Consider the following 144,179-nt stretch of genomic DNA (forward strand, 5'->3'; position numbering starts at 1 on the left):
TCACGAACATCCTGATTTTTGAAGGGACGCCCGTTATCAGTGATAATGGAATTGGGAATACCATATCGGCAAATGATGTAGTTCAGGATGAAGGTAGCAATTTGTTTCCCAGTGACTTGTGTGAGAGGCACGGTTTCAATCCATTTTGTGAAATACTCTGTGGCTGTGATAATGAATTTATGACCATTGGAAGAAGGAGGGTGAATCTTGCCTATGAGATCGAGTCCCCACTGACAAAAGGGCCAAGGAGATGCAAGTGGTTGTAGTTCTTGTGCTGGTGCATGTATGAGGTCTCCATGAATTTGACATTGCTTACATTTCTTGACAAACTGATATGAGTCTTTTTCCATATTGGGCCAGTAATATCCAGTCCTGATGAGTTTCTTGGCCAAGGTAGGACCACTAGCATGCGGACCACATATCCCTTCATGCACTTCACGTAACGCAATCTGAGCTTCGTCACTTTCTAAACATCTAAGAAGAGTGCCATCTAGACCTCTCCGGTATAGGATATCAGCTAAAATGACATATCGAGAGGATTGGCGAATGAAAGTGCGACGTTGGTTATTTGATAGATCAGGAGGTAAAGTATTGTCTCGTAGGTATGTGAAGATGGAGCCATATAACTGGGATTCAGGACCAATAACGCATATCATCTCAGTAGGCATTATCTCATATGAAGGAACCAACAGGTTGTCTACCAGGAACTCATAGCAGGTTTCATTTTGAGGTAGATCAATTAGCGAAGCAATTGTAGCCATGGCATCTGCGGCGCGATTCTGCTCTCTTGGTATCTGCTCAAAGTCTATCTTTGTAAAGTGTTGTTTTAGATTATCCACCATTTGCTTGTAAGGCAATAATTTTTCATCTTTTGTTTGGTAATCATCAGTTGCTTGACGGATGACAAGTTGAGAATCCCCAAAAACACAAAGTTCTTGGATCTTCCACTGAACTGCAATTCGTAATCCTGTTGTTAATGCCTCATATTCCGCTATATTGTTGGTGCAAGGAAATGATAAGCGGTATGATTTTGGTATAGAATCACCTTGAGGAGTTATAAAGAGAATACCAGCGCCTGCCCCATGCTGTGTGTATGAGCCGTCAAAGTATAATTGCCATGGCTTTGCATGTGATATTGTTAGAATGGATTCATCTGGAAATTCTGAATTTAAAGGAACATCATCTATCATGGGAGCATCTGCTAATTGATCTGCGATTGCTTGTCCTTTTATTGCTTTTCTGTCCACATACTCGATGTCGAATTCACTCAATATCATTACCCATTTGGCCAGCCTCCCAGTAAGTGTAGCTTTGTTGAGAAGGTACTTTAATGGATCAATTCTTCCAATTAACTTAGTCTTGTGAGTGAGCATATAATGTCATAATTTTTGTGAAGCAAAGACCACAGCAAGACATGCAGGCTCGATTGGTGTGTAGTTTAGCTCATATCCCACCAATGTGTGACTGATATAGTATACTGCTTTTTCCTTGTCGTCGGCTATTTGTTGCGCTAGGAGTGCCCCCAATGCTGTTGGAGTAGCTGAAATGTATAATAACAGTGGTTGATCTGGAACTAGTGGCATCAGAACTGGCGGATTTAGAAGATAGTCTTTGAGCATCTGGAAAGCCTGTTGACAGTTATCATCCCATTTGAATTTGATGTTTTTATGTAGCAGGTGCTGAAAAGGATTACACTTATCTGCCAGTTGTGCTATGAATCTTTGGATGGACTGGAGTCTGCCTTGTAAGGATCGAAGTTGACTGATATTTCTTAATGGTTGCATTTCCAAGATAGCTTTGACTTTTGCTGGATCCGCTTCAATTCCTCTTTTGGACACGATGAATCCTAGGAGTTTCCCGGAGGTTACTCCAAAGACACATTTCTTGGGGTTTAATCTTACCTTGTACTTTTCCAACCGATCAAAGACGACTGAAAGTATGTCCAAATGTGTATCTCTGTCTATTGATTTGACCAAGAGGTCGTCAACATAATCTTCCACAGTTACATGCATGAGATCATGAAAAATAGTGGTCATTGCTCTTTGATATGTAGCACCTGCATTCTTTAGCCCAAAGGGCATGACATTCCAACAGAAAGTTCCCCATGGACAAGTAAATGATGTTTTGTGTTGATCCTCAGGTGCAATCCTGATTTGATTATAACCAGAAAATCCATCCATTAATGATAACATTTCGTGACCTGCTGTGAGATCAACGATCAAGTCAATATTTGGTAATGGGAAGTCATCTTTCGGACAAGCTTTGTTGATGTCTCTGAAATCTGTACATATTCTGATGCTGCGGTCTAGTTTACTGATAGGTACTAAATTGGAGATCCATTCGGGGTAATCAATTGGGCGTATGAATCCGACATCCAATAATTTCTCCAGCTCTTCTTTGACTAGTAATGCCACTTGTGGATGCATTTTCCTTAATTTCTGTTTCACTGGCTTTGCCCCCGGTTTGACTGTCAAATGATGCATTACCAAATCCGGATCCAGTCCAGGCATATCAGCGTATGACCATGCAAAGTTGATTTGTCGTTCTTTGAAGAAGCTTATGAATTTTGATCTTTCGAACTCTGTTAATGATTGAGCCAGGAATATGTTGTGTGGAGCCTCTTCTGTACCAATGTTTGTTTTGATAGTCTCCTCTACCAACATGGATGACTTTTCCTCATATGATGCTGGGAGAATGTCGAGCCTTCCATCTTCGGGTGCCTCAGAGAGGTTTTCGCCCTCAGATACGTCCTTTCTTTTTACTTTTTTGGAGTCAGATAGTGCCACAGTGTGGTTTTCGCCATAAGACCCTTGTTTTATTCTTATTTTCACATTTTTGTGACTGGAAGGTCCGACACCCTCACCGAAATATGCCATGATGTTGAGTTCTATGATGTATCCTGCTTTGTGGTCTCCAGGGGGAAGATCATCTCGTATGCCAAGATAGTCGATAATAGCTTCGTCATTTTGAAATGTGTCAAATTGTGCTGATCCTTCATAATCCCAGTCAATGAGTTAGGGATGAACAAGGGGAAGGCCTTTAATGTTTTCAGAGTTTGCAGGGCTAAGAGTGAAGATGTGGTTATATTTGGGTATATCGAGGCAATCGTCGAGGTCATCGATGGCACTCTCCTCATCAGTCTCGATCGCAAGCGAGTCCAAATTATCATTACTAGTAGCGCATTCCGGAACAGGTGTTCTCATCCTATGTGATTTCAACCTAGAACCTCGAGACAAGGACTGTGTAGACTCCTCATGGGTTGTTTCTTGACCAACTCTGAATTTGTTATAAAACTCCTCCTCTTCTATGGGTTCATCTGGCTCTCTGAATGTCTCGGTGAGCTCGTAGTCACTGGAGGATTTGTCTGAACCCCATTCCCATTCATTGGAATCTGTGGAATAGCAATCTTCTTGTTGAATTTTGGCAACTTTGATTTGTGATGCCTCTTCTGTCCTTTTAGTGTGGATCTTGGAAGTCAGAAAACCAAGTCCCTTTGAGCGTTCTCTTCTTATAGTCAATTCAGGTTGTAGGGGTTCCATGACGCCTTCTTTGCGTAACCCAAGAGGGCTTTTTCCATCATACCCGAATTTTTGTAGAATCTTGAAGCCTTTGCCATATTTCTCACAAGGTATATTGATCTGATCATGTGTGTCATCTTCAATGTCTTTATAGAGCATTTTGTATAAATCTTCCTCTTCCAGTTCGCCCCATCTTTGAAAGGTAGTAGGATCCCATTTGAGCGTCATGATGAATGTTTGCTTGTTAGGATGTGGCCTTCCAAATTCTTTTGGAGAGCTCATGACTTGTCGTAAATACATGGTCTGATTTAAAGTGTATTCTCCCATGCCTTTGTCCTGAATTTTACCTTTAAGTTCACCTTGTTTTGATGTCGAAGGTTTTAATGACTCAGGGTCAATGTATGCCGAAGAAGGAATAGCTTCACGATTACTGGGAATGATGGTCTCCGTATGTGATCTCAGGTTATTGCAATATATGAACGGATTAGGATCACCGTTAACTGTTACCTCGACTCCATTATGAGGAAACTTAATGCATTGGTGATATGTCGATGGGACTGCCCTCATTTCATGAATCCAAGGACGTCCTAGCAATATATTGTATGTGAGATCCAGGTCTAGGACCTGACAAACCACATCCTTTGTAACTGGCCCAATTCTTAGAGGTAAGGTGACTGTGCCCTTGGATGAGCGTTCTTCATCATCGTATGCCTTGATGGTGATTTGATTTTTTGAATTCACAGCTTTATCAGAATATCCCAATTGTTTAATGGTGCTCAATGTACAAATGTTTAGACTAGCTCCTCCATCTATTAGGACTCACTTTATTTGATGCTTGTGTATGAAGGCTTCAATATGTAATGGTGCATTATGTGGCTGACTTATGGAGGCGTCATCAGCTTCTGTGAATGTAAGGGAATGTGGAATGGAAAGGTATCCCACCATGGCTTGAAACTGGTCCACGTTCAGATCAGTAGGAACGGCGGTGTCTCTCAAGATTTTGTCAAGAATAGCCTTATGAGCAGGGGATATGCATAAGAGCTCAAGGATGGAGATGAGCGCGGGTGTCTTTCCTAATTGTTCTACAAGGTCATACTCAGGTTTAGTAGATGAAGAAGAGGTGTTTTTAGTGGAGGCACCTGGCAAAGTAATTTTACCTCGACGAGTTGTAACATGACATTCAGAGGTAGACTTAGACGAAGATCCAACACCTCTTAGAACAATCTTGGGTCTCTGAGGAGGATTCTCAGGATTTTATTTCTTGATGGTAATAGTAGAGATATGATTATCCATTGAGATGTGATTGATAGTTGAGTCATAGTTGTAAGGTGCTCTAGTATAGTTGGCCTGATCATCTGTGACTTGGGCTTTTCCTTTGTCATGCTTTGGGAATGGTTCCTTAAACATTTCATGTTCTTGATTAGACGAATGTCCCTCAATCTCAATGTCACCTCTATCAATGAGATCTTGCACGATCTCTTCAGTCGATGGCAATTTCCTGTCTTATGACTCTTGCTCTTATGAAACTCACAATACTCATCATCATTCCACCAATTTGGTTTGACCTTTGGTTCATATGGAGGAAAATCTAGAACTGTGATCACTTTGTTGGCCACTAGCTTTTTGAAGACTGATTCAAGTGGTTCTCCCAATGGAGTGTACTTCCTTCATGATCTGGAAGTTGTTTGAGTATTCACTTGATTGTTTGTAGAACTTGATCCTGAAAAGATGAATTTGGGTCTCACCGTATTGGCATCAACAACACCATCATTAACTGTATTCTTGTTTTTATTCCAAAATCTTGGCTTGTCTTTTCCTTTAAAGTCATCTTTGTTTTCTTTGAATAGCTTGATGACTCCTTGTTCAATTAGAACCTTTTCTGTTGCTAAGCCCTTTTCAATAACATCCTTGAAGGTGGACAAACAAGCTTTCCTTAGATCATAGCCAATATCCTTGTTAACGTTTTGAGTGAACATTTCTACCATTTGTTTTTGGGGAATTTCACAAGAGCATCTGCTGGCTAGATTTCTCCATCTTTGTAAAAATGACGCAAAAGATTTTCCCTCTTTTTGCTTAGTATTGCACAAAGTAGTGAATGAGATATCTGTTTCTATGTTGTAGGAGAAATGCTGAATAAATGCCTCTGCTAAGTCACCCCATGACTTAATACCAGGAGGTAATTGAGAGAACCATTCCATAGCTTGATCGCCTAAGCTTTGTGGGAATAACCTCATCAAATATGTTTCTTCTGCCGCTACCTCTATGCAAGCTGTAAAAAATTGTCGTATGTGTGCCTTGGGGTCTCCTTTTCCTCTGTACTTGTCAAATTTTGGCGTCACAAAGTGTGCTGGAAATGGAGGCATTGGAATGCTCTTGTCAAATGGATAAGGACATATGTCTCTCATAGTGTATGTTGGTTTTGGTGTACTCATGTCCTCCATTTTCTTTTGTAAATCTCTGATTTGTTGCTCCAAATTATTCTTAGGTGGCGATCGATTTCTTGTAGCATACCCCATGTTTGGGACACCAATTTGAGGAGGAGCTTGTTGCATGTATGGATGATATTGATCATAGACATGTTCATATGGAGGAGGTCTATATTGATGTGGCATATAGGGAGCACTTGGTATAGCTTCATGTTGAGGAACCCCATATCTATTTTGTGCATATATACCATATTCTATAGGCACGTCGGGCTCTATTGTGTTGCCCCCAAATTTGACATGAGGTTTCCTTATGTCCAAATTTTGAGCATGCCTTTGAGTGTCCACTTGTTTTGATTGATCCATAGCTTGAGCATATCTATCTGTATAAGGCTTCCATAATGGTCTTCGAAGGTAAGTATCATATGTTTGACCATGTGTATGTGGGACCTCTGGTTTTTGAAGCAAAGCTGATGGTGATTCAGGTACCATGTGTGGTCCTCTATTTCCTCCGCTATTGGGTCTCCTTTGATCCATGTTGGAGTGAGTTTGTTGCGAGGGTCGATTTTCCATAAGTTGAGACATGTCAAAGTCATGAGGTATTTTAGCTCCACTTTGTGCCATCATGTGTAAGAAGTATTGTCGATCTCTCCTCATTATCTCTTCAACCAATCTATTGAAATGAGGATTCATTATGGATTCTTCTATATCTGCTGATTGTATTGAAAAGTTGTCCACATTGTCATTGTGTGTAGCCTTGTTGTTTGTAGTGTCTGCGTTTTCCACATTTGGAATGTGTCTATAAACATCCATGTCAGGCAGTGTAGTGTGCTCAGGATTGAAAAATAAATCATTGTCATACTCATAAGAACTCATGTTGGCGGACTCTTGAGCTTCTTTAGCTTTTCTCCTAAATTTTTGAAGACGGGTTTCAACCATGAACTAGGTGTTTGACCAAGATGTGAGAGACTAGATGAAAAATGGAAAGAGTATGGAAGACCAAGAGTTGTATGGAGTGTAAATGAATCTTGAGGTGTACTTGCAATGTCCAAAGTGTAAGACCAAGTATGTAAGTAGTAGAATAGGTGTGACTTCCAAAGAGAGGATAGTTTCTCTTGATGAGGTAAGCTGACCTTGACTCTAAGTAAGACCAAATGAGACCCAAAGGTAAGAAACCTTGATGAGGGACCACTTAGCAAATTGTATTTGTATGTAGTATGTTGACAAAGTATGATGAGGACAAGCAAGTGACCTTTTGACTCAAGTTTAGACAATTGTGACTGTAATGAGAGATGTGAAGCAATGATGGACTGTATGAGACCCAGAGACAGATTGAATGCTAGATGAAACCTAAAGAAACAACCTAGGAAGCTCAAGTATTCCGAAACTGATTTCTTTTGTTTGCTGGACTGTAAAAATTTTCAATCCTAGACACAGACGCTTCTGTATACTTCACAGACGCGATTCCCAGACACAGACATGTCTCTGTTCGACACAGACGCTGCTAGACACACAAACGCTATTATGCCCTTCACAGACGCGCTTAGATGACTCAGACGCGGTTAAAACAGACACAGATGCGTTTCTGTAAACTTCGTGCAATTTTTCCAATCTGTGAAGTTGTTTTGTTGTGACCAAATCCGACTGTTTGACTGTTTTTCCGTGACAAGAGGACACAATGTTGATGAGGACTCAATGTTTGCGAGTGTTTAGACTCCAAAAGTGTGTTGTTTGATGTAACATGTTTTGCATACACTTGAAGACACAAAAGACACAATGTTTTGTTGTTTGGTCTTGAATGTTTTGAATGTTCAACATAAGTCAAGCACAATTCTTATGGCTGGCCAAGACAATAGTTGTTGATCCCACATAGGGTTTTACCCCCAAGGCTACGCTATTCAGAGCGGATACTTAGATGCTTGACCTCACTGGCTCCACCCTTGGCACTCACTTCTCAGGTCAGCCAAGCATTAGTCCCCATGAAAACTCCCCATGGCGAACTTTGTATCTCTACTAAGAACCGTATGTGTGTGGGCCGCTACCAGAGGTCCGACCTCCTGCCCCAACAACTAGAAGGATTTGGGCCTCTAAAACAAAATGGTGCTAGTAAGGGCATCCGCTCGTGTGGCCATACATGTGGCACTTTCAGCTCTGTAAATATAGAAGGCTCCCAGCCGGTAGGGGTTACGCCCTACAAATGATCAAATAAATTTGATCAAACGGGTTTATGGGGAGACATAGTGTCGGTATGAACTAATCAGCACACATTATCCATAGTTTTCACCATGAATACATTTGATTATAGTGGTTCGGATGAGGTGGGTTTTCCTCGCTACCACTTGGGTCGTCCTCTTCTCACTAGTAGTCCTAATGACCACACGGGAAGACAGGCCCTCTAAAGATTAAACAAAAAGAGCCTATTGCTCAAGACACAAAAGACAATGATTCAATTTTAGTGCACCAATGGAAGTGTTTGCTAGTCTATGAAAACAAGGCACACAACAAAATTTCAAAACCCTAGCCAAGGCCCTACAACAAAATTTGTTAGTAGTTTGGGTTGTTTCAAATGATCACCCCTTCCTGCAAGCACACAAGTTAGGTAAATTTTAGAAAAACCCAAAAAGACTTTATGAAAAAGGGGCCTTCAACAAAAACGTTTTTGCTTCCAAAACAAGCTGCACAAACTTGGTTCGCTAGATCTGAAAGGGTTAGTCCAAAAATAAACCAGATCTGAAACCCTAGGTGCGAAATCCAAAAACCGAATCAAAGAAAGATTGAAATTTCAAAAACAGTAAAAACACAGACGCTGTTATACCATACACAGACGCGTCTTTATGACACAGACGCGCTCAGAACACACAGACGCCCTTCCAGGACACAGATGCGATCAGATGCAACGCAGACGCATTTCAGAAATGCAGACGCCCCTTTCAGAAACCTGCAAAATAAAATTTGGCAAAAACACAGGCGCGATTCCCGATCCCGCAGACGCTTCTGAAACTCAGAGACGCGATCCGAACGCTCGCAGACGCGAAAAGACCTAAAATGCCGTCGAAAAATGTCCGATCTGCAACTTCAAAAATGCAAAATCTGCAACAAAAAGGTTAAATGCAAAGGGACAAGAGTCCCACCGGGCGTGCCAAAATGTTTATGGTGAAAATGGATAACAATAATAACAATATTGAAAGACTAAATGGATTCAACCACAAAACCCTAGCCTAACAATCAACAAAGATCCACCATAACATATGAAGATTACCTAAGACAATGCGAATCACATGAAATCACAAAGATTATACCATCACATGTCCAATAGGGTTTTTGATCTCCATTCTTCCTATCTCCATTGATCTTGCTTGATATATTTGCTCTCAGATTTTATATGCACAAGAGCTCAACAAAGAATGGAATGTGGTTGCAAGTAGGATCGTAGTGTAGTCAAGTCCTCCAAATTGTCGATTAGGGTTTGATAATGAAGAAGGCATCTCCTTAAATAGAAGATACAATATGAAATGGAGGGATAAGATTGAGAGGTGTAAAAGGAGGCTGGCTAGGATTAGAGGGTAGGTATAAGAAATAGTAAAATAATGAGAGGGGTAGGTAGTGTAGGAATTAAGAGATGAATGACATGTGTCATGTGTAGAAAAGGTTAATGAATTAATTAAATAAATAAAGATTTATTTAATTAATAGTAGAAGTGGGATAATTAAATAAATTAAATATTTATTTAATTCAGAAAAAGGATAATTTAAATAAATAAATGTATTTATTTAAATGAGAAATAAGGCTAGAAGAGGATAAATGAATTAATTAAATAAATAAAGATTTATTTAATTAATAGAAGAATTAGGCTTGGGTAATTAAATAAATAAAATATTTATTTAATTCGACTGGACAATTTTAGGTGTCTACAATAAGAAATATGGTGGATGAGATTCAAAGAAGACAAGGTATTTAGCTTGACTATTTAGAGCATTACAAGAGACTTAGGGTAGAAGATGAACTCTTGATAAGTGAAAAGGAACAATTAGCCATAATGACCCCTAATATGGGAAGGTAGGTAGTGAAGAAAAGTGGTGTACTCCTTCTTGAGGGATGGGACATCTCCTCTTCCATTGCATTTGATACTCTAAGAAAAATGGATGATATTGATCTAGAGACCATGGATCCAGAGCAGAGATAGAAAGTGCATTTTGAAACTATCTTTGATGATCACTTTGATCAACTCTCTATTTGGTGTCTACATATAGTTACATGAAGACCTGCATTGAATGAGGAGATGGGAAGACTCTTTGGTAGTTTGATTGTTAAGAGAGTGGCAATAGATATGACAATTCACATGGCTAAATTTTACCATAAGGTGGCACTTAGAACGGATGAAGAGATTCACATCCTAAGAAATAGAGTGAATTACCTTAAGGAGAAGTTATATTTAGGACAAACATATAAGCCTCCACCTTTACAAGAATATACTTCTGAGGAGGGTATGGGATTGAGAGGTGATCTAGCTCAGGCTAGATTGGGCATTTCAAGGATGTAATAAAATTCACTAATTGAAAATGGATGCCTCAAGAATGGAGAGGAAGGCAATAAAAAAGATGACAGAGGCCTTACTAGAATCTAAATTTGATTCTATTCTTGACCATGCAGATGCAGAATCGGATGAGCACAAGGAACTTCTAGGGTTTTAATAAGAACACTTGAGATGGCAGAGATTTCTTGCTTTCTCTTTGTTACCCTTGAGAAAGAGAATCACAATGTTGGAAATTTCTTTCGTTAAGCCTCTCCCTCCTAATCTACATAAGATTATGATGAATTTAATATCAAGACAAAGTGTGATGGAACAAGTTTTCATCACTCACAGGATGTACACAAAGAAGATCAAATTAGAGCTATCAAGTTTTTAGTGTTTTGTAACATGTCATATGCCAGTTTTGTTTGATAGAGAAAGGAGGGATATTGAAGGAATAAAGGTATCAAGAGGTCAAAATCAATTTGGGAAGAAGAAATCGAGACTATCTTGGAACCAATGTTGATTTCATTTTTTATTGATGACACAGATATTGAGAAAGTTGGTGACCTACTTTGATGCACTGTCAAAGTTTGATGGTGGGATGACAAGAATTGAGGTACCAAAGACTTCAATAGATGATGAGGACTACTAGTAGCACATCAGGATACTTCAGTAGTATAAGCAAAATGGATTGAGAACCCTCTAATTCTTCTCTCTCTATTTTAATATTTTTGAATTTTTGAATTAAGCTACTAGCCATTGTTTCCCACCTTTTTGAATTTTTACCTTTTTTTTGTTTCCTCGATATATATAGATGTAAGAGGATATTATTTTTTATTAGGTAGCTAGTTTATCACATTCTCAAAGAATTTTGACTTGTGATCTCTCTATTAATGTATATCTTCAAAAATATATGGTAAGTTTCTCTTTGTCCATGCACATTTAATATGTCTCTAGGATTATCTGATCCCCCACCTTGATAAGCTAGCTTGTGAAAAGAAAAGGAGAGTTCCACATTATCTACAAAAAGTGGTTTGTCTTGTTATGTCAGGCGGTCACCTACTACTTTTTGAGATTGTAAAAGGCCCAAAGCTTGTTGTGATGAGGGGAAATCATTGCACTTTTTATTATAGTTTATATTTTATGCTTTTATAAATCTTCAGGATAATATGCCTAGCAGAATACCTTATTGCATACATGTTTTTTTACTTTTCACTATAATACCATGCTAATTTTAAGTAATATTAGAAGTAATAGTTATGATGCAATGCTTATCTTTTTTCTTGTCTAAATGATGAAAATATGGTGGTAATTAGATTTATAGCTTCAAGTTCTCTTTTATTTACATTTACATGTTTAAAATATATTGTGAGTAAACAAGGAGAATTCGACAAGGTTCGTGATAGCCGCTGCATAAAAGATGATAACCTTTAGTTATTTGAAAATGAAGATCTTCCTTAATCTCTCTTTTTGTTCCTGTTGCATTGTGATATTTCATCGGCGTTATTCAGAACTCAAATTCCTCTCGGAGTTGATTTATTTATTTCAGATTTTTTCTCCTATTATTTTTGTAGTGGTTACTATCGTTGTAGGTGGGTAGCCTTTGTTTAAATTTGGGTAGGGATATTTATATATCCCTTTGTTCTCGGTTGAGTAGTTAGTCAAAATTTAGTCAATACTTAGTTTTAGTTGAGTTGAATCTTCTTTGTAATACTCAAAAATTGTTTTACTTCCTTTCAGAAGTACATATAAATAAAAGTACAAAGTTGATCTCAATACTTGTGTTTCAAGATCCCACTAGAGGAAGAGCACGGCCCACTCAACCAAAGGGAGGTGATCTTTGTTATGATTTTAGTTCTTTTACAACTTTGAAATTGAGATTAATTTACTTTGTTTCTTTTTCACTGAGATGTTAAGTTTCAACTGTTAGTAATTTCTTTCCAGTAATCAACATTAGATTTGGAGTTGAATGTTATTGTTAGGAGAAGTAATACTTAGTTTTACATTTTTGTTTTGATAGTGTAATTGTTGTAGATTAGATTGGTAATAACATGGTTAATGAGATGTTTAGTTTGATGGTGAAAATCAAAGAAAAATTGTTGTTAAGTCAGATCATGGATTTAGGTGTTATGTTTGATTTTTGCAAGCATAATTAGATTTAAAATTATGCAAGTGTAATTAAATTTACTTTCAGCACTTAATCTAGATTCAAATTCCTATACTTAGAAGTAGTTTCAAGATTTCTAGGGAACTCCATGATTCCAGCTTAATTCAGTTTTGTTACATTTCTGTTGTCAAAATCGAGTCTTCTTAGAAATAAGTTGTTTAGAAATCCAGATTTTAGTTTGATTGACAGTCAAAACTGAGAGCTCCTGATAGCTCCTGACCGACTCCTAACAGAGTTTGAACCAATCGTTAGTCACTATTGTACAGTGCAAAAACCCTAGAAATTGTACCATAGAAAACCCTTATTGCAGACAAGTTTAGACACACCCCGGTTTGATATTGGGATAAATAAAAAGGTGCGAGTTGACAAAGCAATGACCTTGCCCACCATTTTTGGTGCCATTGTCGGGGAATGCAAGATCTAGCTATTAAAGTTGGAACATAGGTGTCGATAAGGGAAGTAGAAATGGTTGATGAGAAGAGAAAGAAATGGATTTGGAAGATTCTTTCCAAGAGAACATGAACCTAACCTATTGTTTGAAGAATTTGAGGACTAATGGGAAACAAGAAAATAAGAGAACCAGATAATTTTAGTCTTGACCTAGAAACAGAGGGACTTTTAGCTCAAATGAGATGGTTGGAATTCATCAAGAAGTATGAGGGATTTGACCCTAGAATAATTACAAAATTCATATTGAATTTCCATGTTAATGTCACAAGGGTAGGTGGGGAAATAATTGAAGTAACTCTACAAGTCATAAGTGAGATTGTTGGAATCCGTTTGGAGGGAGAATCCATAAACAAAGGCCACACAAATTTTGAAGAAGTGGTGAATCTATTCCATGAAGGGGATGGTCCAAAACCTGAACTACAAATGCATAAAGGCAATATGAAAGGAATAAACACAAACAGTTTGGAAGAGCCACGGAAAACGGCTATGTTATGGCTGATGAAATTTTCACATGTGACGGGTATTATGGCACTATACTGGGACCTGTAATGCGACTTCTTATTCATTTGAGGTATGCCAATACTTGCCCCCAGTCTCGAGTAAATCTTCCTTCATTTCTGTTTTTCAATTGTCAGCATTGATAGCTAGGGATAAACTCTCCAAAGGTCATGTAAAATATCCTAGGTTGATGCATTTAATTATTAAAAATCATTTTCTTAAGAAAGAATCTAGAAGGGAGAAATGTTTAGAATTCTTGTCCTCTCCAATTAAAAATGGCAAGAAGGGACCCATCATGAAACATTTGATGGAAAAAGGGGAATCTTCTAGGAAAAGAACAAAAAGAGGGCAAAAAGAAACATAAATGTTAGAGGAGGGCCCAGAAGATAAAAAGAAAAAAATAGAAATGGATACACCTAGGGTTACTAGAACTACCCGTAGTTCTTTAAGGAGAAAATATGAAAAGGAGGCGGGTGAACCATCTTCTCCTTCTCATACCCATATAGCTCCTGACAATCCTATTGTCTCTTAACCTGATGAACCGGTACCTTCTATGAAAACTCAAAACCCTTCTGCCCCTCATGCTGAAAAGAATGTATCCCCTTCTTTTATGCAAACAACCCCGCAGACTCTTGCTAATCAAACCTCTATGTCAGCACAAGAAGGCCAAGAGCCTTCACAAAATGTTGCTTCTAAAATACCCCAGGCTAAAGTCGATACTAGAGGAGAGTCGCCCAAAATTGTTGACAATAAAGATTCTTCTGATGAAGAAACCGTGCAAAACTCTCCATAGTTTGAATCCTCCTTAGATGAGGATGTTGAAATGCAAGATGTTCCATTTGAGCCTGAAGCTCCATCATTGCCTCATGTTGCAGAAATAGAGCTACCTCCGTCCTCAACATTTGTTAGTGTAGACACCTAAAATTGTCCAGTCTAATTAAATAAATATTTTATTTATTTAATTATCTAAGCTTAATTCTTCTATTAATTAAATAAATCTTTATTTATTTAATTAATTCATTTATCCTCTTCTAGCCTTATTTCTCATTTAAATAAATACATTTATTTATTTAAATTATCCTTTTCCTAAATTAAATAAATATTCTTATTTATTTAATTATCCTACTTCTTCTATTAAATAAATAAATCTTTATTTATTTAATTAATTCATTAACCTTTTCTACCCATGACACATGTCATTCATCTCTTAATTCATACACTACCTACCCCTCTCATTATTTTATTATTTCTTTTACCTACCCTCTAATCATAGCCGACCTCCTTTTACACCTCTCAATCCTATCCCTCCATTTCATATAGTGTCTTCTATATAAGGAGATGCTTCCTTCATTATCAAATCCTAATGACTTGATCAATTGACTACACTACGATTCTACTTGCAACCACATTCCATTCTTTGTTGAGCTCTTGTGCATATAAAATCTGAGAGCAAATATATCAAACAAGATCAATGGAGATAGGAAGAATGGAGATCAAAACCCTATTGGACATGTGATGGTATAATCTTTGTGATTTCATGTGATTTGCATTGTCTTAGGTAATCTTCATATGTTATGGTGGATCTTTGTTGATTGTTAGGCTAGGGTTTTGTGGTTGAATTCATTTAGCCTTTCAATATTGTTATTATTGTTATCCATTTTCACCATATACATTTTGGCACGCTTGGTGGGACATGGATTTTTCTTAGATCTATATTTTTTGTAGATTTTTCTAACCCTATATTGCTATTTTGTAAAACAATTTGGAGAATAACCTTGTGCAGCTAGGGTTTTGGACACAAAATCAAGATCTTGGAGAGATTCGATAATATCTCATAAAGGGCTTGGAAATTTTGCACCCAATTTTTTTTGCAGGTTGAAGAAAGTATCAGGAGCTCTCAATCCAAAATTCAGAGTTTTTGAAGTACATTTTCATTTTATATTAATTTTTTATGATTTTTCATAAAAAATTAATTTTGAGAGAAAATGAGAGAATTTTTTGGATTTTCTTACATTTTTGGAAATCTCTCATTATTATACATAGGATCTATTCTTTGTTATTTTAATTTTGATGCAAAATATTTCCCTAAAAATCGGATCTTTAAAAATTAGGGTTTTTCCATATTTTGATCAGATCTCACAACTAGCTTTGAATTTTGGCATAAAAAATTTTGTGCAGGTTAGGAAAAGTATCAGAAAGACTTAGTAAAAATTTTAGATTTTTTGGATCGATTTTGCATTTTATATGAAGTTTTTATGATTTTTCATTAAAAATTAATTTTGAGAGCAAATTAGCGAATTTTTTGGATTTTCTTATATTTTTGGAAATCTCTCATAATTATACATAGGATCTATTCTTTGTGAATTTAATTTTGATACAAAATATTTCCCTAAAAATCGGATCTTTAAAAATTAGGGTTTTTCCTTATTTTGATCAGATCTCACAAACCCCTTCTGATTTTGACATCACATGTTTTGTACAGGTCAGGAAAAGTATCAAAAAAATTCAGTAAAAATTTCAGAATTTTTGGATCGAATTTTTATTTTCTATGAATTTTTTATGATTTTTCATAAAAAATTAATTTTGAGAGAAAATTAGCGAATTTTTCGGATTTTCTTACATTTTTGGAGATCTATCAGAATTATACATAGGATCTGTTCTTTGTGATTTTAAATTTGATGCACAATCATTCCTCAAAAATCAGATCTTTGAAAATTAGGGTTTTGCATTATTTTACTAATATCTCACAAACGGCTTGGATTTGTTGCAGAAAATTTTTTGTGCAGGTTTGGAAGACCATCAACACTCTCAAGCAAAAATTTCAGATTTTTTGGATCGATTTTGCATTTTATATGAATTTTTTATGATGTTTCATAAAAAAATAATTTTTGGAGCAAATTAGCAAATTTTTTGGATTTTCTTATATTTCTGGAAATCTCTTGAAATTTTACAAGTGGTCTTTTTTTATGATGAATCAGATCTTTGAATTGGTCAACAAAACGCATTGTTGAAATCCCCTATTTCACAAAGTCTTTTGGATCTAAAATTTACCTAACTTGTGTGCTTGCAGGAAGGGGTGTTTTCATAGACTAGCAAACACTTCCATTGGTGCACTAAAATTGAATCATTGTCTTTTGTGTCTTGAGCAATAGGCTCTTTTTGTTTAACCTTTAGAGGGATTGTCTTCCCATGTGGTCATTAGGACTACTAGTGAGAAGAGAACGACCCAAGTGGTAGCAAGGAAAACCCACCTCATCCGAACCACTATAATCAAATGTATTCATGGTGAAAACTATGAATAACGTGTGCTGATTAGTTCATACCGACACTATGTCTCCCCATAAACCCGTTTGATCAAATTTATTTGATCAGTTGTAGGGCATAACCCCTACCGGTTGGGAGCCTTCTGTATTTACAGAGCTGAAAGTGCCGCATGTATGGCCACACGAGCGGATGCCCTTACTAGCACCATTTTGTTTTAGAGGCCCAAATCCTTCTAGTTGTTGGGGCAGGAGGTCGGACCTCTGGTAGCGGCCCACACACATACGGTTCTTAGTAGAGATACAAAGTTCGCCACGGGGAGTTTTCGTGGGGACTGATGCTTGGCTGACCCGAGAAGTGAGTGCCGAGGGTAGAGCCAGTGAGGTCAAGCATTTAAGTATCCGCTTTGAATAGCATAGCCTCGGGGGTAAAACCCCATGTGGGATCAACAACTATTGTCTTGGCCAACCATAAGAATTGTGCTTGACTTATTTTAAACATTCAAACCATTCAAGACCAAACAGCAAAACATTGTGTCTTTTGTGTCTTCAAGTGTATGCAAAACATTTTTACATCAAACAACACACTTTTCTTGGAGAGTCTAAACACTTGCAAACATTGAGTCCTCATCAACATTGTGTCCTCTTGTCACGAAAAATAGTCAAACATTCAGATTTGGTCACAATCAACAACTTCACAAATTGGAAAAATTTTACAGTCCAGCAAACAAGAGTAATCAGTTTCGGAATTCTTGAGCTTCCTAGGTTGTTTCTCCAGGTTTTCATCTAGCATTCAACTTGTCTTTAGGTCTCACAAAATCCATCATTGCTTTACACCTTACATTACATTCACATTTGTCTAAACTTGAGTCAAAAGGTCATTTGCTTGTCCTCATCATACTTTGTCAACACATTACATACAACAACACTTTGCTAAGTGGTCCCTCATCAAGATTTCTTACCTTTGGGTCTCATTTGGTTTTACTTAGAGTCAAGGTCAACTTACCTCATCAAGAGAAACTATCCTCTCTTTGGAAGTCACACCTACTCTACTACATACATATTTGGTCTTACACTTTGGACATTGCAAGTACACTTCAGACTCATTTACATTCCATTCAACTCTTGGTCTTCCATACTCTTTCCATTTTTCATCTAGTCTCTCACATCTTGGTCAATACCTAGTTCATGGTTGAAACCCGTCTTCAAAAATCTAGGAGAGAAACTAAAGAGGCTCAAGAGTCCACAAACATGAGTTCTTATGAGTATGACAATGATATTCTTTTCAATTCTGATCATACTACATTACCTGACATGGATGTCTATAGAAACATTCCAAATGTTGAGAACATGGACACTATAAACAACAATGCTACACATAATGACAATGTGGACAACTTTTCAGTACATTCAACAGATGTGGAAGAATCTATTATGAATCCCCATTTCAATCGATTGGTTGAGGAAATAATGAGGAGGGATAGACAATACTTCTTACAAATGATGGCACAAAGTGGAGCCAAGATACCTCATGATTTTGACATGTCTCAAATAATGGAACATAGACCTTTGCAACAACCTCACTCCAATATGGATCAAAGGAGACCTAATAGTGGAGGAAATAGAGGACCACATATGGTACCTGAATCACCATCAGCTTTGCTTCAAAAACCAGAGGTCCCACATACACATGGTCAAACATATGATACTTACCTTCGCAGACCATTATGGAAGTCTTATGCAAACAAATATGCTCAATCACATACCAATGCTAAGGATCAACCACCAAAGCAATTGGATGTTCAAAGGCATGCTCAAAATTTGGACACAAGGAAACCTCATGTCAAATTTGGGGGCAACACAATGGAACATGACATGCCTGTAGAATATGGTATACATGCGCAAAATAGATATGGGGTTCCTCAACATGAATCTATACCAAGTGGTCCATATACACAGCATCATTACAAACCTCCTCCATATGAACATGTGTATGATCAATATCATCCATATATGCAACATGCTCCTCCTCCAATTGGTACCTCAAACATAGGGTATAGTCCAAGAAGTCGATCTCCACCTAAGAGCAATTTGGAGCAACAAATCAGGGACTTACAAAAGAAAATGGAGGACATAAATACACCGAAGCCAACATACACAATGAGAGACATATGTCCTTATCCATTTGACAAGAGCATTCCAATGCCTCCTTTTCCTACACACTTTGTGACGCCCAAATTTGATAAGTATAGAGGAAAAGGGGATCCTAAGGCACACATAAGACAGTTTTTCACAGCTTGCATTGAGATAGCAGCAGAAGAGACATATTTGATGAGATTATTCCCACAGAGCTTAGGTGATCAAGCTACGGAATGGTTCTCCCAACTTCCACCTGGAATTAAGTCATGGGGTGACTTAGCAGAGGCATTTATTCAACACTTCTCCTACAACATAGAGACAGACAGATCAGTCACTACTTTGTGCAATACTAAGCAAAAAGAGGGAGAATCTTTTGCATCATTTTTACAAAGATGGAGAAATCTAGCCAGCAGATGCTCTTGTGAAATTCCACAAAAACAAATGGTAGAAATGTTCACCCAAAATGTTAACAAAGAGATTGCTTATGACTTAAGGAAAGCTTGTTTGTCCACCTTCAAGGACGTCATTGAAAAAGGCTTAGCGACAGAAAAGGTCCTAATTGAACAAGGAGTCATTAAAATATTCAAGGAAAACAAAGATGACTTTAAAGGAAAAGACAAGCCAAGATTTTGGAATAAAAACAAGAACACAGTCAATGATGGTGTTGTTGATGCAAACACAGTGCGACCCAAATTCATTTTTTCTGGATCAAGTTCTACAAACAATCAAGTGAATACTCAAACGACTTCTAGATCACGAAGGAAGTATACCCCATTGGGAGAACCACTTGAGTCAGTTTTCAAGAAGTTAGTGGCAAACAAAATAATAACAATTCCAGATTTCCCGCCATATGAACCAAAGGTCAAACCAAATTGGTGGAATGATGATGAGTATTGTGAATTTCATAAGAGCAAGGGTCATAAGACAGGAAATTATCATCGACTGAAGAACATCATACAAGATCTCATTGATAGAGGTGACATTGAGATTGAGGGACACTCATCCAATCAAGAACATGAGATGTTTAAGGAACCATTCCCAAAACATGACAAGGGAAAAGCTAAAGCCACAGATGACCAAACCAACTATACCAGAGCATCCTATAACTATGATTCAACTATCAATCACATATCGATGGACAATTACGTCTCTACTATTATCATCAAGGACAAAGCGTCCGAGAATTCTACCCAAAGACCCAAGATTGTCCTAAAAGGCGTTGGATCTTCTTCCAAACCTACCTCTGAATGTAATGTTACAACCCGTCGAGGTAAAATCACTTTGCAAGGTGCTCCAACTAAAAACACCGCTTCTTCATCAACCAAACCTAAGTATGACCTTGTAGAACAGTTAGGGAAGACACCCACGCTCATCTCCATCCTTGAGCTTTTATGCATATCCCCCGCACATAAAGCTATTCTTGACAAAATCTTGAGAGACACTGTCGTTCCTACTGATCTGAACGTGGACCAGTTTCAAGCCATGGTGGGATACCTTTCCATTCCACACTCCCTTACCTTCATAGAAGCCGATGACACATCTGTAAGTCAGCCACATAATCCACCATTACACATTGAAGCCTTCATACACAAACATAGAATCAAACGAGTCCTGATAGATGGAGGAGTAGGTCTAAACATCTGTACATTGAGCACAATTAAACAATTGGGATATTCTGATAAAGCTATGAATTCTACAAACAAAATCACCATCAAGGCATATGATGATGAAGAGCGTTCATCCAAGGGCACAGTCACCCTACCTCTCAGAGTTGGGCCAGTTACAAAGGATGTGGTTTGTCAAGTACTTGATCTGGATCTCACATACAATATATTGCTAGGACGTCCTTGGATTCATGAAATGAGGGCAGTCCCGTCTACATATCACCAATGCATTAAGTTTCCTCACAATGGAGTTGAAATAACAGTTAATGCTTACCCAAATCCATTCATATATTGCAACAATCTGCGACCTAGATCAGAAATAACAATTCCAGCTAATCAAGAAGCTGTTCCATCTTCAACATATGTGGATCCAGAATCATTGAAAGCTTCTACATCAAAACAAACAGAGCTCAAAGAAAACTTCAAGGTTAAAGACATGGGATGTAGTGAGTATATATTTCATGTTGACCAACTCTCATTGTCTCCTAAGGTATTCAGTCAACAGGAACAACCTACAAACAATTTGCAATGCCAAGGAATTGGGTGTGAACCACCTAGTGTTGTGGCTACTAAGTCCGAATGCAAATCTCCTCTAGTGGTGCAAGCATCTCTTGATATCAATAGTCCTAAGAGTGGTTCCAGAGAAGAATCTATTGAGCATATTGCCAACCCTCTTGAGAATTCACATAGCTTTACCATTTCATCCACTCATTCCATTTCCACTCCTCTCCCAGACCTGGATCAACAACAATTACAAAAGCCCTTACTAATCGGGGATCACAAATCAAGCTTTGAAAAGAAAAACCTAAAAGTCAAAACTAAAGAAAAGTCCTTTAGTCCAAATAAAAATCAAAAGCTATTGGACTCTGCAAAAATCAAAGTCAAGGATAAAAATCCTATGAAGCAAAAAGAACAAGAGTTGATCTCCCCTAATATCAAAATAACTAGGGACAAAATCTCTAAAATTCCAATTCAAAAAGCATACTTGTTGATCCTAAGTCTCCATCATGCTATCCTACTTTCACTTATTTTCACAATCATAAGCCTTCATTCCTCATCCACTTGTTCCACACATCCTTTCCCTTCTGGTGATACATCATGGACCTTTAATGGAGCTTCCTTGAAGGACTCTGTTATCAGGTATGCCCAAACTTCTTTAGGTGACATGCATATGGGCCTGTGTAGTCCACACACTAGTAATTCTATCTCAGTTCCTTCATCAAGGAAGACAGTCACTCAAGCTACACATCATTTAGTCAAGGAACAATGCAGCTACAATCATATGGAGAGAAGAAGGGCAAGTTCGAACCAAACTGGCTTGGTCCCTACATTATTACAGCAACATATGGATCTGGTGCATATCAGCTCTCAACTACAGAAGGTGAACCTTTGGAGGATCCTATCAACAGCATGCACCTTCGCAGGTTCTACACATAACTCTTCGGAATATCCAAAAAATTCAAAAATACAAAAAATAAAAAATTAAAAAAAATAAAATTTTAATATACAAAAAAATCAAAAATTTCAAAAATACAAAAAAAATAAATTTATAAAACAAAAAAATTGTTACTTGGTGAAAACCTGGCAAACAGGCACCTTGTGACACAAAAAACATTGAAAAATCAAAAAAAGTAAAGAGAAATAATTTCATCCAATGGTGAAAACCACTTTGGTGGCGCCCTGGGCAAGTACCATGGTGAAAACTGGGTCACCAGCGCCATGTGTAGAGACTTTGGTCCTCCCTCCTTCAAGATTCACTTTCATCCTTTCACTTTGCACACACTCACAACCTATTCGCTCATAATAAACCTACCCATTCCCATCATGGCTTGTTATTGATCTACCTAAGATTGGTTAGCCATTCATAATAAACCTCCCTTTCCATCCATAATAAATCAGATCCTATCTGTGGCTAAGGCAAATCCTATGTCTAGTAATGGGTGTGGAACTGAGAACATCACATGTTTCGAGGAGTACAGTTTCTTCCATCTTCCTTCAGTCTATCTGTGCACAATCCGCAATAAAGCAGCATTTGCTTCACAGATCCGCAATAAAGTTTCATCTTCTCCGCAATAAAGTATCAGTTTCATGGATTCAGTCACTTTCAGATGAGACACAGCAACAACAATGGGCTTCAACAAATCAAATCTTTCAACAGACTCAGACAACATTATGGTTCAGTGCTATCTATCCTTTCTATGAAAGTAAACATTGTGACCACAATCAAATAAGACTTATACAGGTGACAAGAGACACTAAACTTGAGGACTATAGTGGATGTTGGTGTTGAGTCTTCATTTTCTTTTGATTTTATCTTTCTGGTGACATGTCTTTTAGCTTTTCCAGGATGTCTTTGACTAGAGATTCTATCTCCAGGATGTCTTTGACTAGAAAGGTGAGGATGGGCTATCGTCACCTATTTGTATTTTCTGTCTGTGGATTGTCTCTTAGTAATACTATGACTTGTCCAAGGATATGAGGACACTATGAGTCTAGTGTGAACTGGGGCATTCCTTGTTTGTGACTGTCTTATCTCCATGCAAACAAGTACAATGACTTTCTGGGTCGAACATATGCCTTGATTGTCATAACCTACTTGCCATAATAAAGCTCAATGATGATAATGCACAAGAAGCTCTTTCACTTTCATATCTTCTATCTTCCATCCCCCTTTCTTGATTGACTTCCATCGTCCTTCTCGAGTCCGCGTAGCCTACTATCACATGACTGAGTATAATGACACACCAAAAACATTTGCATTTCATGTAGTTGCACCTACATTACCACATATAAGCATTTCATACATACATATAGATATCACAACTGCATCACATCCTGCACACAACACCTATTAGCACAATTTACATCTGCATTATCATATTCATCTGCATTACTTACATTCACATTTGCATCATGCATACACATATAAAACATAAATGAACAAACAAAAATATATTGCATTGCATCATATACATATTTGCATCCATATCATAAGCATCACATAAGAACATCTCATCACATAGGTACACATGCATATAGCTGCCGCAAAGATGAATCATCTCATATATATATATAAAGTGTCATGATACAATGATGTCAAAATCATATGGCTACAATCACCCGCAGGTGTCTACATCATTATACAAAATGGTACAAAACTGATACAGAGGAACTCACTGATCACTCCTGCCAACACTATTGGTAGTGCTAATCCTATCCATGTCATGGTATCCCATGCCACGTGTCCCACCCTCATCTCCAGTCTTGGATCCTAGAACATTCATCTCAGTGCATCTGTCTCCGTCTCGATTGTAGGGTATCAGCTCCCCATCGATCGGTATCCTCAGTATCCTGTATACATCCTCCAGGGTGACTGTCATCTCACCCATTGGCAAATGAAACGTGCACATCTTAGAGTGCCATCTCTTAGCTAGCGCAGTCAGCAAACCCATGTTTGCCCAAAACTCAGGCACATACAGTACATGTCTCAGTCCCATCTCCTCAATAGCAGCTCGCTCCTCGGCTATCAACTCAGGTCGCAACCTCTGAGTAGACGGAAATCTCTCCCATGACTCCAGCATCGGCAAATACTCCTACAGTCAAACAACTCAATCATGTCAGTTATAGTGGCATTCACTGTTTATCACAAAATGCTACTTTTTATCTAAATGCATATGGCTATCTACCCTAGTGACACTCACTGTTCATCACAAAGTGTTGCTATTTATCCTAGTGGTACTCACTGTTCATCACAAAGTACTACGTGTGTGACACTCCCCGTTCATCACAAAGTGTTACTCACATTTGCACTCCTTGTTCATCACAAAGTGCTGCTCATATTTCAGTACTCCCTGTTCATCACAAAGTACTCTATCTTGGTACTCACTGTTCATCACAAAGTGCCTTGATCTATCCTAGTCTTCCTAGAGGACCTGCTTGAGTGTATCCTCTCAGCAGCTTATCCAATCGACAACATATGTTCATCACAGAACTGCCAATTTGACCTAGAAGATGCAAATTCATACTTTTCAAATGCAAATGCGCTTACATGACATAAACACGCTCAAAGACTGCATAGACGCGCCTGAAAAACACAGACGCACCTTCTTGACACAGACGTGCCTATGCTCTGCGCAGACGCGCCTGGACGTTTTTTGACACTTTTTGGACCCTAGTCTAAGCGCATTTATTACCCTATTCGACATGCATTAATGACAAAATTAAATGCATCAAAGTACGAGGAGGTTTGGTGGTACTTACTAGCTCTCCTACCTCTGCTGGCCTCTGAAATCGGCGAACGCGGTCGAATCTGTGAGTGAAAGCCATCACTGTTGACTGCTCTTGTGAATGTGTAGATGAAAATGAGGATGTATTTTCCCCCGTGGTCTATCTTATAGCCTACCCTAGCCCTCGCCTTCATTTTCCGAGTCAGTCTTCATTATCCCATGACTTTGTCACTTTATCCGGTCAATCCATTCTATCTTGTCTTTCTTATCGAGAGATTGTCTGCAATCTTTTCAGACATTTTCATCCAATCTCTTGAGGGGGCATATCATTCCCATTCTGGGGCAACTCTGTATCAGTTCATCTTATCTTCTTTGAAACAACGTGACAAGTTGCATTGTCTCAAAGAGGGGCAAAATGTAGACACCTAAAATTGTCCAGTCTAAATAAATAAATTTTATTTATTTAATTATCTAAGCTTAATTCTTCTATTAATTAAATAAATCTTTATTTATTTAATTAATTCATTTATCCTCTTCTAGCCTTATTTCTCATTTAAATAAATACATTTATTTATTTAAATTATCCTTTTCCTAAATTAAATAAATATTCTTATTTATTTAATTATCCTACTTCTATTAATTAAATAAATCTTTATTTATTTAATTAATTCATTAACCTTTTCTACCCATGACACATGTCATTCATCTCTTAATTCATACACTACCTACCCCTCTCATTATTTTATTATTTCTTTTACCTACCCTCTAATCATAGCCGACCTCCTTTTACACCTCTCAATCTTATCCCTCCATTTCATATAGTGTCTTCTATATAAGGAGATGCTTCCTTCATTATCAAATCCTAATGACTTGATCAATTGACTACACTACGATCCTACTTGCAACCACATTCCATTCTTTGTTGAGCTCTTGTGCATATAAAATCTGAGAGCAAATATATCAAGCAAGATCAATGGAGATAGGAAGAATGGAGATCAAAACCCTATTGGACATGTGATGGTATAATCTTTGTGATTTCATGTGATTTGCATTGTCTTAGGTAATCTTCATATGTTATGGTGGATATTTGTTGATTGTTAGGCTAGGGTTTTGTGGTTGAATTCATTTAGCCTTTCAATATTGTTATTATTGTTATCCATTTTCACCATATACAGTTAGAATGGAGGGGAAATAAATTTTCATAGAAGAGATTCCTCCAAAAATTGATAGAGGAAGAGAGGAGGAGGATGTTGAATTGCAAAAAGTTTTGTTAATATCTAAACTAGAAGCTGAGCTGGTTAAGGCCAAGAAAAAGATTCAATTTCTGGAAAGTGAAATGAAGAAAGATGCTATTTATAGAAATCAATTGTAGGATAGAATAACACAATTTCAGAACAATGAGGAAACTGTGAAAAGGAAAATAGAGCAAACTAAAGAGGCATTGCAGCGGGCAATAGCCGAAGCTATTAAAGGAAATGAGGAAATTAAAAGGTTGAAAAAGGAATTAGTAAATCAAGGAAAGAAACCTATAGAAGAGGATCCACAAATTTTTCCCCAAGGTACTTCTACTTCTTTTGCAATCCCTTGGTAACTTTCTTTGATCATTGAGAAATGTAGCAAGAAGAATTCTGATTTGGAGAAATAGTTGAATGAAGAAAAAGAACAAAAGAAGAAGGCAGAAAAAACAATTGAACAGATGGCAGACTTGTCTGCAACTTTACTATTAGGATTCCCACAGATACTGAGAGGGGGGAGTGAATCAATATCTAACTGGTTATAAGATTTTCTTAACTTAAAACATGTAGAGCATATTAATACTATGTACCAGTAAACAGAAAGTAATGCAATAAACAAATATAAAAACAACCACATGAAAAACACACCATAACGCAAGGATTTAACAAGGAAACCCGGTGTGGGAAAAACCTCGGTGGGATTTGTGACCCACAATATTCACTTACTGGCCAATAAGAGAATATTACTGCTACAGGAGGGGTCTGCACATGCAGGAAGGCCAACTGCCTAGAGCTCACTGCTCAAATACAAAATAGGAAGTCTCACTGACTTACAAAATGGATTATATAAATCCAGTGTCTTGTACTGCTTCAAAATGGCATCTATAATGCCTGATCCAGTACCGGTTTCTGCTCTACTTCTAACATAAACCCTTAACCTATAATTCACATAATAGGTCTTCCTTATTTCACCTAATTACAATCTTCTTTCTTTTTTTTTCAAATGTTCTACAATGATCTCTCTTATATAAGAGTCATTTTAAAACTTGCCAAGTCAGCTTACAATGATTTTACAAATAATAAACAAAATATATAAACAACAAAAATCCTGTCGGCCTCTATGTCGGTATGCTTCCTTTCAATGCTGGTGTCGGTGATGTGAGTGCAGGTGTAGAGTTTGATCTTGCTAGTGCTGGTGGAATGCCTTGTCAGTGTCATAGGATTGTAAGATTGCCATTAATGAAAAAACCTTCAATCACCTATAATGTCTCATTGGAGTGTGAATATGCCAACAATCTCCCCCTTTGGTATGGTGGCAACACTCATGAGAAAATTCCAAAACTTGTAATCCAAAAAATGTGTACCAAAAATATTACCAAAAATATGTGAGCTCACCCTGAGCAGATAAGTCTTTTGCTGATTATTTTCTCATACTACTACTCCCCCTTTGGCATCAATGATAAAGGTTGTCAAGGTGTCAATAGAGTTGTAGTTTTTCTGTCTCAACCTTGTAACTGGGTGGTTACAATTTGAAAAAGATCTGCCAAAACTAAATTTATGCTTTCCATAAACTTCTTACTGTCTTTTATTGCAGCCTCTGTTCTTTGAAGTGTACCAGTGAGTTGCTGCATATGCTCTGTCGGTGTTTTCTGTCCTTGTACTAATGCCTCCCATATTTCCTTCTGCAAGGATGCCAGATAGTCCAGTCTTGGACTTAGTCTTAGTCTCAGATTTTTTGCCTTGTTTATTATTCTTTCCTTTTCTCTTTCTTGCTTCAGTAAGTCTTCCTCAAAGCCTGTTATGTTTTGCTCAAAAACTAATAATGTATCAGGTGAATTAACAAAATTGTTAGCAAGTTTATTAATTTCTTCTTGTGCCTTTCTCATTTTCTTATCTATGTCCACTGTCAAAAAATTTGTCTTGCAAGTATCTTTGTACAGAGTTTTACATTTCTTCAATATGTTGCATAGTTCTGGTAGAAGTGTGTCAAATTCCCTAGTACACTTCTTTATTTGATCCTCAAAGAATTTATGTTTTTCAATTTCTAACCTGTCTTTGAATGCATGTTCCTTTATCTGTTCAATTGTCACTGTGTTGTCAGTAATATACTTCGACAAAGTGTCAAGTTGACTTAAGGAATCCTTATTATCTATGTTGCATTTAGGGGCTATCATCCTCAAAATTAGGATTGTGTCATCTATAGCTTTATAAGCTTGTGAACTACAATCAGTTATTTTCTTCAAAGAATCTAAAAGAACTTCAGTTACATTGGTTGATTTGTAACCTGTAGAGGAGAAACCAACATTCTGAATTCCACCAGTGGAGGAAGTAACCATGCTTGTAGTGACCTCTAGTAGGTCAGTCTATGTTTCCATTTCCTTAAGTAAGGGTTTTTGTTTCTCCCCTATTGTCGGTGGCACTGTTTCCACATGAACCTGTTCCTGTTCCGGAGCCTGTTGCTCTGCTTGTCTGTCTGTTTATTGATCTATTCCATTCTCTATCTATTTCCATGTGCTATCATCTTCCACTTTTCCTTCAGTGTTATTAATGTTGTCAGCTACCGGTGGCTCACTAGCCATGTAAGTCTTACCGGTTGTGTCCTTGTCTATCACAATGTTGACCTTTTGAGTATCAACGTCCACTGTGTATAGTACCTCAAGATTAGGATTAGTATCCTCTTGTGATACATACATACTGTCATCTAATGGTTGGTCTTCTGTTGTTGTTACCGGTGTAGTAATCAGAGGCGGTGGGGATAAGTTATCTTTTACTTTGATACTAGGAGGTCCACCAACCTTTCCTTTACCCTTGTCTTTGTCCTTTTGATAGACTTTGATAGGCTTGGGGTTCCTGTACTCTTCCTGCTTTTCTTTCTCCACAAGGAATATATACCATCCATTTTTTGTTTCTTCTTTTACCTCTTTTACTCTACCTGCCATTAGTGCAATATGCCAGTGTGCAGTAGAGAATACTGACCAGTTGGCTTTTGTAATTAGATTATATATTTCCTTTGGAGAGTTGACTGGGTAGACAGCAAGTAATTTTTCAATTTTGATTTTCTTGTCAAGTTCTACAACATATTGTCTTCTTGCTTCTAGTCTCTTGAATAATTCATCTGGTACTTCATTTACAACTTCCATCAAAAACTTCTTATAGATATCCAGGTGTAAAATAACACTATTTTCAACTTGCTCTTTCTCATCTGCTGATAGTGTATCATATAATTTTTTTATGTTCTTGAGTTTTCCTTCTTCTATGATTTCATCCAACAGTATGTCAATCGGAGAAATATTCTGTTGAGTCCTTTTCTTCTTAGGTGTTAGCTTTTTCTTTGGAGTTGTCTTCTTTACTGGAGACCTCACTGCCTGTTGTTTTTGTCTAGTTCTTCTAGGCGAGGGTATGGATACCAATGAAGGTTGTCTTTTCCTTACAACTCTTTTAAATTCAGCTGGCATGTCACTCTCTGAAGAAGTTGCTACCGGTGAAAGGTGAGTTTTTGGTTGTTGTGCCTATAACTCATCTTCAATGATACCAATTTGTTTCAGTACATCTTCTTTTATAGCCTTAGCTTGCCTTGAACCTTTTCTCACTGTTGCTTCTACTTTCTTAACTCTCTTCTTAGATTGAATTTGTCTTTAAATGGTCTCAGCACTACCAAATACTTCTTCCTTAGGTTCATTTGGTGCTTCCAGAAGTGCTTTAGCATATGTTTCAATGATGTGGTCATCAATCTCATAGCCCATCTCAGTAACCCAAATTATTCTTGGGATAACTATTTCCATCCAAATCTCATCCTTTTTAATCACAAAACATTTATCATCTTTGTATTTGTTTACAATTTTCTGTGATAGTCTAATTCTTTTGTTCATTATGGCCTTTAGTGCTTGAAAATACTCATTGATATTCTTTTCCTTGTTTTCACCCATGTTGTTAAATAAGTTTGATAATTGTTTTCCTACCGGTATGCCAAATCCAAGATTCTTGTTGCCTATACTAGGCACCTGTTTGGTTATATGTAGCATTAAGCATATAAGCAAATTACCAAATCTAAATGTTCCTTTCTTATCCTTCTTGATCTTCCCTAAATTGTCAATCAATTCATCCTTTAGCCATTCACATACATCAATTTTTACATTATCCTTAACCATATCATGTGCACTTTTTATGCATAAACTGGAAATTGAGTTAAGTCAGTTTGCATGTGTTGCCTTGTATCCTAAAATCATGCTAACAAATCTCACATTTATATCAGGCACATCATTAACCCTTAGAGACCTTCTATCAGATATTGCACCAGTTAAGTTCATTACAAGGTCATTTGAGACCTCCTTTGTCTTGTCTGGTCTGCTACCAGTGGAGGGTAACCCTGTTACAGCTTTCACCACTTCCTTGGTAATTTTATGGATTGAATCTAACCAAAAGAATGCACCATGTACTCTGCTGAATACTATCCTAATAACTTCCTTGGGGAAATCTAGAATGCTGAGAATTTCTATGAATCCTAGGGTTTCAACAATTTGGTGTTCAGGTTTTACTTTGCCGGAATCATCACACATAACAGATTTGTACATGTTCTTGATTTCTTCATCTCGCAATTCTTCTATATGGCAATGGATATAGATTCTAGGGTCTTCTGCATAAACAACTCCTTTGGGAATTTGGGAAAAAGAACCTACATTGTCATCCTTTTTAGCTATCTTGGGAACTAACTGAAATACGGGCCTAGGGCGTTTAATTACCTCGACCATAGTAGGGTTTTCTATGAATTCAAGTACAGAAGAGGATGCCATGATTATAAATACCTTTCTCTACCTTTGGAAGGATTGATCGCTGAAATGATTTGCCTCTTTTCTTGAAATGCCTTAGCTCTGCAACTTTCACGCTCTTCGAATGTTTGAATGCTGGGTGAAGTGAAATGGAGCCAAAAACATTAATTTATAATGTCAATCTACCAACTACCACATTTAATGCCTGTCGGTTAAGTAATTACTTAACATAACTGTCGATATAGAAGTAATTTCAACTTCTTACCATCAACCAAGGGAATAATAGCATATGTCTCATTGATTTCCGAAACCTCAAAGAAATTTCTTCAATTTGATGAAGAGACTTTTACCGGTGGAGTGCTACTCTGTCCTACCGGTGAAGTGCTGCTTGGTTGTACCTATGGAGAAGTATTTCTATCCACATTTAGTTCTAATTTCCTAATCCATTGTTTTGAAAATTCTTGCTCGACCTTTCAAACTAGGACCTTTGTTGTTTGTCAGTGAGGACTTGCTTCTACAAAATTTAGCAATATGCCCAATTTTGTTACATGCATAACAAGTCACATTATTTTTCTGAATAGCCTTTCCATAATCTATGCCGGTTTGTGTTCTGCATTGATTAGATAAGTGTCCAAATCTTCCACAAACATAACATCTCACATTCATTTTGCAATTCTCAGAGTTATGACCAACTTTGTTGCATTTTGAACATTGACCAGTGGGTGCATTGGTATTCTGATAGTTTCTAGATCTATATTCATTTGCTCTATGACTATACTTATTATAGTTGAAGCATTTTCCATTGAATTTATAAGTAGTAGGTTGTCTTACTGGTTTGCTATGATCCTGTGTGTTTGGAGTACCGGAGCTTTCACCAACTCCAAAACCAATTCCAAAAGTGTCACCTTTAGGTTTTTTATTCTTCAGCAAGTTACCAAGTTTCTCTGAGCTTTTCTTGAATTTTTCTTTATGTTGATTTGCAATATCTAGTTCTCTTTCTAAGACTTCTTTCTGTCTCATCAATTCATTTGAGTCATTCTGAGTGTGCATCAGATCTATCTTCAACAAATCATTTTCATAGCTAAGTCTTGTGTCCTCATTTGTAGCATCACTTAGTCTTCTAGTCAAATCTTCTTCATTCTTCTTTCTATCTTCAATTTCTTTACAGAATCTCATAGTCATATCCTACATCTCATTCTTTGTTGTTATGTTCTCTTGCTTCAGCTTGTTTATTATATCATTAAGAGTGTATTTTTCATCATTCTCATTTTGCATCTTTTCACAAAGTTCTCTTCTCTTGTTTCTTGAAATAGTAAGATTCTCTTGAAGTGCTTGAATAATATCCTGAGCAGCTTTTAGATCATCTTCAAGTTTGATATTTTTCAATTTTTCTACATCATAGTCTAAGAGAGCTCCTTCAAGTTGCTTCATCAGATTTTCCATCTCTACCGGTGTCAAGATCTTCCTCAAGCTGGTAGGCTTCTTAAAATAGAGGACCAAGCTCTGATACCAATTGTTAGGATTCCCACAGATACTGAGAGGGGGGGGGGTGAATCAATATCTAACCGGTTATAAGATTTTCTTAACTTAAAACATGTAGAGCATATTAATGCTGTGTACCGGTAAACAAAAAGTAATGCAATAAACAGAGATAAAAACAACCACATGAAAAACACAGCATAACACAAGGATTTAATGAGGAAACTCGGTGTGGGAAAAACCTCGGTGGGATTTGTGACCCACAATATTCACTTATTGGCCAATAAGAGAATATTACTGCTACAAGAGGAGCCTGGACATGTAGGAAGGCCAACTGCCTAGAGTTCACTGCTCAAATAAAAAATAGGAAGTCTCACTAACTTACAAAATGGATTATATAAATCCAATGTCTTGTACTACTTCAAAATAGCATCTATAATGCCTGATCCAGTATCGGTTTTTGTTCTGCTTCTAACATAAACCCTTAACCTATAATTCTCATAATAGGTCTGCCTTATTTCGCCTAATTACAATCTTCTTTCTTTTTTTTTCAAATGTTCTACAATGATCTCTCTTATATAAGAGTCATTTTACAACTTGCCAAGTCAGCTTACAATGATTTTACAAATAATAAACAAAATATATAAACAACAAAAATCCTATCGGCCTCTGTGTCAGTAAGCTTCCTTTCAATGCCGGTGTCGGTGATGTGAGTGCCGGTGTAGAGTCTGATCTTGCTAGTGCCGATGGAATGCCTTGCTGGTGTCATAGGATTGTAAGGTTGCTATCAATGAAAAAACCTTCAATCACCTACAATGTCTCATTGGAGTGTGCATATGCCAACATTTACTTGCCATGAGAAAACCTTCTGGTTTGTATGCCTTATTCCTCAGGGAATGATTTCTCCAATGGAAGATTAACCAATTGGTTTTTAACAGGAAGACTAATTATGAAGATGAGGATGACTTTCTGGAAGATTTCTTCAGAATTCATCCCACTTATCAAAACCAAATGTGTGAATATTACTTGCATGGCTTCTTATTGGGCCATCATTATGAATCTTTTCTCAATATTTTAAAAGGGGAAGTTCAAGTTACGACAATCGTGTCCTTACTTCAGAATCAAGCGGAATGGGAAAAGAGGATGGAACAAAATAGAGAGGAGAAAAGTAGACTAGGCCTTCCTATGAGAGATGAAACGCCTAACTATTCTGCTTTTAGAACACAATACACTTCCATTTCAAAAATGTACAATAGTCAACAAATTTATCAGGACAACTTGGTTGCTAGTATTACTGAAATAAGAAGTATTCGGAATGACAGTCTACCATATAGGTCTTTGCAAGTAGCAAGGCAGAGATATAACACTATTTCATCCCTTCTAAGAAGAAGAGAACCAATCTCCCCAACAAGTATTCTCTAGGGTCTTGAAAGGGTGAGATCAGTCATACACGTAATATAAAGACGAAAAATTGATTGGGTAGGCATGAGATTCAGACCTCCTTTGATTCTTATTCTGATACCTCTACTAAATGCACTAAAGCACATTGAAAGGGATGCTAAAGAACAATGGAAGGAAAGAGTGGAGCTATTTAATTGATATGTTCCTTCCCGAAAATATCAGGAATATAATTTTAATAAGATTTATTTTCTAGTCTGGGTAGAATATCAGAATAGGAATGCCCCAGATCAACCATGAGGACATGGTGCAAATCGGGTAGGGAGAAAATTATGAAGGGAAATCATTGCACTTTTTATTATAGTTTATATTTTATGCTTTTACGAATTTTCAAACTAATATGCCTGGCAGCATACCTTATTGCATACATGTTTGTTTAATTTTTAATATAATACTTATCTAATTATAAGTAATATTAGAAGTAATAGTTATGATGCAATGTTTATCTTTTTTCTTGTTTACATGATGAAAATATGGTGGTAATCAGAATTATATCTTCAAATTATGTTTTATCTGCATTTATGTGTTTCTAAATACATTGTGAGTAAACAAGAAGAATTCAACAAGGTTCATGACAACTGCCACATAAAATATGATAACCTCTAGTTATTTCAAAATGAAGATCTTCCTTGATCTCTCTTTGTGTTCTTGTTTCATTGGCGTGTTTCATTGATGTTATTCAGAACTCAAATTCCTCTTGGAGTTGATTTATTTTTTTTAGATTTTTTCCCCTATTGTTTTTGTAGTCATTACTATCATTGTAGGTGGGTAGCCTTATTTTAAAATTTGAATAAGGATATTTATGTATCCCTTTCTTCTCAATTGAGTAGTTAGTTAGAACTTAGTCACTACTTAGTTTCAGTTGAGTCGAATCTTCCTTGTAATACTTAGAACTTGTTTTACTTCCTTTCGAAAGTACATATGAATGAAAGTAGAAAGTTGATCTCAGTACTTGTGTTTCAAGATCCTACCAGAGGAAGAGTAGGGCCCACTCAACCAGAGGGAGGTGATCTTTGTTGTGATTTCAGTTCTTTTACAACTTCAAAATTTGAGATTAATTTACTTTGGTTTTTTTTCACTGAGATATTAAGTTTCAACTATTGGTAATTTATTTCTAGTAATGCACATTAGATTTGAAGTTGAAGTTATTATTAGGAGAAGTAACACTTATTTTTACATTGTTGTTTGATAGTGTAATCATCGTAGATTAGATTGGTAATAGCATGGTTAATGAGATGGTTAGTTGGATGGTGAAAATGAAAGCAAATTTTTTGTTAAGTTAGATCATGGATTTAGGTGTTATGTTTGATTTTTGAAAACATAATTATATTTAAAATTCTGCAAGCGTAATTAGATTTACTTTCAACACTTAATCTATATTCAAATTCCTAGACTTAGAAGTAGTTTCAAGGTTTCTAGGGAACTCCATGATTCCAACTTAATTTGGTTTTGTTACATTTATGTTATCAAACTCGAGTCTTCTTAGAAATAAGTTGTTTACAAATCCATATTTTAGTTTGATTGATAGTCAAGACTGAGAGCTCCTAATAGCTCCTGACTGATTCTTGATGGAGTTTGAGCCAACCGTTAGTCATTGTTGTATAGTGAAAAACCCACAAAATTTTTACCACACAGAACCCTTATCACAGGCAACTTTAGACACACCCTGGTTCAATAGTGAGATAAAGTAAATGGTGCGAGTTGAAAAACCAATGACCTTTCCCACCATGTTGCATCCTTATTTTTTCTATAAAAGGATATTCAAGGCCTTGTTTCAAGACTCTAGAACTAGGGTAGAAGTTATTCAAGTCTTGTAAAAAAACATTTTCACTAAGGGTGAAGTTGCACACAAAAAGTCGAAAGGTTCTGCAATATAGTACTACTTTCTAGTTTCATGTCCTATTTGTTGTCTTTTTGCAATGCACATATGAAGTACTTCGCAATTACAAAAACATCTTGAAATCAAATTTAATGGTTGTTAGGTTGTTCCCATAATATGTGCTCCAAAATGGTGTTTGATCAATAAATCAAGGATTTTTTATTCTAACTTTGCATTGTTTTGTTGATTGTGTATGAATTTTGGCTTCTTCTAAAGTAGGAGATTAAAATGCTTCAGTCTTTCAAAAGGATTTTTTAGATATGACATTTGGTTATGGTACAACTTAATTAATTTTATACTATGACTAATTTAAAGTATTACTTATATAAGGCAAAAGATGTTGCAGTATTCTCATGTTTTATATTTTAATAATGGTTCATCTAGCCCAATTGATAGGCACTAGTCATAATTTATGTGTTGCTAATCTTGGCATCTAAAATAAAAGAAAAATCACCACTATTCATACTCGATTTTTGTTTTTGTTGGAATCCAAGAACACTGAGAGGGGGGGTGAACCAGTATTCCGCTGAACATAATATTTTTAACCTTATTAACAAATCCACCTAATAACTAGTATGCATAAGAGAAAGTAACAACAAGTAATATCAATGAAACCACATGAATCAACAACATAACACAAAGATTTATACATGGAAAACCTCAAACAAGAAAAACCATGGTGGGATTGGAAACCCACAATATCTATCCACTGGCCAATTGAATGTTGGTATTTTGGTATGGTTTTGTCATTGATGTCAATACCTACTAAATAAACCTACTTTGGAGATCCAGCAACATTCACCGGCAAAACACTAAACTGTGCAACAATTACCGGTATATGATTTACTGGCAGGATATAATGTTCACCAGTACCTGGAATGACATGGAAGATACTTGGTAATGTCGAAGACATCATGTGGACACTTTATTTTGAAGTAATAATCATTGGTATATTCTTATTTGCATATTTGCTTTTACCGACAAATAGGTCCAGGTTATCTAGGGTTACACCGGCAGGTTTATTTTTTCCAGATCAACATGGCACACTATGGAGATGATTTATTATTGTTGTAAATGCATTAAGCCAACATGTTCAATCGGTTATTGCATTGGAAATTGTATTGTTTGTAAAATGCTTTTATTGTAATATCTTGTAGAGTCGACCTACTAAAGTTGGTCTTAGGGTATGGTATAAATGTAAGATCTTATTTGTAAGATCAAGTGTGAAATGTGAAAAAGATTGAAGTGAAAGTATATGCAAGATAAAGCAGAGGCATACATGAAGACATCATTTGAAGGTGAAGTTAGGTTTTTGTAGAAGCATATCAGCATTACATCGGTACTGAATTTAGCATATGAAGATGCAATTTTTTGCAGTACATTCTTATTGGATTTAACCATCCAACTGTAGTCAATGTGACTCCCATTTGTGATTGAGTAGTGAGCTCTAGGCTGTTGGCCTTTCTGCATGTGCATACCCCTCTTGTACACTTACTATCTGTAGTAGTATCATCTGATTGTGGGTAAGGTTTCCCACCATGGTTTTTCCCTTACAGGGTTTCCATTTACAAATATTGGTGTCATGTGTTGTGGATGACTTTGTGCTTATGTTTCATGCATTAATTCTTACCGGTATAGCAATTTACTGTTAACACTGTCTACCGACATACTTAACTGATTTACTAGTATTAAGCATTAAGTTGGTTAATAAGTTTTTGGTTTGAATTTTTTAGACAACTGATTCAGCCCCCCCCCCCCCCCCTCTCAATTGTCTCCGGGATCTACAATTGGTATCAGAGCCTAGTCCTCTTTTTGCAGAAGTTTAACAACTTGAGGAGATCCAATGTCTACTAATTATTTCAGAAAGGATAGTCCTAAACTTGATGGAACCAACTATGGGATATGGAAAATCAGAATGGAGACACATCTGAATTGCATTGGTAAAGACATCTGGGAAGTTACTAAGAATGGTTATACTATTGCTGTAGCTAGTCAGACTGCTCCCACTACTTTAGCTAAAGATGAAGAAAATGATTGCAAAGCAAGAGAAGCACTCTTGAGCACATTATCAGATCAACAAATCATGGGATTATCAGATAGGTCCACTGCAAAAGCTATTTGGGATCATTTGGAAACACTGAATGAAGGGGATTCCACAGTCAAAATTGCAAAACTTGAAAGCTTCCGAGTTAGGTATGAACATCTGAAAATGGAAGAAGATGAAAGGATTTCTCCTTTTATGGAAAGAGTAAATGAAATTGTTTTGGGTATCAAATGTTGTGGAGGAACCTTGAGTGAAGATGAGATTGTTTCAAAAATCTTAAGAGGTTTGCCACCGGCATATAAAATGAAGGTTACTGCTATAAATCATTTGAGAACAATGCCTAATACATCAGTAACTAGGGATACATTGATTGGAAAACTTTCAGCTTTTGAAATTGAGGAATTTGGTCCCATTACTACTATAAAAACTGATTTGGCCTTCAAAGCATCAACATCATCTGCTCCATCCTTTGACAAATCAGACTATAGAGCCTTTTATGCAAGAGAACTTGAAGAAACCAAGAAGGAGAATGAAGAGATTGAAGAACTTGAAGCACTATTTGCAAGAAAAATGCCAAAAGGCCCAATTGGAAGTAAGTATGAAGGTAAAGCACCCTTTAAATGTTTTAACTGCAATAAGATTGGTCATATGGATTCAAGATGCCCTGATAGACATGCTAGACTAAGAGAAGAAGCTAGAAGAACATACAAACCTAATCCTAAATATCAGAGATACAGATTTAAGAAAAACAAAGATAAATCTTGTTACATTGCTGATGAAGGTGTGACTGATGATTCTGATGAGGATCCAGCAGACAATGGATGGGTCTTTGTTGCTATAACAGAAGATCAACTGGTACCTATTGCTCAACCGGTAGAACAAGCCCTAGCAGTTAAAGTTAATCAAAGGATGAATGGATTATTGACTCAGGATTCTCACATCACATGACTGGAGACAAAGGTAAATTCTTGAACTTTCAAGAATACAATGGAGGTTTAGTAAGATTCGGAGATGACAAAGCCTGTTCAATCAAAGGTAAGGGTTCAATATCTCTTGATGGTAAACATAACACTGACAATGTCTACTATGTTGAAGGATTAAAACATAATCTTTTAAGTGTTGGTCAATTAGTTGAAAAAGGTTTTCAGTTACAATTTAAAAATGGAAAATGCAAAATCATGAATAGAACTAGTTTGGAAATTGCAACCGGTAATCAGACTAGAGGTAATATCTTTCATTTGAATAATAGTGAAAAGCCATGCTTAATTGCACATATAGATGAAAGTTGGCTATGGCATAAAAGACTGTGTCATGTAAATTTTGATTGCATGGTAAAAATCAGTACTTCTAAGGTAGTTAGAGATCTACCTAAAATTGTGAAACCTCAGAATACAATTTGCAAGGAATGTCAATTTGGAAAACAAGTTAGAGCTAGTTTCAAAAGTATTCTAGAAAAATCCAATAATGCCCTTGATTTAATTCACACTGATTTATGTGGTCCAGCTAGAACTAAAAGCTTACAAGGTGATAGATATTTCATGCTAATTATTGATGATTATTCTAGAATGTGTTGGGTTACTTTTCTCAGAGAAAAATCAGAAGCACTTGGGAAGTTCAAACTATTCAAAGCAATGGTTGAAAATGAAACCAGTAAGAAAATTAAATGTTTAAGATCAGATCAAGGAGGAGAATTCACATCTAAAGATTTTAATACATTCTGTGAAGTAAATGGAATCAAAAGACAATTATCAGCACCTCAGACACCACAACAGAATGGAGTTGTTGAAAGAAAAAATAGAACTATTTTGGATGCAGCAAGAAGTATGTTATCAGAAGCAAATCTACCACATGTGTATTGGAGAGAGGCAGTAAGCACTGCCATCTATACATTCAACAAAGTTCACATCAAAGGCGAAACCGATAAGACCCCTCATGAACTATGGTTTGGTAATACTCCTACTCTTAAGTATTTCAGAATTTTTGGAAGTAAATGCTATATTAGAAGAGATGAGTATATTTGCAAGTTTGATCCTAGAAGTGATGAAGGAATATTTCTTGGTTATTCATATAAGAGTATAGCATATAGATGTTTTAATAAAAGATTACAGAAAATTGTTGAGTACAAATGTAAAGATTGATGAACAATTAAGAGGAACTTCAAGGTATATAGACTCTGAACCGGCAATAGAAAGTGTGACAAATGAACCTATACTAAATCCACTGGTACAGAATGAAGATCCAGTTACTCTGGTATCATCAGAGGATTCCACAGTAATTGAAGAACAACAACAAACTAAGACACCCCGGTATGTAAGATTGAATCATTCTGAAGATCAGATAATTGGAAACAAATTTAAAGAAGTTATGACAAGAGGAAGATTGGCAAATGAAGAGGTATGTCTTATTTCTCAAATTGAACCATCATCTATCAATGAGGCATGTGAAGATAAATTTTGGATTAAAGCTATGGAAGAAGAATTAGGACAAATTGAGAAAAATAATACTTGGACATTAGTTCCCCAACCTAAAGATAAAAATGTAATTGGAACCAAATGGGTATTTAGAAACAAACTTAATGAAGATGGTAAGGTTGTCAGAAATAAAGCAAGACTAGTGTGTAAGGGATATTCTCAGAAAGATGGAGTTGATTACAATGAAACCTTTACATCAATAGCTAGAATTGAGGTAGTTAGATTATTCTTGGCTTTTGCAGCTCACAAGGATTACAAAGTTTATCAAATGGATATTAAATGTGTATTTTTGAATGGAGATCTTGAAGAGGAAGTCTATATTGAACAACCTGATGGATTTTCCTTGACACATGACAATGATATGGTTTGCAGATTAAGAAAAGCTCTGTATGGATTAAAACAAGCTCCAAGAGCTTGGTATGCAAGATTGGATAAGTATCTTTTAAAGATTGGTTTTACTAAAGGAAATGCAGATAGCAATTTATATTACAAAGTAACTAATGATGACATCTTGATTATTGAAGTATTTGTTGATGATATAATCTTTGGAGGAGAAGATGAATTATGCAAAGAATTTTCTCTTGAAATGCAGCAAGAATTTGAAATGTCTATGATCGGAGAAATAAAATTCTTTTTAGGATTGCAGATTTTACAGACTGATAAAGGCATATTTTTGAGTCAATCTAAGTACTTGAAAGAACTACTTAAGAAATTTGGGATGGAGAACTCTAAACCGATAAGCACACCTATGACTACAAATGACAAATTATCTCAAAGGGATGAATCTACACCTGTTAATCCAACTAGATACAAATCTATGATAGGAGGTTTACTATATTTGACACAAACCAGACCTGATATTATGAATATAGTATGTATAGTTTCTAGATTTCAGAGTAATCCTAGGGAAAATCATGAATCAGCAGTAAAAAGGATTTTCCGGTACTTACAAGGCACAACAAATCTTGGATTATGGTATCCTAAAGATGAAAATTTTGATCTATATGCATACACAGATGCAAATTAGGTAGGAGATTTGGATGATAGAAAAAGCACCACTAGAGGAGAATTCTTTCTTGGAAAGAGATTAGTTTCTTGGTTAAGTAAGAAATATAGTTGTACATCTTTATCAACAGCAGAATCAGAATATGTTGCAGCAGCAACAAATTGTACATAGGTACTTTGGCTTAAGTAAATGTTGAAACACATAAAGGTAAAATGCAAGGAACCTATTACTATATATTGTGATAACACTACAGCAATTGATATATCTAAGAATCCAGTATTACATTCTAAAACAAAACTTGTTTCTATCAAACTGAATTTTCTAAGGGAAAAAGTTGAAGAAAAGGAGATAAAACTGGTTTATGTGAATACTAAAGAATAGCTTGTAGATATTTTCACAAAACCTTTGCCTAAGGAAACTTTTGAGTATCTCAGAGATCAGCTCGGAGTCATACCTCCACCGGTAGAGACTTAGATAGTTGATGATTGTCATCAACCGACAGAATTAAATGGACAAATCTTTTATTCTGGTATTTGATGAGGAAGCTACTTCTTAGGGGGAGTAGTTGGTATTTTTGTATGGACTTAAATTTTGTAGCTTTGGCTTTTGATGTCAAAGGGGGAGAGATATATGGAAAAACACATTATCAATTGAGGAGAGATATCTATGGTGAAAATTGGTATAGGATAACATAAAATAACTCATGTTGCTTCCAGGGGGAGAGATTGTCACTTTGAGGAGATTGTTGGTTTTACACTTGGCATTTCTGTTTTGGCACTTTGATGGTTTTTCCATCTTGTGTTGCCATCAATGCCAAAGGGGGAGATTGTTGGTATTTTGGTATGGTTTTGTCATTGATGTCAACACCTACTTTGGAGATCCAGCAACATTCACCGGCAAAATAGTAAACTGTGCAATAGTTACCGGTATATGATTAACCAATAGGATATAATGTTCACTGGTACCTGGAATGACATGGAAGACACTTGGTAATGTCGAAGACATCATGTGGACACTTTATTTTGAAGTAATAATCATTGGTATATTCTTATTTTCATATTTGCTTTTACTGGCAAATAGGTCCAGGTTATCTAGGGTTACACCGGCAGGTTTATCTTTTCCAGATCAGCATGGCACGCTATGGAGATGATTTATTATTGTTGTAAATGCATTAAGCCGACATGTTCAATCGGTTATTGCATTGGATATTGTATTGTTTGTAAAATATTTTTATTGTAATATCTTGTAGAGCCGACCTACTAAAATTGGTCTTAGGGTATGGTATAAATGTAAGATCTTATTTGTAAGATCAAGTGTGAAATGTGAAAAAGATTCAAGTGAAAGTATATGCGAGATAAAGCAGAGGCATACACGAAGACATCATTTGAAGGTGAAGTTAGGTTTTTGTATAAGCATATCAGCATTACACCAGTACTAAATTCAACATATGAAGATGCAATTTTGTGCAGTACATACTTATTGGATTTAACCATCCAACTGTAGTCAGTGTGACTCCCATTTGTGATTGAGCAATGAGCTCTAGGCTATTGGCCTTTCTACATGTGCAGACCCCTCTTGTACACTTATTACCTGCAGTAGTATCATCTGATTGTGGGTAAGGTTTCCCACCATGGTTTTTCCCTTATAGGGTTTCCACGTACAAATATTGGTGTCATGTGTTGTGGATGACTTTGTGCTTATGTTTCATGCATTAATTCTTACCAGTATAGCAATTTACTATTAACACTGTCTACCGACATACTTAACTGATTTATCAGTATTAAGCATTAAGTTGGTTGATAATTTTTTGGTTTGAATTTATTAGACAACTGATTCACCCCCCCCCCCCCTCTCAGTTGTCTCTGGGACCTACATTGAATAAATATTAAAAGAGGGGCCTATAAATGCAAGAAGGTACACTACCTATAACACACTTCTCATCGCAAAAGGAGCCTCACTGACTATAGATCCAAAGTACTGGATTACAAACAAAAACTAAACTTAGAATGAGTATCTTCTATGCTAGATGAGTTCCAATTAAAGCACTGTCTATACCGGTTATAGTGTAACCTTACTTACCGGTAGCTTAGATCATTTCCCAAACCTCTAGACAAATAATGAAGACCAATTATGGATCTTCTACATGTGCATTCTATCAATCAAGATCTCACTCACATACCATCACATAAATTATCGCATCTCTTATATGTCATATCCTCAAAATGACCTAACCTAGACTGACTTATATACCCAATTACATGAATAAACACAAATGCCTTATGTCGGCTTACAACCATATTACAAATGATAAGACACATGTCAGCCCCCCAAAAATAAAAACATGAAACAATATGACCATTTCCACTTCCATGCTTGCCGGATCAATCTCCTATGTCGGTCTTAGAATACGGGTTCCAAGTTTGTCGGTTATAGTCATGTCGGTTCCCTGAATGTCGATAAAGTGAATGTCGGTTACCTTGATTGTTGTATCTCCCATGAAGTGTGTTGCCAACAATGACAACACCTATAAATCGAATGAGTGTCAATTGCCAACAATCTCCCCCTTTGGCATTGATGGCAACACTCATGTGAAAAATGGATCGTTGAAGTATTGTACTGATTCCTGTCCAAAATGGATCTCAGAAGACTGATCCCCCTAAGCTATACATTACTTCTTATGTCCCTTGACAATTTTCACATCCACCTCTCCCCCTTTGATAGCAATACCAAAGACTAGGGCAAAATATAAGAAATGAAATTTTGTACAAAGAAAAATTGTAAATACTGGATCTAAATGCACTTGAAAATATCCGGATAAGCACCCTTCAAAAATTCCAAATAAGTATCCCAGCCGGATTTTAGTGTTCCTAAAATTGATAAGAATCCGTTCAAAATGTAAGTGTGTAGTTCTTCTTTTGTTAGGGTTGCCGATTTGGGCATATTCATCTGGTCCATACATTCTTGCTTATGAAATAACAAAGTATTAAGACAAGGAATTACCAAACCTCTCAATTATTTGGCCCGCCGACTTAATTTGTCCTTTTCCTTTTGCAGGGCTGAAATTTCAGACTCTAAAAGCAAAGTTTGACCATCAATAGAGTTGGTCAAAGATTCAGTACCATCAAAAGTGACTACAAGTTGTTCTAACTTGTCCTTATCCACCTTAACTTTATTATCCAAGTCTAATATAAGTTTTGTTATGTTAGTGCAAGACCAATATATGTGACTACATTGATGAAGAGCTTCATCAATCCTTTTCATCTCTTCTATCAGCTTAGCTTTGTTGGATATGATCATATTATCATAGGTGACCTTTCTAGTTGTATTATACCTTTCCACCAACTATCGGTTTTGTTAGGATTCCCACAAATACTGAGAGGGGGGGTGAATCAGTATCTAACCGGTGAATATAATTTCTTATCTTAAAACATGCAGAACATATTATAATAGTGTATCGATATGCAAGAAATAATCCAATTAATAGAATTAAAAACATCCACATGAAATGCACACCATGACACAAGGATTTAACAAGGAAACCCAGTGTGGGAAAAACATCGATGGGATTTGTGACCCACAATATCCACTTACTGGCCAATAAGAGAATATTACTTACAAGAGGGGCCTGCACATGCAGGAAGGCCAACTGCTTAGAGCTCACTGCTCAATGGGAAGTCTCACTGACTTACAATGTGGATTATACAAATCCAATATCTTGTACTACTTTACAATAGCATCTATAATGCCTGATCCAGTACCGGTTGCTGCTCTGCTTCTTACATAAACCCTTTAACCTATATTTTGCATAATAGGTCTGCCTTTATATTTTTCTTTTTTGCTTACTTCACTTACATAGCTTACAAAATGTCTACAATGATCTCTCTTATATATAAGAGTCATTTTACAACTTTCCAAGTCGACTTAAAAAGTTTTTACAATAATAAACAAAATATAATATAACAAAATCCTGTCGGCCTCTATGTTGGTATACTTCCTTTCTTTGCCAGTGGCGGTGGTCTGAGTGTGGGTGTAGAGTGTGATCTATTGATGCTGGTGAACTATCTTGTAGGTGTAATGCCTTGCCGGTATAATGCCTTGCCAGTGCCATAGGATTGTAAGGTTGCCATCAATGACAAAACTTTCAATCACCTACAATGTCTCATTGGAGTGTGCATATGCCAACAGGTTTGACACTTGTTGAAGAGCTTTATACTCTTTTGCAATATCATCAGTCAAACATTTCAACTTACTAGATGGAATAGATCGATCTTGCATTCCAGTGCAAGCTATTCCAAAATTGGAATAGCTTGCTCAATAACCTACTTATCTTCTGAACCTTCCTCTTTAATTTCTGAGCTGCAGTAAACATCAATTAAAAACTGCTCAGCTGCTCAATGTTTTATTCCCAAAATGACCAAAATCTTCTTGAATGGATGAGTCAAGTGCCAACAATGAGGGACCAACAATTGGTGAAGGTGTCGGTACCCTAACCTCAATCTAACCATCCTCTTCTACCTTCTGTTCAACTGCATCCTTTATCTCCTTAGCACTAGTGGCTTCGCCACTTAGTGTAGCTATTTTTGTAGTGTCTACCTCATGAATTTCAATTGTATCAACATCAATTACTAGAGGAGGATTGTCTTCTACTGGTATGTTGATCTCTACATCCTGTACATGTGTTACTGCCGAAGGAATATCCTCAGTTGTTTTCCATTCTGAAAACGATGGATCTCCACCTAGTATACCTTTACCTTTAGCATCAACCGAGATGTCTGGAATGTCAGACTTAGGTGCAATATTTGGTGATGTAAACAAACCCAGTTTATAAACAAAGAACTTAACCCAAGCCTCATGTGTTTCCTTCACAGTTTCATTTACTCTCCCTACCATAAGACTTACATGTCGGTGTCTACTCTAGAAAATTGTTTTGTTTGCAAACTCTAGACACTACTGGATCTCTTCATCAGTTATAACACCACAAACAGTTAACAATTCTGGAACCTTAATATTCTTATCCTCCTCAATAGCCGATAACCTCCTAGCATCTAACTTGTTATATAAATTTGTCGGTATTTGTTTTTCAATCTCAAGAAAGACTTTCTTATATATGTCTAAGTATAACAAAACTGATTCTTCAATCTCCTTTTGTTCCTTATCATCCATATCACTAAAATGCTGTTGTATGTTACTCAAAATACCATCCTTTATGATTTGTTCAATTAGTTCAACAATAGAAAGAGGAGCAATAACCTCAACACTTTTACTAGATTCAAGAGCAATATATAAATCTGATTTCTTCTTCTTACTGGGGGTGGGAGAAGACTTCTTGGCCGGTTTCCTTTTCTTAACAGGTTTCCTCTCCTTCAAAATTTTCTTGTGTTGTTGGAGAATGACTTTGGATTTCTGTAGCTTCCCTTCCTTAGGCTTCTTCCTTTGAATCCTCATGTACATCTTAGGAATATTTGGGGTTTCTTCCTCAGTCTCAGAGCCAAATTCAATAGGAGCAATAAAGGTCTCTGGTTTCTTCCTCTTTGATATACCCTTACTGGTTCCTGCTTTTGGAGAAGCTTGTAAAGCTGTCAGAGGAGACGTCTCTGCCAAACCAATGATTTGTTTGATCTTAGAAGACATCTTCTGGACAACCTGTCCAACCTTCTTTATTTGTTCTTCCCTTTTCTTCTTACTAAAACGTATCTTCACTTCAAATTCCTTCTGCTTTGCAATACCAAATTTTTTTCTCCTTCTCATCAACCAAGGCATTTATAAGCATCTTGGCATAGATGGCCAAGATCTGTGCATCAACCTCATAGCCCATTTTAGTAACCCAGATAGTTCTAAGTTGCACTGCCTCCATTAAATTTTCATCCTATTTCACCATGAAGCATATGTCGGTAGAGTATTTTTCAACTATATGCTTAGGTATAATTTTCCTCTTCTTCATTGCTTTCTGAAATGCTTTGAAATAACCCCACATAATGGAGTCTTTGTCCTATCCCAAATTCCTCGAGACATCCTTAATTTTTTTTCCTATCGGTATATCAAAGGCCCATTGCCTCTTACTGGATCCCGATATCTCATTCAAAAATAAAAGCATTAAACAAATAATGAGATTCCCATACCAGAATGTACATTTCACTTTTCCCTTAATCTTTCCCAAATTTGAAATCAACTCATCACACCTCCACTGACAAAGATCATATTTCACATTTTCCTTTACAATCTTGTGTGAATAGTAGATAAAGGAACTAGAAATAGATTTCAACTGGTTTGATTGAGGTACCTTGTATCTGATTACCATGCTTGCAAATTGAACATATTTATCCCCGATGGTGCTAATCTGAATCGACCGGTTGTCAAAGGTGGCACTGGTCAGCTTGTTCACCTCATTGTTAGGAAACTTCCTCTTTCTTGGTGTCTATCCGACTTGGGGTAAGTTGATGATAGAATGAATCACCTCCTTGGTGATTTGGTAGGGTCAATCAATCCATATGAACTCACCATGGACTCGGCTCAGCACATATCGAATCATCTCATCCTCGAACTCGGGCATCTCCAGAATATCGGTGAAACCCTGATCCTTCAAAATTTCAAATTCTGGTTTGGTCAATCCATCCTTGTTCAACAAAGTGGATAGGTACATTGATTTAATCTTCGATGATCCTAGATCCTCCAGATTGTAGTGAATATATGCTCTCACATCTTTCACATAAAGAACTCCATCAAGAACCCTAGAAAATGTGTTGATTGAGTCATCGACCTTTGCAATTTGAGGGCATTGCTTAAATTTTGGACATGGATGATCCTTAATGTCCACCACAATAGGGGTAGCCACATCTGCCAGAGTGGGAGCAGATCTAGAAGCCATCACGATCTAGAAAAGTAACATGAAATACAGAGAAAATAACTCTCAACCTAAGCCGGTGAAAATCTTTGAAAATCCGCTTAGAAAATACTGAAAATCACTGGAAAATGATCTTAATCGCCTTGATTTCCTTAAACTCACTCTTCTTCACTTTGAGTGTTGTGTGATCAGATATGAAGCAACTTATCCTTTTATCTTGTGAAACCCTAATTCATTATTGACATTAATGCATACCGACATATGATACCGGATAGAAAATCCATTATCTCAGCACCGATTGTCCTCCAAACTAGCTTCACCAAGATCTAAAACAATCTTTCAGACCTCTATCGGGGGTAATGTAGAATCTATCATTCATTTTCCTTCCCCTAAGGATAATGCCTTAGTTATCGGATGTGTTTCCTACCAGTGCAGGAACATTCCACTCTGCCGGTTGAATAACCGGTGAATTTGCCTCTGTCTATTGATCATTAGATTTCCTAACCCACTGTTTAGCATTATCTTTCTAGATTTCATCAAAAAATTTCTTTCCCTTCTCATTAGATGTGTCATTCCCTTTCGGTGTATTCTTGGTTTTGCAATATTTGGCAATGTGTTCTATTTTGTTGCATGCATAGCAAGTAACATTGTTCTTCTGAATTTCCTTGTTGAGTCCTTGACTGTTCTTTGACCTACATTGATTAGCCATATGTCCAAACTTTCCACATGCATGACATCTCATATTCATTCTACAATATTTTGTCCTATGACCATACTTTTTACAATTTGAACACTGACTGCAAACTACATTGTGATTCTGATTTTCTCTATTCCTACATTGACTTTCTCTATGACCAATCTTATTACAAACAAATCATCTACCATTAAATTTGCATGCATTGGGTTGCCTTACTGGTGATTTCAGATTCCGTTTGTCTGGTAGATTCCCCTGATTTGCGGTACCGAAGTTTTATCCATGCTCAAATCCAAGATCTCTAGTGTCTTTAGTGTCTCTTTGATCCTTCAATAATTCATCAAGCCTTGTAAAACTAACCCTAAACTTTTCTTTGTATTCATTTGCAGCATCCAAATTACTTCTGAGGACTATCACCATTATTTCCAACTCTTTCTCATTGTTCTGTGATTGCACCAACTCGGTTCTCAACACATCATTCTCATGCACTAGCCTAATGCATTCCTCACATCTGTCTTTCAGAGATATAGCAAGAATTTCTTCATTCTTCTTCTAGTCCTCACTTGCATCTCACTCTTCATGACATTATTCCCCTGACTCAACTTCTGACATAATTCCTTAAGGGCACTCTTCTCTTCATCATCCAGATTCTATAAAAGTTCCTTCCTTTTAGCTTGAGTAGATGAGCAAGGTAAGAATGAATTCTTTTGTAGAATTCAACTCATCTTACAACTTCAAGTTCTTCAACCTTTCAGCATCATAGTCCTCAAGTGCTACTTAAAGTTCCTTTTGTAGACCCATCTCCATGGATTTTGGATTTAGGCTCTTCCTCAGGCTATTAGACTTATTCTGAGGCACAAGGCTCTCATACCAATTGTTGGAATCAGAGAACACTGAGAGGGGGAATCAGTGTTCTACCAGTTAGAGTAATTTTATCCTTATTAATAAATCCCTTAATTAACCGGTATGCATAAAAGAAGATAACAACAAGTAATATCAATGCAACCACATGAATCAACACCATAACACATATATTTATACATAGAAAACCTCAAAGAGGAAAAACCACAGTAGGATTAATGACCCATAATATCTATCCACTGGCCAAATAAATAAATATTACAAGAGGGGCCTACACATGTAGGAAGGCACACTGCCTAGAGCACACTACTCATCACAAAAGGAGCCTCACTAACTATAGATCCAAATGCTAGATGAGTTCCAGTTAAAGCACTTTTTGTACTGGCTTTACTATTAGGAGATAAGTCTGATTAAATACTACCTTGCTAGAGGATTTTAGATCCACAAATGTGAACCACCTTGTTAGAAGATTTACAAAAGGATTTTTGGGCCTACCCAGTTAAGGGCTTCAGAGTTGTCAAAGATGTGAGTAATCAACAAGTGAGTGATCTAGCAAATAGCACAGATTGCTTGGTTAGATCCTTGATAGCTCATTCCTAATGCATTCCAGCATTACTTTAGGCTTCAGCACATTCACACTCTCCTTTCTCTCACAGACCTGAACTTCTCTTCTATATTCGTACTTACAACAACTCTTCGATCACCTTAAACCCTAGCAATAACCTAAAACCCTAGACATGATGTCCTTATAAAGGAATCTGATTTCATGTCGGTCCAATAGGATTACAATACAATTTCCCAAGTTCAATGCATCTAGACATATTCTGTAACATGACACAAAAAGCATCGTTAAAGTGTCAGCATCGCCAAACAATAGGTGGATGGTAACTCATCACAAAATGCCGATTGGTAACTCATCACAGAGTATTACCGGTTCAAACAAAATACCGGTTTAAGAAAAATACCAATTGCCGGTTTGACAAAATGAAGACTGGGAAATATGAGTTGTGCCACTTCATTCCTTCATACCACTTGAGATCCTCAAACCGCTTGAGGTCTTCATACTACTTTAGACCGGTAAACACTTTCTGCAAAAACACCGATAGTCTGAAGACTATAATACATCATACTGGTTGGAACAAATACCGGTTGAGCTTTAACTCATAAATACAAAATTTGATCTCATAGCAAGTGTGTGTCCATCAATGACAATCACAACATAATCATCAAGAATGCCAACAATCTCCCCCTTTGGCATTGATGGCAACACTTAGGAAAATTTTGACATCTAAGTGTTTTACAATAAAGAATATGCCATAATCAAAATTAGTCCCCCTAAGCATATACACTATCCCTTTTGTAGAAAAAGCAATGTATACTACTCCTTAACAGAAATAACATGAAAGTATACATCAAAACATCAAAATTTATATACTTCTCCCCCTTTGCCAACAATGACAAAAATATTGCAAACTAACCCCTGTTGCATTAGTATTAAAATAATAAGTGTTTATGACAATAAAGAGTAAAATTTGTCAAAAACTGATTTAAAGTCCAACAGAAATTGCTTCATGGATAAGGACCATGACTCAAGTAGGGATGTAGCCACTTCTTTCTCTATCTGCATCTAGGAGACCTATTCTTCCATGGCATCTATCATGCTCATTTCTTGAGTGACCATTAGGGCATCAAGATTTAGATAGCATTTCTAGAGAATTTGTAGTCTTGGCAGTAGGACTAGTTGAAGTTCCTGCAAATTTTGTGTCTGGTTGCTTATCTCTACCTCTAGTCTTGCAAACTGCACTTGAAGCCAGTGAATAGTTTTTCCATAGGTGGAGAAGGAGTCATAGGGCATCTTGAAGGTGCTAATAAATGACTTCATATCGGTTTGTAGTTTGTCCTTCTGAGTGAGCACATCATCACAGAATAAATGAGGCTGACAAATCTTTCTAAAAAGAAGATTGCCCTTATTCATTGCATCTCGAATGTCCTTCTGTGACTTCTAGAGATCAAACTAGAGCTCTATTAATTTTCTCACCAAGGTAGTGTCCAGAGCCTTTTGATGTTCCTTCTTGGTATTTGCTTCTGCGACCTCTTCCAGGCTTTGTACCTAGTCTTCTACAACTGTGCATAGGAGTTTCAATTTTGCAAGTGAGGAGTCGGTACTGGAAAGGTTCATACCAGGTATCAAATTGGTAAGTGTTTCCGCCATAGTTTGGATAACATCTTCCTCCTTTTTCCTCCTTAGAGCATCCAATCGCTCTTGAGCAAGCTTAATGCTCTGCAACAACTCTGATTCATTTGTAGACTGGAGGTCAATAGGACTGGTAATTACAGCCAGTTTAGCCTAACTACCGGTTACCATTGGAGTCTCCACCTGTGTGCTCTTTTTCGCTGCTTCCTTGTCCTTGGCTTTTTGCTTATCTTCTTTAGCCTTCCTTTGCTCCTCTTCTTCTTTATGTCTTTTCTCTTCTTCTTGTCTCTTCTCTTCAACTTTTCACTTCTTCTCTTCTTCATCCTTCTTCTTCTCCTCTTCCTTTTTCTTCTCTTCCTCTTTCCGCTTCTCCTCTTCTTTCTTTTCCTCTTCCTTTTTCTTCTCTTCCTCTTTCCACTTCTCCTCTTCTTTCTTTTCCTCTTCCTTTTTCTTCTCTTCCTCTTTCCGCTTCTCCTCTTCTTTCTTTTCCTCTTCCTTCTTCCTCTTCTCCACTTCCTGTTTCTTCTTTTCTTCTTCATTTCTCTTCTTCTCCCCTTCTTTTCACTTGTCCTCTTTATCTTTCTTCTTTTCCTCTTCTTTTCTCTTATCCTCTTCATCTGCCTGTTTCTTCTTTTCTGCTTCCTGTTGCTTATTTTTTTCTTCAGCCTTCTTTTCCTATCTTGTTCCTTCTAAAGGTGTGCTCTGAGTAACATTTTCACCATCTAAGGTGTCAACATCAATGGGGTCCATTTGGTCTGTGACCGGTTCTTCTTCACCGTTATACACCTCATTCGGTTTGCCAGTTTCTAGTTCTTGCTCATCTTTTCTGTTGGCTTCAACCACTTGATGCATCTTAAGAGCTTCTTGACCATGAGTATGTGTATCCTTGATCACTTCATGACCCTTTCCTTCTAGTAATAGGAGTCTTCTTCTTCTCATGAAGAAGAGGCCTTTGTATTTATTCATAGCTTTGAAAAGTTCTGAATTTGATACATCAGGAAAATGTTGAGCAAATATTTCCTCCCTCATTTCCTGTTCCTTTTCTATGGCAATGTGCCATTTATTGTCTAAAGACTTATACAAAAAATCCGGTGTCTCAGATCTAATTTCTGAAGGCGATTGGTCATTAACACACAAATACTTAATGATTTCCTGTTCAACTTCTTCCTTTTCTTCATCATTGAAGTCATCAAAACAATCAATTAAATCATTCAACACTTTTCTCCTAATATTCTTTATAGTTCTTTGACAATGTGTCAAAGGTTTGTAAGAAGAAATATCAATATTTACCGGTGCAGATGATGTCGGTTCATTCTTTGTCTTTTTCTTTGTTTGCCTAGTCTTCTTCTTAGGTGGTTCTTCTGACATAGTTTCTTCTGAGTCAGGTGTATTGCTTTTTGCCTTCAGCTTCCTCTCAAAGACTTTTGTAGGTTCTGCTTCCGGTTTCTTCTTAACGGGTGACTGCTTGGTCACTTTGGGATTGGCTACACTAACCAGTGCCAATGCTGAAGGCATTGCCTTTCCTTTCTTTTCTGAGGGTTCTTCAACCGGTGTAACCCTTTCCAGATAGGTGTCAGTTTTCTTTGCCTTAGGATCAAGGGGTGAGGTGAATAGGGTAGAAGCATACTCATCCAGCATATCATTCATTACCTCATAGCCCATAGGCTCCACTTCTTCCTTCCTAGGCTCAACGACCTCCATTATGCATTCATCCACTTTGATGGTGAAGCAGATACCTTCCTCATACTTTCTGACTATGTCACCGGATATCCTTATCCTTTGGCTCATCTTGCATCTGAACTCATCAAAGTATTTGTTCAGTGCTTCCGAATAGCCGGTTCCAACCACTTGTAGGCTCTCCTTGATTTGTTTTGTCACCGATTGGTCAGAAGACCACTGAATGTCACCTACTCCTGGAAAGTAGCCTTGGAAGTAAAAGAACAAACCAACTAGTAGTTGTCCGAACTTAAATCTCAATGCATTGTCCTGTTTCATCAACTTAAGATTCAACATAAGTTGTCTTTGCATACAAGTGCACAGATCAAACAATGCATCTTCCTTGATCATCCTGTAAGCGACATTTACCACTGCAGTAGAGATACAATTAATTTTGCTAGTAGAGAACATCTAGTAACCTATCACCATGCAGGCATACTTGACCAGATCATCCTTGATTGAGTTGATGGTCATGCCACGTGAGTCACTCACTGAACCAGTGAGCTTGTACATTTTAGTCTTGCTGACCTTCCTTAGGGCTGGCACTTCCCATGTATTGCAGAAACCAGTGATGGTATGAATCACTTTAGATGTGATATCATGCGTCTGCTCTAGGTACATCTTGTCACCGTGTACCCTTCTTAGAATAATGCGAATGTGATCATCCAAAAATTCTTCAAGAAAGTAAACTACATTTTGAAGTTTCTTCTTTTCCAGAATGCTGATTTCTGGTTTAATCTTCTTATCCTTTCCGCAGAATAAGCTCAGTTGGGAATGGATTACAAGAGACCCTAGGTCTTTGATTTTGCAGTCTATGTAATCAGAAATGCCTTCTTCTACTATAACACCACCCGGTACTTGAGACATGGCATTATATTTTGACTTTTGCTTAATGAAGTCCATAGAATAAATAGGTGTACTAGAGCTATCATGAGATGCAGAAGCCATGATAAACAGAGAATTGTGAAAAATACCTTCGCTGATCAAAATTTAGGGCTTCGCAATTTGAACTTCTCCACACACTCCTTCAGTTGCAGGGATACCGCTTTGTGTTCTACACTCATCTAACCAGATGTTTGCCTCAGATTCTTCTTTGGGAATTTGAAAAATTCTTTGATTCATAGTTTAAATCGCTTTCCTTCGCTCTGCACTAGAAAAAATTCTTCGCTCGAAAAATGATAAGTGAGAAATGATTTGAAAATTCCTTTTAAGTAGGTTCTCCACCTATCATAATAAATGCTCCAATATTAGGGCGTAAACCCTAATTTGCCTTTTACTGTTTCCAGTCTTCTGCTGATTGACAAGTATCTCATACCGGTTAAGGTCTTTTACCAGTGTAAACCAGGGGTTCGAAGTATTTCGCCGTTTGCTCCCCCTAAGCTTTTCTGATGCTTAGTTTGCCAGTTCTGTGATTTCCACACTGGGCGCAGAAACCAGTTCTTCTTGCAACACTCCTTGTTTCTTTTTCCAGGTTTTGTTCATATCCACTTGAACAGTTTCAATATCAATCTTTCCTTCTGGAGTGACCAGTATGTTGTCTGATATGTTCTTTCTTGTTCTGTAGAATCTGGCAATTTGACCCGGTTTGTTGCAATGATAGCAGACCATTCCAGGTGCTCTCCAAGGTCCATTATTCATGCTACCATTCTCCCTCCTGCATGTTACAATAGTGTGACCATGACAATGACAGATCAAACAGTTTTCTCTCCATCCAGTTGCTGCTTGATAGCCACCACTTCCTGACTGATGATTAAAGGTATTAAACTGGTTGTGATACCGGTTCACCAAAGGTTCTGGACCAACTCCTTGAGTCCTCTGAGGATATCTTCTAGTGTTGTTCATAACATACCTGCATTCAGATGCTCTATGCCCAAACTTGTTGCATGCATAACAATTACCATTGAACTTATTGGATCTAGGTACATTGTTTATAAAGTAAGAAAAATTATTGTAGGCTTTTCTCCTACACAGATTAGTAGTATGTCTTTCTTTAAGATAGTTAAAGCAAACAGGTTTGAACTTTTGCTTACCTTTACCTTTGAATGCTTCTTCGATGCTTGAACATTTGCACCAGAGGTCTGACCTTCCTCATGACCGGAGTAACCAAGTCCATTAGTATTCTTGACAGGTTTGACCGATTCAAGCTTTTTCTCTAGCTTAACAGTACTCTTGTTGAACTTAGCAAGTATTTCCTTTGACTCGGAGAGTTCTTTGGAAATAGAAGCATTTGATTCCATCAAATTTGTATTCTCGGAGATGGTTATGTTCAGTTCTCCTTGCATGTCTTCCTTTTCTACTTTGTTCGCATGGAGTTGAGTGGTTAGGGTACTGATTTCTTGCTTCAGCTTGGATATTTCATGATCTTTGTCCTTTACCAGATCTTCAACTTTCCTCCGATTCTCAAGCTCTTGGCACATTCAAATAGTTAGTCCTTCCAACTCCTTTATTAGGTTGGAATTGGATTCATTCATCTTTTCTACTTCTTGAATCAAGGCTTCCATGTCCGCTTCATCAGAAGAACTATTTTCAGATAGCTCCATTAGTTTTTTAGCATGTTCTCTCCTTTTTGCCTGAGAGGCCTTATATTTGACCATAAGATCATCACAGGCTCTCTCAGACTGAGTGAGCTGATGAGTAAGTTCCCTCATAGTGTATTCCCCCATATCTCTTTCCAAGTGGTTAGACTTATAGAAAGGTTGGGTCTGATACCAATTGATGAATACTAAGAGGGGGGGTGAATTAGTATGCCAAAAATCTTTGTACTTAAACACTTTACTAGTCTAGCAATAAACCGGTAAAACAGTTTAGCAGACAAACCAGTTAGCACACATGCAAACCAAATAGCAAATAATACATTCACCCACAGAAGCACAAACACCATAACACAAGAGATTTTGACGTGGAAATCCAAATGGGAAAAACCACGGTGAGATGAAACTCACAAGTAACTATCGACAGAATAGGAACCAAACTAGTTAAGGTCAGACCGATTAAGGTCATACAATGTTCTTTACCAAAACAGATCCTGTTAGGAATCTCAATCTCTATTAGGAGATAAGTCTGATTAAAGACTACCTTGCTAGAGGATTTTACATCCACAGATGTGAACCACCTTGTTAGAGGATTTACAAAAGGCTTTTTGGGCCTACCCAGTTAAGGGCTTCAGACTTGTCAAAGATGTGGGTAATCAATGAGTGATCTAGCAAATAGCACAAATTGCTTGGTTAGATCCTTGATAGCTCGTTCCTAATAAATTCCAGCATTACTTCAGTCTTTAGCACATTCACACTCTCCTTTCTCTCATAGACTTGAACTTCTCTTCTATATTCGTACTTACAAAAACTCTTCAACCACCTTAAACCCTAGCAACAACCTAAAACCCTAGACATGATATCCTTATAAAGGAATCTGATTTCATGTTGGTCGAATAGGATTATAATATAATTTCCTAGGTTCAATGCATCTAGACATATTCTATAACACAACATAAAAAGCATCGTTAAAGTGTCGGCATTGCCAAACAATCGATGGATGGTAACTTATCACAAAATGTCGGTTGATAACTCATCACAAAGTATTACAAGTTCAAACCAAATACCGGTTTAAGCAAAATATTGGTTGCCGATTTGACAAAATGAAGATTGGGAAATATGAGTTGTGCTGCTTCGTTCCTTCATACTGCATGAGATCCTCGAACCGCTTGGGGTCTTCATACCGCTTCACATTAGTAAACACTTTCTGCAAAAATACCGATAGTCTAAAGACTATAATACATCATACTGGTTGGAAGAAATATTGGTTGAGCTTTAACTCATACATACAAAATGTGATGTCATAGCAAGTGTGTGTCCATCAATGACAATCACAACATAATCATCAAGAATGCCAACACTTATAAAGTAGGAGATTAAAATGCTTCAATATTTCACAACAATATTTTATAGTTCACATTTGGTTGTGGTACAACTTGTTAATTAATTGTATACTATGAATCTTGGCATTCTACACTCACATGAGAATGGTTGATGTTGTCATTGATGACAACCAACCAGTTACAGGATTCTATAGGTTCACCAACAACATAGACATCATCTACCGGTACCGGCAGGCACAACAGGTTCATTCATCAGCATCTAGTTTACACCGGCACTAAGGACGACATGAGACAAAGTTTTGTTTATATGAATTGTATTGCAATGTAATTAATTATCTATAAGCCGACATGATGTATTGTAAAGACTCATATATGTATGATATCTTATAGGTCATTTTGATATAGAAATTATACAAAATAGAAGAGAGCCGATTATGTAATAGATCATAGAAGATAGGTTATGTGAGCGAATATCATTTGCCGGCAAGGTTTTTGGTTAAGGTTTCTAACTGAGCTTAAACCGGTACTGAATCAAGCATTGTAGATGCTATTTTGAGTAGTATATTGTCTTGGATTTAATTATCCATTTTGTAGTCAGTGAGACTCTTTCATTGAGCACTGAGCTCTAGGCTATTGGCTTCCTGCATGTGCAGGCCCCTATTGTAAGTAATATTTTTCCATATTGGCCAGTGAGTAAATATTGTGGGTCACAAATCCCACCGAGGTTTTTCCCTTACTGGGTTTCCTCCCAAAAATATCTTGTGTTATGGTGTGCATTTATGTTGTCTCTATTATTTCTCTTTGCTACTTTATTACTTGTTTATCAATACATTAATTTGGGTTGCAAAGTTATAAATAAGTTCAAATATTCTAAATAACCGGTTAGACACTGATTCACCCACCCCTCTTAGCGTCTTTGGGACTGCCATTGCATCTAACAATTGGTATCAAAGGATGGTCCTCTAATTGCAAAAGCCTAATAGCTTGAGGAAGATTCTGGAAACCGTTACTGATGGAGAGTTTGAGAAAACAGTTGGAAGGAGCTCTTGAAGATTTTGATGCAGAAAAACTAAAGAATATCAAACTTGAAGATGATCTGAGGACTGCCCAGAAATTCGTTAAAGCAATTCAGGAGAACCTAGTTATAGCATAAAACAAGAGGAAGGAACTTCATGAGAAAATGCTGAAATAAGATGATGATGAAAAGGAAACTCTTAGAGATATTACACTGAAGTTGAGGTAAGAGAACAGTAACATAAAGAATGAAATGCAAGATCTAACCATGAGGCTATGTAAGGATATTGAAGATAGGATGAAGAATGAAGAAGACTTGACTAGGAGACTTAATGATGGAGAAAATAAAAATCTAAGACTTTTTCATGAAATTGATATGCTAAAGACAGATCTGATTCAAATGCAACATGATAAAGAGGAGCTTATGAGACAAGTTGGCATTCTGGAAAATGAGTTGATCACTGCATATCAATACAAAGACAAATTCAAGAAAAGTTTAGAAAGGCTTGATGACATGCTGAAAAGACAAAAACCTGATGGAGATACAATTGGACTTGGATTTGAACATGGAGAATGTTCCGTGACTACAAACAATCAAGATCATAGCAAACTGGTAAGCCAAACTAATGCTTATAAATTTAATGGGAAATGTTTTAATTGCAACAAGTTTGGTTGTAGAGAAAATCAATACAGATTTAGAAATAATCAGAATACAAATTTACCCACCGGTCAATATTCCAAATGCAATAAGGTTGGTCATAACTTAGAAAATTGCAGAATGAATGTGAAATGCCATGTTTGTAGTAGATTTGGTCATTTATCTAATCAATGCAAAACACAAACCAACCAAGGATATCAAAAATCTATTCAGAGGAATAATGTAACTCGTTATGCATGTAACAAGATTGGACATATTGCAAAATTTTGTAGAAGAAAGACTATATCAGAGAACAATAAAGGATCTAATGAGAAGGGAAAAGAAAAAGTAAATGAAATAAAGCAAGAATTTTCAAAACAATGGATTAAGAAGAGAGATCAGAGAATTGATGAATCTGTCTCTGCACCAGTAGAATAGAGTAACCCTCCACTGATAGGAGATTCTTCATCTAACTAAGGAATAATCCTCAGGGGGTATGGCAACAAATTGAAAATCATGCATTCTACGCTCGGTTGATGGTAAGAAGTTATATTTGTTCTTACCAGTAGATATATCAATATTTCAGTTAACTGGCAAGCATTCAATGCAGTTGTTGGAGAACATTTTGGTTATAAAGCACCGGATAACCCTTATTTCAATCCACCAAGCATCCAAGCATTCGAAGAGAGCGCAAATTGAGAAAAGGCATTTTAAAGGCGAAGCAACCAAGATCTTTTAGGGCATTCAAGGATTTCACAAGTCAAAAGGTATTTATCTTTTGCAATGGCATCTTCATCCTCTAAACCTGAATTCATTGCAAACCCTACTGTGGTAGAGAATATTAAGCACCCTAGACCCATGTTTAAAATAATTCCTGAGATTGCTAAGCAAGATGATTCCATCAGAGCCTTTTCTAAGATTTTGAAGGGAGTTGCTTTCGCCGAAGACCCGAGAATTTATATTCATTGCAACATAGAGAATTTAGGGTTTGGTTATTTGAAAAACATGTACAAATATGTTATAACTGATGAACAAGGTTTAGTTAAGTCGAAGCATAAGATTGTTGAGGATTTAGGATTTGTTAAAATTTGAACATTCCTGAATTTCCAGATGAGATAGTTCATCCTTTACTCAGCAGGGTTCATGGGGAGTTTATGTGGCTAGACTCTATTTTTAAAATCACTAAGGAAGCAATCAAGGCAGTTACAAGTTTACCCTCAACTGGTATTAGGCCCAACAAAAGGAAGAAGATACCAAACAAGGATGTTATGGACCTAGTCAGAGCTACATCTGACAACAGATCTCTTAGGGTTAGTGATATCACTGATGCAAATGTGAAATATGTGAGCATGGCATTTGGATATAGGGTTACTCTTTCAAATAGGTTAAATTATGTTTCTAGCTTGTGTATACATAGTGCATATGAAATGGTTAATAACAATGCTAGAATTGACATCTATGAGTGGCTTAAGGATGAACTGCTAGATAATTTGAAAACGATTAAGGGTGATAAGAAGGGAACATTTCGTTTTGGGAATCTACTTGTGTGTTTAATGCTTTACTTCACAAAGGGGATACCCGACATTGGTCACAAGGAATTTGCATATGACATCCCTATTGGTAGACAAATCATGGAAGCTATTACCAGCATAGGTGGTAACAGTGATGACATGGTAACAACCTATTTCAAAAACTTTCAAACCAAGATGAAGGCTAGAGAAAGGATATCGCAAAGTATTTTGGATAAGTATGACAAGCAAATATGTTTTGTAATCAAAAGAGATGAAACATGGATGGAAGTTGTTACTCCTAGAATGATTTGGATAATAGAGATGGGATATGAATATTCTTGAAGCTTATGCAAAGGAACTTCTTGATGCACCAAGGGAACCTTCTGAAGAAATCTTTGGCAATTCTAACACTATTGAGAAGACGATTGGTATGCAAAAGAAGAGAAAAAGAAGAGAAAAATTCATAAGAGATGCATCCAAATTAGTTGAGAAAGTTAAGGAAAATGTAATGAACTTAAGTGGTATTTCTTCTAGTGAACTGGAAGGATTGGAACTGGTAGCTAATGTTTCACCAGTTGTCACTTCTTCTGATATAGACAATGATAAGGCAGTAGAGTTCAAAAGAGTTGAAAGGAAGAAGAGGAAACCTTCACCAATACCTTCTCCTTCTCCTAAAAGAACAAGAACATTAAGGAAAAAACAATAAGTTGTGAGAGAGCCCAAAAAGAAGTTAACTATGAAGAAGAAATAAGAACCTAAGGCACTGGATACCCTTACGCCGAAGGAACTGGTAAATGAAATTATACAAGAAGGTAATCTTAGCAATGTGAATAAACTTTATCATTCTTTCAAGGATTCTGATATAGACACAATAGAGGCAAACATTATTGTGCATCTTGACATCTACAAGAAAGTTTTGATTGAGGTTGTAGATGATCTGCCCAATGACTTATATTTGAGGTTAGAGGCTAAAAGAATGTCGGTTATGGAATTGGATAAAAAGTTAAAGGCTGAAGCATTATCAGTGGTTCACCTTGTTAATTCTAGGGAGGAGATTGTTGAACTGATTACTGAAGCCAACCGGTTAGTTTTTGTGAGTGGTCACTGACAGGTTAGTCTAATGGCTGGGAGAGTGAAAGAAATAGCATATGAAACTACTGACAAATGTGACATATTTTTTGTTGAAAAAGAAAAGAAAGCAGAAAGGGATATACAAAAAATAGATAAGTCTTTTGCAAAGGTATATCAAAAAGATAAAAGTAAAGGTAAAATTGGTAGTGTACCTGTTATAAAGGTCAAAGATAACCCTTCTCCACCAGCATAGGACACCCCACCAATAAATTCAGGGACACTAATACATACTGACAGTCAATCAAAAAATAAGGCTGAAGAAATAACACATGATGATACTAATTCGGATTCTGAAATTGTTTTTACCATGAATGCAGATACACAAGATTTTAATATTGTTATGGATAAAGATACTTCAAAGGTTAAGACAGCTGATGCTACGAATGTTGAGATCTTTGAGTCACTGGTTAACACTACTGACTCTCAGAAAATTGAAATACCAGCAGAAGCTAAGAAACCTGACACTGAGAAACCAACAGAAGCAGAGGTACATACATAGAGTGAGAAACCGACAACAATTGTAAATAAAGAGGTAATAAATGATGGAAACAAGGAATAAATTGGTAAGGTAATTGGTCATGTGTCTGATGAAAAGAAAGTTATTACAGAACCTAGCACATCCACTGCAGATTTCAAACCTACAAATGTAATTGATGTATTTTTAGATTCAATAAGGAGGATCATAGATTGCAATGCCTTAGCATTTAAGGCCATTGATGATACATTGCCTATTTTGAAAATGATTGCACCGATATGTAAGATAGATCATATTGATGGTTCTTTGGGTAAATTGGATGCATTGTCCAAATTTATTGCTTCAAATGTTGTAACTATAGATAAGGTTAATGAAGAAACTATTAAAGAAAGGGTGAATAAAGAAAAAGGTAAATTATTTGACAAAACTATCAAGGACTATAGTGAGCATATTGATTCCTTATTACCGGTACTTAATTCCACAATTTTGGAATACAAATAATTATATAAGGAAGCATGCAAGGCTCACCACCTTACTGAAGACATTGATGAGGAGATTAAGAAAACACAAAAGGAGATAGATGACATAGCAGATAATATGATAGGTTCTTCGAAACTTACCTCAGTTTCTGAACAAGAAATGGCAATTTTTGAAGAAAAGATTGAGAATTTGGAAAAATAAAAAGCAAGGATAAGGATGAAAGCTCGAGAGCTCAAAAACAAACTTGGTCCTAGATTGGATAACCTTACAACTCAGCGGGTTGAGCTATCTAAAGCAACAATTCAAGAAGACCGATCATGGGAGCAACAGATGCATTATTTGATCGACATGATCCAGTAGACCGAAACCATTATTTCTGACAGTAATAAATTCATGCAGAGCCTGAATCTAATTTTGGCGGATATCTTTCAAATTATACACAACTGGTTATAGGCTATAAGGTAGAGGATTGTTAGGAGATAAGTCTGATTAAAGACTACCTTGCTAGAGGATTTTAGATCCACAGATGTGAACCACCTTGTTAGAGGATTTACAAAAGGCTTTTTGGGCCTACCCTGTTAAGGGCTTCAGACTTGTCGAAGATGTGAATAATTAACAAGTGAGTGATCTAGCAGATAGCACAGATTGCTTGGTTAGATCCTTGATAGCTCATTCCTAATGCATTCCAGCATTACTTCAGTCTTCAACACATTCACACTCTCCTTTCTCTCATAGACCTGAACTTCTCTTCTATATTCGTACTTACAAAAACTCTTCAACCACCTTAAACCCTAGCAACAACCTAAAACCCTAGACATGATGTCCTTATAAAGGAATCTGATTTCATGTCGGTCGAATAGGATTACAATATAATTTCCTAGGTTCAATGCATCTAGACATATTCTGTAACACGACACAAAAAGCACCATTAAAGTGTCGGCACTTCCAAACAATCGGTGGATGGTAACTCATCACAAAATGTCAGTTGATAACTCATCATAGAGTATTATAGGTTCAAACCAAATACCGGTTGCCAATTTGACAAAATGAAGACTGGGAAATATGAGTTGTACTGCTTGAGATCCTCGAACCACTTGGGGTCTTCATACCGCTTCACATCTGTAAACACTTTTTGCTAAAACATCGATAGTCTAAAGACTATAATACATCATACCCATTGGAAAAAATACCGGTTGAGCTTTAACTCATACATACAAAATGTGATCTCATAGCAAGTGTGTGTCCATCAATGACAATCACAACATAATCATCAAGAATGCCAACACTTATAAAGTAGGAGATTAAAATGCTTCAATATTCCACAAGGATTTTTTATAGTTCACATTTGGTTGTGGTACAACTTGTTAATTAATTTTATACTATGACTCTTGGCATTCTACACTCACATGAAAATGGTTGATGTTGTCATTGATGGCAACCAACCAGTAACAGGATTCTATAGGTTCACCAACAACACAGACATCATCTACTAGCACTGGTAGGCACAACAAGTTCATTCATTAGCATCTAGTTTACACCAGCACTCAAGACGACATGAGACAAAGTTTTGTTTATATGAATTGTATTGTAATGTAATTAATTATCTATAAGCCGACATGATGTATTGTAAAGACTCATATATGTATGAGATCTTATAGGTCATTTTGATATAGAAAATATGTAGAATAGAAGATAGGTTATGTGAGTGATTATCATTCGCCGTCAAGGTTTTTAGTTAAGGTTTCTGACTAAGCTTAAACTGGTACTGAATCAAGCATTGCAGATGCTATTTTGAGTAGTACATTGTCTTGGATTTAATTATCCATTTTGTAGTCAGTGAGACTCTTTCATTGAGCAGTGAGTTCTAGGTTGTTGGCCTTCCTGCATGTGTAGGCCCCTATTGTAAGTAGTATTTATTCATGTTGGCCAGTGAGTAAATATTATGGGTCACAAATCCCACTGAGCTTTTTCCCTTACCGGGTTTCCTCCCCAAAATATCTTGTGTTATGGTGTGCATTTATGTTGTCTCTGTTATTTCTCTTTGCTGCATTATTACCTGTTTACCGGTACATTAATTTGGCTTGCAAAGTTATAAATAAGTTCAAATATTCCATTAACTAGTTAGACACTGATTCACCCCCCCCTCTTAGTGTCTTTGGGACTGTCATTGAATCTAACAATGACTAATATCAAGTGTTACTTATAAAAGGAAAAAGATGTTGTAGTATTCTCATGGTTTATATTACATAATAATGGTTCATCTAGCCCAATTGATAGGCACTAGTCATAATTTTTGTGTTGCTAACCTTGGCATATAAAATGAAAGAAAAATCAGCACTATTCATACTCAATTTTTCGTTTTCATTGGAATTAAAGAACACTGAGAGGGGATGGTGAATCAATGTTATGCCAGATATAATATTTTTAACCTTATTAACAAATCCACATAATAACTGCTATGCATAAAAGAAAGTAATATCAATGCAACCACATGAATCAAAACCATAACACGAAGATTTATACATGGAAAACCTCAATGAGGAAAAACCATGGTTGGATTGGAGACCCACAATATCTACCCACTGGCCAACTGAATAAATATTACAAGAGGGGCCTACACATGCAGGAAGGTACACTACCTAAAGCACACTGCTCATCACAAAAGGAGCCTCACTGACTACATATCCAAAGTATTGGATTACAATAAAAAATTGAACTTAGAATGAGCATCTACTATGCTAGATGAGTTCCGGTTAAATCACTATCTGTACCGGTTATACTGTAACCTTCCTTACAGGTAGCTTAGATCGCTTCCCAAATCTCTAGATAAATAATCAAGATTGATTACAAATGTTTACATTCAAATTCTATTGATCAAGATCTCGGTCACATTGTTGGCATTTTTGATGATTATGCTATGATTGTCATTGATCGACACACACTTGCATTAAGATCACTTTTATATGTATGAGTTATGCTCAATCGGCAATTGTTCCCAATCGGTATGATGCACTTTAGTCCTTAGACTATTGGGGTTTTGCAAAAAGTGTTCAATCTGAAGTGGTATGCTGACCCCAAACGGTTCGAGGATCCCAAGTAGTATGAAGGATCAAAGCGGCAGAACACATATTTCCCAGTCTTCATTTTGTCAAACTGGCAATTGGTATTTTGCTCAAACCGGTATTTTGTATGAACCAGTAATACTCTGTGATGAGTTACCAACTAGCATTTTGTGATGAGTTACCATCCACCGATTGTTTGATGGTGCCGACACTTCAATGGTGCTTTTTGTGTCGTGTTACTAGATATGTCTAGATGCATTGAACCTAGGAAGTTGTATTGTAATCCTATTGGACCGACATGAAATCAGATTCCTTTGAAAGGACATCATGTCTAGGGTTTTAGGTGGTTGCTAGGGTTCAAGGTGGTTGATGAGCTACATAGAGTATGAATGTGTAGAAGATTGAAGTAATGCTGGAATGCATTAGGAACGAGCTATCAAGGATCTAACCAAGCAATTTATGCTATTAGCTAGATCAGTCACTTGTTGATTACTCACATCTTCGACAAGTTTGAAGCCCTTAACCGGGTAGGCCCAAAAGCCTTTTGTAAATCCTCTAACAAGGTGGTTCACATCTGTGGATCTAAAATCCTCTAGCAAGGTAGTCTTTAATCAAACTTATCTCCTAACAGAGATTGAGATTCCTAACAGGATCTGTTCTAGTAAAGAACATTGTATGACCTTAACCGGTTTGACCTTAACTGGTCTGGTTCCTATTCTGTAGATAGTTACTTGTGAATTCCATCTCACCGTGGTTTTTCCCATTTAGGTTTCCACATCAAAATGTCTTGTGTTATGGTGTCTATGCTTTTGTGGGTGAATGCATTATTTGCTATTTGGTTTGCATGCGTGCTAACCGGTCTGTCTACTAAATTGTTTTACCAGTCTACTGGTAGTCTAGTAAAGTGTTTAAGTACAAAAATTGTTGGCATACTAATTCAACCCCCCCCCCCACTCTTAGTATTCATCAATTGGTATCAGAGCCTACCTTTCTATAAGTTTAACCACTTGGAAAGAGATATGTGGGAATACACATTGAGGGAACTTACTCATTGGCTCACTTAGTCTGAGCAAGCCTATGATGATCTTATGGTCAAATATAAGGCCTCTCAAGCAAAAAGGAGAGAACATGCTAAAAAGTTGATGGAGCTATCTAAAAATAGTTCTTCTGATGAAGCGGAGATGGAAGCCCTAATCCAAGAAGTAGAAAAGTTGAATGAATCCAATTCCAATCTGAGAAAAGAGTTGGAAGGACTGACTATCCGAATGTGCCAAGAGCTTGAGAACCGGAGGAAAGATGAAGATCTAATAAAAGACAAAGATCATGAAATCTCCAAGCTGAAGCAAGAGATTAGTGCCCTAACTGGTCAACTCCATGCGAGCAAAATGGAAAAGGAAGACATGCAAGGAGAACTGAACATTGCCATCTTTGAAAATGCAAATCTGATGGAAACAAATGCTACTATTTCCAAAGAACTCTCTGAGTCAAAGGAAATACTTGCTAAGTTCAACAAGAGTTCTGTTAAGCTAGAGAAAAAGCTTGAATCTGCCAAACCTATCAAGAATATTGATGGACTTAGTTATTTTGGTCATGAGGAAGGTGAGACCTCTGGTACAAATGCTAGAGCATCAAAGGATAAAGGTAAGCAAAATTTTAAACCTGTTTGCTTTAACTGTCTTAAAGGACATATTGCCAATGTATGTAGGAGTAAGGCTTACAATAAATTTCCTTATTTTCTAAATGATAAGCCTAGATCCTATAGATTCAATGGTAACTATTATGCATGCAACAAGTTTGGGTATAGAGCATCTGAATGCAGGTCTGTTATGAACAACACTAGAAGATATCCTCAGAGGATTCAAGGAGTTGGTCCTGAACCTTCCAAAATCACAACCGGTTTAATGCCTTCAATCATTAGTCAAGAAGCGGTGGCTATCAAGTGGCAACTAGATGGAGAGAAAACTGTATGGTTTATCATGGTCATGGTCAAACTGTTGCAACATGCAGGAGGAAGAATGGTAACATGAATAATGGACCTTGGAGAGCACCTGGAATGGTCTGCTATCATTGCAACAAACCGAGTCACATTGCTAGATTCTGCAGATCAAGAAAGAACATATCGGATGACATACCGGTCACTCCGAAAGGAAAGATTGATATTGACACTGTTCAAGCAAATATCAATAAAACCTAGAAGAAGAAACCAACAGTGTTGCAAGAAGAATCGGTTTCTACACCTAGTGTGGAAATATCAGAACCAACAAACTAAGCATTAGAAAAGCTTAGGGGGAGAAAATGGCAAAATGTTTTGAAACCCCATCTTACATCGGTAAAAGACCTTAACCGGTATGTGATACCTATCATTTGGTGGAAGACTGGAAACGGTAAAAGGCAAATTAGGCTTTACGCCCTAATGGTGGAGCATTAATTATGGTTGGTGAGGAATATGCTTAAAAGGAATTTTCAAATCATTTCTCACTATCATTTTTTGAAGCGAAGAAGGTTTTCAAGTGCAGAGCGATGAAAAAGTTATTTGTGAGCTGCGATTTAGAGAAATTTAGAAACCTTGAAGGAGATTCAGAAGCAAATTACAAACGGTCAAGAGAAGAACGCAAAGCGGTGACTCTGCAACCAACAAAGTGTGAGGTGAAGTAGAATCTGAAAGCCCTAAATTCTCGATTTCCAAAAGGTATTTCTCGAGGTTTCTATTTTTATCATGGCTTCTACATCTCATACTAGCTCTAGTGCATCTGTCGATTCAGTAAGCCTCATTCAATGCAAGTCCAAATACAATGCCCTGTCACAAGTTCCTGTTGGAGTAATAGTGGAAGAAGGAATATCTAATTATATAGACTGTAAAATTGAAGACCTAGGGTCTCTAGCAATCCACTCGTAGCTAGGTTTATTCTATGGGAAAGATAAAAAGATCAAACCAGAGTATAGCATTTTGGAGAAGAAGAAACTTCACAATGCGGTTTACTTCCTAGAGGATTTTACAGATGATCACATTAGAATCATTCTGAGTAGAGTTCTGGTGACAAGATGTACCTGGAGAGAACGCATGATATCACACCATAATTTGTTCATGTCATCACCGGTTTGTGAAACATCGGTGAAGTGCCAGCCCTGAGGAAGATCATCAAGACTGAAATGACCAAGCTCATTGGTTCAGTGAGCGACTCATGAGGAATGACTATTAATTCCATCAAGGATGACCTCGTGAAATATGCGTGCATGGTGACTGGATACTGGACATTCCATGCCAGCAGAATTAACTCTATATTTGCTGTAGCGGTAAATGCTGCTTACCGGATGATCAAGGAAGATGCATCATTTGACCTTTGCACTGGTATGCAAAGGCAACTCCTATTGAATCTTAAATCAATCAAACAGGATAATGCATTAAAATTCAAGTTTGGACAACTACTAGTAGGACTATTTTTCTACTTCCAAGGTTACTTCCCCAGAGTGGGAGATATTTAGTGGTCTGCGGACCAACCGGTTACCAAGCAGATCAAAGAAAGCCTGTAAGTAGTTGGAACTGGCTATCCTGAAGTTTTGAACAAGTAATTTGATGAGTTCAGAAGCAAGATGAGTATGAGGATAAGGATATCCGGTGACATTGTCAAGAAATATGAAGATGATATATGCTTTATCATCACTATGGATGAATGCATAATGGAGGCCGTTGAGCCTAGACAGGAAGAAGTAGAGCCTATGGGCTATGAGGTGATGTATGATATGTTGGACGGGTATGCTTCTACCCTAATCACCTCACCTCTTTATCCTAAGGCAAAGAGAACCAACACCTATCTGGAAAGGGTTGCACCGGTTGTAGAACCTCCTGAAAAGAAAGGAAAGGTAGTGTCTTCGGCATCGGCACCGGTTACTCCAACCAATCTGAAAGTGACCAAGTGGTCACCTGCAAAGAAGAAAGAAGAAGCAACACCTGCCAAAGTCTTCGAGAGAAAGAGAAAGAAAAGGAATAATTCATCAAACTCAGAAGAAACTATGTTTGAAGAAAAACCTTAGAAGACAAGACAAGCAAGGAAAAAGACAAAGAATGAACCGACATCATTGGCACCAGTAAATATTGACATTTCTTCCTACAAACCTTTGACACATTGTCAAAGAACCATCAAAAATATTAGGAGAAAAGTACTGAATGATTTGATTGATTGTTTTGATGATTTCAATGATGATGAAAAGGAAGTAGTTGAACAAGAAATCATTAAGTATTTATGTGTTAATGACCGGTCACCTTCAGAAATTAGATCTGAGACACCAGATTCATTGTTTAACTCCTTAGACAATAAATGGTGCATTTCCATAGAAAAAGAATAGGAAATGAGAGAGACAATTTTTGCTCAACATTTTCCTGATGTATCTAATTCAGAACTTTTTGAAGTTATGAATAAATACAAAGGCCTCTTCTTCATGAGAAGAAGAAGACTCCTGTTGCTAGAAGGAAAGAGTCAAGAAGTGATCAAGAATACACACACTCTTGCTCTAGAAGCTCTTAAGATGCATCAAGTGGCTGAAGCCAACAGGAAGGCTGAGCAAGAACTGACAATAACAAAATCGGATGAAGTGTTTGATACTGAAGGAAACCCGGTTGTTGAACCTATAGACACTATTGATGTCAATGCTCTGGATGTAGAAGATGTTGCACAGGACACACCATCTGAAGCAACAGGACAAGAAAAGCAGGCTGAACAGGTTGAAAAGCAAGCAGAGGACAAATAGGAAGAAGTAGTAAAGAAATAGGAAGAGAAGAAGAAAAAGGAAGAGGATGAGAAGAAAAGAAGAGAAGAGGATGAAGAGAAAAAGAAACAAGAAGATGCAAAGAAGAAGAAAGAAGAAAAGGATAAGGAAGAGAAGAAGAAAAAGGAAGAAGATGAGGAGAAATGAAAATAGGAAGAAAAGAGAAAAGAGGATGAGAAGAAAAGAAAGGAAGAGGAGAAGAGAAAGGAAGCAGAAAAGAAGAAGGTAGAGGAGGATAAGGAAGAGGAAAAGAGAAAAGAAGCAGAGAAGAAGAAGGCAGAGGAGGACAACGAAGTAGAAGTGGCAAAGAGCACTTAGATGGAGACTCCAAAGGCAATCGGTAGCCAAGCCAAACTTGCTGACCTCACCAGTCCAATTGACCTCCAGTCTGCAAATGAAATGGAGCTACTACAGAGCATTAAGGTTGCTTAAGAACGCCTTGAGGTGTTAAGGAGGAAGAAGGAGGAAGATGTGATCCAAGCTACGGTGGACACTCTTACTGGTTTGTTACTAGGCACAAACCTCCCCAATACTGACTCCTATGCATAGTAGTGGATGATCAGGTGCAGAGCCTAGAAGAGTTAGCAGAGGTAAATGCCAAGAAAGAGCATCAAAAGGATCTCAACATTGCCCTGGTGAAGAAGCTTAATGAGATCCAGTCCGAACTACAAAAAGAACAAAAAGACATAAGGAATGCTCTGGATGAGGGGAATCTACTATTGAGTAAGATTTGCCAACCCCATCTCTTCTATGATGATGTGCTTCTACAGAAGCAAAAGCTACAAACTGACTTGCAGTTATATATGAGCACCTTCAAGTTGCCGTATGAATCTTTTACAACTTATGGGCAAACCATTCACCGGTTTCACATCCAGTCTGCCAAAATAGAGTTGGAAATCAGCAAGCGGACTCGAGATTCATAGGAACTCCAACTGGTTCTACTCCCTCACCTGCAGATACTTCAAAAATGTTATCTAAATCTGGATGCCTTAATAGTGACTCAAGAGATGAGCACATTAGATGCCATGGAAGAACAAGTCTCCCAGATGCAGACAGAGAAAGAAATGGCAACCTCTCTACTTGAGTCTTGGTCTTTATCTATGAAACAATTCTTATAGGACTTCAAATCAGTTTTTGACAAGTTTTATTCTTTACTGTCATAAACACTTATTATTTTAATGAAATAGGGGTTAGTCTGCAATATTATTTTTGTCTTTGTTGGCAAAAGGGGAGAAGTATAAATTTTGAATGTTTTGATGTATACTTTCATGTTATTTCTATTAAGAGGTAGTATACATTGTATTTTTCTGCAAAAGGGATAGTGTATATGCTTAGGGGGAGTAATTTTGATTATGGCATATTTTTGTTGTAAAACACTTAGATGTCAAAATTTTCTAAGTGTTGCCATCAATGCAAAAGGGGGAGATTGTTGGCATTTTTGATGATTATTCTATGATTGTCATTGATGACACACACTTGCATTAAGATCACTTTTATATGTATGAGTTATGCTCAACCGGAAATTGTTCCCAACTAGTATGATGCACTTTAGTCCTTAGACTATTGGTGTTTTGCAGAAAGTGTTTACCGATCTAAAGCGGTATGCTGACCCCAAGTGGTTCGAGGATCCCAAGTGGTACAATGGATAAAAGTGGTAGAACACATATTTCCTAGTCTTCATTTTGTCAAACCGGAAACCGATATTTTGCTTAAACCAGTATTTTGTATGAACCGGTAATACTCTATGATGAGTTACCAACTGACATTTTGTGATGAGTTACCATCCACCGATTGTTTGATGGTGCCGACACTTCAACGGTGATTTTTGTGTCGTGTTACCAGATATGTCTAGATGCATTGAACCTAGGAAATTGTATTGTAATCCTATTGGACTGACATGAAATTAGATTCCTTTAAAAGGACATCATGTCTAGGGTTTTAGGTGGTTGCTAGGGTTCAAGGTGGTTGATGAGCTAGAGAGAGTATGAATGTGTAGAAGACTGAAGTAATGCTGGAATACATTAGGAACAAGCTATCAAGGATCTAACCAAGCAATCTGTGCTATTAGCTAGATCACTCACTTGTTGATTACTCACATCTTCAACAAGTCTGAAGCCCTTAACCGGGTAGGCCCAAAAGGCTTTTGTAAATCCTCTAACAAGGTGGTTCACATCTATGGATCTAAAATCCTCTAGCAAGGTAGTCTTTAATCGGACTTATCTCCTAACAAAGATTGAGATTCCTAACAGGATCTATTCTAGTAAAGAACATTGTATGACCTTAACCGGTCTGACCTTAACCAGTCTGGTTCCTATTCTGCAGATAGTTACTTGTGAGTTCCATCTCACCGTGGTTTTTCCCATTTGGGTTTCCATGTCAAAATCTCTTGTGTTATGGTGTTTGTGCTTCTGTGGATGAATGCATTATTTGCTATTTGGTTTGCATGTGTGCTAATTGGTCTATCTGCTAAACTGGTTTATCGGTTTACTGTTAGTCTAGAAAAGTGTTTAAGTACAAAAATTGTCAGCATACTAATTCACCCCCCCTCTTAGTATTCATCACACATACCATCACATAACCTATCATATCTCTTATATGTTATATCCTTAAAATTACCTAACCCAAACTGACTTATATACCCAATTACATGAATAAACACAAATGCCTTATGTCATCTTACAACCATATTACAAATGATAAGAGAAATGTCAGCCCAAACAAAATATAAACATGAAACACTGTGACCATTTCCACTTCCACGCTTGCCAAATCAATCTCCTATGTCAGCCTTATAATACCGGTTCCAAGTTTGCCAGTTACATGCCTATCGATTCCCTGAATACCGGTGAAGTGAATGTCGGTTACCTTGATTACCGGATCTCCCATGAAGGGTATTGCCAACAATGACAACACCTATAACCCAGATGAGTGCCAATTGCCAATAGTTTTAACTTTTAAAGTTTCAATAATAGGATAGACTTTCTCTCACACTAATTTAGAGTATACAAATCAAGGATAGAAGAGATATCTAGTAAAGTTCAATATTTCTCTGATTACCTCAAGTATTGAGAACATATCTATTGCAGTACTCTAAAGAAGGAATTGGGATTATAAAAGTACTATTAAAAGGTCCACCAAGCTAGGTGTTGGTATTATGGATGACTACATCATGTGTTGCATTGATTTTGTCATTGATGTCAAGACTTATCTTCTTGGAGGTTTACATTATGTTCATCAATATGGTTAGTGGCTTATGAACAATCACTAGTATATGTTCAGCAGTAGGTTATATTGTTCACTGCCAGTAATGATGACTTGTTATCATCTCAAGGTCATTTGGTTATTTCAAAGACATGGATTGGAAGTTTGGTTTTGGTGTTTTGCTTATTGTTCTAATCGGGTTGACAGATTTGCCTTTACTAGTAGATAGGTCTAAGTTATGGATCGGTACTCCAGTTCAGCATGACACGTTATGGAGATTGTTTATTAATTGGATATTTTGGTAAATGTATTGAGTCAACATTTTGTATCTCATCAAGACTTATTTGTAATTGATTTAAATGTAATATCTTTAGTGAGCCGACCTATTCATTTGGTCTTAGGTTTTGTATAAATGATTGTAAGATCTTATTGAAGATTAGGATATGATTATGGTATGGGTGTATTCAAATATTGAAGAGTGAAAATAAGCAGATCCTTGTGCAAATCACATAGACATTATTTGAAGGTTGAAGGAAGGTTATGAAGGTGTTTTGACACTCATGTTCAGATTTTAAATCAGTACTGAATCCAGCATTGGAGATGCTATTTTGAGCAGTACATTATCATTGGATTTAACCATCCAATTGTTTAGTCAATGTGACTCCTATTTTGTGATTGAGAAGTGAGCTCTACGTAGTTGGCCTTTCTGCATGTGCAGACCCCATTTGTATACACATACTATCTGCAGTAGTATCATCTGATTGTGGGTAAGGTTTCCCACCGTTGTTTTTCCCTTACTGGGTTTCCACATCAGAATCTCTATGTTATGTGTTGTGGATATTGTTTCTGTTTCTGTTTCATGCGTTAAGTTAAACCGGTACTACTATATCTATTAATCTATTTTATCGACACTTAAGTTTGGTTTACTAGCATTAAGTTTAAGTTGGAATAATTTGCATTTGGATTACAATTTATTGACAACTGATTCACTCCCCCCCCCCCTCTTATTTGTCCTTCTTAGGACCTAACAATTGGTATCAGAGCCAAGTCTTCTTTTCATAGAAGCCTAACAGCTTGAGGAGATCCTATGGCAACAAATATTTTCAGGAAGGATAGTCTAAAGCTTGATGGAACTAACTATGGAATATGGAAGATCACAATAGAAACACATCTGAGCTGTATTGGAAGAGATATATGGGATGTTACAAAGAATGGCTATGTTGCTCTTATTCTAAATCAACCTCATCCACCAACATTGGCTAAGGACATGGACAATGATTGCAAAGGAAGAGAAGCACTTCTAAGTGCATTATCAGATCAACAAATCATGGGATTATTAGACCGATCTACTGCTAAAGCTATTTGGGATAAGTTGAAGAGACTGAATGAAGGAGATACCCCTATCAAGATTGCAAAATTGGAATATTACCAGGTCAGGTATGAAAATTTGAAAATGGAAGAAGATGAAAGAATTTCTGCATTTATGGAAAGAGTTAATGAAATTGTTTTAGGAATACAATGTTGTGGAGGATCTTTAAGTGAAGATGAAATTGTGTCTAAGGTTTTAAGAGCATTTCCACCGGCTTACAAAATGAAAGTGATTGCTATTAATGAAATGAAAATAATGCCTGATACTTCAGTTTCTAGAGATACTTTGGTTGGAAAACTTTCAACATTTGAACTTGAAGAGTTTGGTCCTATTGCTACTGTAAGATTGATTTAGCTTTCAAAGAATCATCATCATTAGCAACATGATCATAATCTGACAAAATTGATTGGAAAGAACTTGAAGATATAAGGAGATAAAATGAAGAACTTGAAGCACTATTTGTAAGGAAAATGCCTAAAGGTCTAGCAGGAAGTAAGTATGAAGGTAAAGTACCTTTCAAATGTTTTAATTGCAATAAAGTTGGTCATATGACATCTAGATGTCCTGATAGACATGCAATACTAAGGGAAGAAGCAAAAAGATCATATAAGCCTAACCTTGAATATCAGAGATATAGATATAAGAAAAATAGAGATAAGTCATGTTACTACGCAGATGAGGTGTTACAGATGACTCAGATGAAGATCTAGCAAATAACAAATGGGATTTTGTTGCAATAAAATAAGATCAATCGACAGAGACTTAGATGTTGAAGATTGGCATCAAACCAACAGGGACTAATTAGAAAAATCTTTTTCTGGCTTTGATAAAGGAGAGCTACTTCTCAAGGGGAGTAGTTGGCTGAATGTTAAGTTTTGAATTCTTAACTACTTTGGCATTTGATGTCAAAGGGGGAGAGATATATATGAAAAACATTATTCTTTGAGGGAGAGATTATTCCTTGGGGGAGAGATATACTCTTTGGATATTTGTATTTCTGGTTTTGTAACAAACTTTGTATTGATCTATCTTTGGGAGATTGATTGGTTTACTAGTTTTGGCATTCTGTTTTTGGCACTTAGATGCTTTTCCATCTAGTGTTGCCATCAATGCCAAAGGGGGAGATTGTTGGTATTATGGATGACTTTGTCATGTGTTAGACTGGTTTTGTCATTGATGTCAACACTTATCTTCTTGGAGGTTTAAATTATGTTCACTGTTATGGTTAGTGGCTTATGCACAGTCACCGGTATATGTTCACCAGCAACGATGATGACTTGTTATCATCTGGAGATTATTTGGTTATGTCAAAGTCATGGATTGGAAGTTTGGTTTTGGTGTTTTCCTTATTAGTCTAATCGGGTTGACAAATTTTCCTTTACCAAAAGATAGGTCTAGGTTATGGACCGGTACTCCAGATCAGCATGGTACGTTATGGAGATTGTTTATTAATTGGATATTGTGGTAAATGTATTGAGCTGACATGTTGTATTGCATAAAGACTTCTTTTTAATCTATTTAAATGTAATATCTTTAGTGAGCCGACCTATTCATTTGGTCTTAGATTTTGTATGAATGATTGTAAGATCTTATTCAAGATCAGGATACGGTTATGGTATGAGTGTATTCGAATACTAAAGAGTTAAAATAAGGAGATCCATGTGTGAATCACACAGACATTATTTGAAGGTTGAAGGAAGGTTATGAAGGTTTTTTGACACTCATGTTCAAAGCTTAAACCGGTATTGAATCCAACATTGGAGATGCTATTTTCAGCAGTACATTATCATTGGATTTAACCATCCAATTGTGTAGTCAGTGTGACTCCTATTTTGTGATTGAATAGTGAGCTCTAGGCAGTTGGCCTTTCTGCTTGTGCAGACCCCATTTGTATACACATATTATCTGTAGTAGTATTATCTGATTGTAGGTAAGGTTTCCCACCCTAGTTTTTCCCTTACTAGGTTTCCATGTCAAAATATTTATGTTATATGTTGTGGATATTGTTTTTGTTTCTGTTTCATGTGTTAAGTTAAACTAGTACTGCTATATCTGTTAATCTATTTTACCGACACTTAGGTTTGGTTTACCGACATTAAGTTTAAGTTGGAATAATTTGCATTTGGATTACAATTTATTGACAACTGATTCACCCCCCCACCCAGTTGTCCTTCCTAGGACCTAACACTAGGTCTAACAGAGACTAAAGTGTAGAGGAGATAGATAGCTCCTTATCCCTAGTTATTATCATGTCAATTGGTCACTAATCTAAACCCTTGAATATTGATTTTGGCTACTCATATAGGTTATTTGGAGAAATCAGTTTGAAAAACCAATAGGGGGTCCATTTAATAGCATTGTGGAAACCAATAGGAGGGCAAAAAATGATAGAAAAGGGTTGGCTCCAAATCCCAAGATCTAGCAATCACCCAATCTAGAGGAAGCAAAGGGTGAGAATTTTTCCACTTCACAAAGTAAATCATTATATCCTTGACATTAGAAATAATCATGTTGGCTACATTCTTCCATCCACATCATCTTTCCCTAAAGATTCTATTATTCTTCTCTTTCCCCAAGCTCCATCTAATGTGAAAAAAAGTTTGCCTCCACAACTCAAGAGATAGGGGATGATTGAAAGTTTTAAACCCACTTAGTAGATTATCCTTGGAAGCATAATTCCAAACCCAATCCAAGAGAAACATGTCAGTGATCTTCTATCTAACATTCTAAGAGAAAGGACAATGGAACAAAATATGTTCAATACTTTCCTCATCACTTTCACATAACACACATCTATTGGCCAACTAGAAGCCACACCTCTTGAGGTTATCCATAGTTAAAATTATACCCTCATAGAGCATCCACCAAAAAAATTGACTTTAGGAATAGTTCTTGTTCTCCATATGTATTCCCATTTGAAGAGGGGTCGGAGAAGGTGAGGTGATTTCAAAGCCAGATTTGACTATGAAATTATGATCCTTCAAAGGATCCCGGAGTAACACATCTTCCTCATCTCTTCTGTAGAATCTAACCATATTGAGGATTCTGAGAAGCTTTTCCACAAAACACTTCCTCAGTTGGGTAAAATCAAAGGCTTTGAATTTCCATTCCACCAGTGATGAATGGGGAACCAAGTAATCACAAAAATGGATCCCAAGACTTGTAGATAGATCAACTTCAACCACTACACAAATAGGATGAAATTTAAGGGGAATAGGGGAGATCCATGGGTCCTTATACAACCTAATGTTCTGACCATTACCAGGTTGTAAGATCAAACATTTGGAGCACAAGTCACGAGTCTTGAGAAGATTGTTCAGATATGAGATACTCTAGGCACAACATTTGAATCCAGGAAAATTAGGACTCTCCCATTAAGATACTTATCACCCATAGCCGAGGTGCACTTCACAGTTTTAGATAAAAGTCTCCAACCAATCTTCTCTAATAGGGCTTCATTGAGGGACCAGGAACCTCTAATACTCGACCTCTTAGCATGTTTTGTATGGAAAACTTTCTCCCACTCCATGAGGGGCTTTATATGTCATTCTTCCACACTAGCCTAGAGGAATCTCCTTTGGATTTGATCTAATTTCTTAGCCCAGGAGATAGGGATGTGAAAGAGGGAGAGAAGGTAAACTGAAGTACTCTGCAAGGAAACTTTCAGAAGTTGGAGCTTCTCAACACTGTTAAGGACTGCACCTTTCTAGTCAGCCAGCTTCCTCTTGATTTTTTCTATCAGACTTACCTAGACCAAATTATCCACCTTGCCAGTAGTGAGAGGGACTCCCAGATACATAGATGGTAAAAGAGAAATCTTGCAATTGAGAATATTTCTGATCCTATTTTGGAGGGGTTGATTGCTATTCACAGAGTAGAGAGCACTTTTGTCCAAATTGATTTTTCAACTAGAGGTAGTGGTATAATTAGAGAGGATGGCCCTCCATCCCTTAGCTTCTGCAATAGAAGCCTCTCCCATAAGAAGGGTGTCCTCCACAAATTGTTGGTGAGAAATCACAAAGGGAGCCAAAGAAGGTTTGACACCCTTGATAACACCATTTTGTAGAGGCAACATAAAATTCATCCCCAAGACCTCTTCCATAAGAATAAAGAGGTACGGGGATAGGGGATCTCCTTATCTCAACCCACCAATAAAATTGAAGGATCCATGGGGTGTTGCATTGATTAAAATAATGAACATCGATGTTTTGAAACCGACTTCAATAGCATTCAATTTTTTTCCTTTAAAGACAAATTTACTCAAAACCATAGAAAGGAAAGGCCACACCACCATATCATAAGTTCTTTATAAACTTAGATACAAGAATTATTTTTTATTTTATGTTGCTTTTTAAATAAAATGTAATGTTTTCTAATTAGTATAAATATATATCTATTTTGTACTTGATATATTTAATTTTAATAATTTACTAATCATTTACAAATTCTAATATGAATTGATTTGCATGCAAAAAAGAATAAATTAGAATTCAATATGGATTTCAGTCTTTAACTTATTCTAAAATTATAACTAGTCATTGCTGATTTATTTTTTAATAAAAAAATAATTTTATTTAATCTATTTGTATTAGATAACAAATGTTTATGAATTTTAAAATTAAAATTTCTTATAATTTTAAAGTTAATTGTAAGCTTAAAAATATTGTGGGGAATTTATTAATAATTTTACATCCAATAATTATGTTGGAGACGTTCCCTATGTGAGCTTTACAAGCTCAATTGGAGGATCCATGGTGGATATCATCTTAGAGGTCAAGAAGATGTTTGAAATGTTTACAACCCTTAGATGGAAAAGTAACAAAAATCCCACAAAATTTTATTTAAACTCTACTGAATATACTAAATGTTAGAATTTTGTTTAAAAATAAATTTCATTTGATAAAATATAATTCTTTTTTTATAATTAGATACATAAAAAAATTATTTATTTTAAGTTCTTTTTCTTGCTAAAAGTGATTTTTGAAATAAAATAAAATAATTTTTAGTTAGAATATATATCTATTTGGTATTTGATATATTTAATTTTATTTAATTTACTAATAATTTAAAAATTCTAATAAAAAAAAATATTAGAATTGAAAGTTAGTTTTAAATCTAGATTTTAGTCTTTAACTTATTCTAAAATTATATAATTACTCATCATTGATTTATTTTTAAATAATTTTTTATTTTATTTTATTTATTTGTATTAAATAATAAATATTTATGAATTTTAAAAATTGAAATTTATTATAATTTTAGTGTTAATAGTAAGCTTAAAAACAATTGTGGTGATTTGATTAATAATTTTAGATCCAATAACACTTAATTCCACATAGAAATAGAACTATACTAGAACTGTACTTAAAATTACTTAAAATATTTATTATTAATACCAAATTTATAATAATCCTAACTATAACCCTTATAATGCTTTATCATTTAATTCTAGTCCACGGTGTACACAAAACCAATTGAAAAACAAAAAACTACAATTATGGTTGAGTTATTAGACATAATACAATATCAAAATATCTTATCTAAAAAATGTGAGAACATACCCTAACTAACTACATAATGCATCATTTGAGATATGAGAAATATGTTGGAATCCAAGAACACTGAGAGGGGGGGGGGGTGAATCAGTGGTCTACCGGAATGTGCCATTTTAACCTTATTATAACATGCATTCACTAACCGGTGCATATATAATTGAAAGAAGTAATACAATCAATGAACCAATCACACAAATGAACACCATAACACAAAGAGTTTATACGTGGAAAACCTTAAAGAGGAAAAACCACGGTCGGATTTATTACCCACAATATCAATTCACTAGCCATATGAATAGATATTACATAATATTATTAGGATTCCCAAAGATACTGAGAGGGGGGGTTGAATCAGTATCTGACCGGTAATATTGTTTTCTTACCTTATAATATGAAAAGCATATTAAAACTGTGTACCAGTAAATCAGAAATAATGCAGCAAATAAGAATAACAACCACAACATGAAAAACACACCATAACACAATGTTTTAACGAGGAAACCCAGTGTGGGAAAAACCTCGGTGGGATTTGTGACCCACAATTTTCACTTACTGGCGAATAAGAGAATATTACTGCTACAATAGGGGCCTACACATGCAGGAAGGCCAAGTGCCTAGAGCTCACTGCTCAATTACAAAAAAGGTCACACTGACTTACAAAAATGGATTATACTAATCAATATCTTGTACTGCTTCAGATTAGCATCTGCTATGCCAGATTTAGTACCGGTTTAAGCTCTGCTACATACATAAACCCTTATCCAATTATTCACATAATAGGTCTGCTACCTTCTATCTTTCGCATCATACCTTAACATATATAAAGTGATCTACAATGATCTCATACATATATGAGTCATATTACAATATGCCATGTCGGCTTACAAAATATTTTACAATTAATTACAAAATACATTAATACAAAATTGTTGTCAGCCAGGGTGCTGGTAATCTTCCTTTTCGGTGTCGGTGTTCTGTATGCCGGTGTAGAGTCTGTCGGTGACAGTGTTGGTGTCTGTCTACTGGTATCACATGATTGTAAGGTTTCCATCAATGACAATACATTCAATCACCTACAATATCTCATTGGAGTGTGCATTTTCCAACAAATATGGGTGCATGCACATGTAGGAAGGCTTACCGCCTAGAGCACACTACTCAACACAAAGAAGTCTCACTGACTACAGTCACTTTGAATAATGAAACATAAAGTTGAACTCATTTAATGCATCTGCTATGCCTGATCAAGTTCTGGTTCAAGCTCTGATTGTTTCGGTTCTAAAACCCTAAACCCTTACCGGAATAACCTTCGCTCTATGAGCGCATCCAAAATCATCTACAGATCATTACAAAATATTGATCTCTTACACAAATGACCTCATATACATCATCTTCGCATTACTGATATAATGTAACAACATCATATCTCAAAATGATCTAATAACTGACCTATATACCCTTACAGTCCTTCATGACCCATGTTGACTTACATAGACAATACAAAAATAATTATTCATGTCAGCTCATTACATATACACATAAATAAAAAAATGAATTTTCGATTGTCGGATCTCCCAATGATGTCAGCCTCCTATACCGGTAACCTGTTTTCTAGTTATTATCCTTTCCTAATCTGCAAATCATGTCGGCCTTCAATGTCTGTACCCATAGAATTATTCCTACCGGTGAAGATACCTGTCAGTGCCGGTGAAGTGTCTTCTGGTGAAGTACCAAACCAAAGAAGTCGGAATATGTTGCCATCAATGACAACATATGAAACCAATCAAATGAGTGTTAATTTCCAACAATCTCCCCGTTTGGCATTGATGGCAACACTCATGTGAAAAATGGTAATGGTTTACATCTGCCATATTCACCCTGAGACTGCTCCCCCTGAGCTAAATATGTCATCTATAATCATGATCTGTACAAATACTCCTTATCTCTTGATGTCAGGGATTTATTTTTCACCTATACTCCCCCCCCCTTTGACATCAATGCCAAAAAGTACCAGAAACTAGGATAAAGAATGTGTCCCAAAACAACTTACCAGAGCTAAATATGCTTGAAAATTTCTGGATAGGCTTTCTCCAAAAGCTCTAGATAAGTGTCCCAGCTGGATTTGAATGTGTCAGATATTGATACATGTCCATTAAGCATATGAGGATGGGAATCTTTCTCCTTAAGCTCTTTCTGTGTGGGATTTCCAATCATATCTATGCATTCTTTTTTATGTACACTCAAGGAGTCCAACCGGGGACTCACCAATCCTTTGAGAATTTTAGCTCTCCTAATGATTTTGTCTCTATCCCTTTCAAGAGATGAAATTTGAACTTCTAACAACAAAATCTTCCCATCAATAGATGTAGTCAAATAATTGGAACCATCAAAATAATTTACTATACCTGCAATTTTATTCTGGGAACCTTTAATGCCTTTATCTATATCTGCAGTTAGTAATCCGATGTTACAACATACTCTGTATATATTTGTACATTTCCTTAAAGAATTATTAATTAATTTCAATTTGTCAGTCATCTGTTTCTTTTTTGATTTAATCAATTGATCAAAAGTGTATTTCTTAGCTTGAGTGAATCTTTCCAATGCCTTCCGGTTAGATATTTGCTGCAATGATTGAAAATCCTTAGAGATGTCCTCAATAATTATTTTGAGCTTGCCAGATGGGCTTGCTCCTTTGTCAAACTGGCACTCTAGGATAAGTTTGTGCAAAATTGGAATTGACTGATCAATTATTCCCTTGTCCACTAACCCTTCCTTCATCATCTTTTGAGTAGAAATCATCATGAGCTCAGTAGAACTCATCTCAGTTATTCTCTTCTGCTCTACCTGGGAGGCGTCAATTGACAACAAAGATGTGTTGGCTACCAGTTCCCTGTCAGATTCCTCTCCCTTTTTCCTTGATGGTTGTGCAGAAGCACTTATTTTAGTTTGAATTTCTTTTTCTTTTTCACCTTCAAGATTTCTCTCTTTATCCTTCTCCTCAACATCTATAACTTGTACATTCTATGTATCCGTCGATATATGTACATAATCTAATTTTTCTAGTATCTCCTCTTTGTCCTATACATTTGATTATGTTGGGGACTCTACATCCAATTCCTTAGTATCTCTCAAAATTGTGGGTGGGGCATCCACTACACCTTTGCCTTTCCCTTTAGTTGGGATGTCAGTAGTGTTAGTCTTAGGATTAGCTTTCAGTGAAGATAAGAAATCAGTGTTGTCAACAAAGAATTGGACCCATGCCTTGTGAGTTTCACTGATTATTTCCTTAACCCTGCCTACCATAAGGCTAATTATCATGTGCTTGCTATGAAAAATTGTTTTGTTTGCAACTTCAAGGGTCATATCCAACTCTTTTGGAGTAATTGAAATACAAGTAGTTAATAACTCTTTGAATTTTTATGTGTTGGTCCTCCTATATAGACGATAGATAATTATACACTTGAGTCGGTATTTGCTTTTCAATTTCTAACAAAGCCTTCTTATGTATATCTAGGTGTAACAAAACTGCTTCCTCAATTTCTTTCTACTCATCATCATCTAAGTGTTCATAAAAGTATTGTGTATTTTTCAAAATTCCATCCTTGGTGATTTCATCTATCAGTTTTGCACAAGTCTTAGGAGGGATTATAGATACATTACCAGTTTCAATAGAAAGGTCTATTTCTTCCTTCTTCTTTCTTTTGCTAGTACCGGATGGTGCAGAAGGTGTAGGAGATGTTTCCTTTGGAGTAGGTCTCCTCTCTGCAGGTTTGTTGGCCGATACCTTGATTGTGACCTTTCTTACCGGTTGCTTCCTTGCCTCCTCCTTCGTCTCCTCACCTTTGTTTCTCAATACCCTCTTGAATGCTAGAGGAGTGCCATCTTCACTTCTAGAGTCTGATGGAGTAGGCTCAATGATAATTTTAGGCTCTTTCCTCTTCCTTCCTTTTTCTGGAACAACTTCCATTCAGGCCTTGATGTCTTGGGATACTTTTTCGACAAATTTGTTGGCCTTGCCTTACTATTTCTCCCTATTCTTTAGATTGAATTTAGTTTGAACCTCTTTCTCCTTTTGCTTTGTAGTACCAAAAGACTTTTCAACCTCATCAATTGGAGCATCAATCAACATTTTAGCATAAGCATCTAGAATCACAACATCAACCTCATACCCCATCTCCTCTACCCATATCTTCTGGGGTTTAACTGCTTCCATTAAGGTTTCATCCTTTCTAACCATAAAGTAGATCTCGGTTGAGTATTTGTCAACAATGTGTTTGGGAACCCTCTCTCTGGATTTTATTGCTTTTTGAAATGCCTTGAAATAATCCCAAACCTTATCATCTCGTAGGCTTCCCAAGCTAGCAATGGATTGCTTCAATTGTCTGCCTACCGGGATGTCAAATTCCCACTATCTCTTTCCAAAACTAGGAGTTTTATTAAGGAAAAATAGCATTAAGCTGACAATGAGATTCCCATACCAAAATACCTCCTTTTTCTCTCCTTTAATCTTTCCAAGGTTAATGATCAACTCATCTTTCATCCATTCACAAAGATCTATTTTCTCAATTTCCTTCATAATTTTATGTGTGGCATATATGCAGGAGCTAGAAATAGAATTGAGATAGTTGGATTGAGTTACCTTATACCCAATGATCATGCTGCCAAATCTAATGTCACGGTCAGTGATGGTTCTAACCCTTATCGATCATCAATCCGAAGTTGCGCTGGTGAGTTTGTTAACTTGATCATTTGAATTTTTTCCTCCAGACGCTGATCAATTTGTGGTGAACCGGTGATGGAATTAATGGCCTCCTTTATGATCTTATATGACCTATCCAACCAAATGAACTCTCCATGAACCTTGCTCAGTACATATTAGATGATCTCATCTTCAAATTCAAGGATATCAAGGATGCCAGTAAACCTAGATCTTCGCTTATATTCAGGTTTGATCTTACCAGATTCACCCATCAACTCATTCATGTACATATTCTTGATGTCATTGGTACCAAGATCCTCAATGTGGTAATGAATATATGTTATGACGTCTTCCACATAATCAACTCCTTCCAGAACACGTGAAAATGTACCAACCATATCATCCATGGTGGCAATATGCGGACATGGCTTGAAAATTGGCCTGGGATGATCCTTAACCTCGACAACAGCTGGATTTGCAATGAAATTAGGTTCATAGGATGATACAGCTTCCATGATGAGAGATGATTGTGATAAATACTTGAGAAATGGTTGCCGGTGAATAACCCTAGAGAATTCTTTCAAGTGTTGGTGGAATCACTGATGAAGATTTTTGTTTGCTTTGAATCACCTTAGACTCACTCTATATCTCTCTTAATCGCTCTGAATGCAAGGTGATAAAAAATGAAGTGGATTCAACCTTTTAACCTTCAAGAAACCCTAATTCATTATTGATATAAATGTCTTCCAGTGGAGCATACCAGATCTGGGTCGGACATCTCCATGCTGGATAAACCTTTTCCAATGTTTGGAACTTTCCTCCAAATCTCCGTCCCGAAGCTTATCCAATATTTTTATGAAATTTTCCTACCCCTAAGGCATCTGCCTCAGTTACCGGATGAGCTTCCTATCAGTGCAGGAGCAATCTTCTCTGTCGGTTGAGTAACTGGAGTAGTTCCATTTTCTGATTGGTCATTTGACTTCTTGACCCATTTCTTGGTATGATCTTTTCTTTCCCTTTATCATTTGATCCATCATTACTAACTGGTGGATTTTTGCTTCTACAAAACTTGGCTATGTGTCCAATCTTGTTGCATGCATAACATGTAATATTGTTCTTTTGAATTGCTTTTCTATAACCAGGATAATTGCTTGACCTGCACTAATTAGCCATATGTCCAAATTTTCCACATGCATGACTTTTTACATTCATTTTGAAATCTTATGTCTTATGACCATACTTATTGCATTTGGAACATTGACAAAGACTAGAATTGTAGTTCTGATTTTCTCTATTTCTACATTGCTTAGCCATATGACCAAATTTATTACAAACAAAGCATCTACCATTGAATTTGTGAGTATTGAGCTGCCTTACCAATGTCCTCTGGTTTCGGTTGTTCTGATCTTCATTTGCAGTACTAGAGCTTTGACCTTGTTCAAATCCAAGTCCTTCGGAGTCTCTGTTCTGCCTTTGGCTTTTCAATAGTTCATTAAGTTGTACTAAACTAACCATGAATTTGTCCTTGTACTCATTTGCAATAGTCAGATCATCTCTTAGGATTATCATCTGTCTTTCAAGTTCTTGTTCATTATTTTGGGATTGCACTAATTTTGTTCTCAATACATCATTTTCATGAGCCAACCAAATGCATTCTTTGGATCTGTCTTTTAGAGATCTCCCAAGGTTTTCTTCATTCATCTTCCGGTCATCAATCTCCTTTGACATCCTCATAGTTAGGGCTTGCATTTTATTTTTCATGACAACATTATCTTGACTCAACTTTTGATATTTTTCTTTAAGGGAATCTTTCTCTTCATTATCCTGATTTTTCATAAGTTCCTTCCTCCTGGCTTGAACAGATGACAGCCTCTCCTATAGGGTAAGAATGAATTCCTTTGCAGAATTTAATTTATCTTGTAGCTTCAAGTTCTTCATCCTTTAAACATCATAATCTTCAAGTGCTACCTCAAGTTATTTCTTCATACTCATTTCCATGGATTCTGGATTCAGGATCTCCCTCAATCTGTTAGGCTTCCTCCAAGGAAAAAGGCTCTCATACCAATTGTTGGAATCCAAGAACACTAAGAGCGGGGGGGTGAATCAGTGTTCTTCCGAAATGTGCAATTTTAACCTTATTATAACATACATAAACTAACCGGTAAACAGATACATATATAATTGAAAGATGCAATAAATGAACCAATCACACAAATTAACACCATAACACAAAGATTTTATACGTGGAAAACCTCAAAGAGGAAAAACCACGATGAGATTTGTGACCCACAATATCAATTCACTGACCATATGAATAGATATTACATAATATGGGACCGTGCACATGCAGGAAGGCTTACCGCCTAGAGCACACTTCTCAACACAAAGAAGTCTCACTGACTACAGTCACTTTGAATAATGAAACATAAATTTGAACTCATTTAATGCATCTACAATGCCTGATCGAGTTTTGGTTCAAGCTCTGACTATTCCGGTTCTGAAACCCTAAACCCTTACCAGAATAACCTTCGCTCTGTGAGCGCATCCAAAATCATCTACAGATCATTACATAATATTGATCTCTTACACAAATGACCTCATATACATGATCTTCACATTACTGATCTAATCTAACAACATCATATCTCAAAATGATCTAATAACTGACCTATGTACCCTTACAGTCCTTTATGACTCACGCTGGCTTACATAGATAATACAAAAATGATTATTCATGTCGGATAATTACATATATACATAAATAACAAAATGAATTTTTGATTGCCGGATCTCCCAATGATGTCGACCTCCTATACCGGTACCCTATTTGTCAGTTATTATCCTTGCCTGATTTGCAAATCATGTCAACCTTAAATGCTGGTACCCATAGAATTCTTCCTACTAGTGAAGATACCTACCGAAGTGGGTGAAGTACCAAACCAAAGAAGCCGGAATATGTTGTCATCAATAACAACATATGAAACCAATCAAATGAGTGTTAATTTCCAGCAAAATCTTAAGGTTAGAAATTAGATTTGAGTCAATTAATGTTAATGTTGTATGTAATCTATTGGTTATATTTTTTAGGTACTTGCTAAATATTATTATTTTAGTTTATTAAATTTAAAAAAAAACTAGTTTTATTTTTATTTAAATATTTATTATTTATTTTAAATTTTTAAATTATTATTTTTATTATTTAATATATTTTGACTTTGCATTTAGTTTATTCATTTTTAATTTTAATTTTAAATTTAAGTTTATAATTTATTTTAAATAATTTATGTCTTTTTACAAAATTACAAATAATAATTAAAAATTATTTTAATTATTTTAATTTATATTTATATCTTATTAAAATTTTAATTTATTGTAGAAAAATTAAATTTTGAATTTTTATTTTAATTTATTTCTCCATCACTCTCTATCACTTTACCTCTCTATGCACCTCTCTCTCTCTCTCTCTCTCTCTCTCTCTCTCTCTCTCTTCCCCATCTATCTCTCCCACTATGTCTATCTCTATCACTCTCTCTTTATATCCCTATCTCTCCCTACCTATACCTCTCCCTCTCTCTCCTCTCTGTGTTATGCCATCTTTCTATATCTCTTTATTTCTCTATTCTCTATCTATCTATCTCTCTAAATATTTCTCAAACACTCCTTTGTTACTCCTCCCCATCTCTATCTCGATATCTCTCAAACTTTCACACACACTCCTTGTTTCTCCCTCCCTATCTCTATCTTTATCTCTACCAAGCTCTCTCTTCTTCTCTCTATTATCTCCTTTACCTCTCTCTTGCTCCCTCTAGCTCTATCTTCCCATCTCTTTCCCTCCCTCTATATCCTTCTAGGTCTCTCTCTATATCACTTATGATATATTTATCTTAATATTTCTCCATTTCCCCCCCACGCCACCCCCCCCCCCCCTCTCTCTCTCTCTCTCTCTCTCTCTCTCTCTCTCTCTCTCTCTCTCTCTCTCTCTCTCTCTCTCTCTCTCTCTCTCTCTCTCTCTCTCTCTCTCTCTCTCTCTCTCTCTCTCTCTCTCTCTCTCTCTCTCTCTCTCTCTCTCTCTCTCTCTCTCTCTCTCTCTCTCTCTCTCTCTCTCTCTCTCTCTCTCTCTTACTCCCTCTCTACATATCCATATATTCATCTTCCTCTCCACCTATTGCAAACATGCATGATCCTATCGGTAATGGAATCTAGTTATCTACTTCATTCAAAGTATTTTTTAGTCATGTTTTGATCCCTATAACTAGATGCATAGTTCATTTTAAGCTATCACTTCTCGATTGAAACCTTGGTTACACAAACATCAATTTTTTAATGGCCTACTAATTGAACTTAGGTACTAAGCAATACTTAATTATGGTTTAATTCTAGCCCAACGTGCACACAAGATGAATTGAAAAAGAAAAAAACTACAATTATAATTACTTTATTAGACACAATACAATATCCAAAGACCTATCTACATAATGTGAGAACATACCCTAACTAACTACATTAATATATTCATTATATTTTTTAGGTACATGTTTTATTAATATTTTAGTTATAATAAATTTTAAAAAATAGTTTTATTTTTTATTTAATATTTTTCAACTAAAATATTTAAATATAATTTTTTAAAATTATTATTATTATTTTTTTTTTGGTAAGATCTGCCTAGGGGGCAGTACCCTTTATATTAATTCCATAAAACATTACATGGAGGAGAGATCTTTGCTCTCAATTATATAGGTAAGTAATCCCTTTCCCTATTTCTACCACTCTCTTTACTACCTCCTCAGGCATGACACTATCATTCTCTTTCATGAGATCTTCAAATTTTCCCATACTATATTCTTTGACCACCCCTTCCTTAAATAGGCTCCAAGCCTTCTTCATTTTCTTCTTTTTGCCCTCAACATTCATATAGAAATACCCTAGCATACATCCCAATTTAGGAACAACCTCAATAGTGTCCAACACACTCAACACTAACTGGGAGAGCTCTTCCCTCACCATCCTTCTAAAGATCCCATTAGCAAAGATGGTATGACCTAGCACCTGCACTATTGGTTCAAAACAAACTTTCCATCACCACACCATCATGGACATGACCATCACACGAAAAGCCGGTCCCTAAAACCTAAATCATTGTCTCCTTTTCTTTATCATTAGCCTTGTCGGACAATCGAGTGACTTTCTCCTCCAGAGCTTCCTACAACTCTTCATTATCCTAACACAAAACTTTATTCCAAAAGCTTTAGCCATCTTTGTTCAATCCTAAACCAATGTCTACTATTTTGAGCATGTTGCCTCCTAATCTATAGAGCATCTTTCATTCTAGATCTTTCTATAGTAGCTCCAAACCAACCACTTTGTCAAATCTGGCTTTCTCTCTGACCTAGATCCTACCTCTATTTGTAAAATCTTTCGTAGATCTACCCTTATCCTACAATCATCATCAAAACATACTATTTTGAAGGCTAAATACTCCACATAAATCACCAACTAGTACTACCTTATCCACCTAAGCCCAATATGTGATTCCTGCTATCCAATCTCTTCACGGTTGAGTCCTAACTTGTCCTATCCGATAATATCTATGAATTCACTATGGAACAACCTCTCATCAACTATCAAAATCTTAGTATAGATCCTAATCCCATGATTAACCAACCAATCTATAGCTTTATTACCTTCTCGGTATGTATGAGTTAATTGAAATTTTAGGATTTTATTTAGTAGCCTTTCTATCATTGGTAACCAAGACGTGAGTTTCCAACTCCCAAAACTAGAGTGCTTTATTCCATTGATAAGCACATGTGAGTCTCCCTCAATAATGATCTTGGACAGGCCCCTCTCCACACACAATGTCCACCCCAATTTGAGAGTGCATAATTACGCCTCATTATTAGTAGCATTTCCCATAGCTCTCGATACTACACATATTAGATTTCCTGACTCATTCTTCAGAATGGCCCCATATCCTTCTTTTCTAGGGTTAAATTTGTTGGCCTTGTCAAAGTTGAATTTAACCCATCTCAGGGAAGGGTTTCTCCATCGAGCATCCTTCCTGCCAACCTTCTTATTGATTATTTTGCATGAGAACTACTCCCTACGATTCCATCTAGTCTCCATCGCTCTATCCCAATTAAAATAGACACAAATACGCTTTCCTTGAAGCTTTCTGATGACAATTTCCACCATAGCCTTTTTCAACTAGTCCATGATGAGCTCCACAGGCAAAGTTTCTTCCTTGAACACTCTCATGTTCCTCCCTTTCCATAGATGCCAAGAAACCATAGAGGGACCATACTCAAAGATCCCCCCATTTCAATTACTTTCCAAATGTTGACCATGTCAACAAGAAATCCAACAAACTCTTGTTTCTCACCATGTGCCAAATCAACATATTTAATAACCAATCCCAACACTCCATTGAAATCGCACATTGAAAAAAGAAGATGGTCAATAGTCTCCTCATCCCTCTTGCACATTATACACATATTCGATCCTACAACTCTAATCACTTTTAGTCTACTTCCACTCAATATTCTTCCATGAAGTGTTATTCATAGAAAAGCTCCAGCCTTCGATAATATTCTCTTATTCAAGCACAATTGGGCAGGACAATTAGTGTAGGAGAACCTAGGAATTAGGCTAATAGTCCTTCTTCAATTTTGTCTTGTACTAACCTTAGCCAAGTCAGATTTCAAATAAGGACTCCAAGAGGGTCCAATGTCTATGTTAGAGTCTAGGTTGAATCAAGTGTAGGCCTAGCTTAGTTGGTTTCTTTTAAGGTTTGCACTTTGTTAGTTGTTCTTGGTTTGAGTAGTCAATGATGCTTTCTAGATGGTCAAAAGAGGCATAGTTTAGTTAAACCAATAGAGGGGTTCAAAATAGCCTTAGAAATGCTTAAAAATAATTTAGTCATGATATGTAATAGGTTGCCTAAGTTAGAAAGGCAAGATGTGGAAAATTGTAAAAGTTGTCATGACAACTTTTTAAGTTATCATGACAATTTGGTCCTAAAAAGAGCTTAGCGGTGGAGTTAGGGTTCTAACATTGACCTAATATGCCTCCACATGTGGGGAAGACTATTTAAACCCTCTCTTGTATAGATAAAAAGGTTGGAAGCATTGATTATTGTGAATAACAAACTGAAACCACTCATTTTCAGACTGTTATTACTGTTTTGGTCTTATTTTGCATTGAATAGTGAATACAAATGGATTGAATCCATTGATCCAAATTTGTATTATTATTTGGTGTTTTCTAGTGTCTTATAGTCCATTTCATTCTTTGTACATAGGTTTTGTTAGTTCTTTTACTGTTTTGTTTTCAAATAGCTAGTTTTGGCTTGTAAATAGCATATCACTGCAAAATGGTTGCCCCATAAAATCCCTCCATGCTACCATCATGGCCTATTTTGAAATGAAAGGAAACCCAATGTAAATTTTAAAGATTTAGGGAGGATCTCTGGAAGTGAAGGTTACTATTCTTTCCACCTTGATGTAGGCGAGTCCTATTGCAACCCGGCTAGGAAAGACAAGGTGAACAAATGACATAATATTGCAGGGGTGAAACCAAAACCTTAACCTAAGAATTTGGCATTGTTCATAAGGTTCATACAGAGTTGTAGTTGTAAGGAGAAGCCTTGACAAGTCCATTTGATTCCCTTTTCATAAAGTTGGACAGTCAAAGTCCTAGAAGCCATTGAAACCCTAACAAAACCTCATTTTTGAGTTAGGGAATTGTACGGACACTTGCAGATCTAAAACCAACTAAATCTCTTGGGGTTCAATGAGTGATTGAAGAATAATAAAACTATTTGCAAGGTCTTTTAGACTGTATGACCAAAAATCCCTAAAACCCTAGATTAGGAGGCCTAATTGGGGCTCTTTCCTAGTAGCCCTCTTTTCATGCATTTTCTTGAAATCGGTAAGGAAGATAAGTTTATCAATGAAACATATGGACCTTGTTGACCAAATTACACATTGGATGAACACCTCCACACCTCTGTAAAACACATGACAACATTGGGGGTGAGAGTGACAAAATGTCAATTTCAAGGACTGAGGACTAGTCAAGAGCATTGAATTGGTAGAGTTCGTAGTGAAGACACTTATTTAATGTCACCTTAAGGTGGACAAAGAAATAGTCCTATCAAAGCTTGAGAAGGAATAGGAGGTCTTGAAGCATAGCAAGGCCTGGAGGAGTTGGTCTAGCGAGTAACACCAATAGGAGAAGTGTGAGCAAGCTAGGTGAACCCTATCAAATTGGTATCAGAGCCTATAAGATTTGGGCTAGATAAAAGGTGATGTCCTTAGAATTGGAAGAGTGTGTTGGAGACAATATCAATATGGTGACCAATGCAAAGCTAGCAAAGAAAGTGGATGGTCGAAGGAAGAGAATAGGCTCCTGAAGGAAAAATTGTCAGAATTGGAAGGTAAGCTTGGTGTAAGTGAAACCAAGGCAGATGAAGTGTTGGTGAAGGTTGAAGGAGCACAAGGAAAGGGTAAAGAGGTGTAAAAAATAGACAAAGTTCCTGAAGCTGATCCTGTTTTGGAATAGGAACCTTTCCTAAAGGCATTGAAAGCCTTGAGTAGTAAATCAATAGAAGATTGCCATTGTTCACTGGTAAGATGGAAGTAGAAGTGGTTCTAGAATGGATAGAGGGTATGGAGAACCATTTTGAATGTGAAGGCATAACTGAAGCTCAAAGAGTCAAAGTGGCCAACTCTAGGATGAGAGGAGCCGCTCTCACATGGTGGAAATTTATGTAGGATGAGAGGAAGAAAGTGGGTAAAACCCCAATCTCTTCTTGGAAAGGGATGTTAGTCAAAATCAAATAAGCTTATCTCCCTAATGACTATGAAGAGAAGATCCATAGGGAAAGTCAAAACCTAAGACAAAAAGACCTTCATGTAAGTGGTTATATGGAGGAGTTTCACAAACTTAGTCTTAGGTCTCATGTTGTGGAAGAAGAAATCCTTAAAGTAGCTAGATATCTAAATGAACTAAGATAGAATATCCAAGAGGAAATCAGTCTATTGAGCCCAAAGATAGTACATCAAAGCTATCAGCTTGCCCTTAAAGTGGAAGAAAAACTGAAAAGGAAACATGATTCAAGTAGTAGAAGGGGTAGAGGTAGAGGAAAAGAAAATAGAGGCCATAGGGGAGGCTTTGGAGGAAGAAATTCAGAGCAAAGAACACAAGCTGAGTCTAAACTCACTAAGCACCAAGAAGTTGGTTCAAGTAGAGGAGGATCTAGTAGAGGAAGGGGGTCAAACAATGGTTTTAGAGGAAGAACTAGTGGACAAGGTAGGGGTTCCACATATTTTGCCTCATTGAAATGTTACCATTGCAATCAGCTTGGTCATCCAGCATATAGATGTCTAGAGAAGGGATCTTCATCACAGAGTGGTGCGAGAAGGGTAAACTACCTTCAAGAAGAAACTTCAAGCAGTAAGACCTTAGAAGTGGCTTTAGAATCTGAGGTAGGTGACAACCTAATGATAAAAAGTACTTTGATCAAAGAACCTGTCAAGGAAGAGCCTAGCCAAAGGAGATCACAATTTAGAATCAAATGCAAAATTATGGGCAAAGTTTGTAAGGTGATAATTGACTCAGGGTCAACATACAACATTGTGTCAGAAGAGGTAGTGAGTAAGCTCAAGTTGCAAAAGATTCCTCATAACAACCCATATAGGGTCACTTGGTTGAATAAAGGCCAACATGTCTTGGTAAATGAGCAAGCATGGGTGGATTTGACCATTTGGAGGTATAAGGACAAAGTTCTATCTGATGTCCTACCCATGGATGCATGCCATCTTCTATTAGGAAGACCATGTCAATTTGATAGCCAAGCTATTTATTATGGAACCAAGAATGCATATTCTTTCAAGAAAGATGGAGTCACATTCAAGATACAATCTATCCTTGAGGAAAGTGAAAAGAGAGCAGCAGGTCCTAATATCCTTTTGGTGAGGGAAAAATAGTTCCTGAAGATACTTGAGGAAGGTGAAGGAATAGGGTTTGCATTAGTGATGAAACCTAAAGAGGAATATAAGAAGGAGAAACCAGATTTGCCAATGGAGGTTCAAGACCTATTGAAATAGTTTAAAGGGATAGTGAGTGATGAACAACCATCCACCTTACCTCCTAAAAGAGCCATAAGCCATCGAATTGACTTCATACCCAGAGCATCCCTACCTAACTAAGTGGCTTACAAAATGACTCCCCACAAAAATGTTGAAATTGCTAAACAAATTCAAGAGATTTTAGACCAAGGCCTAATTAGGAAAAGCATTAGCCCTTGTGTTGTACCTACTGTCTTAGTACCAAAGAAAGGTGGTACTTGGAGATTGTGCACTGACTCTAGGGCTATAAATAGGATCACCATTAGATATAGGTTTCCGATTCCTAGAATAGAGGACCTAATGTATTGTTTAGGGGAAGCCAAATACTTTACCAATATTGACCTTAAAAGTGGATATGACCAAATTAGGATTAAGGAGGGTGATGAATGGAAAATAGCATTCAAGATAACTGAGAGTCTTTATGAATGGCTTGTAATGCCATTTGGCTTATCAAATGATCCAAGCCATGAGGCTCATGAATGAGGGTATGAAATACTTCATAGGTAAATTTGTGGTGGTATATTAGATGATATTCTCATTTTCAGTAAGGATAAGGCAGATCATGTTAAGCATTTTCAAATTGTACTACAAAGATTGTATGAATAGAAGCTAACCATGAACTTGGACAAGTTGGAATTTATAAAGCAGGAGTTGATTTACCTTGGGTTTGTGTGGTCACATGGAAATCTCAAGATGGATCCTAGCAAGGTTGAACCCATATTAAATTGGCCTACTCCTAAGTCGGCAACAAAGGTGAGAAGCTTCCATGGTCTAGCTCAATATTACAAGAAATTCATTAGGCAATTCAGTGCTATATGTGCACCAATGTTGGACACAATTAAAGGTGGAATGAAGGCAAAGTTTTAGTGGAATGAACAAGAAAATAGAGGTTTTGAAACCTTGAAAGAAAGGATAGCCACTCAACCAGTTTTGGTGTTGCCTAGTTTTGAGAAACTCTTCACAGTGGAATGTGATGCAAGCAATGTTGTAGTAGGTGTTGTCCTAAGTTAGGAAGAAAGACTAGTAGCTTTTCGTAGTGAGAAGATAAGTGATGCTAAGAGGAAATACTCCTCATATGACTTGGAGTTATATGCATTAGTGCAGGCTTTGAGGAAGTGGAGACACTATCTCCTTCCTAAGGAATTTATAGTCTACATAGACAAGCAAGCTTTAAGCTTCCTAAACTCACAAGACAAGCTTAGTCACAAGCACATGAAGTGGGTAGAATATATGCAAGCCTACACATTTACAATCAAGCAAAAAAAAGGTCAACTAAATAGGGTTGTTGATGCATTGAGCAGGAGACTCTTGATAGTCCAAGAAATTCAGTTAAGAGGCATAGGTGTTGACAGTTTTAGAGACCTATACCTAGATGATGAAGATTTCTCCAATGCTTATAAGGTATGCAAAGAGTATCAAAACCATTTCCATAGTGACTTTTTGGATTATACCTTGTGATATGGGTTATTTTTTAAGGGAGGGCAAATTTGTGTGCCTAGAGGTTCATTAAGAGAAAATCTCATACAAGAGAAGCATAATGCCAATCTTAGTGGTCATTTTGGAGTCAACAAAACTCAAGACTTAGTCCAAAGGTATTACTATTGGCCTAGGATGAATCAAGATGTTAGGAAGTATGTGCAAACTTGTATTGTTTGTCAGAAGGCCAAGGACATATCTTCGAATGTCAATTTATACCAACCTCTTCCCATACCAAATAGACCTTGGGAGTGCATTAGTATGGATTTTATAGTGGGTTTGCCAAGGAAAAAGTAGGGATTTGATAGAATTTATGTCATAGTGGACAGGTTTAGTAAGATGGCCCACTTTGTACCTTGCAAGACCACTCATGATGCATTGCTCAATTGTTCTTTAAGGAAGTGATAAGGATACATGGATTGCCCATGAGCATTGTTTCAGACAGGGACTCAAAGTTTATGAGTCATTTTTGGAAAACACTTTGGAAAAGGCTTGGGACCAATCTATCTTTTGGGTTTGCATACCATCCAAAAATAGATGGACAGACCAACATGGTAAATAGGATCTTAGGAAACCTATTGAGGTGCCTTACCAAGGAATATGGTCAGAAATGGGATCAAGTGTTGCCACAAGCTGAATATGCTTACAATGATACCATAAATAGAACCATAGACAAGAGCCCTTTTGAGGTGATCTATGGTCTTTACCCAAGGGGTATACTAGAGCTAAGAGACCTAGGGAATGCATCAACAAGGAGTGGATACACTAAAGATTTTTCTTAGTCTATGAAAGTGATACATGAATCAATTAAGAAAGCATTGAAGGAAAACACAACTAAGATCAAACAAAAGGTTGACGAGAGAAGGAAGAACCTAGAATTCCAAGTAGGTGATCTTGTCATGGTACACCTCAACAAAGCAAGGTTGTCGTAGGGGGTATCTAATAAGTTGCAGATGAGAAGATTGGATCCATGTGCCATCTTAGCCAAGTATGGAGAAAATGATACAAGGTGGACCTACCAAGTGAAATTGGATTATCACTGGTTTTCAATGTGGTAGATTTAGTGGCTTACAAAGGTCCAATTCTAGATTTAGATCATAGTCAAACACAGGTAGTAGATGATGCAAATAGCCTTCAAATGCCAGAAAAACCAAGTCCAAGGGCCGAGTAGATAGTGAGTTCAAGGGTCGCAAAAAAGACAAGAAACCAAACTTATTGGGAGCACCTAATTAAGTGGTAGGGCATGGATGATGCAGAAGCTACATGGGTGCTTGAGACAGAGTTCAAACAGTTAGGCATTGATCAAAATCTGATCCCAAAAGAGGTGACTTAATTTTCTTTTGTGTAAGAGAATGGTGTAGGAGCACCTATGACTTAGGCTAATATTCCTTCTTCAATTTTGGCTTATACCAACCTTAGCCAAGTCATATTTCCAATAAGGACTCCAAGAGGGTCCAATGTGTATGATTAGAGTCTAGACTGAGTCAAGTGTAGACCTAGCTTAGTTGGTTTCTTTCTAGGTTTGCACTTTGTTGGTTGTTCTTGGTTTGAGTAGTCAATAATGCCTTCTAGATGGTCAAAAGAGGAATAGTTTGGTTAAACCAATAGAGGGGTTCAAAATATCCTTATAAATGCTTAAAAATAAGTTAGTAATGATGTGTAATAGGTTTCCTAATTTAGATAGGCAAGATGTGGAAAAATGTAAAAGTTGTAATGACAAGTTTCTAAGTTGTCGTGACAATTTGGTCCTAAAAAGAGCTTAGCGGTGGAGTTAGGGTTCTAACATTGACCTAAGGTGCCTCCACACATGGGGAAGACTATTTAAACCCTCTCTTGTATGGATACCAAGGTTGGAAGCATTGATTATTGTGAATAACAAACTGAAACCGCTCATTTTTAGACTGTTATTACTGTTTTGGTTTTATTTTGCATTGAACAGTGAAGACAAATGGATTGAATCCATTGATCCAAACTTGGATTATTTTTATTTGGTGTGTTGTGGTATATTATAGTCCATTTCATGCTTTGTACATAGGTTTTGTTAGTTCTTTTACTCTTTTGTTTTCAAATAGCCAGTTTTGGCTTGTAAATAACATATCATTGCAAAATGGTTGCCCCATAAAATCCCTTCGTGCTACCATTACGAACTATTGGGAAATGGAAGGAAACCCAATCTACATTGTAAATATGTAGGGAGGATCTGTGGAAGTCAAGGTTACTATTGTTTCCACCTTGATCTAGGTGAGTCCTGTTGTAATCCGGCTAGGAAAGACAAGGTGAAGAAATGACATAATATTGCAGGGGTGAAACCAAAACCTAAATCTAAGAATTTGACATTGTTCATAAGGATCATACAGAGTTGCGTTTGTAAGGAGAAGCCTTGACAAGTCAATTTGATGCCCTTTTCACAAAGTTGGACAATCACAGTCTTAGAAGCTATTGAAACCCTAGAAAAACCTCATTTTTTGGTTAGGGCATTGTATGGACACTTGGGGGTATAAAACCAACTAAATCTCTTAGGTTTCAATGAGTGTTGGAAGAATCCTAAAACTCTTTGCAGGATCTTTTGGACCGTATGAAAAAAAATCCCTAAAAATATGTATTAGGAGGCCTAATTGGGGCTCTTTCCTAGTAGCCCTCTTTTCATGCATTTTCTTGAAATTGGTAAGGAAGACGAGTTTAGCAATGAAACATATGGACCTTGTTGACCAAATTACACATTGGATGAACACCTCCACACCTCTACAAAACACATGACAACATTAGGTGTGAGAGTGACAAAATGTCAATTTCAAGGACTGAGGACTAGTGAAGAGCATTGAATTGGTAGAGTTCCTAGTGAAGACACTTGTTAAATGTCACCTTAAGGTGGACAAAGAAATAGTCCTAGAAAAGACTAAGAAGGACTAGGAGGTCTTGAAGCATAGCAAGGCCTGGAGGAGTTGGTCGAGTGAGCAACACCAATAGGAGAAGTGTGAGCAAGCTAGGTGAACCCTATCAAATTGGTATCAGAGCCTATAAGATTTGGGCTAGATAATAGGTGATGTCCTTAGAATTGGAAGAGTGTGTTGCAGAAAATATCAATATGGTGACCAATGTAGAGCTGGCAAAGAAAGTGGATGATCAGGAGGAAGAGAATAGGCTCGTGAAGGAAAAATTGTCAGAATTGGAAGGTAAGCTTGGTGTAATTGAAACCAAGGAAGAAGAAGTTTTAGTGAAGGTTGAAGGAGTAGAAGGAAATGGTAAAGAGGTGTCACAAATAGACAAAGTGCCTGAACCTGAACCTTTTTTGGAATAGAAACCTTTCCTAAAGGCACTGAAAGCCTTCAGAGGTAAATCACTAGAAGGATTGCCATTGTTCACTGGTAAGATGGAAGTAGAAGTGGTTCTAGAATGGCTAGAGGGCATAGAGAACCATTTTGAATGTGAAGGCATAACTGAAGCTCAAAGAGTCAAAGTGGAAAAGTCTACGATAAAGGGAGTCGCTCTCACATGGTGGAAATTTGTGTAGGATGAGAGGAAGAAAGTGGGTAAAACCCCCATCTCTTCTTGGAAAGGGATGTTAGTCAAAATCAAAGAAACTTATCTCCCCAATGACTATGAAGTGCAGATCCATAGGGAAAGACAAAACCTAAGACAAAAAGACCTTCATGTAAGTGGTTATATGGAGGAGTTTCACAAACTTAGTCTTAGGTCTCATGTTGTGGAAGAAGAAATCCTTAAAGTAGCTAGATATCTAAATGAACTAAGATAGAACATCCAAGAGGAAATCAGTCTATTGAGCCCAAAGATAGTACATCAAAGCTATCAGCTTGCCCTTAAAGTGGAAGAAAAACTGAAAAGGAAACATGATTCAAGTAGTAGAAGGGGTAGAGATAGAGGAAAAGAAAATAGAGGCCATAGGGGAGCCTTTGGAGGAATAAATTAAGAGCAAAAAACACAAGCTGAGTGTAACCTCACTGAGCACCAAGAAGTTGGTTCAAGTAGAGGAGTATCTAGTAGAGGAAGGGGGTCAAACAATGGTTTTAGAGGAAGAACTAGTGGACAAGGTAGGGGTTCTACATATTTTGCCTCAATGAAATGTTACCATTGCAATCAGCTTGGTCATCCAGCATATAGATGTCTAGAGAAGGGATCTTCATCACAAAGTGGTGAGAGAAGGGTAAACTACCTTCAAGAAGAAACTTCAAGCAGTAAGACCTTAGAAGTGGCTTTAGAATCTAAGGTAGGTGACAACCTAATGATAAGAAGAACTTTGATCAAATAACCTATCAAGGAAGAGCCTAGCCAAAGGAGATCACTATTTAGAATCAAATGCAAAATTATGGGCAAAGTTTGTAAGGTGATAATTGATTCAAGGTCAACAGACAACATTGTGTCAGAAGAGGCAGTGAGTAAGCTCAAGTTGTAGAAGATGCCTCATAACAACCCATATAGGGTCACTTGGTTGAATAAAGGCCAACATGTCTTGGTAAATGAGCAAGCATGGGTGGATTTCACCATTGGGAGGTATAAGGACAAAGTGCTATGTGATGTCCTACCCATGGATGCATGCCATCTTCTATTAGGAAGACCATGTCAATTTGATAGACAAGCTATTCATGATGGAACCAAGGATGCATATTTATTCAAGAAAGATGGAGTCACATTCAAGATACAATCTATCCTTGAGGAAGGTGAAAATAGAGCAGTAGGTCCTAATGTCCTTTTGGTGAGGGAAAAAAATTTCTTGAAGATACTTGAGGAAGGTGAAGGAATATGGTTTGCATTAGTGATGAAACCTAAAGAGGAATATAAGAAGGAGAAACCAGATTTGCTAATGGAGGTTCAAGACCTATTGAAATAGTTCAAAGGGATAGTGAGTGATGGACAACCATCCACGTTACCTCCTAAAAGAGCCATAAGAATTCAAATTGACTTCATACCCAAAGCATCCCTACCTAACAAAGTGGCTTACAAAATGAATCCCCAACAAAATAATAAAATTGCTAAACAATTTCAAGAGATTTTAGACCAAGACCTAATTAGGAAAAGCATTAGCCCTTGTGCTATACCTACTGTCTTAGTACCAAACAAAGGTGGTGCTTGGAGATTGTGCACTGACTCTAGGGCTATAAATAGGATCACCATTAGATATAGGTTTCCAATTCCTAGAATAGAGAACCTAATGGATTGTTTAGGGGAAGCCAAATACTTTACCAATATTGACCTTAAAAGTGGATACGACCAAATTAGGATTAAGGAGGGTGATGAATGGAAAACAACATTCAAGATAACTGAGAGTCTTAATGAATGGCTTGTAATGCCATTTGGCTTATCAAATGATCCAAGCCATGAGGCTCATGAATGAGGTGATGAAGGACTTCATAGGTAAATTTGTGGTGGTATATTAGATGATATTCTCATTTTCGGTAAGGATAAGGCAAATCATGTTAAGCATTTTCAAATTGTACTACAAAGATTGTATGAAGAGAAGCTAACCATGAACTTGGACAAGTTGGAATTTATAAAGCATGAGTTGATTTACCTTGGGTTTATGTTGTCACATGGAAATCTCAAGATGGTTCCTAGCAAGGTTGAAGCCATAGTAAATTGGCCTACTCCTAAGTCGGCAACAGAGGTGAGAAGCTTCCATGGTCTAGCTCAATATTACAAGAAATTTATTAGGCAATTCAGTGCTATATGTGCACCAATGTTGGACACAATTAAAGGTCGAATGAAGGAAAAGTTTTAGTGGAATGAACAAGAAAATAGAGGTTTTGAAACCTTGAAAGAAAGGATAGCCACTCAACCGGTTTTGGTGTTTCCTTGTTTTGAGAAACTCTTCACAGTGGAATGTGATGCAAGCAATGTTGTAGTAGGTGTTGTCCTAAGTCAGGAAGAAAGACCAGTAGCTTTTCATAGTGAGAAGATAAGTGATGCTAAGAGGAAATACTCCTCATATGACTTGGAGTTATATGCATTAGTGCAGGCTTTGAGGAATTGGAGACACTATCTCCTTCCTAAGGAATTTGTAGTCTACATAGACAATCAAGCTTTAAGCTTCCTAAACTCACAAGACAATCTTAGTCACAAGCACATGAAGTGGGTAGAATATATGCAAGCCTACACATTTACAATCAAGCACAAAAAAGGTCAACTAAATAGGGTTGCTGATGCATTGAGTAGGAGACTCTTGACAGTCCAAGAAATTCAGTTAAGAAGCATAGGTGTTGACAGATTTAGAGGCCTATACCCGGATGATGAAGATTTCTCCAATGCTTATAAGGTATGCAAAGAGTATCAAAACCATTTTCATAGTGAGTTTTCAGATTATACCTTGTGAGATGGGTTATTTTTTAAGGGAGGGCAACTTTGTGTGCCTAGAGGTTCATTAAGAGAAAATCTCATACAAGAGAAGCATAATGCCAATCTTAGTGGTCATTTTGGAGTCAACAAAACTCAAGAGTTAGTCCAAAGGTATTACTATTGGCCTAGGATGAATCAAGATGTTAGGAAGTAAGTGTAAACTTGTATTGTTTGTCAAAAGGCCAAGGGCACATCTTCAAATGCCAGTTTATACCAACCTCTTCCCATACCAAATAGACCTTGGGAGTGCATTAGTATGGACTTTGTAGTGGGTTTGCCAAGGACAAAGCAGGGATTTGATATCATTTATGTCATAGTGGACAGGTTTAGTAAGATGACCCACTTTGTACCTTGCAAGACCACTCATGATGCATGTCATATTGCTCAATTGTTCTTTAAGGAAGTGATAAGGATACATGGATTGCCCATGAGCATTGTTTCAGATAGGGACTCAAAGTTTATGAGTCATTTTTGGAAAACACTTTGGCAAAGGCTTGGCACCAATCTATCTTTTGGGTCTGCATACCATCCACAAATAGATGGACAGACTGAGGTGGTAAATAGGATCTTAGGAAACCTATTGAGGTGCCTTACCAAAGAATATGGTCAGAAATGGGATCAAGTGTTGGCACAAGCTGAATATGCTTACAATGATACCATAAATAGAACCATAGGAAAGAGCCCTTTTGAGGTGATCTATGGTCTTCAACCAAGGGGTATACTAGAGCTAAGAGACCTAGGGAATGCAGCAACAAGGAGCGGATACGTTGAAGATTTTTCTCAGTCTATGAAAGAGATACATGAATGAATTAAGAAAACATTGAAGGAAAACACAACTAAGATCAAACAAAAGGTTGACGAGAGAAGGAAGAACCTAGAATTCCAAGTAGGTGATCTTGTCATGGTACACCTCAACAAAGAAAGGTTGTCGTAGGGGGTATCTAATAAGTTGCAGATGAGAAGATTGGGTCCATGTGCCATCTTAGCCAAGTATGGAGAAAATGATACAAGGTGGACCTACCAAGTGAAATAGGATTATCACCGGTTTTCAATGTGGTAGATTTAGTGGCTTACAAAGGGCCAATTTGAGATTCAGATCAAAGTCTAACACAGGTAGCAGATGATGCAAATAGCCTTCAAAATCCAGCAAAACCAAGTCTAAGGGCTGAGAAGATAGTGAGTTCAAGGGTCGCAAAAAAGACAAGATACCAAACTTATTGGGAGCACCTAGTTAAGTGGTAGGGCATGGATGATGTAGAGTCTACATGGGTGCCTGAGACAGAGTTCAAAAGGTTAGGCATTGATCAGAATCTTATCCTGAAATAGGTGACTTAATTTTCTTTTGTGTGGGAGAATGGTACAGGAGCACCTAGGACTTAAGCTAATAGTCCTTCTTCAATTTTGGCTTATACCGACGTTATCCAGGTCATATTTCCAATAAGGACTCCAAGAGGGTCGAATGTGTATGATTAGAGTCTAGGTTGAGTCAAGTGTAGCCCTAGCTTAGTTGGTTTCTTTCTAGGTTTGCACTTTGTTGGTTGTTCTTGGTTTGAGTAGTCAATAATGCCTTCTAGATGGTCAAAAGAGGAATAGTTTGGTTAAACCAATAGATGGGTTCAAAGTAGCCTTAGAAATGCTTAAAAATAAGTTAGTAATGCTTTGTAATATGTTGCCTAATTTAGAAAGGCAAGATGTGGAAAAATGTAAAAGTTGTCATGACAATTTGGTCCTAAAAAGAGCTTAGCGGTGGAGTCAGGGTTCTAACATTGACCTAAGATGCCTCCACACATGGGGAAGACTATTTAAACCCTCTCTTGTATGGATACCAAGGTTGGAAGCATTGATTATTGTGAATAACAAACTCAAACCACTCATTTTTAGACTGTTATTACTGTTTTGGTTTTATTTTGCATTGAACAGTGAATACAAATGGATTGAATCCATTGATCCAAACTTGGATTATTTTTATTTGGTGTGTTGTGGTATCTTATAGTCCATTTCATGCTTTGTACATAGGTTTCGTTAGTTCTTTTACTGTTTTGTTTTCAAATAGCTAGTTTTGGCTTGTAAATAACATATCACTGCAAAATGGTTGCCCCATAAAATCCCTTCGTGCTACCATCACAAAATATTGGGAAATAGAAGGAAACCCAATCTAAATTGTAAATATGTAGGGAGGAGCTCTGGAAGTCAACGTTACTATTGTTTCCACTTTGATCTAGGTGAGTCCTGTTGTAACCCAGCTAGGAAAGACGAGGTGAAGAAATGACATAATATTGCAGGGGTGAAACCAAAACCTTAATCTAAGCATTTGAAATTGTTCATAAGGTTCATACAGTGTTGCATTTGTAAGGAGAAGCCTTGAGAAGTCCATTTGATGCCCTTTTCACAAAGTTGGACAGTCGCAGTCTTAGAAGCTATTGAAACCCTAGCAAAACCTCATTTTTTGGTTAGGGCATTGTACGGACACTTGGGGGTATAAAACCAACTAAATATCTTAGGTTTAAATGAGTGATGGAAGAATCATAAAACTATTTTTAGGGTCTTTTGGACCGTATGACCAAAAATCCCTAAAAATCCGTATTAGGAGGCCTAATTGGGGCTCTTTCCTAGTAGCCCTCTTTTCATGCATTTTCTTGAAATCGGTAAGGAAGATGAGTTTAGCAATGAAACATATGGACCTTGTTGAATAAATTACACATTGGATGAACACCTCCACACCTCTACAAAACACATGACAACATTGGGGGTGAGAGTGACAAAATGTCAATTTGAAGGACTAAGGACTAGTGAAGAGCATTGAATTGGTAGAGTTCCTAGTGAAGACACTTGTTGAATGTCACCTTAAGTTGGACAAAGAAATAGTCCTAGCAGAGCTTGAGAAGGACTAGGAGGTCTTGAAGCATAGAAAGGCCTGGAGGATTTGGTCGAGTGAGCAACACCAATAGGAGAAGTGTGACCAAGCTTGGTGAACCTTATCACCAATGTGTATCCCTAAGCCTTCTTTTTTGGACTACATAGGCCAGGTTTACTTTATAATTCCTATATTTGGTTCCACATCACAACAACGAATCTGCTTCATCTGAGAAAATAATTGTTCTATTACTCAAGAGATCGACTAGACATTTTTTATTCTCCTCATTTCACCGACCCACAACCTTCCACTTAACTCTCTCGGTCTTGTGCACAGGGGTCACAAAATAATCCACCGCTAATTCTCCTATTCTTTCCTCAGCTGAAAGTATCCAATCCTAGTCCTCAAAGCAATCCATTAATTCTATCTCCCCATTCCAAGAATCTCTGCAAAACCGAGCTTTCCTACCATCACCAATTTTCCATGTCAAGTGCTCTGTAATCAGCCTTCTGTTCTCCCAAGTAAAGTTCCAGATCGTTGAACTAGATTCATAATTAGCAAGGGTGAATAATCTTTCTGGCTCTTCCGAGTCCAAATATTTTCTTCTCACAATTCAACACCATGGTTTGTGAGGGTATTTGTACATTTTCCACACCAATTTAGCAACCAAGGCCAAATTCTGCAAATCCATTTTCCTAAGGCCTGCTCCAACTTCATCTTTCAACAAGAAGGTCATGTCCCAATTAATTAATGGGATTCTTTTGGCATGCTTCTCTCCTTCCCATAAGTTTTTTTTAAGTAGACCATCCAAAGCTTCTATAGCTCTGACCAAAATTTGAAAGCAAGACATGCTATAAATAGGAACTGCTAATAAGAAAGATTTAATCATTTGGATTCTATTCGCCTGAGAAAGCTATATGTTCTTCCATGGTGAGGATTCGGCTTGACACTTGTTGATGATGTCCTCCCACATAATCTTGTGACTACATCCTAGGAAAAGTGGAACCCCCACATACTTCATTGGGAAGACCTCAATCTGAAATTCCAAACTTTACAATGTTTATCTACATCCTTTTATTCGTGTTGAGGAAAAACACCTATGATTTGTTCTTATTCATACATTGTCTTGAGACCTCCGCGTATTCCTTTAGGGTCTTTTTGATCTCCTTTTCTTCTTGCTCTGAAGATTCTCCAAATACGATACTGTCATTTGCAAATTGTGAATCAGTAATGGAGTCCACATTTCTATGAACTTGAATGTCTTTCCATTGCCCTAACCTGCATTTCCTCCTAATATTCTTCCCCAACACTTCTACCATGAGAACAAAAAGTGATGGGGATAAGGGGTCTCCTTGTCTCAATCCATTGGTAGCATTAAAAAAACCATAGACAACACCGTTTAGTAGCACTGAGAAGTTAGTGGGTGAAATACAATGCCTAACAAACTCCAACCATTTGAACTATGGAAACCAAATCTTTCTAAAACACTCAAAAGAAAGTTCCAAATCACATGGTCATAAGCCTTACTAACATCTAACTTGACCACCATACCTCTCAATTTGTCCTTGTTCATGAAATGGATGGTCTCTGCTGTCAAAATAATTCTATCATATATTTCTTTGCCCGAGGTGAAACCATGTTGCTCCTCTTAATTGTATTTATGAAAATTTTTATTCAGTCTGATAGTCATAGCCTTCAAAATGATTTTATAGATAGAATTACAGAGAGAAATAGGATGATAATCTATCATAGTTTCATAATTCTACTTTTTGGGAATGAGAACAATAATGGTATTGTTGATCTCTCTAATAAATCTCCTTTTTTTCTTGAAGTCTTCCACAACCTTCCATATGTCTGCCCCCATGAACTCTCAGCATTTCTGGAAAACCTTCATAATGAATCCATCTAGGCCTGGCGCCTTATTATGATGCAGCGAGAAGGTAGCCTCCTTTCAGACCTCTTGTAGAGACAAGGGCACCATCAGAGCTTTGATGTCCTCCCTAGAAACCTCCTCGTTAATCACATCCAACAAGAAGTCGCTTCTTCCAGCATTGATGTTATTGCTAGTGCCCAACACCTTTTTGAAGTATTGTATTGCCGCCTTTTCAATCTCCTCCATAGATGAGCACCAAGAGCCTCCATCATCTCTAATTGTTGCTATTTTGTTAAGAGAGCATTTTTCTTTAATTGAGGAGTGAAAGAACTTGGTGTTAGAATCCCCCATCATAATCCACAACTCCCTAGATTTATCTTTCTAATAGATCTCCTCTCTTCTAAGGACCTCTACCAGACTCTTTCTTAGCTCTTTTTCTTTCACAAATTCCTTATTAGACATCCCTGCATTCATCACTGTCTCGATGAGAGCTGCTAATTCCCCATCTAGTCTCAATTTTTTTGCAAAAATGTTTCTAAATGATGCCACATTCCACTGCTTAATACTCTGAAACTTGAAGTACCCCTGCTACCTAGGCTTCCCAACATCCAATTCCAATTAGACAAGGAAATGATCAGATCCTAAATATGGTATAATTCATGATGACAACATAAATTGACCCTCCATCCATTTAGGTCCTATGAAGAACTTGTCTAGCCTCACATAAATCCTAGAGAAGTTCAATCTTCTATTATTCCAGCTGTATAATCCATTATTTGACACCACATCAAACACTTCATTGGAATTCACAAAATATTTAAAGTCCTCCATAATCATGTTGGATTTCCTTAGGCCTCCATTTTTGTCATCTAAATATAATATGGCAATGAAGTCTCCCACTATAACCACCCTATTGTTACCCAAAATTTGAATCCACAATGAAAGATATTTGCCAAACTTTCATCTTTTCCTCTATCTTTAGTGGGCCATATACATTGATTAATGGAAACTCCAAATCACCTATGAATAATTACACCTTGCAAACCATCTAGTAATCAAACATCTCTCAAGAAACAACTTTAACCACTTGAGGATTCCAAAGTATTGCCAAGCCACCTGTCGATCCTCTAGCTTCTTGAAAATAACTTTCCCATCTTGAACAAAAGTGCAAAACGCTTAGAGCTTTATCCAAACTCAGCTTGGGTTCTTGAAGCAAAATAATGTCATTAGAGGTCTTATCTAATGTACGTTTAACCAAGCATCTCTTGTCAGGGGTCATTAGTCCCCTGGCATTCCAAGTAAGAGTCTTCATGGTGCTCCAAGGGAGGGATTACCTCCCTTAGATCTCTTCATAAAATTGATAACACCGATGATTCCCTTCTCCTTCACTTTATCCTCTCTCTTTTGTTTGTTTCTTCTTCTACCTATGTAGCCCTTGGATCTACCTAGAAGAACCCTGGTCAATTGGCTAATACATCTGGGGTCAACAACATCCAATTCGTCTTCTTTATCATAATCATCCTCTATCACCAATTCATAATATATCTTGGTATCTAAAAGACCCTTACTTACAACCAAGGCTTTGCTAGGGAACCCCATACATTTGATAGGATCATCTTTGGGAAGAATTTCCTCTCCATCGGGGATAGCTTTGATCTCGCTCTGTCGTTTAGCTTCTGAAGAACCAGCACAACTTGATTTCTCAGCGCGAGCATTCAAGACCTTTTTCTGAGGGGAAACCATTTTTCAACTGTTCTCTGTCTATTGGGTCGCGGAATCAATCTCCTAGTGGGCCTGACAAACACTCTACAATCCACCTGCAAATGTTTTCTACCACCACATCGACCACAATAAAGCCTAACTTCTTCCACTTCTAACTGTTGCGACCAAATCCTATTCGCCGATTTTAAATAAATATGGGAAGGAATCTCCTTCACCACTACTATTTTCACCCTAGCATACAAATATGAATCATTCTCACCTATATTTTCATCAATTTCTAAAAGGGTCCCCAAAGTTCTACCTATCTTCTCCAAGTTGCTCTCACCCCAATACTTGACCAAAAGATTATACAGACGGATCCAAATGGGTCTGTCATAAACAACTAATGGGACCGGGTCGAAATTGGGCAAGCACAATTGAGAGTATAAGGGGTGACCATCTAAAAACCAATTCCCATGATGCAGAATCTTCTCCTTCTCACATTCCTCTGCAAAAATAACAATAAAAAAACCTTTTGGTATGAATTTCACCACCACTTTGGATTTCCATTGGTTATCAATCCAAGTTTTAATGCGGCTCCTCTCCATTTTTGGCCTGACAAAGAAACAAATCACTGCCAACCTATCCCATAGGTCGATGTCTTCTTTGATTTCATTGGAAAGGTCAATCTCGACCAAGTCATCCTTGGTCTCCGCTTGTTATGTCAAGAAATTTGGAGCCTCCTTGTGCCCCTCACAGCCCGCAAGACCTCCATTGTCGTGTAACCGATTTCTCAAGAATTCTCTCATTTCTCTCCTCTCTTCTTCTTTCACGGAAAAATCTCTATATATCTTAATTTCATAGTCCAATTATTATTTTTATTAATATTTATATTTTCACATAGTTTCTTTTTCCATTTAGTTTATTCTAATTTTATATTTATTTTAGATTTAAGTTTGAGATTTATTTTTAATTATGTATGTTTTTTAACAAAATTACAAATAATAATTAAAAGTTATTAGAATTAATTTAATTTATAATTATTTATCATATTAAAATTTAAGTTTATTTTAGAATATTTATATTTTGATTTTTTATTTCAATTTATATAATACATTTAATCTATCTTTCCATCACTCTCTATCTCTCTATCTCCTCACCTCTCTCTCTCTCTCTCTCTAAGCTTATCTTTATCACTCCCTCTTTCTATCCTTATCTATCCCTATGTATACCTCTCCCTCTCACTCCTCTCTATGTTACTCCCTCTTTTGGTATCTCTTTTGGTCTATCCTCTATCTTTTTGTTTATCTAATTTTTTCTCATACACTCCTTGTTACTCCTCCCTATCTCTATCTCAATTTCTCTCATACTTTGACATAACTCGATGTGTCTCCCTCCCTATCTCTATCACTATCTCTATATCTCCCCCCTATCTCTTCTTCTCTCTATTACCTCCTTTTTCTCTCTCTTGCTCCCTCTAGCTCTATCTTCTAATCTCTTCCTCTCCATCTCTTTATATATCTCATTATCTCTATCTTTCTTTTATTCACTCCATCTCTCCAACTATCTCTCTATATATCCTTCTAGCTCTGTCTATATATTATTTCTTGTATCCTTATCCTTCTATGTCTCCATCTCTCCCTCTCACTATTTCCCTCTTGCTATCTCTACTTCTCCCTCCCCCTCTTCCTCTCTCCTTCCATCTCTTTCTATCAGTCCCTCCTTTTATATCTCTTTGCTTCTCTCTCGTCTATTTATCTCCTTTCCTCTCCTCCCTCTCTACTTGTTCATATGTCTATCTCCCTCTCCAGCTATTGCAAACATAACACGATCTTATTGGTAATGAAATCTAGTTAATCTTCTTGATTCAGAGTTTTTTTAGTCATGTTCGGATCCCTATAACTAGATGCATAGTTCATTTTAAGCTATCACTTCTCAATTGAGACCTTGGTTACACAAACAACATCAATGTTTTAAATAGTCTAGCAATTGAACTTAGGCATTGAACAAATATATGAAAACTACACCAAAATTTTCCCTAATTGAACTTAGTGCAATTGCTAGTTCTTAAATTTATTTTAATAGCATGTAACATTAAATAATTTTCATATTTGATATATATGATTGATAAAAGTAATAAACAAGAGCTGCCATTCGCAATATATTTGAGATTTGTAACAATGTTGGGTTGTCAGTTGCAGTTGCAAGTTACAGTAGGTGACGGTAGGTGTTGTTGGAATATACAATGAAGCAAGGATGATTCCAATTCACATCTGTTCTTGCATAATCCACAGTTTGAGAACATGAAAAGTACAAAATAGTGGAAACCAATGAAAATGATGTGGTATTTCAAAATCTGTTTGAAGAGAAATAATGGAAAACAAACATTAAAGTTAGCAAAAAGTGATTAAGCTCTATCAGACATTCAAATCTGAGTTTGCATGATCCACAGTGTAGAAATATGATGAAAACAAATGACCTCGTATTTCAAAATCCTTTTGACCAGCAATATTGGAATTGATTTTGCTTAATTTCAAACTATAATTCTTTGTAAAGCGTACCGATGCAGACAAAGGTTTGTGGCTCAAAAACATGACAAAAGCATGAAAACATAGTGCATATCAAATATGTGCTTGCATGATCTATTGTGTAGAAACAAGGGATGAGATTTAGATAATGAACATAAGAGGCAATGCTAAAAAGGAACAAACATTGTGATTGTGACTGCAACTAGATACAATGCAGAGGCAAATGACTATGTTGTTAATAGAGGACAGTCAAGATTATGCAGGACAATGAGTGAACCATACCTGGACAGTAGCAATATGAGTGCATGGGTATCATAATTCTTTGAAAAGCCTGTTGATACAGAAAATTATGAAAAAATAGTGCATGCAAAACATCTGAAATAAGAAACAAATACATAACTAGAATAGACGCATTCTACAAATAATAACTTTATTTGATGAAATACACAAAACCTCTTTATTTGATGAGATAAACAAAACCAATTGCAAATAAGATAATGAAAGCTAGAAAGCAAATAATATTATGAAATCTAGAAACATTGTGTATTGAACTGGAACAAAAATGTGACATTGAGGATGAACAATTAGAAACAGGGTAAATCTAAGCAAAGCAAAATATCAAATTTTAGTTTTCAAAGTTTTTATACACTTAATGTGTTTGGAGAAGTCAGGGAGAACTGACAAAGTATCGAGTTTAAGGAATCGTCTAGGTTCACTTGACTGTGTTGAGTGTTGCATCTGCCTTTTCTGCATCAATTTCTTTGTGGGTTTCCCGATTGTTTTGAGCTTTTGCATTCAAAAACCTGCAAAATTAACAAAAATAAGACATTAACAAAATTATGACAATTTATACTGATAAAATTATCTATATTGTAGCATTTTCTTTGTTGTGTGATAATTGTATTTTTAATATTTAAATCTAATTTTTTGATATAACTGATTTAGTTATTATAATATCTAAAGATGAAGACAAACGTAAATATGAAAATGATAGGTAATCTGGGCAACATGTAAATCAGAAACTCTCCTTTGTCAACTGCATGTAAACAAACAGTTTGAGAATTCTTCATTAAACTAGCATGGATTTCACCCAAGTTGCTTTTCTAAATATGCATTTGTGTAAGCTATTTATTTATGTACAAATTAATACATAATTGGAGGCATTCTTGGAGTCTCAGTAGCTCCAAATAAATATATCTTCAAGATTAAAAGGAAAAATCAGTCAGTAACAAGTGGTCGGCAACTCGCAAACAATTAAATTGGTAGCGTTGCAATGATGCAAGCATAACAAGTGAGTCTTGTACATGTCAAATGAAAGAAATTGGATATTTAGAAACTAAAAAATATTGAAATCTTCATATGATCATCTATTAATCAATATTAGGAAATTACCGTGCTCCATGCAGGTCTAAATAGTGGTATGGATTCAGATCTCAAAACCTATCTTCAAGTACTATTCAAGTACTATAGAAGATCTTTTAAAGCCCCTTTGAACAATCTATTGCCATGTTATGATTTTGGACAAAGTATATAATTATTAAAATAAGTGATTGTCAGCACAGAATGACTATAACTTGCACACAAAGAGCATTATAGAGCAACTGCCAGAATCTTATCTGCTAAACATGAGTAGTGAACAAAATATTTGAGAACTACATTCCTAGCATAGGACCTTTAGGTAAAACTATCTTGAGTAATGCTATAAGACAAAGACGTTGGTCCCCCAATTCTACTGCAGGCCCTAAATAAAATATTTAATCATTCAAAGAAAATTGACCTTCGAGGAGTCCTAGTATGAATGGGGAGTCCTCTTTCCATAGCCGCCAACAATCAATTCCTGATTGAAGAAATTAAAGAGAGGTCACTGGTTCCTTTTGAGGTTGTCGGACATTTTTGAAAGATGTGGTGGAGTATGTGGAATGCGAGAAAACTTTTTTCTAATTTCCCAACCTTGTAAGAGGCATGTAAGTGAAGGAAAGGGGACGTGTGGAATGACAAAACGGTCTGATCATTGGGAGAGATCTTAGTTTCTAGGCCCATGATCTTTAGACATTGATGAATAGGGATCCAAATCTCCTAATCATAAGAAAAATTGATAATATTTTAAATCTAGGTTGGATCAAAGATATTAGTTTTCTACAATTCATATTAGTAATTATGTTTATTTTTTATTTTGATTGTGTTTGTTTCCATCAACATTTCGAATCATACTATTTGATCCATCATCAGAATGATAAAAAGCTCAAAGAGTAAAAAGAGTAAAAAATACAAATCTTTAAAAAATAGATAATTTGGAAAAATGAGATCCATCTACAGAAAATCAAACAGTTTTCAACTTTCATACACCCCTGCAAGCAATACAAAAAGCCATCCTGTGCCTTAATCATGGATCAGGCCAAACAGACCACATTATTGAGGAAATTGAAAATTCTTCTTCTATAAATTATTGGCTTAAGGTGATAACATAAATTCTTTTCAAACAATTATTGTTATCCTTTCTTACACATGTATATATACTCTTATCAGTACATCAGAAATATACCTCGAACTTTTATCGACTTAGTGAGTATGAAAGAATTGTAAGTAGCTATTCTCTTTTATATGTATTTCTACATTACAAGGATATTATAAAATTACAATATTATCAAACACAGAAATAGCTAAGTATATTTATGCGCTTTTCGTGGTTGATACAGTTTGGCATCTACCTATAATTTTACTGGTAAAATACCATATTTTCTTGGAAACTTTAGCTTGCTAGAAACATTGTCAGATAGCTAGTGTTGGATATTTGATCTTATTCTTTCCTTAATGTGAAGATAAATCCAACCAAACAACATAGTAATATTTAGTGTAATGTTTCTCTCATTTGTGCAAATTTACTATAGTGGAAGAGTCTGAGAACACTAAGGTGAAATGGTTTTGTTACAGGATGCGTCAAGGAACTTCTATGAATGGACTAATTCCATCAACTCTTTCAAATTTAACAAATATAAAATTCTTGTGAGAACATGTTTTCCTCTCATTGTTTTGTTTCATAAAAGAGGACTACAAAAACTACCAGCATGGTACCTATCTTTGTTGAAATTTTATCTATTTTGAACTCATTAAATCTTCGTTTTCACCTACGATTTTGACTACTGATGCAATTTCAATCATATTTAATCTTTATCTATTTTGAATTCATTAAATCTTTGTCTGCATCTATGAATTTAATATTTTATTTTCTTGTCCTTGAATGTGTTTGCATGATGCGATTTCAATCGTAATTAATCTTATCTATTTTGAATTCACTAAATCTCTATTTGAACCAACAAATTTAATCTTTTATTTTCTTGTCCTTAGAATGTCTCTTCATATATGTTAATTAGTGATGCAATTTCAATCATATTTATCCTTCAGACATTCAGAAGAGGATAAAGTGACATAGCTCAAGGTGGTTCTTCTTTGGACTTCATATTGTCTCTGATCAATCTAAAATACTTGTAAAGGGAAGAACGTTCATCGACTCCCTATTTGTTTTGGAGTATATATGCCATTTATATATATGATATTTATGCAAGTATGTAACTTATAATAACTAGGCTGGTTGAAGGGTTCTAAGAAACAACATCTCTGGGAAAATTCCAATAGGCATTGAGAATGCATCAATAAATTTGGAATCTTTGTAAGTAAATCCTACAGATTTGAGTTGACTAGTATTAATATTCTTCACCATGTTAAAATATTTTGTTCGGTGTAATAATTTTCATATTCATTAATATTAAAATGTGAAAGATCAAATTGTTGCAGAAGATTTTTTGGGTTTTGGCTTTATTATTGTTAGTACTAAAATCTGTTTCTCTAGAGACACTTCAAACACGAACAGTATGTGGGGTAGAACCTTTCCTCAAATCACAATGGGAAGCTCTGTGAGATCTAAAACTACCCTAGAGACTAAGATATAGATAAAATGTATAGTTATATTTTTGCCTTGGATATGAACACAAGACTGCTAATAACTCTTGCCTTATAAGATTTTTTAGATTCAATGAATGAAAGCACCTAACTCTATAGACATAATAACCACATCTTTGTATTGATTGAAACAGATAACAGCAATTAGGGATGCATACACAATTTGAAAGGAACAACAACTATTGGATTGTTAGTAACACACAATCTTATGAATCTGAAATTTTACAGTGCATGCAAATCTACAACCTAGATAAACAAATATCACCAATACAAATCCTCATGCTAAAATTGACATTCAATTCAATTCAGGAAATTCTAAACATAGTAAAATAGACACAAAGATACCACATGGAATGATGTTTGACCAGCATACACATAGTGTCAACAATATCTATTCAAAAGAGAATTGAAGAGAATAATTATCAGACAACCTCGAAATTGTTAAGACCGTGAAAGAATAGTGCCGAAATAAAATTACAATCCAAAATGTAGACAGTATTTACTCCAAAGGGGAATTCTTCGTATAAATCTTTCATGCTGGCAAATCCCAAGTTTGAAAAACAATGACAACAAAAAAACAACATAGTATAGACTAAATTCCTACAACATTCATTCAATGGTATAGAAAAAAGCTGTGTTGATCATTTGTACTATATTCTATTTCTCTCCAAAGTAAAACCATTTTCATAGAATGCCCATAATCACAAAGGAAGCTATGCTTAGAAATTTGGCCCTGGATTTTTCCACTTAATTACAGGGCCATACAACCAGCTAAAACAACCATTTTATATATGACATAAAATAGAAAATAGTAGCGGAAGAGAAAAATCACACTGAAAAGAGGCTAACCTCATTCTTGCATCGTTGATCCACGTGGTTCAACACGCGAAAATAAAGAACCTGAAAAAACCCACAAAACTCTTCAAAACAACATTTTGCCATTCCCAAACCATTTTAAATTAAAAATTTCCTCCAAATTTTGAAACTAAAAGTAAACCATTCAAATGCAAATTTGAAATAGGTCTTTGCCCCAGAAATAATTCAAAACCCTCAAAATTTTACCTCATAAACCTTCTAGTAAGTCCCTTCTAAAATCATTTGCCACCAAAATGTTGCCTTAGAGATTCAGTCTATTGGTTCCTGCCTCTGTATGGTGGCAAAAAATACTTTCTGAAGGTCTTCACTGGGCTAGCAGGTTCTAGCGGGTTTTATGCCCTTACTGAACTGTCGTGCTTGCAAGTCTAGATCTCCATATAAAAAAAATTAAATAAAATCGATCCAACCTTTTTTACCATAAGATTTGTCCCCTAAAATTGAAACAAAAAATATCCACAGTTTACATAATGACATTACCTCCAAACCCCAAAAGAAAAATTTCTCCAAAATAAAGATTCGACTCACAATCTCAAGGAAATCCCTCCAAAAGCATATTCTATCAAATTTGTTTCTTGGAACACAAAATTTAACCCTCAAAAATCAATTAGCGTACAAGGTTTGCCTCTGAACCCAAATCAGAATCCAAAAAGAAAAAATTAAACAAAAAATTCCTTCAACATTTGAATACAAATCTTCACAGCATTTTGAATTACAATTTTGTGTCAGAACAGCGAGGTCGCTTCATAGTCCCGCTGGAACAACGTGGAGGCTACGCCCAACAACATAGAGAGCATGTCATCAATGCTGCTAACAAAAAAACGGCGCTGCAACACAATTCCCCCATGAGAAATAAAGCGAGGATGCATTTTCTGTAGCAGCCACAACGTTAATGTCGTGCTCAATGGCGGACAGCGATAGAAAACCCACATTCCCATTGATTTTTATGGGATTGATTTTTATCTTGCCTTGTTTATCATCGGCTCATTTTTTTTAACTAAATTTTACAAATCGAAAATTGTTTTTCAGCCCAGCAAAAATGATAGAAGCCAATCAAAAAATTAAATTTTGACATTTAAAAATAAAAATAAACTTCAACGCCCAGCAAACATTAGAAATCATCTTTAATATTTTAAAGCGATTATCTATGCAAACAAATAATAGTTAAAAGTGGATGCGAAAACATTAGTCTCCTGCCTATAAAGGGAGGGACTAATAAATTTAAATATATTTTTTTTTATATGAAATTCTCAATTATTTAATTTTTTTAACCATTCATATATTTCTTAAAACGCCAGATAAAAGGCATTCAAATGACCAAACGTCAGAGAATTATATATTGATGATCGTCAAAATTCGAAGCGTGAACCAGTCTATAAAGCAAACAAATTTAATCATTATAGCTTCCGAAATGAACGATCTTCTGTCTTGGCCGGCCAGTCCAGGCTGTTAGTTTTCATTTACGATACCACCCAATCCTTTCTGCAATTCCTATGCCCTCCTTATCACGCGTACATCCTTCTCTCAATCTCTTCTTTTCTCTGCCGTTTAATTCTTTTCTGCCACCTGCAAATCACCGCACTTGTGCCCTTTTCTTTTTCAAACTACTCCAACACCGTTCTCTGGATCCCGTGCCGTTGCATTCCGTTCTGCCACCTGCAGATGTTCCGTTTTGTTTTGGAACTTGGTTTGAAACCATCGTGAGTTTTACGTGCAGTCAAGATCTTGCAAGATCGGTTGTAGAAAAAGAGCTTCTGCAATTAAAATAAATGCGCAAACACCGTTCTGTGATTCCCGTGCCGTTGAATTCGATTCTGCCACCTGTACAATTGTTCCGTTGTGTGTTCGAATTTGGCTCGGAACCCTGGGGATCGTGAGTTTTAAGTTGTGCAATTAATACTAATAAGGATCGAGTTTTGGAGGGAAATGATCTGCTTTTCTGGGGATGAATAATAATAATTTAAAGCTTTGACCAAATGAATGTCTGGGAAATTGAGATTCATCTATATTCTCGTAAAGGCGAGTAGTTCACACATCCAGAGGAGGGTTGCACATAAGTTGCAGCAGTTTGTTTGTAACGACTCCTTCCACAGCCGATTTAGGGTTTTTTCGTTTTTAATTTCTAACTGGACGTTTTAGCTGCCAGGTTTGCATTAGGGTTACAATTTGATAGCAGTATGGCTATATTTATGGTTAAAATTTATAGAAAAAAATAAAATTATTTTGATATATTTTTAATTTGTATATAAATTTCTTATTATTTGAAGAAGAAATTTGAATGATTCATTGTTCTTAAAAAAATATTTAAGAACATTATTGACTCAGTTCATGGAATTGCACATGTTATATTAGGAGAACTTATTTCTAATCTAGAATCTATATAAATATTAAATTTAATGATATAATTTTAATTTTATTTATTAAGATTATTTTAGAAAATAATAGTTAAAATTAAGGATTCAAGTATTTGTATAAAAAATTTAAATTATATTAAATTTAAACAAATGAAATTGTTTTATTTTTTGTCTTATCAAATGAATGTTTAAGTGGGACCAAGTTATTGAAAAGACATTAAAAAATATTTTTGTGAAAACATACTAAAAAATATAAATAATGAGGTAGTTATTCCAAAGCTGAAAAATTCAAAAAAATGCTTTTTCTTGCCATAAAATGTTTGAAATTAAGGGGCTTACATTTAACCTTCTTGTTGTTATAAAATGTTAAAGTTAGAAATTAAGGTCTGACATCTAAACCTTTTTGTTGTTATCAAATGAAAAAGCTAAAAGTTCACAATCTGAGCCTTATTGACACAATGTAACAAAAACAGTTAAATTGTCCCTTTTTGTTGTTATCAAATGCAAAAGCTAAAATTTAACAATTTGAGCCTAACACAATGTAACAAAAACAGTTAAACTGTCCCTTTTTATTGTTATCAAATGCAAAAGCTAAAATTTAACAATCTGAGCCTTATCTGAACTGTCCCTTTTTGTTGTTATCAAATGCAAAAGCTAAAATTTAACAATATGAGGCTTATCTGACACAATGTAACAAAAACAGTTAAACTGTCTCATCATTTATTTTGTCCAGCATTATATTTAACACAATAATATGTCATCTCAAGTTCCTTTATCTCTTCTACCATCATATAGAAAACAATTAAACTATCTTGGTCTTCGATTATGTCAAGCATTACATTTAGCACACAATAAGATGCCATTTCAAGTTCCTTATATATTATAACATCATATAGAAAATAGTTAAGCTATATCAATCTTTAATTATGTCAATCGGTACATTTAACATACAATAAGATGTCATTTCAAGTGCCTTATCTATTCTAACAACATATAGAAAATAATTAAGCTATACCAATCTTTTATTATGTTAAACATCTTATCTTTACAAAAGATTGACATCAACGTATGTCCCAAACTGAAACTTGGATCATATATAAAGAAGATTGAACAAATACTAGAATATGTTATTCTTGTAATTTAAATTTAATAAATAAAAAACTATACTACATTCTAAAAAGCTTAGATTATCAAAATATCTAAATTGAAAATACTTATATCTTTAAAATTATCTTATTCTACCTTTCAAAAGATTAAATAAAAAATATTTAATCAAAACTAATAATCAACAAATTTAAAAATATTTATAATAATTAATACTCTTTAATCCCACAAACTAGGTACTTACTCTTAAATACTATATAACCAAAAATAACTGCAGAGAACCAAAAACCACCTCCTTTTTACTAAAATCTCTCGTTTACACTAGAGTAGAGTTTTCATATGCACCAAGATAACTTTTCAATGGGGGATTCCTAGGAAATATAAATAAATAGACATTACCCTTTTATGAAAAGTGACATGCCAGTAGTATAAATAGAGGGGGAGATTCATGGCATTTTCCATTATTCTCATAGTTGAGCTGAGGTTGCCCTAAAATTTGTTATTTTGATTTTGAGAAAATGGATTCATCTCTGCTACAAAGATTTAGATTCAATCCCGGTGAGGAAGAGCTCCTATTTACTATTTGAAGAGAAAAAATAGTGGCATCAAGGAAAAACTGGATTTGATTCCTGAGGCATCTTTTTACAAATGTGAGCCTTGGGATTTGCCAGGTTCACTAGTACATTCGAGTCAAAATTTTGAAGGCAAATCATTGGAATTCTGACACAATTTCATCGCACTACAGACAGAAAAGGCAGTCGAAAACTTTGTGTCGAAAGTTCTGACTATCCTTATGGTCGTCACAATTCCGACATCACCTCCAACCTTTCCGATGGCCGCCATGGATGCTCATACCCCAAAAGAATACCGTCACGATCTCGGCCTATCGTCGGAATTCTGACTCTAAAGGGTAAAATTTTGACAAAGGAGTGTCGTCGGATGCACAACATCCTTGTCGGAACTCTCCTGCTACGATGGCCTCTAGGAGAGTTCTGACGAGGATGTTGTGCATCCGACGGCACTCCTCTGTCGGAATTTTACCCTTTGGAGTCGGAATTCTAATGATATGCAAATTTTTCAGAAAATATTTTTCATAGAAAAAGATTGACATTGGTATCTCTCTTCTATCTCTCTTCTCTATCCCTTTCTACTATCTCTCTTCTCTCTCCCCTCTCTGGGTCTCTTTCTCCATCCCTCTCTTCTTCTCTCCCTCTCTACTTCTCTTTCTCTACCCTCTCCAAGTCATTATCTCTTCCTCTCACCCTCTCTCTCTCTCTCACCTCTATAGGTCTCACCTTCCATTCCTCCATCATTACCCATGTTGTCAAGTTGCAAGATATTTCCCAAAGTACTTGGTTGCTAGGGTTGATTTGCTTAAGTGTTGGAGTTAGAGTTAGATGAGACCTGCATGATTAAGCTATATTAAGTGATCAAGTCACCAAGATATCAATTGTAAGCATGACTAGGTTCTAGGGTTTTAGGGTAGCATAGGTCAAAATTGAGGTATGGTGGTCAAGAATTACCTTCCAATGACAAAAGACATCCAAATGATGAAGAATGAAGGCGATGAACTCATAGAAGTTTGGAGGAGATAATTTGACTAAGTTAGAATTTTGTTTAAGTCATGGTCATGATACTAGGTTGCTCATCAAGAGCAATTTGTGCGAATGAACCCTAGAAATGTGCCCATGCTAGAGAAGCAAGAATTCCAATAAAACCTAAGGCAATGCTAGTAAGGGGTCAAAATTAAAGAATTAGGGTACAAAAAACAAAATTTGGCTAAGTCGAGATGTTGCTCAAGGATGACCTAAATCATGGAGTGTAAATCAATCATGAAACATGAGAATGGATAGGTCTTGACCCAAGCAACGTAAGTCCCCCTTGTGATTCCAGCAGATATCACATCACAATCATTGAGTATATCTACAATATAAAGTCAAGACCTGACTATTGGAATCTTGGAGTCATCCCATTTGATCACGTAGTTTAGCACTTGGGAGGATTTTGTTCAAGAGAGGATAGAATACTTAGTATTTTATTTTGTGTTGCATAGTGCATACAAAACACATCAACAGAAACCATTGAAAGGTTTGGTTAAAGCCTTCGAATCACAATCTCTACAAGAAGCTATCAAGAGTGGTCAGAATTTGTAAACTTTAGTATCCAAGAACATAATTCATAAGGCACCACTTTTACACCAACCAAAGAAGCCTATCAATGTAATATTTTATTTACCTTGGATATGTTTTATCCTAAGTGTGATATTCTACTATTAAAAAGCTTAATTAGGTAATATTTTTACTTAGGTAGAATAAGATAATGAGTTGCACATTCTCCTTCTTTGATTGAGATTCTACCTTTTCCTTGTCACAAATTTGGAAACTTGGATAAGCAATTTCTTTTTTTGGTTTTCTACCTCTTCATGATCCTCATGGATTTGGAATCTTGGAAGCTATATATTGTAGGTTTTTCCTCGATTATCATATCAAATGAAACTATTGTGAGCTTTCATATCTTAACATGCCAAGGGCTTAAGTTTGGGGACAACAGGGGTTGATGAAGGGGGCGGGGTGGGATGCAAATATATATACAACTTAAAAAATTAATTATAAAAGGATGTGTATAGAATAAGTATAACAACTGTAAATAAAACTTTGCCACACTATGTAAATTTTACAATAAACATTAAAAATATGTCAATGATTGCATTGTAATTTGAACTTTAACAATGGTGGTAGAGTTTTGGAACTTTGGGAACAAACTAAGAATAAGTATAAGAATTGTAGATGAAACTTTGGCATACTAAGTGTTTAAACTAGTCAACATAAAAAAAATGGAAACAATTGCATTAACAATAAGAATGGTGTGTAGAGGTTTGGGGTCAATGGGTAGTGCCCCTTGTGGGGGGTTTGGGGCAGAGCCCCATCAAGGTTAGGGGGCATTGCCAAACCTTTAATATGGATGACATTTTCACAATAATTTCACCATTTTTGTTTAGAATTGGAGTTTCTAATTGGGGGCCATGGGAGACTCATAGGCATCCTCAAGATGGTCAAGAGACTCCTTGGATTCCCTAGGATGTCCCTAAGTGGTGCAGCAAGGGGATGTTTCCCCTAAGTATTGCATCTTGAAAAAATAGGGATTTTGGAGGGGCTGAAGGAGTCCACATGTTTCAATGGTTTCAAGAGATTCTAAGTTTTTTTTTTATCTTGTCATAACAAAATATACTCCTCTTGCATCCTTGGATGATTTGAAAATTGAAAACAATTTAACAAGAAAAAACTAACTTCTACAGTTTAGACTTAGTTTTCTTTTTTTATCCAAGTCACTACAACATTTCAATGATCAAAGTAGCTTTTTTCTGGTGGTTTCGAAGCATCCAAAAGGCTTGAGAAATTCAATATTATCTTTCATTCCACCAAAATTGGAGATCAAGAAGCATGCTCACAAACAAGGATTTTTTTGTAACTTAAGGCAATCGACTAGTTTTTGGGCCATTTTTAGGTCTAAAGAACCTACCATTGTGTCAAAAAGGCCCATAAGACCCCATTTTCATCTAAAACTTGTCTCTTTTGGTCATAGAAGCATTTAAGGAAAAAAAAAATCACACAACCAATGATATGCCTATACCATACATATTTGAGTTAAAATAAAAATAAAAAATTGACAAGGTTTGGAGACCATTGAACAATTTGGGAGATTGCTAAGACATACACTCAATTTATAAAGTCTCAATTTGATGTACTTAATCTTTGAGAGGCCTATACAAAAGCATTTTGTAATTGAGAACTAAGATAAATTTCCATTTTTGGCAGTTTTCATCATGGATTATGGTATTAAATTCCTACATTCTACTGTCAAGATAAATTCAGAGAACCATTGTACTCGAAACAAGGGATAGGGAAAAATTACACTATGTAGGATCTCCTACCCTATCTCATTGAATTCATTCCCACACCAAGTGACTATGAACAAAAGCATAGGTATTTAACAACAATGACATGGTCCATGGACTAGTGATCCTCCTCTTGATACTCCATCTAAAAATGAGAACATCTCTTATACATGTTGCTACTTCAGAATTAAAAGTTTCTTCTTCTAGAACTTTCCATGATTATTTGCAATAGGATTATATGTCTTCTAGATTCACCCCACTATGACACATTCCTATCAAGCATCTTTACTTTTTTGAAAAGTAGACCACATTTCAGATCTAGATGACACCATAATGACTTTGATTTCCTCTTGCAAGATATTCCTCCATCATGTATTGCTTCATCAAAATTCAAATTTGCTTCTTCAAGGGCTCCCAATGATTCTCTATATAGGATTCTTCATGTCTATGAGATCCACTTCATTGGGAGGCCTACTTAAACATTTCACATCTATTTGTAGACTCTCACCTTTCAAATATTGATGAAACAATTGAGAATATTTGTCTTCTCATTGATGACAATGCCCATCGAGTTACATTGTCTCCCATTGTAAATTCACTTGTTCTATCCCCACCATATCATGCAACATGACACATTCTATTTCACATTAATTAAGGTCTCGCACTTCAATGATTGTAGTCCCTAAATCTTCTATGGAACAATCACAACTTAACAATCTTCTATGTTTTATCATAAGTATGATATTGCATTTGTTTGTTTAGTTTACTTAAGTAATTTCTTTTAACTTGAGATAGTGACTTGCACATTCTCCTTCTTTCATAGGATTATGTTTTTTTCCTTATCCTCAAAAATTTGGAAACTTGGATAAACAATTCCTTATCTTTTGGTTTTCTATCTCATCCTCATCTTCATCCTCATGGATTAAAAATCTTGGATATCGAGTGAAGATATTGTGAACTTTTTCATTTTCTCTCTTATGAAATCAACTATGTTATGCTATTTTGATTTTATTATCATTTATATTTAACAATTTTAAAAATGTTATCACTTACATTAATTTCTAGGTTAATATTTATTTTGTAGATTCTAATAGAATTGAATACCATACCCAAACAATATCTAGTATGAACTAGTTAGTTACAGGCTAGGTTCCAAGCGTACTTGGTAACACAATTTTTGAGCTTGTGTTTGTTTATGATTTAACAATTGATGCATCTAGCTTTGCTACGCATCTACTTTGAATACAATGAGAGGGTGATTTTGTCTAAGCCAAGAGACCCTGCTATCTAATATCACCCAAGAAAGATACTGATATTTTACCTTGGAAATATAAGCCTTTTGTAAGTATAATTCAATGAATTGTGATAATAACTTAAAACGAAGTGAATTAAAATTTGATTGAGTTCCCCATTGTATTTTAACAAATCACCTAGGAAGATGTTCATCCCTAACAATTTCCAATTCTCTTTCCAAAAGGATGGAAAAGAAGAGAAAGGAACTAATTAATGTTGGGACAGAATTTAGAAGACCTATGTTTTGTGTCTGAAAGCTACTAGCCTAGAGAGCATGGAAACAATCTGAAGTCATGGGAGAGAGTTTCAGTTCTATCTCCAGAAATTATGTCCAGTACTCTTGTATTGAATTTTTAAATCCTTCTAAGTTTAAATGTTCACGAGGAAACTCTAAAATTTTAATAAAATACATAAATGAAAACCAATTTTGTTTTCGTCGGAATACTTTTGAAAATCACATCACCTTAGTAATTGAACTGTAACAATACGATTGCATACAAAGTGCAGGTTTGCTATGACAAACACTGGAACTATGAAACAACAATAACTTGTTGGTAATCAAGATTTTGGACTATACCCACATTTTACACCTTTTCATATAGTTACAAAGAACATAGAAAACATGTACGTGGAACTATAGATTCCAACATATGTAAAAATACAACAATCTAAATAAGAATGGGAAGCATGTGGAGAATGGTTAAGACATGCATAAATAAAAGGAAAACAAAAATCTCTCAATGTGTATCACAAACAAATCAAGGAAAAAAGCTTTTAGGCAGGGGACCGATATGATCATAAAAATTCCAAAACTTCCAAAGTATAGAGCATTTGAGAATTTATAGAGAATGCGCTAATTTAGCTTTATTCATGATGAGGCATATTGACAACTTTTGCAGTCGCACCATGGTGTTGTTCGTGTTGGCTCTATTGGACCCTGCAATTAAGATTCAATACACGTACATTATTCAATAAGATTAATTGTGCAACATAATGAAATATTGAAAAGTGTGTTATCTTATTGAGCTTTTCTTTTTTTCGAGAATAGTTTAATATTCTCTACTTAATAGGGCCAACCACATGAAGGTGGAAGCTCATTTGGCCCCTCCCCCCCCCCCCCTAACATCACTCTAAATTCCCTGTTAACATCTAACATTCATTCTTTCTTTCATCCATTATTAAAATATAACATTCATTCATTATCACATAACGTTCATTAACACATAAAATTCATTAACTTTCATTAACATGCAACATTCATCAATAATCATCAACACATATCATTCATGAACATTCATTAGCACATAATTACATTCATTAACACATAAAAATCAGTCATTATCAAATAAGGTAGATTACAATCATTTCTTTCTTTGTTTTTTTTTTGAAGCTATGTAAAGTCTAAGTGGAGCATTGCCTTCTTCATCATTTCCCCCATCTTCGGATGTTTTGCCCTCTTCTCGTGCTCTTGATGTATGCCTAGTCCTATACAAAGGACGAGGATGCTGAACCAAAGGGGGGTCCTCTGCAATAACAAAGAATTGGGTTAAATTCAAAACATTTTTTTATTATTGTTACAAATATTTCATTAATTTAAAGAACACAACCATTACACTCTTTACCTGATGGGGCCTCATCATCTTCCACATCATTTTATCTAGCCTCAACCTTGACATGATGAACACCCTCTAGATCCTCTAGAGTTGAAATACGAAACATTACATTAATCAATACACCAATTACAATTAAATTTGTTTAAAGGAATAACAGTGGTCCTCTTTACCTGATTGGGAAACATCACGTTCCTGATGTTGTCTACCCAGATCATGCTCCACTTGGTCACCACCGACTACATGCTCTAAAATATTAGCAATAAAGGTTACATTAATTACTACACTAATTTTCAATTTAAGATGTTTAATTGTATTAATAATTACATAAAAAAATTTGAATAGCAAATGAATACCTCCACTACTAGGATGCACATCCGGACCTTTATGTACAGGTTCTATTCCATGATTATCATGCTGCATTCCAATGTCATGCGCAGTGTTATCATTGCTTGCTTATTTAAAAAAAATATAGTCACTTTATGTTGAAACTTAACATCAAATAGATTATTGGTTAAGTATTCAATTTGAAATAATTTTCATTTAGCTTATTTACCATTGTGACAGATGCATCAAAATCTCATGTTTTCCCACTCAATTCTCGTAGCTGTTCAGCCATGGCTATATAGCCTTGCTGGTAGCCAATTCTCTTGTCATCTTCTGTGGGCGCTCTATTGAATTCAGAGCCCTACATTTTTGCTTAGTATTGTGAATTTTGCATGTATTGTTTGATAAAAAAAAAATTGTTTACAATTTATAAATATTTTGATGTGATACTTAATTTACTAATTCTTACAATTCATGCGGCAAGTTTCATATAACCACCAGAGCCGAGTTTGTGTTGCCCATGCTTTTCTTGTCTTGCCTTGCCTTTGACATGTCACTCAATCTATGAAAAGTTTGAAATATGTTAGATTATATAAATATAATGAATAATTAGTACATATTCACATTCTTAATAGTATCACATACCTTCTTCCGGCATCTGGTGGTGTATTTCCTTTTTTCCGTTCAATTCTCTCCTTTGCATCCAAAATCAAGTCCTTCCACTCCCTCTCTGGAATCATGGGGGGACGCTTATACTTTACGTTCTTTTCTAAATGTGTCCTGTATTGGTCCCTCACATACTTTAGATATGTGCCACCTTTTTCCAAGAGCTTAGTCTTGTCGAATGTGTCATTTCCAAACAACCCTACCATATGGTTTGTGAGTTCATCTTTTAACTTTTTTTCATGGTCATTCCACCTTTAAAGCAAAAACAAACCTGTTAGATTTAGAAAGAAACTGAAGCTACCTTTGATATAGTTCAAGAAATGGATAAAAGGAAAACTATTCTAGCAATGATATGAAATCAAAATAGTGGATAAGGGTTAGTTCACGTATGATGTTCCACCTTTTATGTATGGTGGGCCCAAATATCTGCAATGTAATGTCATTAAGATTTTTATAAAAAATATCATTTCCTGCAAAAAAAACATGGGATCATTAGTCCAAAATGAGTCATCAGTAAGTAAATTACAATTAGACTATATATAATAATAATTTTAAAGTACCTGGAACCTTCTGTATCTTCAAGGGAATCAATTCTTCGTCGCTCACCACCAATGTGGCCTGCAACATTCCCATACTAGCAATACGAGAAGATCCAGGAAATGATGGTATGTTATCACCAGTAGTCACCTCTGGCACATCCTCATGTGCATCTCTTGCCATAGTAAATGAATCCACTATGAAATGCCTCCAAGAAAGAACACTTCAAGGGTAATAAACACATAACGAAAGAGAGAGAAAAAGAGGGATCTACCACCAGTGAGTGGGTCAACACGAGTCAATGCAACAGATAATGTCTTCATGCTATGTGTTATCGACATTGCAGTCGACAATACAGTTGGGGTCGACCTCGGACCCATGTCAGCACCTGAAGAGTAATACATTAAATATATAAAACATTAAAAAAGAAAGTTCACAAGTCCAAAGGAGTGGTTTTAATATATAGAACATGGTCATCACCTAAACTACCCGCAATACCCTGATCATCACCACTAGGATGATGAGCCCTTATGAATTTCTGTAAAAACAACACATACATATTTTAGTTAATGACATAAAAGAGAAAAAAATATAAACCATTACTGAACTTTTGTTATGATTAAAGCTTTCATTACTGCTTACTTGCAAGTTTTCCACTATTTGCAACAATAGTTGCACCCTCTTTGTTATCTCATCAGTCTAAGGGCTTATGGTTGCCAAATCAACAATCTCTTGGCTAATTTTTCTAATATTCGTTTGTACCAATTGTATAGGGTTTGCGCTAAGTGCGATGTCATCAGCGCATAACACTGTTGAGCACCCCACATCCCTATGGAGGTGATGAGGTACTGTAGGTTCCTTTCCCTTATCCCGAACATCCATCTATGACAAGAATATAATTAACACTATCAAAATTACTTCAAAACACTCAAGAAAAGATCATAATGTAATAGTTTGCTTCTATCTAATTTGTACAATTACAATGAGGTTTACCTGCTTCGTAGAAGTGTCGGGACCTACACCCCTATTTGTGCTATGTGGTGGATCCATGTGGGCCTATGACAAAGAAAAAATATAAAAACGTTAGCGAAATGAAACCAATAAACTTAGCAAAAAAAATTAATAATACAATGGTTTATTGGATTCATTAATTGGAAGTTGGCTTAAATGGTATATATATAGTACGTACCACCCCCATGATAGTAACTTTTTTTGTATCTATACGATTCAAATTATAATCGATTAGCAGCTCTTCCCTTGCACTTATTGATTTTATCGCACATACAAACACACAATTTCCCTCACGTGCCTCAAATATGCAATTGGGTTGCTTATTAGTTGACCCAAGTCGTGTACTATTTATAAAACCAACAATATTCCCTATTGCTTTTGGCCTTCCATCAATGTATACATCCACTTGTTTACTTTGATCATTATCTTTTTGTTGTATATAATTGGCTGACAGTGCATACCTACGCATACTTTTTTTATATTGAACAATCTGCATCCAATCATTATAATTGTAACAAGGTCCAAAAAACTCCATCAATTCAGCAACTTTGTTGTAATAGACCTTTATGCTGTCCATGGAAATAGGCCCAAACCATGTAATGACCAAGGTGCTATGCTATATATCCTCTCATTAACACAAAAATTGGTGTTTATTGGAGGAAGTTCCTTGGGTACACATTGTTTTAGTAGATGTTTGTACCTCAAGGGCACCTCAATGTTGCCTTTGGTCTCATCATCATAAGAACATGACCCCCCTTGAGCAAGAAAAAATTCCATGTGTTTGTTGAATTTTCTTCTAATCTTTTGACCTCTAGTTGATCTCCCTATTTGAGATCTACTACATATCTCACTTTCCTCTTCTATTCGTGCATTTCCCTCACTCGAGGAAGACACATCTAACAAATACCTATTTCGTGATACCTGTGCACCATCAAATGAGAGAGTTAGTTTGTAATGAGAGAGATATTTTGCAAATGAGGGTAATATTGATGAAGAAGTTGGCCATAAAGTTGATGTTGAGATTAAAATTTGAGTAAGTCCAACTGAGGCCTCAAGTGTCGATAACTGTATTAGATTTGCTACTAATGTTGAGGTTTGAAAAACTAAGGAAGTTTGTTTTTCTTGTAATTTTTTAAAAATATATTATTTCTATAAGGTGTATTGACTTATACCTGTCGATCCATGAGACTGTGCAGGATCCTCATCAAAGGGGTTCAGATTCCTACACCAACAATTGAGCATCATAAGCATTACATTTGTAATTTGATAAACAATAAATACTGTAGTATCATAAGCATCATAAGAATCACATATGTATCATCATATATGTAATTGAGCATCATAAGAATCACATATGTATCATCATAAACATGTAATCCATCACATACGTATCATAAATCACCATCCATCACATAGCTAATAAGTAGTCCACATTCCATAAATAAACACAAAGTTCAAAAAATGTCACATGTATCATCATAAGCATGTAATCCATCACATATGTATTTTAAATCACCATCTATCACATAGCTAGAGGTGCATCATGAATTAATTAAGTAATGGCATTATAATTCAAAACATATGAATTATTTATGTAACCATATAAGTCAAATCAATTTCTATCAAGATATCAATATTAAATAGATTATATAATAATCACATCTCATACATTTCATTCATGTCATTGATCTTCTTCTTCATCCAACTCATCATCATGACCATCATGATCATGATCATGATCATCGTCATCGCCGTCATCGTCATCATCATCGTTGTCGTCGTTGTCATCATCATCGTCATCACCATCAACATCACCATCACCATCACCATCACCATCATCATCAGCTTTTTCTTCATGTACATTTCTGTCAGAAACATCATTGACTAACTATCGATCGTGATCATCATCTATATCATCTTCTACTTCTTCAGTATCTTCTTCTTCCATCACATTATACATTATCGGCCTTCCTCTTGGATCATGTCTAACAACAAATGACCAACCTAGTTTATGTGCAACCTCCGAGTAAAATACTTGCTCACATTGACTTGGAAGAACATAGGGCTCATCCCCAACTCGTTCAAACGACCTTGTATTAACCATTGTAAATCCATTATCATGTTCGATAACTATTCTATCAGGATCATTTTTATTTAGTCATAGCCTATACCATTTGACGATGAACAAAACTAATTTGAAGGAATTAAAGTCACACTCAAGTATATCATCCAAAATGCCATAGTATCTATTTTGAGACTCTTGAGGATGTATGTCATTTCTAGATGAAATATTGGTCACCTCAAAGACTGCAGTTATCCCAGAATCACAAGTTTTCTTCGTGTCATCCAGCTGTTTGATGCGAAATTTATGACCATTGCAGCACATAGCCTTGTGGTGTTTGACTTGCAATATGTCTAACATATTAAAATTATTGCATCATGAGTTGATAAACATATGGGTGATTAATTAAATTATATGTACTTGTTGATCTCTTAAACCATATGCTAAATCAATTTCCCTTTGTGTAACATTGGAATCTCCATTACGATGAGCTTCTTTAACCAATGAAGCGACACCATCCCATGTTAATGTGTGACCAGAATGTTTACATCGTTTAATCCACACCGTCATCCAATCAAGATTGTTTGCAATATACAAATGTAGCGCATCCCACTCCCGGCCAACTGTACAAATAATTAATAGACCACTTACAACTGATTTATTTAGAAGATGAAGAATTAATTTACTACATTAACATCTTATAATTACCTCTCACTTTCTTCAATCTACCTTTCCCCATCAAGTGCTCCCCTTCAAATTTATTAATGGGGTTGGGATCCCAAATGCAATCTACATGGATTTTGTTTGCAAACTTAGGAAGATATTCAGTAATGTACACCATAGTTTGGTATACCATATATCCCTCCACCATAGAACCCTCAAGATGTGTTATTTGTCAAACCAAAGCCTTCAAAAATTTCAAGTGCCTCTCAACCATCCACATTGACCTAGTGTGTACAGGTCCACACAATTCGATCTCCTCAACTTGGTGTATGAGGTAGTGTTCTTGTGCATTGAAAAAAGTTGAAGGTAGACACTTTTGCATTTAACACATTAGATGAGGGATTTTTCTCTTCCAATATTTTATATCTTCCTTGTGGATTTCTTTAGATGACAACCACCTAAAAGAGATTGAAGATGCAAAAAGTATATAAACGAGACTTTAAAAAATAATATACAATATATTGCATAACAAGTAAAACAAATGGCAAATATAATATCTATACAACAAATTGAACAAACATCACTACTTACCTCATGTATTTTCTAAGATCTTATATGACTTTCTTGATATTATTGTCGAAGTGGTCTGGGAGAGATAGAGGTAGAATGTACTACAACAATTATAAAATGATCTTTTCATTATTTTCTAACATAATACAATGAAAAGTACATGCGCAGTATACAAATATATAGTAAATACACAAGAACGCGAATTACCTTAATGAAGGTATGCCAATCATGCGTTTTCATCCCTGGCCCAAATTCACTCTTCTTTGATATGAGATTGTTTATGTTCGCAGCAAATCCTATGGGAAATCAAATTTTTTCGTATGACTTCTTTTATAGAATTGCTTTGCTGCTACGTTAATAACCAAGGAAGGGCACTTATATTAATCTGATCTCCATTGCTATTTGATTGAATGACATTTTTCATTGCATGATTGGATTCCACAATGTCACTACAAATTTTGACAATTTTTTCTTTGTCACGCCTTCCATCCAATATTTTCCATAATGTCTCTGCTATATTCTTTCCAATATGCATTGTATCAAACAAATGCACAATTTGTAGCTGCTCGTAGTAAGGCAACCTACTGAATTGTCTGGGATAACTTTTTAGTCCCTTTGGAAGGTGGTCATCCATGCCTTGACGACCTTCAGTATCATCAATTACATCATCAGTAAACAAAACATGATAGAAAAATTCAAATTCCAAACATAAACCATTAGATGGAATGACATTACCTTGATGATTAATTCTATTATATTCCAACTTCCATAAGTGAGGAGTCATTCTTCATGGCTTTGTTGTAGTCTCTCTTCTTTCCCATTGAAAAGATGTTTTTCAATATTCTAGTACTTATGATTTTTGTGAAGGAAGTGCCTATACTCATCAAACACCTGCTTTCCTAAACTTTTTGAATGACGGGATTTCATCTTTGGACCACAAACTAGACATGAAAATTTTCCCTTTGTTTGAAGACCTACAAGATAATGTATAATTCTATTAAATCTGTTAATTTTTATAATTATAATTATCATGTGTAACTTGAACACTATAACGTACCACAAAAATGTGTTAGCCCTAGGGCATCATGTATTGTCCATACAAGCATTGCATGGAATTGAAATTGTCTTTGTCCTATTGGTCTAGAGATGTCATACATGGTCACACCATTCCATAACTCCAACAACTCATCGATAAGAGGCTCAATATATACATTCATATCTTTAACTTGGTACTTGCCTAGTGGAATGAATAAAAACATTACATAATTATTATGACCATTTTACTGCAATATTTATAATTAAATGTAGATGACTATTAAATGATAAAATACCTGGAACAATCATTGCCAACAATATGTGCTCCCTCTTTATTGACATCCATGGAGAAATATTATTGTTGATAACAAAAATAGGCCACACCTAGTAAACAGATCTCAACTCTCCAAATGGATTGACACCGTTCGCTGCCAATGAAAGCCTGAGAATACAAGGTTCTTCTTTAAAGTGTGGCCACTTTTCCTCTATGTCCATAAATGCTGAACCATCTGCAGGCATTCAAATAATGTCATCTCGACTTCTATTGTGTGCATGGTAATCCATAAATTGTGCCAAGCTAGTGCACCTGAATAATCGTTGCATACGTGGAATAATGGGAATATAATGAAGAACCTTGCGAGGCACCTTTTTTGTTATTTGATCTGTTAGATATCTACTGATATGACATTCAGGGCATTCTATTCCAAATTCATGTTTTTTATGATATATAATATGATCATTGGGACAAGCATCTATTGTTTGATACTCCATTCCAATATATTTCATAATGGCAAATAATTCTCAGTATGAGCGAGGTAGAATATTTGATGGTGGTAAGAAAAACTCACCTATCAATCTACAGCCAAAAAAAAAAGTTTGAGGTGTTAATATAAATAATATTAATGGTACATGATTCACCATTTATTAACTATAATGACATGTATGACACACCTTAACATACGTGAGATTGTTATGTTGGATAAACCATTCATAACCTTCAAGCTCACCAACAATAATACAACAGAGAGAAGAGTTGTTTGGGGGCCTTTGTAAAGGGGCTCATATGCCTTCTCAAGAAGAGGTAAATCATGAACATCAAGGTCATCCTAATCATCATGATCAGCTGTGCTAGTACTAAATGTGTCATGGATCAATGTATTTGTACCATCATCTTTAATTGTGTTTTCTGGTGCATGATCGTCATCTTCCATGGGATCATTATCTTCAACTTCGATATTCACACCTCCATGTTCCTCCACTTTGAAAACCATATTCTTCGAGTTGTGTTGGTCCATATCATGTGCCCTGGGGTGCTCGACCTATATAAAAATGATCAACATAAATAAACCATGATCATGATCTCATTATCAAGTGATTTCTTATGTATATAAATTGTTAAAACGATATAATGAACAACTTACCAGTGGATGATAATCATGTCCCCCTTCAATGTGACCATGCTGCCTACAATGTTTCTTAGCTATTTTGATTAGAAGTCTTCTAGTCTTTAAGCCCTTGCAAATTTTGTAGGGACAATAACATTTCCCATCACCTTTTCTTTTCAAGTTAGACGATAATCTAGCAATTATCTCCTTATTTTGTTCTTTGCTGATATTATCTGACATGGTCTTTCTTCACAAGCAAAAAAATTAGGCCGTGGAAACATCAGTGCAAAAGCTTCACAAGAATTGCAAATCAAACCAAAACCATTTAACTCTTCTTTTTCATCTTAAAACATTGAACTTAATAGAGAATGTATTTAATGTAGCTGATTGTGTGAATTTCTGAGCATTGTGTCTGCAAATTCTTACTAAAAGTTTGCCTGTTGCAGACTTTCTGAGAGACATTTTTGAGTATTCTAAGCCTTGGTTCTTGTATTTTCACTGGTGATAAGTTGGAAACTTTATGGCAGATCTGTAGCCAATCGATCTAATTTTGACAAGTTATACACCAAGCAAATAGGCATCTAGAACTAGCATTGTTTGCAGGTCACCCCTACCCTATGCCATGGGTATATGACTACCCAAAACTCCAGTTTAAGAATCAATCTTGGAAATGATCGGTATATGACTACCCAGAACTCCAGTTTAAGCATTAAGTTACATCATTATTGACCTTACTTTGGGATGCTATGTATGAGATTGGAACCTTTTGTAAGGTGTGATCAATGTGCTATCATAAATGCAAAGCCAAAACCATTTTGATGAGATCATGATCCCACTAATACTATTTTGCCTTGTTAATTTTGCACCCACAAAAATGATAGAACTAGATATAATATGCCATCAATGCCCTCATACCGATAATGCTCAAGATGAGCCACTTAGAGGTAGAGTTTAACCACTTTCCATATAGGTAGATTGTCTCTAACCTCATTTTCCCTATAGGTAACTGATTAGGTTCATTTTAGAGTCTTATTTCCAAATATGTACCTCTATGTTAGCTTTTTGCTTTATTATTTGCCTGTTTATGCTTAATCTTGTCAATTTTGCATAATTTTACTTAGTTCTTGCATCTTCAATGAAATTATATCTAATCATATCCAATCACGTCAAAATGGGAAAATTAATCATATTGTTGGTCTCTCCTAAAGGAATTAAATTGAACCAAATTGACTATTCCCCGATAAAATGTTTTGAAATGGTGAATGTATAATTTTGTAGTTTACTTTCCTAGACTAGGACCCCATTTCATCAACATTTCACTATGAAAGCATAAATATTTTTTCTTGAAGAGATCATCTTACAGATTATGCTTCAATGTATAACACATTTTCATAATCAATCATTCAACTTCACATGGATAAAAGAATTCACATATTCTAAATCATGATTTGATGATATGAACAACTCATATGCAACTATATGGCATGCAAAGCATTTATTTTAACATACACTTATTCATCCACATTGCAGGGATAACAATACAAGGCTCACATATTGGTCTAAGAGGATGCCATGGTCTCACAAAGTAACCAAGAATCATATGAAATGATGGTCTTGAATCCACACACAACTAGGGAGGATCCATATGATTATGTATGACTTCCCCCTTGTTTGTTTAATGGGATTAGCCTCCAAGACATAGCCGTCAATAATCACTAAGAATGTACAAGTGGATCGTAGCTACCCATACAACAAACACTTACCCCTATCCTCAAATTTTCCCAATGTTTGATTTCTTATATACACTCATCCAAGGTTATCTACATCAATCTTGGTGAGGAATCACATCACAACAAAGAAGGCAACATTTAAAAATAGCAAGAGTTTCACTAAACTACCAAAGATCATAAATATTGAAAGAAAGAAAAAATAGTACCAATAATAAGTCAAATAAATGTGTTCAATTTCAATAGCAAATCAAACATAGCCACAATTACTACACAATAGAGAAAACTCACAATAGTGATTAAACTAATTCAAACAAGATAAAATAAAATTGTTGGCCCATGCAACAAAGATGAGAGATCATCAATAATTGAAGGAAACTTCACAATCCTTAAAAGTGCACATTACATAACTATACAACTAGAAATTGTGGCTAAATAGAGTGAAGATTCATCATGACTCCAATAATAGTCCCTCATGTGTGCATTTGTGGCATGACCACAAAAACTCCCACATGGCATGGCCATGTACCTAATGGAGAAGACATGCCTAGGCTACATGCCCAAAAAACATGTCTATAATAATAGTCCCTCATGCATGCATTTGTGGCCTGCACACTACAAATCCTAACATATCATGGCAATACACCTCATAGAGAAGACACACCTAGGGCCACATTGCACATAGCAACGTGCCTCACAAAGAAGACATGCATAGGGCACATGCCACATAGCAATGTGTCTTATGGAAAAATGTGCATGCATGTCACACACCAAAGCAATATGTATACATCATGAGGCACATTCATATGTTATTAAACACAACCTATTGTATCTAACATGAGTTCCTCTCTACATGTGTGCAAATCTTCCAACACTAATCACCACTAAGAAGGAATAATATAAAATGCATCTTCAAATATTTGTGTGTGTGTGTGGAATTGTGTCTTTGAACCCAAATCGCTACCATCAACAACATGTAACCATCACCTACACTATATCAAAACATAAGTATGGTGTGACATCATATCTATTTGCATAGTGTCAAAACACATGCAAACATGAAAATCATCATAGCATGACAAAAATCAATCTCCACATGTTGGAAAAAAGATATAAATAAGATAATAGGGTAAGAGGAAACCCGTACCAAGAACCACATACCAACTATTGGCAATGCCATCAAGATAAATGTAGGATAGGATACCACTATGACCCATCCAATGGTCCATTCTATGAGGAGAACTAGGGAATACTATCTTTGAAAGGTGTGGTCAATAGAGATAATCCCTACTAATGCCACAATATGTCACCATAGCTTCTTGAGTTTTCCATTCTTCTACTTAACACCACATTTATTGAGTTCCTCAAAAGTGAGGTTGGCTCTCAATAGGATGCACAAACATGTAAACACACAAGCATGGTTTCATCATACTTGTACACCAATACAAATTCATTTTTCTAGTTAATTACTTAGTGTAAAAATAACTCCATTACATAACATAGGGAAATAATCACCATAAGTTTTCAAATAAACTGCCCAAACATCAATTGGAGTTACCCTTTCTAAGGTACAAACATAATTTATTTATAACTTCAAAATTAAAATAATCACAATACATCCAAATAAGTTCAATAGTGCATGGAAATAGACAACATGATCCATAATTAAACCCATAAATTACCCTAATTGGATATGCTAATAAAATGGTGTCTCAAATAATAAAGATTATGTTGGACCTATAATAGAGATCTGGACTTTGTTTCATCATACACAAGCACGGTTTCATCATACTTGTATCCAAATACACCATCCATAGATAGGTACTCAGTACCACAATCTCATGGGTACCCTTTTAGCTGAATTTACCCTATATTTAGGTGAATCTACCCTTGTATCATTCCTTGATCTAGTATGTCATTCCACCAATCAATAATTTTTCCATATTCTTGGGAGAATACACTATCCCTTAGGTGAATATGCCATATCCTTAAATGAATCCTCCTTGTCATCATCCTAAGTCCTCTTTTTGTTCAGTCTTATCCCTTCATCTTTAGGAAAATCCACCTATCCTTATGTGAGTCTACTTTCTCTTAGATGAATCTATTTCACATAAATCATTTATCTTATCCATCTTTCTTACGCAAATGGTGAATTTTTCCTATCCTTAGATGACTACACTCCCATTTAGGTGAATCTATCTAGTTTTAGTCTCCTTCCATTATTTTGTCCAAATTTGTATCCTCTAGTTTACATGAATCTACTTGTTCTTAGGAAAATCAACCCTATCATTCTAAGGAAAATTCACCTTGTCATCATCCTTAATCATCTACCTTTCAAGTGTATAGTCCATCCATCCTTGGGAGAATCTAACATATTATTGGGAAAATCCACTCCCTCTTAGGTGAATCCATCTTTTCCACCTTCTCATTAATCTATTATTTGTTCTAAGAAGGACACAAAAGTTGATAGAAAACAATAGAGGAGATAGTACTCAAACAAGTACTAAGGAATTGCATTAGTGAGATGTCACAAATTTGAGTTATACATGTTCCAAACTGATTGATTCTCATGAAGGAACTAAGTTATCTACAATAAATAGCCACCCAAGAAACCCATTTGCTTTAGGTAAACTATCTTCTTAGTAGTAGCTTAATTCTTGAGACACTTGATTTAGATATAATCTTGTAAATGGTGTTAAAAAGAGTAATTAGTCACCAACCAACCACACTCTTCATTTGTATATTTAGGAATTAGTTTGGTCAAACCTTGATTGTAACAAGCATAACCAAATCCTCCATGATAAAGTTAACAACAAATATATTATTGCATAACCAAATCTTTGTGGTGGGTGTGTTCAACAAATATATTATTGTGTGAATTGCTTTTGTCCAAAATGTAGGAACTTGATCTACATATCCATGAAGGCATGATTAGGTCTCTATACAACACTATTTTGTTGATGCATATATGTAGTGGTTAGTTGTTTTCTTTTAGTTGTGGATAAACCATTTTGAGTGAATTTCTCATTTACTTGAGCATTTTGCATTTAGAGAACAACTGGATGACCATTCAACAAGGGGTTTAAAATCTTTGAACTTCACAAATGCTTGAGATTTTCTTGTCAAGCAATGTACCCACATCTTAAAGACATCAAATTATGAAAGATGATAGTCCCAAATCTGCAAATGACTGTCACAACATAGTGAATAAGGGAAATCCATAGATACATTAATGAATAGCCCTAGATCAATACAAAGAGAGCACATGCATGCTAAGGGAGCATTGAACAAGCCTTTTTCAGGATAATATAATGATAGTAAAAGAAATCAATAAAGAGCATAAGTTCATCAAGAACAATTCTTAGCCACAAAGATCTAAGGTAATCATAGAGGAGCTGATAATAAGTGAGTTCAAGAAGACACACTCAAGCCTTCATCACATTCCATAAAAAGAAAATCAATGCAACGTAATACAGTCATGTTTATCTCAATGCAACGTTTGCTAGCATCCTCCCTACATGTGCCAAAATAGGAGCTTTGGAACAAGGTATGGACATCCATCAAAGCATAATCGAAGCGGGTTTTTTGTCAGAAATTAGTTGCAAATGCTCCAATAACAAAAATCGTAAAATGGGGTACACGGCATGTGAACTATATGATGGAATACCTCAAAGAGATGTCATTTCATGGAATTTTAAGATCACAGGATATGCACAAAATGGATTAATTCACCAAAAAAAACCAGTTGCCCTTGATTGCGAAAAAAAATTAGTTGCCCTTCTTTGAAAAACAAAGAGTTCCTTTGATTGCAAAAAAAACCCTTACCTTGCTTGTGCAGAGATCGCTCTGGCGAGGGGGGCAGGGAGGCAAGACAGTCACCGCTTTCTTTGGTTTGCTTTCAAAATGAAAATGCATTGTGTTTTTTTTTTTTAATAAAATGCCCAAGGTCGTCAGAATTCTGACGAACACGGGCATTTTTTCTATAAAAAATTAAATTTTCACACAATGCTCCTTGTCCATTGGAAACATCCGTTGGAATTTGACCCCAAATGTATTAGTGGTTCCACTAAGTTTTGAATTAGGACACTATTTATTTTACATTTAGGGTTTATGTTAGTTGGGTTCATTTCTATTTGAAGTCTTTGTTTCTAAACTTATTACTTTTAGCTTGTACCCTTATCATGATGATACATGGAATAATTTTCCCAATTGCTTAGCTATCCTGACCCACGTATCATCATTATAGAAATTGGGAAAATTATTCCATGTATTCAAATTCTTTTGGACTAGATAAGGAAATATTGGTTTTACTTAGCCGTGCCCATTTGCTAACTTCTCAGTCCATATATCTAGGATCTTTCCATGATAACCCAATTCTTCCATCTTGACATGGATGTAAGACCTAACATCTTCTCCCTGAACAACCCCAATCAGTATATTTGAAAATGCTCCAGTAGGATCAGTCTCTATCACTTTGTCTAGTGTCTTTGTGAATACCGTTTGGGGCTTGGAAGCAACGTCAATGACTATGGAAGCATCCATGATCACTGATTTTGCAAACTACTAACCCTAATCGAATTTAGCCGGAGAAATCCTAAGTTCATTTGCTGCCTAAATCGCCTTCACAACACTTAAATGCTTCTTTAATTTGAGGTAAATAATGATTAAGCATGGTGTTGTCATTATATTCCTTCAACAAGAGCTCCCCATTAAATGTGCATGAGCTATCTTCCATAGTCTTGACTTTCGCAACAATCTACCGGATCCTATGATGAGTTATGATATTGACTACCGGATCTCTTTAATCTTTCTCATGTTGGTATTATGGTCTTATACAACTTTTTATAGGGATAAGAATATGCCTTCCGATTACTCCCCCTTGGCCAAAGCCACCAACTTACTAACTTCCGGATGAAGTGCCTGCACCGGAGTTGGATGCTGACATTTCTACAGTTTCTTTCTTTCTCCAAATCTTCTTCATTTCAGCTTTGACATCTTCAACATCGACTCTTTTTACCGGTTTGGTTTTACTTTGAACTTTGTTTCTTTTGCATTGTCTCTCCGTGTGTCCAGGTTTAGTGCATTTGTAACACTTGATGCTTGCTAGATTTTGTCTTGACTTGCACTGGTTAGTTTTATTTCCAAAAATATTTCATTCAATGTATAACATCTTCCTCTAAATTGATTATGTCTATTTTGATTTACAACTGGATTACTAAATTGATTAGCTTTGTGACCAAATCTATTACATGTGTAATACCTACCAAAAAATGAAGGTTGATTTCAACTACTTCTAAATTATACTACCTTATGTCCTACTCTATTACATTTGTAGCAAGAGCCATTAAAGAGAGTGTTAAATTCATACTTACCTATTGCTTGATCGAAAACTTACCCTTTTCTCCCTTCGAGATAGCTACCTTTACTGGAGATGAATGTTCTTCAGGTTGTGAACTTCCATTGGATTCAATCTTTTCTTCCTTCATGGTTTTTGGAGCTTCCTTTGCATTTGATATTATGTCAGGTTTACCGGATTCAATATTGCTCTCCTAGTTCTTTTCACATTCTTGAGATCTACTTTTAGAGATGTTGCTTCTTACTTTAGCCTCTCGCATTCTTCTGATTTGTATTTCACCATTTTGTTCAGGTATTCTTTATTTTTCTCATTGTCTTCATCTTTGATCCTCAGATCTGCAATAATATTGTTTGCTTGCTTGAGCTCCTCATTGAATTCTTTGTCTTATCTTAAATTTTTGGATCTTCTCTCTTAGCTTCTTGTTGCACTCATTAGCTTGTTGGACATTCTCCTTCAAATGTTTATTTTTAGATTCTATTGCTTCAAGTTATTCAAGAGCTTTTCTCATATCATCATTCAAATCCACAAGTTCAACATTTTGGATCTTCTTTGAGTGGTTACACTCTTCTAAAGGACTTGGCTCTCATACCAAATGTTTCATCTAATAAACGGACTACTAAGACAGGAGGGGTGAATTAGTATTCCCTTGAACTTATTTAAACTTATAATTAACCAATCACATAACATAATTTAAATTCAATAAATAAAATAGAGGGAAAACACATAACACCAAATTTTGTATGTCAAAAACCCAATATGGGAAAAGCCATAGAGAGATAATTCTCTTAGGAATAATGTAATATGTAACCTATTACATAGTATAGGGGGTGGCTCACTATCGGTTTCTCTTGCTATCAGTTTGGCTCACTGCCAGAATACAAAAAGGGGCTCTCACCCGGATTATGATGTATACAAAAATTGAACTATTGTAGTTGCATCTGAAATATGAATGGATTACAGTTCCTTTGAAGTACATAAACTGTCTCTTAACTTTTCTATACAATTTTCACACAATACACAACTACATCCTTTTTGCATATAGTACACAAAATAGTTGTTTTTCAACAACCATACTTCTCAAACATAATAGTCTTGGTAATATATATCCACACCAACCAACTGATCATCGAAGCATCTTCATGTAGTGTTGGCTTCCATCAAGAGTGTTAATACAACAAGTAGACAGGTAGATCATGCTTTCAAACATATCCTATTGGGATCCAAGAACACTGAGAGAGGGACAGGTGATTCAGTGTTATGTCAGAATGATTAATTTTAACCTTATTAACACAACAACTTAGCAACTGGTATGCATAAAAGCAGATAATAAGAAGTAATAATGCAACCACCAAGATGAGCACCATAACACCACAAATTTATATGTGGAAAAACTCAATGAGGAAAAACCATGGTGGGATTGGAGACCCACAATATCTATCCACTAATCAGATGAATAAATATTATAATAAGGGGCATACACATGCAGGAAGGGCCAACAACCTAGAGCGTATTTCTCATCACAAAAGGAGCCTCACTGACTACAGAAAACTTCAGACTACAATCTAGA

The 144,179-nt window shown here is 36.0% G+C and overlaps 1 long non-coding RNA gene across 2 annotated transcripts; it reads right to left on the reverse strand.

Annotated features, from left to right (window-relative positions):
* Positions 1–23,746: 23,746 nt before the first annotated feature.
* Positions 23,747–118,763, reverse strand: LOC131076700 (uncharacterized). Of its 2 annotated transcripts, none has more exons than XR_009113476.2 (6): positions 117,546–118,763; positions 117,207–117,451; positions 116,994–117,044; positions 112,870–112,990; positions 112,470–112,518; positions 23,747–24,225 (listed from the first exon to the last, which is right to left on the reverse strand). It is a non-coding gene; the product is annotated as an uncharacterized LOC131076700 (long non-coding RNA). The 2 variants fall into 2 exon arrangements; XR_009113475.2 differs by having other exon boundaries at positions 117,734–118,761.
* Between the last annotated feature and the right edge of the window lie 25,416 nt (positions 118,764–144,179).

Source organism: Cryptomeria japonica, chromosome 10 (assembly GCF_030272615.1).
Source record: "Cryptomeria japonica chromosome 10, Sugi_1.0, whole genome shotgun sequence".
Classification (NCBI taxonomy): Eukaryota; Viridiplantae; Streptophyta; class Pinopsida; order Cupressales; family Cupressaceae; genus Cryptomeria; species Cryptomeria japonica.